General features: G+C 44.3%; 1 protein-coding gene across 7 annotated transcripts; it reads left to right on the top strand.

The window, feature by feature from the left end:
• The first annotated feature begins 42,367 nt into the window (after positions 1 to 42,367).
• On the top strand, positions 42,368 to 105,859 carry LOC147446735 (iron-sulfur protein required for NADH dehydrogenase, mitochondrial-like). 7 transcript variants are annotated; one of them, XR_015189904.1, is made up of 7 exons: positions 42,372 to 42,814; positions 69,540 to 69,662; positions 69,758 to 69,855; positions 103,874 to 103,971; positions 104,176 to 104,261; positions 105,009 to 105,134; positions 105,293 to 105,313. XR_015189904.1 is itself a non-coding variant. In XM_086525907.1 (7 exons), exons 1-7 carry the CDS (start codon positions 42,661 to 42,663, stop codon positions 105,400 to 105,402), a joined length of 852 nt encoding a protein of 283 aa, XP_086382033.1. In that variant the 5' UTR covers positions 42,373 to 42,660; the 3' UTR covers positions 105,403 to 105,859. The 7 variants fall into 7 exon arrangements, 5 of the variants coding, with proteins under 5 accessions (XP_086382036.1, XP_086382035.1, XP_086382033.1 ...); XR_015189903.1 differs by lacking the exon at positions 105,293 to 105,313 and adding an exon at positions 105,226 to 105,255; XM_086525907.1 differs by having other exon boundaries at positions 42,373 to 42,814; positions 103,845 to 103,971; positions 104,176 to 104,229; positions 105,016 to 105,134; positions 105,226 to 105,859.
• Positions 105,860 to 107,959: the final 2,100 nt, after the last annotated feature.

Below are 107,959 nucleotides of genomic sequence, written 5' to 3'. Positions count from 1 at the left end.
GTGTTCAAGTATAATTTTTGCAAGGGATCTCACATTTTCGTTTTGAGCCCAAAGGACATCTAAACTCCTACTCTCCACCTAGCCTCTGCCTTTTATAGGCACCCCCAAGTTGCATTCAGACCGGCTCCTGGCCTCTACCCCTTGGCTTGACATTACTTCCCCCTTCTTGGAGAAGCGTTTTCGTCCTGAAAACAAAAGTGAGAAATTTCTTCTTAAGAACACTAACGTTTTCTCGAGTGGTACCTTCCTTACGTATGTCTTTCCACTTTACTAATGCTTGGTGACGTACATGATGACACATATGTAGATCACAATAGTCAAGAATATGCTCAGGTTTATGTAGATGGGTTGGAGGTTCAATGAAATCAATCAAAATCTGTTGGTCAATAACATTAACATCCTGATGTAAGCGTTTACGTAAATGATTTACATGAAATAATGGATGAATGTGAGAGTGCATAGGTAATGAGAGTTTGTAGGCTATATCACCAACTTGTTTGAGTATATTAAAAGGCCCACGATACCTCAGAGATAATTTAGGTGTTGACACAGTCTTCAGACTTTTTAAATGCTCTGGCACACACAAAAAAACCTCTTCTCCTTTCGTGAAGGTAACTTCCTGATGTTTCGCATCAACATACGTTTTATAACAATCTTGGGCTTGACGAACATTTTGGCGTGCTAGTCTTAGCATTTCCATGTGGTCTTGAAGGAAGTCCTTGACCTATGTTGAAAGCCATACATAAGCATGAAAGGACTAAAACCAGACATCTTACACTTAGCACTATTGTAAGCAAACTCAAGAATAGGGAGATAATCTTCCCAATCAGACTCCTTCTTGCTAGCATATGTTCGTAGAATTTCCTCTAGCACTTGGTTAGCACATTTAGTCTGACCATCCATTTTAGGATGATCTGCAATATTGATGTTGAGTTGTGTATCCAATTGTTTAAACACAATCCTTTAGAAATGGCCATATAAACTTGGAATCATGATCACTCACAATATTACTTAGCAACCCCCTGTACAGGTGATTAACATATAGCTTAGCTAACTATAGAGTCTTTATTGTGGATTTGTTTGGAATAAACTTGCAAAGTTTAATCAACTGATCTACGACCACCCATATCAAGTCATGACCTCGGATAGTGGTTGGTAAACCCACAATGATATATAGATACTTTTCCATTTACCATTAGGAATCTCCAATAGATGCAAAAGACCTCTTGCTTTCAGGCGCTCTGCTTTATTTATTTGACATTTTTGGCAATGCAAGAAATAGTCTTGAAGATAGCCGTGTAAACCTGCAAGTAAAACTCTCATGGTACAAGTGCATAAGTTTTCTTATGCATGGGTATCATGCACTTGGACTGTCATGACATTCATAAAGAATATGGCGCCAAGTGTTTACATCCATCGATACACAAACTCTCCCCTTGTGGAGTAGATACCCACCATCTATGGGGAAAAAATTCCAACTCCGCATATCATCACTCGAAAGAGTAGAACTGGGTGTGGAGGTGAATGACACACTACCACCATTGAAGTGAGAAGGATCCTTCATTTTCACATGGCTCCACACTTTGGAGTATGCATCATCATGCTCATATTGGCTTTGAGATATTCCAAAAACTCACTTCGAAGTTTAGTGAAAATAAGAGAGTTGATCTTAGGCATATGACTAAGAGCATCAACTACCACATTGTATCGTCCTTTACAATATCGGAGTTTGCACCATACTCATGATTCCTGAAGAATCTCAGCTCACCTAACCTTTCGACCCTTCAAATTTGTTTGTTGTGTAAACCATTCTATATTTTCATGGTCAAACACAATCTTAAACTGAGCTCCATACAAATAATGTTTCTATGTCCTCAAAGCGGACAATGTGCATAGAGTTCTCTTCGTAAGCTGAATAATTTTGTTGTGCCGAATTAAGCTTCTTGCTTTCAAATGCAATTGGTCTTCCCTCCTACAGAAGGACTGCTCCAATAGCAAGGTTACTAGCATCCAATTCGAAAACGATCGGTTTCAAAGGATCCACAATTGCTAAAATAGGAGTTGTAGCTAATGCGTCCTTGAGAGCATTGAAACTTTGATGTTACGCTTCTCCCCACTCAAAGGTTTTTCCCTTGGCTTTCAGTTGGTCCGTCATCGGAACATCAATATGATTATAGTCAATAAAAACTTACAAATCCCAAGAAAATTTATAACTCTTTCAGATTTTTGAGAGAAGGACACCTTCTAATGACATCTACTTTATATTTATCCATATATAGCCCGTTAGCTATTGAGAGGAGGACTCAAGAGGTAGCAGTTGCACCATGTGCATCGCTTTCTCCTTACCTTGGGTAGCAGACTTCCCCTTGGGACAATTCTTTTTGCTATGTCCACTCCCTAAACATGTAAAACATAACTTTTCCTTCTTAGCCTTCTCAAACTCTTCACTAGACAGAGGGTCCCTAGACCCCTTAGGCTTCTTGGACGTCTCAAATGCAGTAACTATAATTTCCTTTTATTGTGCCTATGTTGTGTGCATGTATTTGCATGTGCAGTGTCAGACATGTGAGTGTTATGTAAGGCTTTAAAATCAGGATATTTGTGTCTATGCGCTTGCACTATAGCCTTCTCAAGCATCTTAGGGTCCTGGATTTTGACATGCTTCTTGAGCTCTGGTGTCAACCCACGGATAAACCCATGCACTTGTTGAAAGGTATTTAAACCCTCTAGCTTGAGAATCACATCAGGACAATGTGAGATATACTCCAACAGTTGTCTTATGCTGACACATTGAGCACTTATCCAATGCGGACCCGATTCATTTGTGGGCAAAATTTCTTTTCTAAACACAATTTTGAAGGCTACCCAAGTCTGTGGTATGATGCCCTTCTCCTTGAGCGACATCCACCATTTGTAGGCCTTGCCTTCTAGTGTCATACCTATTTGGGAAGAGGAATTTCAGAAATTTTTGCAAGCACTATTCGAGTTAAACAAGGATGTCCGTTGTGACCAACTCTCTTTGGTCTGTGCATCAATCAATTGGAACAAAAAGTACTTGAGTTTATGTAAGAAGAAGGCATTGAAGATGTCACTATTTGCAATGTGGTAATCATGTTTTTGTTGTATGGAGATGATGAAGTGATTCTAGCACACACTTTAAAGGATGCACAAAAGCTTATGGTTGTCCTTGAGAACTTTCTTGCATAGTGGACTGATTGTGAATGAATCCAAAACAAAGGTTATGCTTGTGAAAACCAACCATAAGGAGAAGTCATGCATTGTGTACAACAATTAGACACTTAAATTTGTTGAGAGCTTTAAGTACCTTAACCTTGAGGTCGTGACCAATCACAAGTGGCATGAATGTGCTATGTGTTGTTTTGAAGTCGAAAAAGGAGCGTACTATGCATTTGACAACATGTGTAATGCGAGAAACATCAAGTCTTGGGCTCTCAAGAAGTACCTTTTTTACACATCGGTGACACTGGTTCTTCTTTATAGAGTTGAAGTGTGGGCCATAAGCATTTTAAAGTCTACTTGGAAAGAGTTTGAGAATGTCCAAAAGCGTTTTCTTACAAACTTTCTCCAATTAAGACACAAACACCATACATGCTCCTACTTCTTGAGTCGAGATCTCTTCCAATTGAGGTTATGGGCATGGAAAGAATTGTGGAGTAGATGATAAAGATGCATTAAACCCCTCACATCGACTTACTACAATTGCATGGGAAGCAAGTAAAAAAGTTCAAAAGATGCATAAAAGCAAGATCTTGAGTACGGGATGGATGCAAGATATACAGAAGTGGTTTGGGAGATGGGATGCATTACACTTGTTACATGATGCCTCTATAAACTCCCAAGTGACTGAGAATTTTCTACAATGCCAATGTGTTACGGCTTAGGAGGGAACCCGATGGGTCACGCTTCATACATTACACCACCCATATTTCCCCCAACTACAAAACCATGTTCTTCGTTAAAAGAGGTAACCATACTTACCCTTACATGCTTGAGCCTATCCCCTTGTTAGCGATATGCACTATCGCAACTATTCACTTAGCTCCCACTCTCTTCAATGCAAGACAAGGCATTGGGGCAATGGAGAAGAGTCAAATCAATTGTGCACATTATGCTCAATACAAGTTCGAGAGTCTGAGTACCACACACTACTAGAGTGCTCATCTTTTGGTCACATCCAAACTTGCTTCCCTCATGTTTTTATCCATGACTTAGACCTACACACTTTCCTCTCCCATCCATAGTGTGGCCTCTCCATTGCGACTCTCATCACCACAATTTTGGAGCATCAAGAATCACTCATCAGCCACACACACTCACCATCACATGTAACTTTGGTCCCATAGGTCATAATTGACCTCCGAGGGTGATAATAAAATCTCTCTCTCTCTCTCTCTCTCTCTCTCTCTCTCTCTCTCTCTCTCTCTCTCACACACACACACACACACACACACACACACACACACAACCTCTCAACCTAGACACATACCCCTGCACATGCAGGTAGAGGATGCCGAGCAGGTAGAGGGCCAAGCCAAAAGGTGCATCACCGTATTATGTATATATTTCAAAAAAAATCATAAGTACCTACACTGTATCGGTGTACCGTGTTTGACTAAAAATAACTCCAAACATTCATAATAACTTTATAGACAAATCCAAACCTCAAATAGATATGTCACTTATCTTGTTTTTAGTCAAATCCAGACATTCATGCTCACTTTATTCACCATTTGACACCTCAATTTGATATATCCTGTGTCCTATATGAGAAGCATATCAATGATCATATGTGATCTAGCTAGATTGTTTAAAATATAAGAGGTAAATAAGCATTATATTCTTACCAGTATGATTAAATCAAGGCACTTTTTCACATAGTTATGCATTATGTATGTTTGTCCAAAAGGAGTGTTATGTGAGTGTCTATCTTGTGTTACCGTCAACAGGCTGTAAAGAAATGATAGTTATATATGTAGAGAAGCCAAAGACACCTTTGCTACCATAACCTTGTATTCTGTATATATGAGTCAGGATGCGAATTAAAGCCTTTTAAAATTGTCATAGAGAAACATTATAGTTATCTTACGCATGTTCAACAGCAGTGTTCCATTGAATATAAGAGGCTTAAAGCATACCCATTATCATTGGGTAATTACATCTATCTGGGTTGGCCATGCAAAAACTTTTCAACCTTTGTATGAAGGAGTCAGCGAGTGTTGCCAGCTATATCAATGATTTTGATTCTCTTTTTGCCCAGATTCGTGCAGAGCATGACCATTGATGATGAGATGAAAGCAATCTTTTTGCTTTGTTCGTTGCCACCCTCTTGGTATATCTTTTGCACAGTTGTTAGTACCTCTGCTTCTAATGGTACGCTAAAATACGATGATGTTACTAGTGCACTTTTGTCAGAGGAGATGCGTCGGAAGACCATGACTAGCTTGCATTATGGCGAAGCTCATTATGCAAAGGGATGATAAGAAACATAAGGGCCGTTCTTCGCAACGTGAGTCCAAGAAAGAGGGCAATAGAGATGCAACAAAGGGTACATCAAAGTCTCGTGGTTGCCGCAATGCTCAATGCCATTATTGTGATAAGTTTGGTCACATAAAGAAGGATCGTTATGCTTGGAAGCGTGACAAAGAGAAGGGCAAAGCTAAAGGAAAAGATCATGATGATAAAGAGGAGAAACCAAAGAGTTTGGTTAAGATTGAAGAACTGAACATAGTTCAGAATGACAGTGATGCGCAAGACATGAATATGGTGAATGAAAATAATGATGCCTTTTATGATGCACATGAAACTCTATCTTTGCAGTGTTTTATGCCAGTTGAACTCCTTGTTAGTGGTGAAGTATCCCATACATGGATTCTTGATTCGGGTGCTTTGTTGCATGTCACATCTCATAGGCATTGGTTTACTACATATCAGGAAACCATTGGCTTTGTTACACTTGGTGACAGTTACTCTTGTGACATTGTTGGCGTAGGTGATATTGCCATGGTTATGGTAAATGGGGTGAAGTTTATCATCCATAATGTGCATAATGTTCTAGCCTTGACACGCAATCTGATTTTGGTTGAACGTCTTGATGACTTAGGTTACAAAATCACTTTTCATCAACAGTCTTGGCGTGTTACAAAGGGTCATCTTATTATAGCTCATTGTTCTAAAGTTGGTTCACTTTATCCTCTTTATATATCTGATAAAAACAATGTTCTTTCTGTAACCGAGCTACCAACCGTTGCTTTGTGGTATAGCCGGTTAGGACATATGTCAAAGAAGGGAATGGAGACACTCTCTCGTTTGGGCTACTTACCATCTTGGTCATTTTCTGATTTTCCCTTTTGTGAGCACTGTCAATATAGAAAGCAAACACGGACACATCGTACACATTATTTTGACAAAGAAAGAAAACCCTTAGAGCTTGTGCACAGTGATTTATGTGGGCCTATGCCTTCTAAATCCCATGGTGGTGCATCCTGTTATGTTACATTCATTGACGATGCAGAATGACATGTTTGGGGTTATTCCATGAAGTCTAGAGACCTTTTCTTGCTCCAAGAAGTTATTATCTAGTGTTGAAACTCAGTTTGAACATAAGTTGAAAGCTTTTCGCTCAGACAATGGTGGAGAATATGTCTCCAAAGAGTTTACAGACTTCTGTTCAAGTAGGGGAATTAAGCGTGACTTTGTAACTCCTTATACCCCTGCACAAAATGGTGTTGCAAAACAAATGAATAGGACCATCCAAGAGCGATTATGTCTATGCTATCACATGCTAATTTACCGCAAGCATTTTGGGCTGAAGCATTATACACAATTGTGTACTTGATCAATAGATCACCACATGCTTCTTACAGTTTCATGTACCTTTGGCGTTATGGTCATGACATAAATTGTCTTATGAAAAACTCTGCACATTTGTCTATGAAGCTTATGCACATGTACCCAAGGACTTGCGTGCTAAGCTAGATCCTAAGTCTAAGAAATGCATCTTCATTGGCTATGCTGTAGACAATCAATTTGGCTATCGTTTATGGGATCCGAAAAGTCAATCAGTGATACGTAGCAGTAATGTTGTCTTTAATGAGACTAAGATGCATAGACAGCCAGTGAAAAGAGGTTGAATTCCGGAAAGTGATGTTTTTTGATGTATCACCTCTTGTCCAGACATCTCCCGAGCCACTTACTACACAGGCTAGTACGAGTTTTGATCAACCGCAGAGATCTCAAAGAGTCTCACATCCGCCAAAATGTTTTGTTCCAGGCGTGGATTTTGTTTTGCCTTCTTGTTACAAAGAGGCTATGCTAGCCAATGATAAGGTTCAGTGGGAACATGCTATGAAGAGGGAGCTGTCCAGTATTGCAAAGAACAAAACATGGGAACTTGTCCCTTGCCAAAAGGTAGGAAAGCATTGCCTTGTATTTATGGGTTTACAAGAAGAAGATTGACAATTACAAAGTTCGTTTAGTGGCCAAAGGTTTTAAGCAAGAATATGGTGTCGATTTCCAAGAAATCTTTTCTCTAGTGGTCAAAATGACCACATTGAGAATGTTGCTTGCTTTGGTTGCCACTCGAGATATGGAGCTTGATCAAATAGATGTCATTACAGCTTTCTTACATGGTGATCTCGAGGAAGAGATTTATATGCAGCAACCTGATGGGTTTGTGCTAAAGGGCAAGGAACATTTTTTCTGTAAGCTTCTGAAATGTCTCTATGGCTTGAAGCAATCATCCAGACAATGGTATCAAAAGTTTGATGCATTTATGCGTTCCCTAAGCTATAAGCGCAGTAATGAGGATCCATGTCTTTATGTGAAAAGACAACCCAATGGACAACTTATTATGCTTATCCTTTATGTATATGACATGCTTATTGCTGGTCATTCCAAGAAGGACATTGCTGACGTGAAAACCAAGCTGAAAAGTCAATTTGACATGAAATATTTGGGTGAAGCTAATCACATTTTGGGTATACGCATTACTCATGACCGTAAGAAGAGGTTGTTGTACCTTTCTCAAAAAGAGTATGTGCACAAGGTTCTTGATCGTTTCAACATGTCGAAGGGGAAGGCTTTGAGTAATCCATTGCCTGCATATTTGAAACTTAGCAAGAATGACTTTCCCAAATCTGCTGAGGAAAAAGCTACGATGGCTAAGGTTCCTTATGCTTCAGCTTGTGGTAATGTATGCCATGGTGGCTACAAGACCTGACATTGCACATGCAGTGGGAGTTGTCATCAGATTTATGTCTAACCCTGGTAAAAAGCATTGGGATGTTGTCAGGTAGATTCTTAGATACTTGAGTGGCACAGCAGATAGACAATTATGCTATGGTCGTGGAGAGTCATCCATTCTGGGATTTTTAGATAGTGATTATTCCGGCTATGTTGACAGTCGTAAATCAACAACATGTTGGATTTACACATTTACTGGTTCTGCTATTTCTTGGAGATCCGTTCTTCAAGACTATACATCCATTTCTACCACAGAGGCAGAGTATGTTGCATTGAGTGAGGCATGCAAAGAAGCCACTTGGCTTGCTCCCCTAGTGAAAGATCTTGGATTGGAGCAGTGTACATTAGTTCTTCATTTTGACAGTCAAAGTGCTATAGCCTTGGCTAACAATCCAGTGTTTCATTCCAGAATGAAACACATTGATGTGCGTTATCACTTCAGTCGCGAATGCCTGGCAAACAAGAGCCTTGATTTAGTGAAGATTCCTACGTCAAAGAACACAACGGATGCATTCACTAAAAGTCTCTCCAGCCATCAGTTTCAGCACTGTCGTGAGTTGATGGGCATTGTGTGAAGCATGGTTTCAGGACAAGGATCCTAAGCCTAGGGGGTCAGGGACCTGAGCCAGGGGCTCGGACTGGACCAGTGTGGACTGGGGATCCATATGATGGCTAGGCCTAGGATCCTGTCTATACATAGGGTGGTAGGGCGGTGGATCCGGTATCACAGTCCTCTAGGTCTTACATTGGTATCAGAGCTTAGGGAAGAAAGGAGCTATGGGAGAGGGGAGAAGAAGGTCTCTCGCATGGCGATACAGGAAGGCTGCATGTTCTTTCTCTCTCTCTCTCTCTCTCTCTCTCTCTCTCTCTCTCTCTCTCTCTCTCTCTCTCTCTCTCTCTCTCTCTCTCTCTCTCTCTCTCTCTCTCTCTCTCGTCCTCTCTCTTTTCGGAGCATGGAAAGGGTCAAGTCGACCATGGAAGATAGAGCTTCGAAGATACGACGGCTTCAGCCATGCGGGTACCACCTCTTGCAAGCATGAGGCACCAACAAAGATCATCATCAAACAGCATGGGGCTCTGCTTAGTTGGGATCGCCATGCGCTCAGGATCAGAAAATGTTTCTTCATCATGAACTAAAACGTTTTGTAGCGACCAGTATGAAGGGTTTTTTTTTCATTTTCCTACAATGTTTCCTTGCTACGCCATAGCCAGTGAATAGATTCACATGTTGAAGCTAACATGGGTGCCCTATTTTGGGGCACCCACCTTTGATAAGAACCAGCACCCACGGCCTCATGCATGGCATGCAACCATGCATCCCCGGATTGCATGGCCATGACAAAAAATTCTGATTTTTTCGCTCTGGTAAGCATCTCTTACCGACGCAATTGGTGATGACAAATCAGCATTGTCTAGTACGCGACGGAACCTACCTGGTAAGACCACGGTTTAGGCCGTGACCAAATTTTCCAAGGTCTTCGACAAGGGAAGCTTGGCGGACAATGTTATGCGCCATGCTCGTGTTTCTAGCCGCGGCATCAATGATGATCTCAGCTCTTGCATCCAAGATGAGACGACGAGACTGATGTAGCTTTCGGATGGCGTGACTACACTTCATCTTTGACCTTCAAAAGTAAGTGCATCCATAAGCAAAGCTTGTACCATGCACAATGTGCTTCTCTGATTAGCATCAGCATAACAAGCAAGACTGTCCTCCATCCTAAGTACGATCCGGCATGCACGGCATGTCTTGGAAATTATCATTCTTGACATCACACAGTGGATAGGCCGGATGTTTTCAGTCAATCAGGATTTGCACATAGCTTTTACATGCTTCAACAAACAATTTAAGGTACGCTTTGTCGATGCATTACAATGCTTTTACTCCCTTGTTATCTGCATAACTTGATCTACAATTACTTGTTGTATCTCTGCATAAAGTAATGTATGAGAATCGCAAGATAATCTTTACATGCAACAGATATGAGTGCAATTTAGGCACTCCAAGCACAAGCACGGCTTGTGACAGTTGTTTTAAGCATTAAAATTTTGTTGGCATCGAACTAATGCTTAACCTGCCAACTTGGATTCAAGCATGCCTTGAGTACCTACCACCCTGATCTGAAGCATGGCTTGTCAGTGCTTCGATTTGCTGCAGACGCATACCAGATTTTCCTCTCAACGAGATTGGCACATCCTATTGCTAGACTTGATGCAAGGGACATGTTGCTCGGCATGGCCGACTCTTTGTCATTGTTTCTAGAAGCTCACAGAGGATGCTTTCCCCACAGTATTGGCTAATTTCTGTTGAAATTGCTCGACAAGGTCGATTCTTTTTGTCATGATATCGGTATATCAACAGCCGCCTCAGTTGGCTATCAGCAAGGCTTCAATTTAAGGGAAGCAAGACTTCCACTTTGGCCTCTTGTATTGAGATTTTCTTGTCTAGCTTATGCTATGAGCATAACAACTTGGAGGAATTTGTCAATTTGTCTGCGTGTTATTTCATTACATGCAAAGATGGTATATATGATATACACGACACCTCTCTTTCGTGCAACAGCTATGGCGATGAGACATCTTCCAGCGAGTTTGTCCTTCAAAATTTCAAGACAACTAGTTACAGCAAGATGAACAGGCTAGAGAATTTTACATTTTGCTTGTTTTTCCATGTTTTCACATTTCTTTTGAAAACTATTGTATGTTGTGCAAAGAAAAGTGCTTTGACAGTTTCGCATGAAGCAAGGCTTCTAACGTGTACACTGATACACCCCATTGACTTCAAATCAAGGACATTGGTATACACGTTCACGGAACTGGTAAAATACGGATATCTGCTCCCATTTTATGTGTGCAACATCAAGTTAGGATGTCTCCCTAGCAGTACAGGCTACTGTGCAAGGCACTTTGGTTTGGCAACTCTATCAAGGACACGATAAGTGATGGATTGTTTAGCATGATTTTTGGTTGCTGTTAACACACAACAACACTAAAAGAAACCTAAAAATAGGACTTATTTTACACGCAAAGTGCCCTATTTAAGTCATCCTCGTATCGTCACGACCCCTACAAGATCGATGGGTCAAGATGTGACTAGTGTTTTCTGTTACCTCTCTCGATGAGAGCGTTATACAGCTAGATTGTTGCATGCTTATAGGATAAGTTGCACGCTACGCATAAGATGCACACGAGCATGAGCACAGTATATACAAGGTAGTAACTTAAGGAAAGTTCCTCAGCCTAGCATTCTCTCTCTCTCTTTCTTATTTCTTTTGAAGAATAATGAAAACTTTTTAACAATCTTTTGATACCTGTTTTGTTTGGGAGTCAGCCTGAGCCGAGGTACTCTAACTCTCAACTAGAAATTGGGCAAGACGCCCTCTACATTAGTCTTCATCGTTTCGTGCGACGTTCGAGTTGAGTTTTTGATAACCATAAACTCACATCAGTTGATCCCTACCATGGAGTCTAGATGCAACAAACCATTGCAACAACATGGTTGTCCATAAGAGCTAGGCATTTCACTTCTGTGGATCTCCTGCTCTCTCTATAGAACTACGAGTGTCTATGGACGCATATGTTTGGGGTAAGACCCAACGGGTGCTTATTAAATCAAACCATAAGCATCGAGGTTCACAGTTTGATCTATTTCCGTTATACTTTCAAGGAAAGAATTCCGCAATCTACCACGCGATAGCGGACGAATTCAACCTTTCATGTTGATTCCCATCATTCTGTACACGGTTAACTATGCTGGTTACCGTTACCTGCTAGTTGAGCAGTTTCTACACAAGGTCTTCCCACGGGTTTGACTACGTAGATTCTACGGATTTGGATTGCGAAGGCAACACCCAGGGTTTCCAGTGCAATGTTGCTTGGTCTTTTCTCAGGTGGGCGACGTGCTCCTCTGCATTTGAATACGGGTAAGTGACCATTAAGTTCAAATCTATGGTACGCGTCTATTGATTTGGTGTTACTCCATTTTTTAGTATGCTTTGCTTGGTTTCTTCAAGTCGTATAAATTTTCTTGAATATTTCTGAGCCATGCAAAGGGCATGTCGGAACAAAGTATTTTGGGCCATAGTGTCTAATATACATTATGTTGTTATGAACCCACTTGTCGGGTTCGATTTGGCACATGTTGTCACATGGGATACAACATGGTCAAGCAACTCAAGGAGTTCAATTTAGCCAATGTGGAGCAATGATAATGATGGTCCCTCTTACTCTTGTCGTGGAGTGTTTTACAGTTACCTCCACACACAAGTCCAGCTTGTACTTGGTGGATGTCGCTTTTTCGACCATCCTTATTTTGAGACATATTCCATACGTGGAGAATATGAGTCTCTGGGACTGATACTGGCGCCAAATTCCTAATGATGTGTCATGATGAGGTCTCTACGTGCTGGTCACATCCGTTTATTAGAACATTTTGAGCACACTGTATCAGGAACAATTTCAGTGGCAATAAATTGTCGGGTACTAAGTGCAGACTTGTTCTGATTACAAGAGCTGTGAAACCACCTTAACGGAGGGTCGTTTCTACATATAGCCAAGTATGCTATATTCATGAGAATGTCTCATGGTTGGTACCTAGGTGTGACTAGGTTGTCACATTCTGTTATGGTCCAAATTTTGTTGCCAGGCTTTTCCGTGTGTACCATGGAAAGTCTCGTCATGGAATTGCGGTTTGGATATGTTTGTGTTAAATGCATGCACACTAAGTGTTATGGGCCCTAGTGTTTAACACAAATTTATTTGGAGCAGCATGCGAATTTATGGATTTTATTCTTCTGCACCCTTTTGCACTGCCCGTGCAATCTCTCTTGCAGATTTAGTATGAGTTTACACCTTGCCATACAAGGTATTGGCTCAGGATGGGTATCTGTGGTTGGATGGTCTAAACTCTATGAGCTTACTCCAGTTCAGCCCGCTTTCAACCTAGTTGGTTGTCTCCACTCCATATCAAATATATGGCTAGATACTCAATGGTTGAGTCATAGTTTATCGTCAATCGTGGAAGACTGTCTGTAAGTGGTTGGGGGAAAGCACCTCACTCTTACTGTTGCTATTCATCCCGTGTTGGATGGGCAGCTTACAAGTATTTTTTGCTAAAGGATTTGCTAAGAGCATATGTTAGCATAACGCATTCTGAATGGGCGATTCTCTCCTTATTCTAGAATTTGCTTAAGGTTTTCAACTTTGAACACTTGTTGTGGTGGCGTTGGATACCGTTTCAATAGTTTCATAAGTCAAGGACTTAATAGGTGTGCTGACAAAGTATGTTGGCAGGTAACCTTCATTAGGGGTGAACATGTAGTTCTGTGTGTTCCAAAATGTTCAGAAGTTTGACATAAGGACACACCCTATTATACTTCTTAGTAGCTATGAGCTTTTTAAGATACTCAAGCGAGTTGGAAATCTCGCTCACAACTTCATGGAAAGTTGCGCCAAGTTTTTCTTGCATTATTCAAGTACCTTCAGAAGATCTGAGGACTGGTTATGCCTTTGGACAACTCTTAGTTGTGATTACTCCTTTACAGTACTCAAGTGAGTTATAATTGGAGTTACCATTTAGACCCAAGTGCTTGCAAAAGGACAACAATGTTGAAAATCAAGATGTTGCTCTTGGTTTCATTGAACATCCTCATTGCATCAAGTATCACTTGGCTCGCCTATGGGATGCCAAAACAAAAAAACATCAGTGTTCTTACGAAGATACTACCGCTTGTGTTTTCGAGGACGAAAACGCTTCTCCAAGGGGGGAGTAATGTCAGGACAAGGATCCTAAGCCTAGGGGGTCAGGGACCTGAGCCAGGGCCAGTGTGGACTGGGGATCCATATGATGGCTAGGGCTATAGGAGCCGCTCTATACATAGGGTGGTAGGGCGGTGGATCCGGTATCACAGTCTCCTATGTCTTACACGTGGTTCTCTTCCATTCTTATGGTCTCCACATTGGCCATCAAGTGGGAGAATGTTAGGTTTAATGGCCACGTGGCCGACCGCCCATCACTAACTGCTACTAGCCCCAAGTGTACAACTGTACACTTGTGTGAACCACTAACACTAAGTAGAGTGTGTATTGTGCCTAAGTGCATAAGATAGAAAAGAAAGAAAGGGGGCACACAGTGTGTGTCGGCTCTCCCCCTCCAACCTGTGTATGTGTCTATGGTGGTGTGTGTGTGTGTGAGTGTGTGTGCGTATGCTTCTTCCTCTTTCGTTGTGCTCCCGGCTCCTCTCCTTCACCTCACAAGCTCGGTGATTGGCTCCACAGTAGCTCGCTAAGCAACAAGAACCATTAATGTAGCCACAAAGCCACTTATTCCATTAAAGAGGGTCACACGGCTTGCAACACAGACAATGGATTAATCCACTCCCAAACAATAAGGTGAAGGATATGGCTACCAAGTCAAAGATATCACTTCCAAAGATGCCCACAAGAACACGAACATGCTTTGCTACAGTCGTAGTGGCTCCAAGCAACGCTGGCCGCATTGAAAAACTCGAGACAACAGCCCTAGACCAAGTCATAGAAGAAAATCTTGATCTCAAGGCTCTCCTTAGCAAACTTGAGGCATGATTTGACTCTATGGTAGATGTCATGACTGACCAGTTGAAACAAAGATTACTCAAGCTCACTCAGCCACACACGACATCACCAAAGAGGATTAACACTAAGATAGAAGCGGTCTTACTAGAGTTTCGGCTACAAGATTGGGGGACTTACCCTGCCCCATGAGGACACCCTTGAAGAAGCCATCACCAAGCTCAACAATATTCTTCAACCAGTTCACATAAAGTCCAAAACCATCTCTTGAATCAACAAAAAGGTGCCATTGTATCCTCACCTTCAAGGACAAAGAAGAACGATTGCAGTTGCTATGCCAATCTCGCCTTCTCAAGGGACAAAATCTCTGATCATTGAAGAATATACTACGAATCAACTGAAGACTAAAACAAGCAAGCTCAAAAAGATGCACAAAGCCTGCAAACAAGGAAAAGGGGTTGTCTATCAAGGTGGTAAAGCTGTCTTTCAGGAGTTTCAAACTCCCAAACTGGATTTCCCCTCATGACCCCTCTTATTTTTGTCCTTTTCTTTCCTCATGGCCAACGGACCCTCAATCCTTCACTGATATGTACTTAACATTTTCATTTAGAAGCACCATTGTTATGTTTTGTTTTTAGTCCAATAGGTCATATTTGAACTCTATGAATTATAATTCAATCTCTCTCTCTCTCTCTCTCTCTCTCTCTCTCTCTCTCTCTCTCTCTCTCTCATGCATTCTCTCCTAGCTCTATGCTTTCACACTGTCAAATTTGACATGTTGCCCCTTGCCTATGTTCGTCGTTATGGTAGCAACTCATGGAGTGTATTGGCCATTTTGCCTTCATCTCCTAGTGTATCCCTTTATGAATACTTTGATTCATCCCTATGTGAATACTTCTATTCAACCCTTGCATTATATTGTTGTACTACCTATTTGCACGATCTGACACCTCATGGAGTACCAAAAAAAGTGTCAAACCCTTCTTCCATTAACACGCTTGTTTCTTTGAGAACGCTATCTCGATTGTCAAGCTTGTCTTGTTGAATATCGTAATAGAACCAACAATTGCCAAATCTAAAAGTAATAGTACAGAGGCAGCATTGGTAGAGAGGGAGGGAGAGGGGGGGGAGAAGGCAGGTGTTGACAGTTTTGACTATCATTCTGTATGCAATTTGTAGGTAATCTGAATTGTAATTTAAATCTAGCTCATGTGTCTTGATTAAGAGATAAATAATCTCATCAAAATACCTATCGGTTAGAGTGCATATAAAGTTGGAAAAGCCTTCTATATAGATGGGACCATTAGATAAACTACCTTTAGAATGCTAATGGTTTGATCGACAAATTTCTTTTCCGAGTATCTAATAATGCTCCAATACATGAAACATATTCCCTCTCTTCTTTATTTCAAAAGATACATTGATGATGCCTTTGGCATTTGGCAGGGCTCCTTTCTTGATCTTGAAAAAATCCTCAAGCTTTATGGGTCACCACTCCAAAACCATATCAAAATTTCCCCTGTCATTTCGTCTGTAGAAGCTTCCATCCTTGACATTCATTTCTTCAAAGGATCCTCCTTTTCTCTTTCAGGGATTCTTGATTCTCATTGCTATCAAAAAAGTCTTAACTTTTACAAGTATATTCCCTGGCAATCTTGGCACCCCACCCACCAGAAAGTCGCGTTTTTCATTTCAGCGCTAAAAAGATATATCATTAGAGAGAGCTCCTTGGATGGCTTCCTCGCCATTCGGACCCTATTTTTTCAAAGACTCAGAGCAAGGAGGTATCCCCAAGCTCTTCTCCAAAATTGTTTCTCCCATATCTCTTACAATGATAGAGACTCTCTCCTAATGAAAAAAAAATCCTTATCAAAGGACCCCCCCTTTGTGGTCAAAATTCCCTTTTCACCCTTTACACGCAACCTTAATCTCTCCGTTTCCTTGATAAATCCTCTCATCCTTCTACTTGGCACCATGCCCGAATTCTTGCACCTCCCCAAGCCCCTTATCTGTTGGCTCAATACACCCCCAATGTCGAAAATATGCTTACCTCCAACTCTCGTACCCCCCCTTAACCTCCAATTCTTGCACCCCTCCGTGCCCCCCCCACAAGTTGATGTCATTATATATTTTTGTATCTTGTCATCCCCCCCCCCTCCTTTTTTGTGCCTTTTAATTAGATTGATTCTTGTTAACCACCGGCGTCCACTTCTAGTAGTCATCGGTCGGGCTTGTCGGTCCAATAGGAAAAGGGTAAGAGTGATCGCCAATGAGAGGTGCACTCTAACTGGAACATTCAAGGGTTGGTTGGCTAAGCATGGGTGCCCAAGTGTGAATGGACGAGCTCATATAAAAGTCACCTAAACCTAAAAATCGCTCATTCTCTCATTTGTGCAATCGAAGAGTGCTCTTGCTCCATCTCCATCTTCTTCTTCATTTCCTTGTGTTTGTGTGTATGCGAGAGAGAGAGAGAGAGAGAGAGAGAGAGAGAGAGAGAGAGAGAGAGAGAGAGAGAGAGAGAGAGAGAGTGATTGAGCATTGCGACAACACGGTGATGGAGAGGCGGTTGAGCGCGGCACGGTGGTAGCTCCCTTCTCTTCGTGGCGAGGAATCCTCCACAAAGGCGAGCGTAGGGCGATGAGTGACACACCCTTCCTCTCTTGAGATTGCTAGATTAATCTGATTGTGTGTTTGCAGCCATTTGTGGCTCGCACATAGCGTATGACAAGTTCCTTGCTTTGACACGTGCAATAGATGCGCACATTTTTGGCGCTGCTGTTGAGGAAATGCCTTGCACTAAGCTCGAATAGGACTCTATGCTGCTTTGTGGTGCAATATGAGATGTAGGAAAGGTAGAGAAAGAAGGTGTGTGGCTGTTGAGAAGGATTTGTGAACTTTGTTTTTGCTGCGGTGTACTATTTTCTGTTAATAAGGTATATATTTTTTTGCTATAATGTATTGTTTTCTGTTGATAAGGTGTTAGATCTACAATGTTAGATTTGGAAGGTGCAATAAGTAGATCTGTTAGTTAATTAATTGTTGTAGTACTGTGTTAAATAGTGTGTAACAGTAGATATGTTAGTTGCAAGTAGGTAGGTTAAGTGTGTGTGTGCGCGCACGTGCAGCGCGACCACAACGACCTATATATATATATATATATAAAGAAGGGCTGGGATCGAGAACATTCCCCAAGCCCAAACGTTGTGTTGTAAAGCACACCACGACCCTCTAAGCGATACGCTCATTTTGAGCTATCACACGCTCTAATCCAAAAACTGATCATAAAAAGACATTAAAAAACATCAAAAAACGAGTGAAAACAGGGTGCAAAACGCCCAAAAAATCAAGCGGTTAACCTTCGAGGGTATTCGATGACGCTAGTAGGGTGCCAAAGGCACATGCATCTACACTCTGGTTGTGTGCTAGAGGCCGAGCAAGTAGCAAGCACTTTGACTTACACGGGTTCTCAATACCCACCTACCTTAGGTTCCGAGCCCTCGGCGGGGACCCAAGGTAATACAACCCAAGACCCAAACATTGCGCCTAGTGACTCTTCATCTGACTACGATATTATGGAAGGGCATCTTACACCAAACTTCAAGCAAGTAAACAAAAACGTACCTGTTTGGGGCCCAGATCTTGGATCTAGTGTGTTTGGTCGCTTTATAGAAACCTTTAGTAGAGCTACTCGCTTTGAACCTGCGGCTAGTGAAGTTAACGAAGGTGAGGGAGAGGTAGATTCGCCTTTGGTATCTCAGGGGGAGCCTATACTCCCCAAGAGTGTCTACATCGATATCCTACCCCATGCTTTCATGGAAGACCCTGCAAAGGAATCACCCCCCGAAATTCTACTACCCGATGGTAGGAGTCTTGCGGAGGTGCAAGAAGTTGAGCGCTATATGCAAGTGGCTAGGGAGAGGGAAATGGAGAGTTTCCTAGAACAACGCCGAGCCATGAAGGGAAAGACCCCTGGGACAACAAGCATAGCAATCGAGCAATTGAGTGCTCCTGAGTTAGTAGGCAATGTGGGTCAAACTGTGGGGAACAATGCTTCCACCTCAAGGGAAACCTCTGGTACGCCGGGCCTAGAAGGGTTACCAGAGGGGCCTAGAAGGGAAACCTCTGGTACGCCGGACCTACAAACTAAAACCTTGACTGACCTGTACACGGGTTACACATACCATATAGGTTGATTAGAATTTGTACAATCTACTTCTAGCACCACAAGTCTAGAGGAGCAGCAACAGATGGTCTGCAATGTCATCCATAGCATCATCCAATTGGAGAGGCAAAACTGAGAGATTATCATTCCTTCAACGGGCCTTATGAGATTCTTGGATACGGGCAAGGCCAGACAACCGACACTATCACAGATGGAAACTCCTTCAGTGAGTGCAATGGACCCTTCATATATTGTGTCGCCTAGAGTTTCGGTACAGTCTGAACCCACAAGTAGTAGTTTTAATTTTTCAAATCTAGCTCATTTGTCTCTTGGAGACACTACGGCTACGATACCTACTCCGGTGATCAGTACAAAAAGTACACCTTGGACCTCGTTTGTTAGCACTGCACCACTACCTAGTAGCACAGTGCCCCCAATAATACCTACAGGTGTGCATCAAGCCTATGTACCTGTCGCACATCATGGCCACGTAGCTCCCACACCCCCAATTATGTCAAGGGCTCACACTCCACAATGGCATTATCCGAGCTCTTATTCAAATGGGGCCATACCATTTAGCAATAACATGTCATATTCGGCACCGGCTATGCCTAGGGCTACACCTATGAACTTTGGACCACCACGTGGTACACCACCATACGAGGTATGGGACCCGAGGGCCATGCATATGCCAAGGCCAAGGCCAACTTCCATCCCACATGTAATTCCAGGAGCACCTGTTCCTGCGGCCACTATACTTGCTTATTTAGGAGACTTGATAGCATTTGCTCAACCCATCGGTCAATCTATTGCTACTGAGAATATGCATAACAGGCCTGATAGAGAGTCTAGAAGTAAGGCAGTACAATAGCCAAGCTCACACAAAAATTTAGTGGAGACGAGGATGTGAGAAAGCATCTTGAAGTGTTTGAACAAATATGTGATTCTCTAGGAGAACACAATGACCTGCATAAGAGTAATTCTATAAGCCTAACTGTTGGAGCCCCATTTGTCCAACTGTTGTAATGAGCCCATCTTGTAAAGCATATCAAATTCCCATTTTATGTCAAAGACGTCTTATCATTTTGATCCATTCGTCTGGGTTATGTAAAGATTAATCAGTTAGTCAGGACTCAGATTTGTTCCCACTTTGTAATAAGGAGTAAGAGAACCCCATGTACATTTTTGAGCTAAGGTGACTAAAGTATAAAAGTCACCTTAGAACCATTTTTGAATAACATTTGAATATTAATTCGGTGTCGTACGAGTCTGAGAGAGAGAGAGAGAGTGTGTGTGTCTTATCCTCTTCGCTACGCGCTTCTCCCTCACCGGATTCATGACGTGACCACACCATCACGGTAGTCTCTCCGAGAGCTACGCGCCCACGCCACACATTCACCTTTTCGAGCTGATCGCGATCAATCCTTCCTCGAGCTTGTTTTGCTTGTAAGTAGCACAAACAGTGTCTGTTTTCAATAATCAAGTGCTTTATGGAATGAGAAAGAGATTAGCTATACATAGATACTCATAAACTTAAGTTTCGCCCACCTTTGGATTATAACCTGTTAGTCTATCGCGACTGTATTCGAGATAACTAGGGTTCAAATCTGGTGAGATTAGACTTATAGGTAAGTATATCCTAGTGAGAGGATGGTGCCTAGTAAGTTTGATGCAATTTCGAGTTCATTGGAAGTGTAAACGGTGTTGTGAGCGTTTAGGGATAGAGTGGGTCGCATTCTACCAGGGTTAGTGATTAATGCATCATAAAAGTGCGTATGTGTAGATTGGTCTCAGCCTGACAAGCTAACGAGATTGCCTACGTGCACCTACGGATTAGTCGTGTCATCGGATGATAAGTATGTTGTCTGTGTCGTGCTCGTGAGTATGAACAGGGGAGTAGTTTTACCCTAGAACATTGGCGCCGCTGCAAAGGACACAAGACCTTAAGTAGGGAGATCTACGTCACTTGTGTGATGGTTCGCTTACTTTAGTTTTGACTAGAGAGAGCTTAAACTTTTAGAACAAGATCCAGGATAGAGTATCCTGAGGTCTAGTGGATACCCAGGAAGCATGTGTCTTGCCGAGGGTCTGTGATTAGTAAGATTTAGTTAAGTAGGATAATGTGGAGTTATGGTTTTTGGTTTTGAATGCTTGTTATACTTGTGAAGAAATAGAGTAGAAAAACGCTGTAAAAACGCAAAAAACAAACAAAAAGAAGAAAGAATAAGGCTGTTTGCTTGCCTTGAAAGCAAAACCCACCCCATATACCCTTGCAGGGGGTGAAAAGAGTCGACATTGAAATTTATGATCCAACACTCGAGAAAACATAAAACTGCGACCAAAACCAACAAAAAAGAAACAGGTGATTGCCATAAGGAAACACTAAGTGAACCTAAAGAGGCCAAGAACACGCTTCATGTTTTGCACTTTTGTACATAATAGACTCTACATTCTTTAGCCACTTGGGCCACATTGGCCTTCAAGTGGGAGATTGTAAGGGTTTTAGGCCAAGTAGCCTCCTAAAGGCAATGGCCAGCCGCCCATACTCTTATTCATTGCTTATAATAATAATAAGGAGAGTGAGACCTTTAGTCTCACAAGCTCCATCAAAACACCTTTGTGTTCTCCTCATCTCCTTCCTCCTTCTCTCCTTCCCTCTCTTGCACTCACCGCACAACGACTCCTACATAAACTATGTCCATCACACAAGAAAAGCAAAAGGCTTCTATTGATAAGCATAAAAGAACCTTGACCTTCAAAGAGAATGATTAGGTATTCCTTAAGTTTCCCAATGCACACCTAAGCCGTACTATGGGTAAGGGGACACAAGGATGCCCAATGGGTCATAACAAATATTATGCTAAGCTAGCAAAAAGATACTAGGGCCCATTTTGAATCCTTAAACCCATTAATGAATCGGCTTACAAGTTAAGGTAACCAAGCACTTGGCTCATTCATAATGTCTTTCATGTGATCCTTTGAAACCTTATAAAAACAAGCCAACCAAAGAACCAGTAATTGAAGAACCGCCTGAGTTTGAAGATCAAGAAGAGATCCTGCAGTCGAAGAGCATTCTGTGACATGAAGACAAGGTTTTAAGAGGTGGTAAGACTACCCCACAATATCTTGTTAAATTTAAGAACTACCCTTTTGAAGATGCAAGGTGGATGCAAGACACCCAGCTAAAGGATAATGCAAACATTGTAAATGCTTACAATGACTCTTGTCAAAGGTATGAACTAGGTATGAACAAGCATGTTTTATAAATAAGTTTGTCTTGTTTTGACTCTAAGTGGATTTTTAATGTTCATACGGTTTAAGTGTACGCATACCATGAATCCTGCTTGCGGTAGTTTGGTCTCTCAAGCACCTAGTAGACCTTGCCAATCTACCATGGAAGATGATAAGATCTAATTAAATGCATGCTTGTTGCAACTAAGTCTTCTAAGCACCAAGTGAAATTGGTCATCAATGTGGAAGAATGCCGATGGGTAAAAAGAGATTCTCTACTTAAAGTAACATGACTAGCTATGACTTTATTTTTCCTACTCCATAGTTAAGGACGACTATGATTTCAAGGGAGAGGCAATGTTATAAAAATTAGCTTCTACTTTTGTAAAAGTATTTTCCAATATAATTTGGCTATTTAAGTATGGAAAAAAAAAAGAGCAAGTGAAGTCGATTAAAGTGCTTATAAACTAGCTCAATCAAAAGCTTGGGACCAAATGAGAGAAGTTTATAAAAGAGTAATGATAATTTCTGTTTAGTTATCTCAATCAAAGGTACAGGTCAAGGAAGGATGAATCTATCCTGAGAAGATTTGATCAAAAGTACTACCTTAGCACACAATAGGGCATAATACTTCATGGACTTCTACATTCAAATTTAGGAGAAGTATTGTCTAATACTAGGAACTAATTTCTAGCCTATACCTTGTGAGAATGTAGTTTCACATTATTAAGGATCTTTAGTTTTTGTTATCATATACATGTGGTAGTGATGTGTGTGAACACACTAGGACCGCCGGGGCATTTTTTCCCTCTTTAGGAGGTTTTTTCCCCCATGCATTGTATATACGCCCATCACTCTAGGGCTATATATCTTTCCATTGCACATCAAGTAACAACTCTCTATCCCTTGAGCTTCCTTCATCTTCTCCAATGTGTGTGTTTCCTTGCAACCCTAATTGTTTCGTTGCAACACTAATTCCAACAATTGGTATCAGAGCAGGTTGCATCCTCCCGGGCTCAGTCGTCAGCAGCTCCATCACACGCCTACTCTCTTTCTCCAATTTTTGTGAGTTCGCAGGTCGACCAAAATTTCGGGTGAGCTCGTAGAGCTCAGTCTACTCAGATTTTTGATTCGGGCTTATTTTGGCCTCCGTTTCCACTCAGGCAGTAATGCACATGCTAATTCGTCATTTTGTGTAGAATTTTTGTCAATTGTCGTTTTCTGCATAACATGTGCCTTACAGTCTTCTACGGTTTGTGCTATATAGCACATGTTGTTCTCGCTTTGTTTCTCCTGTTTTTGGGCAGTTTTCACATCAGGTGCAACATTTACCATGGCTGACAACAACACAGATGTGTTCAAGATGTTTGCTGTTGAGGCCAGATTGGGTGGGGACAATTACCCTATGTGGGCTTACATGATGCACATGTTCTTGTGTCAAAGAGCGTCTGGAATATTGTGCAGGGCATTGATGTACGTCCTGGTTCTGAAGATGCAAGCGATGTTGAGGATGTTGCAGGTCTTGCTGCAAGAATTGCTGCTATTAGAGTTGTTTTGCCTATGGTAGAATAATCTCGTTGGGATGTAAAGGATGCGCAGGCTCATGCATTGATTGTGTTGTCTGTGATGCACACCATTTTTCCTCACATTTGTTCAGCAAAATCTGCAAACCAGGCTTGGGATATTTTGGATGGTCTTTATGCAAGTCGCAATGAGGCTAAAATTGCTTTGCTGCGTAAAGAGCTCGAGTCAAAGATTATGCACGAGGGTAGATGATATGGACACTTTCCTTGCTCGTGTCAAGGAGATCAATGAGAAACTTATTTTTGCAAGTGAAGTCATTTCATAAAGTTCCCTTGTGCAGACTGTACCAGATTCTTACCAGCCTTTTGCTAGTACTTGGAGACTTATGACCCAAGGAAATCCTGAAGTTGTCAAGTTTGATACATTATGCACATTGCTATTGCAAGAGTCACTTTCCAAGAAAAACAGGACTATGCAGTGTGCAGTTGAACAGGCTTATATTGCTTCTCAAAGAAAAGGTGGTAACAGCAATGCAGCCACTTCTTATGGTTCTACTGCGAGTGGCAAAAATTCTGTTCCTAATGCTTCTGCTGGCAGCAATTCATCTAGAAATTCTGATGATAAGGGCAAAAAGAAGATGCGTTGCCATTATAGTAAAGCTAATGATCAATTGATCAAGCAGTGTCCTAAGTTGAAGGCCAAAGAGGCTAAGAAGAAAGAGGGTGGTTCCACTACAAATACTGGCTCCACAAATGCAGCCATTGATGATTCTTCGGTGAAAGGAGACTGTGATGCCGATGTTGATGCAGAATGGGCTTTTAGTGCAGAGTGCACTTACAATCCTGTTGTCCATGATGTATCATGCCAGTTGCTGCAGATTCACATGTGTGGTATTTCGACAATGGTGCTACAAAGCACATTACCTCACATCATGAATTGTTCACCTCTCTCGAGTCTGTCCCTCATGGAAATTCAATCACTTGTGCCAACAATGCCTCTTATCCAGTTCAGGGGGTTGGAAAGATTGTACTTACTGCTGCAAATGGCAGTTCTTTCACACTTGTTGATACACTTTATGTACCTGGGATCAAGAAGAATCTTTTGTTTGTATCTGCACTTGCTAGACTTGGACTTGTAGTTAAATTTGTGGATGACAGATGTACAATTCATGATCTCAGTTTTGGTGATGAAATTGTTGCATCTACGCTTTTGTGCCGTGGGTTGTATAAGCTTACTTTGTATGACAAGTGTGGACAAAATTTTGCAAATGCAGTTGCTGATTCAAGGGCTATTTCAGATGCAAAACTTTGGCATGCACATTCTGGTCATTTGAATTTTGCCAGTTTCCTGCGTCTGCAGAAATCTGATATGGTTGCTTCTTTGCCGCCTCTTGAAGCACTTGTCAAACATGTTTGTGAAGGTTGTATTTTGGGTAAGATGCAGCGTTCAAAATTTCCAAAGGATGGTTCAATTAAGGCCACATGCAGGTTGCAGCTTGTGCATAGTGATGTTTGTGGGCCCATGCAAACTCCATCCTTGGGCAATTACCTTTACTTCGTGACTTTCATTGATGATTACTCCAGGCATGCATGGGTATTTCCGCTTAAAGCAAAGTCCAAAGTTTTTATGTGCTTCAAACAATTTCTGGCTATGGCTGAAAATGTCTTGAAATGTACTATGGGCACCCTCCGTTCCGATCGAGGGGGGAGTATATGTCTGATGAATTTAATACATTTGTGGCTAGTCGTGGGATAAAACACCAATGTACAGTGCCTTATACACCTCAGCAAAATGGTGTTGCTGAGATGAAAAATAGGTCACTTACGGAAATGGCACGATGTATGGTCAAAAGTCAAGCTTTGCCGCATTCTTTTTGGCTTGAGGCCATCATGTGTGCCATTTATGTATTTAACAGGTGTCCTACAAAAGCTTTGCAGTCTATTACTCCATATGAAGCATGGCATGATAGAAAGCCTTCTATTGAGCACATGCATGTTTTTGGTTGTTTGGCATATGCTTTGGTGCCACAAACACAACGCGGAAAATTGGATGATAAGGTTGTCAAATGTATTGCTGTTGGTTATAGTGCTGAAAGCAAAGGTTACAGGTTGTATCATCCATAAACAAAGGGTATTCTGGTTTCACGGGATTTAGTGTTTGTGGAAGATTCTGTTCAGCCCTTGCTGTCATGTACTAGAGACAATAATGTAAGCTCACATGACATTTATGACACTTTGTTGCCTCTTTTTAGTGATGGAACTTCAAATCCAATGAGGCAAATGTACAACCTATGGGGGTTTTCTAAAATGTTACAGATCAGCCTATTACTGATGCAGATGTACATGACGTACTTGATGAGGAAAGGGCTGAAAATGACTAGGCTAGAGGTATGCCAAAATGGTTGGTGCACACTTTACGTGACAGTAAATTGGATGCACCTTTGTCTAGTTGTACTCATTCAGGCTCTCGCCATGCATCTTATGCATCAGATTGTTATGCTTTGGCTGTGTCTAGCTTACATGATGTTGAGGAACCTCTGTCTTCTCATAAAGCACAAAATTCAAAAAATTGGATGGCTACCATGCAATCAGAATATGATGCACTTATAGAAAATGACACATGGACTTTATGTGATTTGCCTCCTGGCAAAAAGGCCATTGGTACGAAGTGGGTTTACAAGTTGAAATGCAAGCCGGATGGTGAGATTGATCGCCATAAGGCTCGACTTGTTGCAAAGGGTTATGCACAGCAAAAAGGATGAGGGAGTGGAGACTCAAGCCCATCCCCTACTCTCATGGCTTTCTTCCCCCTTTGTAGGCCTTGCTTTGACTTATTGAAACACCTTGATCCCCTCTAGCACCTTAGTCATGGAGTACCTTAGCACCTTAGTTATCAAGCACCTCAAGCACCTTAGTCAACAAGCACCTCAAGCTTGGGCCGAGTTCCCACCTCAAGCACAATCCTAGATTGCCTAAGGTCTAAGTACTTTTAACACTCACCTTTGGAGGTCTTTAATGAAGCTAGCCCTAAGGTCTTTAAGCTCCATTAGCTAGCATTGCTCTTTGACAAACCATCTCTCATTTGGACCCTTTGACTTTGGCTCCGTGTTGAGATAGATCCATAGGCACATGTCTATAATCTACCCCTTGTTCCCGTTTATTCTCCCACATTAAATGATCAATTTAATATGAGAAAATCATTTGGGTTGATTAGGTATTAGATTTTATGACATTACCTCTCTCTCTTAAAATCAAAGTTGTCCTTGACTATGAGGTAAAAGAGATAAAGCCTTAGTCATTAGTCGATGTTTCTTAGCGGGTAGAGGATCCCTTTTTACCCTACAACACCATTCCAAGATGGATGAGTAATCCATTTGATGCTTGGGAGACATAGCTGTCGTAAGCATGTCTGCTCTTTAGTCCATTTCATTCTCCCAAAGTGAGTGACAAATTCTACTTGGTGTTTGAGGGACTCGTCAACACAAACATGATTCTAAGTATGCATACTACTTAAATTTGTGCACAAGAAAAGAGAATTAGTCTTACGAGACAAAAACATTGATCATTTAAAAGAAACATTTACATTTGATTACTCTAATGTAGCATTGTAAGCATTGATAAGGTTCATACTATCCTTAAGTTGTATTCCTTGCATCCATCTAACATCTTCAAAGGGATAATTTTTGAACTTAATAAGATATCATTGGATTACCATGCCATAGCACCTTGTCTTCATGTCAAAGGATAGCTTTGGGTTGTAGCACATCTTCTTCGATCTCTGGTGGGTCTTCAATAATTGGTTCTCTTGGTGGCTCTTCTTCGTAGGGCTTAAGTAGCCTCACATGAAAAGAATTGTGTATGAGCCAATGGTTGGGCAACTTGAGTTGATAAGCCATGTCATTGATTGGCTTCAAGATTTGAAAAGGTCCATAGTATCTTTTTGCTAGTTTAGCATAATACTTTTGATGGGTGGTAGGATTTTTTCCCATCGTTTGCCTTAATCGAGCCTTGTGTAACTTGAGTAAGAGCCAATCATTTTCTTTGAATTTTAAGGCCCTTCTTTGCTTATCAGCATCAGTTTTTTTTCTTTGTTGAGAGATGAATATAGCCTCCTTAATCTTTTGGAAAGATTCTTGCAGGTGACGACTATACTCATCAGAAGCAGCGAAGATTTTTCCATGTACTTTAAGTAGCAAGGGACTTTTAGGTCTTCCTTCTATGATCTCAAAAGGTGCCTTTCCCATAGTAGTATGGACAGTATTATTGTTTGCATACTTTACAAGGGGTAAGTACTTCTCCCATTGTGAGCATTGATTTACTTCTATAACATAAGTCTTTAGTAGATTGAGAATCGTAAGATTGGCTATCTCACTTTGGCCATGTGTTTGTGGGTGATAGGCCGAAGAGGAATTCAATCTTGTACCTAGATTTTCAAAGAGACCTTTCCAAAAATGATTGGTCATTCTAGTATCTCTATTTGACATGATGGATGTTATCAATCCATGGCGTTTGAAAATCTGGGATATGAAGAGAGTTGCCATTTGGTGTGCCTTAATAGTCTTTTTGACCTAAATAAAGTGTGCTTGCTTGCTAAACCTGTTGACTATTGTCCATATTCCCGTATTCCCACGAATAGACTTAGGTAATCCAAAGATAAAATCCATGGATATACTCTACCAAGGTGAATTAGGGATTGGCAAGGGCTGGAGTAACCCAGGTTACTCCCCTCTATCATACTCATTAGGAAGAGGATGGGGTGTAGGAGGGCCTCTTTTTTTGCCATGAGTTTATGGAGGTGATTAACAATTTGACAAATAGGTGCACACCATGTGTGCAAGAATGGTGGGTGTGTAAGAGATGTGTATGTTAACCCTCACGCACATTCATATCATCTACAATGGACGTCGTATTATTTATTTGGTAGAGTCAAGTACCGTGCTTGTCGGTCCAATAGGAAAAGGGTAAGAGTGATCGCCGATGAGAGGCGCACTCTGACTGGAACATTCAAGGGATTAGTTGGCTAAGCATGGGCGTCCAAGTGTGAATGGGGCGAGCTCATATAAAAGTCAACTAAACCTAATAATCACTCATTCTCTCATTTGTGCAATTGAAGAGTGTTCTTGCTCCATCTCGTTCTTCTTCTTCATCATCTCCTTGTGTGTGTATGTATACGTGAGAGAGAGAGAGAGAGAGTGTGCGATCGAGCATTACAACGGCACGACGATGGCGAGGCGGTTGAGCGCGGCGTAGCGGCGTCTCCCACTTCTTTGCGGCGAGGAATCCTCCATGACAGGAAGCGTAGAGCGGTGAGTGACACACCAACGCCATCTTTGAGCTTATTAGTTTAGGCTTGTTGTGTGCTTGGAGCCATTTGTGGCTCGCACACAGTGTATCGACAAGTTCCTTGCATTGACACATGCAACATACGCGCACATTTTTGGCGCCGCTGTCGGGGAATGGCATACACTAAGCTTGAATGGCACTCTGTGCTTCTTTTGTGGTGCAATTTCAATTGTAGGAAAGGTAAGGAAGGAGGGTGTGTGTGTTGAGAAGAAGGATTTTGTGTGGCTACTGTGTATTTCTTTGTTAATGGAGTTTTCAAAGGAACTGTGTTTTTTCTGTCATAAGGAATTAGTATTAAGGTTGCTAGTTCTGTGTAATGCAAAGTACAGTAACTAGGAAGTAGATCTGTGAGAGCTAATGAAGTGTGTTAGTGTACAACAGTAGGTGTATTAGTTGTAAGTAGGTAGGTAGAGTGTGTGTGTGTGCTCTCGCGCAGGCCGCGACAACCTTATCCTTAAAAAATAATAAAAATTAAAGGTAGGACCGGGATCGGGAATATCTCCTTGACCCAAGCCCAGACCCAAGCCCAAGATCATGCTCAGGCTCAGGCCTCAGTCGCCCTTTGAAATTACGTATTTTAGCTTCACACGTAGCTTAAAATATATTTTTTTGAGGACCAACAGAGCTTCAGGTGACTGAGCATTGTGCTATAAAGCACACCATGACCCTCTGAGTGATACGCTCGTTTTGAACTATCACACACTTTAATCAAAAAACCGATCATTCAAAAATATTAAAAAACGAAAAAAAAACGAGTGAAAACGAACGCCTAAAAAAGTAAGCGGTTAACCTTCGAGGTTATTCGTCGACGCTTGTAGGGTGCCAAAGGCACATGCATCTGCGCTCTGGTCGTGTGCTAGAGATGAAGCAACTAGAGAGAATTTCGACTTACACGAGTTCTCAATATCCACCTACCTTCGGTTCCAGGCCCTCGGCAGGGACCCAAGGTAGTACAAACCAAGACTCGAACATAGCGGCTAGTGACTCTTCCTCTAACTACGACGTCATGGAGGTTTCCCAATGCCTAATCCCGATAGCTCAAGCCAAGACATGCATGCCATGGGCCCGCAGTCCGGGCCGAGTGTGCTTAGCCGCTTGAAGGAAACCTTTAGTAGAGCCACTCGCTCCGAACATGGAGCTAATGATGTAAATGAGGAAGGTGGGGAAGTAAATTCTCCATACATGACCATCGTAGACCCTATGCCCTTAGAGAATGTGCATGTGAATACTTCATTCATTGCACCTTCTGACTTTTCAGAGTTATTTCCCTCCGAGGTCATATTACTCGATGGTAGAAGCCTTGCCGAAGTGCAAGAAGTTGAGCGATATATCATTGTGGCTAAGGAAAAGGAAGTCGAGAGCTTACGCAAGGCGGAGCAACGAAGAGAGGTAAAAGCAAAAGCCCCTATGTCAATATCCTTGCTAAGAGAGCAATCAAGTGCTCTGACTTAGCAACCGCTAAGGGCCAATCCCTAGAAACCAACATTGCATCTAGCTTAAAGGACACCCCTAGCACCTCAATCCTAGATGGAGTGTTCTTAAATGAGAACTGGTAGTACGAATTACAAACAGAGACTCTGACCGACCTATACACAGGTCAGACCTATCACGTGGGTGCTACTAGTGTGGAGGATCAACAACAAAGAGTTTGTGAGGTCATCCATAGGGTCATTGAGTTAGAGAGACATAACAAGGGGATAAACATGCCTTCAACGGGTTTCATGAGATTCTTAGATATAGGAAAGGCTAAACAACCGACCTTATCGCAAATGGAGACTCCCTTGGTAAGTCCGATGGATCTCCCATATGTTGTTTCTCCAGGGGTCTCAGTGCAATCTGAGCCCACAAGTGATAGCTTTACCTTTCCAAGTCTAGCTCATCTTTCCCTTGATGACACCACGGCTAACATGTCTACCCCAATGATGGGCATGCCAAGAAACACGCCATGGACCTCATTTGTTAGTAAAGCACAACTACATGGTAGCTCAATGCCTGCAACAGTACCTACAAGTGTGTACCAATCATATGCACCTATGGGTCATCGCACTCATGTAGTCCCTACCCCTCCCGTTGTTTCAACTACCTATGCTCCACAACTACAACACCCAAGTTCTTATTTCCATGGGACTATACCGGCTAGCATTAGCATGTCACATCCGACGTCTGCTATGCCTAGGGCCACATATATGAACTTTGGGGCGCCACATCGCACAACACCGTATCAAATGTGGAACCCAAGGGCTTCTTATGCGCCAAGCCCAATGCCAGTACCTACTCCACATGTAGTCTCTAGAGCGCCTTCACCCACGGTGCCTGCTCACTAGGTGACTTGGCAACATTTTCTCAAGCTATTGGTCGATCTATTGCTGAGAATATACGTAACGCCTGATAGAGAGCCTAAAAGTAAGGCAGTACAAATAGCCAAGCTCACACAAAAAATTAGTGGAGACGGGGATGTGAGAAAGCATATCGAAGTGTTTGAACAAATATGCGATTCTCTAGGAGAACACAATGACCTGTATAAGAGTAATGCTTTAAGTCTAACCTTAAGTGGAAAGGCAAGGGATTGGTATAGAACCCTAAGGGTGGAAGAAAAAATGGTTTACCCTACTCTTAGGAGACTGTTCTTCAAAGAATACATACCCGAGGGAGTGCTTTGGGGTGTAGCCTCTCAACTCTAGAAAGCCCAACGAGAGGAAGGAGAGTCAGTGAGAGACTTTATTAGTTGCTTGAAGCATTTGAATTCTCCTTGTAATCCAAATGAGCGCTTCAATAATAATCAATTGCTTGATAGATTCATTAGGGGATTACGACATGAGGATATCTACAATGGCCTAGTCATTAGAGGTATCACCACTTGGGAAGCAGTCACCACCAATGCGATCCAATTGGAGGATAATTTAATGATTCAAGGAGAAAGAGTGTTTATTGAGCCTAAATCTATTAGCTCGCAAGCATCAGGGCATCATCCAATGACCCGAAAGCCTATTGCTAAGGAGCCAAAGATATCTGAGATGACTTTAGCATAACTCACCAAGGCTATTCAAGAGAGTCTTAGAGACAATCGTGCTCCGCAAAACAATCATATGTATCCAAGAAGGGAGCAACAATGGTGCTCAATATGCTATGGACCGCATAGTACCAGTGAATGCCCTACTTTTAGAGTAAAATTCAATGGGAATTGCAATGCTTGTGGAAGGTATGGTCATCAAGCTAAGGATTGCATAGTATTTAAGCGCGTGATGGCTAATAGACCAACCTTATCATGGACAGACACACCTCCTCGAGTGCCTGCATTGATGCCGGCCCCACCTCTTGAACAAACAGCACAACACATGGTCCCTAGGGCCCAAAATGTTGTTCAAACAACACCCTTACCACCTCCAGTGCTAGGACCGCAACCACCACATCCGAGAATCACTTTTGTGAATCAAGTAGGTTGTGAGTCATCTATTGCTTGTTTGGAGGCTATGAGGAAGATATAGATCCTAATATTGCCTATGGGATGGATGTTCTTAAAGAAAGTCCACAATACTACATGAAGGACTATTGGGGACAAGTCAAACCTGTATATCAAGTAGTTGCTCTTGCGGCAAGAGGCCAAAATATCAATTACACTGCTAAGAGACCGCCTCTTCAATGCTATGAGTGTGGAGGTCCACATCGTGTAGCCGAGTGTCCTATTAGGCTACAAAAGAACGCCACACTAATGCAAACCAATCAAGCAAGCACGTCTACAATGCCAATGCTCATGTGTAATCGATGTGGCATTGATCATTTGATTGCCCAATGTCCAAATAATCCAAATGCACCGAAGATCACGCCATTAAACTTGATTGAAGTTATCGAGGAGCCATCACAGTATATCAAGTAGTTGCTCTTGCGGCAAGAGGCCAAAATATCAATTACACTTCTAAGAGACCGCCTCTTCAATGCTATGAGTGTGGAGGTCCACATCGTGTAGCCGAGTGTCCTATTAGGCTACAAAAGAACGCCACACTAATGCAAACCAATCAAGCAAGCACGTCTACAATGCCAATACTCATGTGTAATCGATGTGGCATTGATCATTTGATTGCCCAATGTCCAAATAATCCAAATGCACCGAAGATCACGCCATTAAACTTGATTGAAGTTATCGAGGAGCCATCACAAAGTACACCTGTGTTACCAGTTAACGTACTCACACGATCGATACTCCAAAAACAAAATTATATTCTTGAGGAAAGAGACACGGCATCAATTGCCCAATCTCAAAAAAAGAAGAAAACACGAAGGAAGAGATCGCAAAAAGCAATGAAGTCAGACCCCAGTTTAAAGACCAACATAGGGACTGATGACGACCCCGTACATATGAATGACGTTGAAGAGGATTCTGATTCAGGTGAAACCATGGAGACCAAAACGACCACTAAGATAGAAACCAACAAGGAAGATCTTCATGAGCCACAATGGCCAGGATCCAAAAAGAAGATAGGAACTTATCTAAACCCTACAGAGGAGATTGAGCGAGTCAAGCAATTAAGGAGTTTGGTAGAAGATACCCAAAGGGATCTAGAACCAGCACCTAGGCAGATTACAGACACCGTGTTCCCTACGCAACAACAACCTCACCAAGTCCATAGACCCTTAGCCATACCTAGTGTCATCCAAGAAGAAAGTGACTTAACGTCATGGAAAAGTGGGTGTACTCACTTCTTGATGGAAAGAATGTTTACAGAGGAACTACTTGATCCTATCAAAGAAATGGAGATCCCATCTTCCCTACGTCAAGGGACTCAAGGCCAAAAGGTGCCGTTAAACATTGCCAAATTGATGGATTTCATGTCTTCAGAAGTTAGAACCACCATCATGTCCAAACTATATAAAGCCCCTGAGCTAGTCTCAGCTCTTCGAGCCTTCCTCAATGGAGAACTAAAGTTTGGGCTACCACAATTTGCACAGATGGATGGAGCTGGGGAGATGCCAATAGAGGAGGAACACTTAGATCCACAACCCAACCTAGATGAGAACCTTGTTATAGAAATACCTGTTAACAAGTTGGGACAGTACTTTGAGGATGATGAATCCAATGCGACCATACCAATCACTACTAAGGGATTAACTGTGAAGGGAATCCTTGATGGTGGCGTTGGGGTTAGCATTGTGACTAAAAATTGATGGGAAACTATGGTAAGACCTCACCTTGCGACCACAACCATAGTAGTGAAGATGGCCAATGGGTCTATTGTTAAACCTATTGGGATGCTAGAAGATCTCAAGATCAAGGTCTTTGGACATAAAATAAGAGTTACCTTCATTGTTATGGATTTCTCCAAACACACTATGGCATCAGAGATGATCTTAGGACGTCCTTTCATGAGGGAAGCAAAAATGGTGCATGACTGGTCTAAAAACCATGTCTACTTGCAGTTCCAAGATTCTGTCATTCGAGTGGATCTTGTGAGGGGTCGAGCACATCCTCTAGGAAACAGGTTTATAATTGATCATAGATCTGACACCACAGTTCACTCGGCCCATTGCAGTATTGTTACATGTGTAAAGCGGACACTCACGTGGGGGAAGATTCTCCTTATATGGATGTACTACCTGGAATGACTGAGTCGGACAATGTGGATTGGGTCTACCTAGCAGTAACCATAGACACTTGGGGAAATAGGGGGATGACATGGGTAACACGTGAGGGGGATGAAATGCCCGTACCTTTAAATATGCTACAAGCAATGCATATAGCTTCTGACAAGACTCATCCTAATATAACGAAGAAAACATACAAGTGGGTTCCTAAAGCTGCTTTAGCGACCATGGTTGATGCTAAAAAACAGAAGCCTTGTAAGAAACGTCCCACTCGCTCCAAAAAATGTAAGGAAACGTGGCGGTGGATACCTAAACGACTATTGGAAGCCCAAGGCTACTATCAAGGAAATGATCAAATCTAGGTGCCAAAACGTAGATTGTGTTCTTACCTGTCATCTGACCCATGTGCGCCCAATCCTATAGCTCCGAAACGAATTGATGATCGCGGAAAGAAAAAAATCACAGAATGTTACACACCCGCTCCCGAGCTAGTTTGGGTACCGAAGAAAGAACGATTTGTTCCAACTAGCTCAAGAACAAGGAAGTCAAATGAAACTTCTTGCTCTTTATGTAGTTCTTATATGGAAATAGAGGCTTTGACACAACCTCCACCCGCCATTGTGTATATCCATACAAACAAGGAAGAGTTTGCACCTCCTGTTGTAAGTTCACCACCTACAACAACGTTGCAAATAAAATCATGGGAGAGTACCTTACCACCCTTGCAACTCGACAGGCACCTAAGGTAATAGAAAACTAATGGCAAAAATCCTCACCTATTACCAACTGGAACAATTGGTTTCAAGGGGTGACGAGCACATTTCAAATGGTATGATCTACCCAAGGAAGGGGGGGAGTGTTTGCTGACATCCATCATTCACTTGCTTCCATCTCAACCTTCCTCCCTGACCTCTGAATCTCCCAATCTTTGGGAATGTTTATATAAAGCCTTATACTCACAAAAAACAAAAATAATAAAGAGCAAGAGCAATTAGCAAACGAGTATGCACAATAAAAAAGATTGACCTAGACCTACACATTCACATCCGGTACACTGAAACAGAAACCTATGTCATAAAACGCCTTTGATCCTCATCACTTGAGTGATGGAGGGTAGGTAGGATTGGTACGATAGGAGTGTTTCTGTTTTAGAGTTTAGTGATTAGCAAAGTTTTTTCTTCCCACTGATGTGCCTCCTAGAGGTATTCTTTGTGTTTCCTCGTGTGTACCAGAACGTGTTGTTGTTGTTAGGATTTGGACCTTCATAGAATCTTTATCTTGACTCACTCTTCAAATCAAGTGCAATTATCAACGCAAATAGGTGTTTCTTGTCCATTAGCATTGCCCCTTATCTTTTTTGCATCCATGTTTGTCTGCTTTGATTGTGATTGGTAGCATAATATTCAACGCATTTGCTTAGTACCAATCATTAAATTCAATGTAATTTTTTGTCATAATCACTTGTTTAGGTTTAAAAATCAAGCAGTCCGACTAAGCTAGTTTGACCAAGCTAGGTGTTCGAGATCTTCTCTTAATACCGTGGGGAATGCCTTCCTAATAATCTATGGTTACTTAGGTTCTAATCCGATTTAGGTAGCATTGTGTGAATGTACTAGGGCTTTCTAGTGGGCTTAGTCCCTATTGACCTTTAGCTTAAGTATTATAAAGGGAGTTTACTAGTGTGAGGAGCCTGGGGAGGTGTAACAATGTTATATGACCCCCCAAAGTTACAAAATTAAAATGTTGAAAACGAACAAACAAAAAATCAAAGTGCCACAATGTAAAATCTTAAGCTGGAAGAGAAATCTTAGCTTGATTTAGTACTTCACTCACATGTATCGCCTATGGTAGTAGAGCCCTAGAGGTTCCCAGTGTGGGCGCTTTTCCTTGAAAAGCAAAAAACCCAAGGCATACAAAATAAGCACACACATCAAAATTGAATCACTGTGAAAAGACTTTGGGGGGTCAAAGAAAAGGTAATAAGTCAAGTGTTGATTTCATGAGAAATTCCTTTTATCGTAGCTTAACTACAAGGTCTTCTAGGTATAGCCTCTAGTTAGCCGTTGAACATGAAATTCTTGGCTCTCGCGATTAAACAACTTAATTGACCAGAGAAAATTGAGAAGCTTACCCATGGTATTAATAGTCAATCTTTAGTGCCTTTCGATCGTTAAATTAGCGATCCCAGACTTGTTCAAAATTTTACCTTTCCAACTGTTTATGCGTTTGATTATATTGCAATTTAATGTTTATTGCTGACAAATGGTTTAGAATTTTGCTACCAATTAATTTGTCTGCCTACAACTGCATATGCTTTTTAATTGTATATGAGAATGCAATTATTGTTGCCAATGTTGTTTGATTTTGCAGTGACTGAAGAAGGCTAAGGACATTCATCTCAAATGCTTTTCCACCTCAACGAACGAGCTTCAACTCAATAGCTTCCAAGGACGGAATCTACATCAGGAAGGGAGGCATGTTAACCCTCACGCACATTCCTATCATCTACAACGGACGTCGTATTATTTATTTGGTAGAGTCAGGTACCGGGTTTGTCAGTCCAATAGGAAAAGGGTAAGAGTGATCGCCGATGAGAGGCGCACTCTAACTGGAACATTCAAGGGATTAGCTGGCTAAGCATAGGCGCCCAAAGTGTGAATGGGGCGAGCTCATATAAAAGTCAACTAAACCTAAAAATCACTCATTCTCTCATTTGTGCAATTGAAGAGTGTTCTTGCTCCATCTCCATCTTCTTCTTCTTCATCTCCTTGTGTGTGTGTGCGTGAGAGAGAGAGAGAGAGAGAGAGAGAGAGAGAGAGAGAGAGAGAGAGAGAGAGAGAGAGAGAGAGTGCAATCAAGCATTGCAACGGCACGACGACGGCGAGGCGGTTGAGCGCGGCGTAACGGCGTCTCCCTCTTCTTCGCGACGAGGAATCCTCCACGACAGGAAGCGTAGAGTGCAACGCCATCTTTGAGCTTACTAGTTTAGGCTTCTTGTGTGCTTGGAGCCATTTGTAGCTCACACACAGTGTATCGGCAAGTTCCTTGCATTGACACGTACAACATAAGCGCACAGTGTAAGAGTGGTCAAAAGATGCACTTTTCCACCCAAAAAGGAGGTAGACAATTTTATGATTTTCGGTCTTCCATAACTTCCACATATGATCTCCGATTTGAGCGGAGATCATAGACCTTCAATCTATGCGTCGAGCTCTTTCCATAGATAAGCTACATGATATGGTTTTACCCACTAGATTTTAAATTCCATTTTGGGGGGAAACTTTGAATTCAAATAAACTAGCCATTTTGCCTATTTGAATTCAAAAGTTGTCCTTTGATTACTTTCTTAATACTAAAGGTTTGACTTTCTTAAACTGCCCAATAAAAAGGCCCTCCTAGATCCCATTCTCTTCCTAATGTTGGTCTTTTGGCATACCACACATTTTGAAACATACTCTTGTATGTCTACTTTCATGGTAGGCTAATAGAAGTACGTCTCTACTCCTCGAAGAGTAAGTTGAATGCCTCTATGCCTCACATATGGAGGAGTATGTGATTCATACATGAATTTCTCATGAAGGGAGTGGGTAACACATAGCCTATTGCCATGGAGAAGATAACCATCCTGCAAGGTGAATGGTTCTTCTTTCTTCCCCAAGGCAAGGGCTGATATTATGTCTTTAAAGTCAGGGTCAATAGCATACTCTTCTATCATAGAAGATAAGTCATTATGAGTTTCTATAAACATCGCATTGACTCTTGGTCGTCACGAAAGTGCACCGGCCATGTTATTATGCTTACTAGCAATGTGAGCATTATGAAAATAAAATTGCAAAAGAAAAATTTCCCACCTCATTTGTTTGTCGGAAAGCTTGGTTTGAGTCATGAAGTACTTGAGAATTTTTCGTTCGCAAAATAAATGGAGTCCCCAATAGATAGTGCTTCCATGTGTCTCGGGTATGTAGAACAACTAAAAGCTCTTTTTCATATATGCCCAAGACCCGTTCATCGGCATTGAGCCTTCGGCTCTCATATGCTATGGCATGTCCTTCTTGAAGTGAGATTGCTCCAAGGTAATCACCACAAGCATCATATTGGATCTCAAATGGCTTTTAGATATCCGGAAGCATAAGCACTGGTTGGGAGGGAAGCTTCTCTTTGAGCTTGTCAAAACCTTTTTTCTCTTTAGCGGTCCATGAGTACTTAACATTCTTCTTTGCTAAGTCATGTAATGGTCCTGCTATTTGAGAGAATGTTGCTATGAAGCGTCTATGATATGCACACATACCAATAAAGCTTCGTAGCTTATGTAGATTCCTTGGATTAGGCCATGTCTTTATTACCTCTAACTTAGATGGATCCATACAGATATCATCTTGAGAGATAATATGACCTAAGTATTGAATCTCCTTAAGGAAAAATTCACTCTTCTTTTGATTGATAGAAAGCTTGTTCTCCCTCAAAGCTTGAAAAATCACATGGAGATGTTGCTTGTGCTCCTCCAAGGAATTGGACTAGATGATCATATCATCAAAGAATACTCTAGTGAATTTGCGGTAGGGTCTAAATATTTTCTCCATTAAACGATTGAACGTGGCTGGAGCACTCGTCAAACCAAAAGGTAATCTTTTCATAAAGACGGTCTTTACAATATCTTCATTCACTATCCTTATTTGATGATAGCCACTTTTAAGGTCAATCCTACTGAAGTAGATCAAACCTTGTAGCTTATCAAACAGACCTTCGACCCGCAGTACGGGAAATGTGTTTTTGATAGTGATATGGTTTAGTGCTCAATAGTCCACACACATGCGGTATGTACCATCTTTCTTTTGCACTAAAAGGACTGGAGAACAAAAGGGAGAGGAGCTAGGCCTCACCATCCCTTTGTCTACCAATTCTTGTACTTGCCTCATGATCTCCTCTTGTTGAGCTTGGGAAACTCGATAAGGAGGCTTGCTAGGCGGTGAGCTTCCTGGTAGGAGCTCATTTCGATGGTCATCATCCCCTCGTTTTGGAGGTAAGTCCATGGGGATATCATTGATAAAAACATTTTGGAATCCATTTAGAAAATTAGATAAGTCTAATTCTTCTTGATTCCTACCACTTTGTTTTGTTAAAGCAATAGTATCATTTAAAGACTCGGGGTTGGCCACTTAATTGGGCATTCAAGTTTTCGAGATGGGAGATACTGTAAGTGCTGATGGAGCTTTCAAGGGACAACAAGCCTTCGTTACTCCCTTGATTGGGAAGTTGAGGCTTCATGTCCAAATTCGACAAAGAAGAATTTCTCATCTCTCCTCTCCAACATGAGGATGTTATCCTAGGGGCACCATGGTTCAACCGCATGGTTGCCAACATGAAGTTCTCTGAAAGGAGAATCTACTTCACCTACTACAAGGAAAAGAGCATGTATATAGATGCTAATGAGTCCGGTTGTACTATACCACTTGTAAATTGAACTGCTTTTGATAAGTCAATGAAAAGCTCAGCTTCCTCGTACATGATTTTTAAAGACGATGAGTAGCAAGGGATCTCATGAGATTCCCATGGATTAAAATAAGAGTGGTATTAGTATGTTTGTATGACATAATGAAAAACCGAGTTAGTCAAAATCTCATAGAGATTTTCTCTACCTAAGGTAAAGGGTAAAGCAACAAAACTTCTAGAAGTCTCGAGAGTCGAGTCTCTACAAGCCGGCGGCGTTCTCTCGCTCTCTCCTCCATGTACAAATTCACAACCGACTTCTAAGTTCTCTCTCTCTTGCTCACGCAGACAACCGACTTCTCCATTCAGTCTAGCGATGACTGGAGAGATGACAGGTTCATAATCGGCTATTCTCTCTCTTGCTCATGTGCTAGATCGACTTCACTCTCTCTCTGTCTGTCTCTCTCTCTCTCTCTCTCTCTCTCTCAGACACACACACACACACACACACACACCACCACTGCTCTCGCGCCCACTCATTGCTAGCGGTGCCTTTGCCCCCAAATTGAGCGTTACCATTGTGACTGCTTCTGCTAGACTCATCACATTTCTCCTAGGGGCGATAGATTGCAGCAACACATTAGTTGTAGGTCCTCTAGGACCCTGCCGCAACAGTTGCTTGCAATGTCGATCTAGTTGTTTCTTGCTACTGTTGCACCCGTGTTACTTGCTAGAATGTCAGAGTGGCTTCAGTGACTCTAATGCAAGTCCTAACAAGGCCGAGTAGGTGAACTGCCTGAAGCAGTTGTTTGGGGGGGGGCAACATGAGAGCATGGGATTAGGCTACAAAAATATCTAAAGGGACGCCGAATGAGTTGGGAACCTTCACGCAGCTAATCTACAATCTTGAGCTGGTCTGTCGTTGTCTCTTCTGATGCCTCATGTGAGGGGCTTCTCTCTCTCTCTCTCTCTCTCTCTCTCTCTCTCTCTCTCTCTCTCTCTCTCTTTGCGCAACTAGTTGCAGGCGTACGCGCTCGGGGGGTGCACTATGTAATTGTGTTAATGTATAACGTGAGTTTGAAATGCAAAATTTTTAGGCAATTTAAAAGAGATATATTAAAATAAGAGGTTTTTAAATTCAAATTTGGAAAAATTTCCTAAAATGAAGGGTCATTTTATTCATCTAGAATGTTAAAAGAGGGGTTTTTTTAATACCTCATGAACGCACATTATACAGGGGGTATTGAACGGTGAACCTCCCGAGCGTACGCGAGGGCTAAGAGAGGGAGGCAAGGAGGAGGGGGAGGTAAACGCGGGGAAGGGGTTGTTGGGGGTGGTGGTGGGAGTAAGGGCGGCTAGAGCTTGGTGCTGACATGCAAAGGGAGGGGGAAAAAGAGAATCTTCTAGGGAAATCCGACCTAGAAATCTAAGGCTGGGTTCAGACGAGGGTGGTGGCAATCGTTCTCTCTCTGTGTGCCTCCGCTACCATAGTTCACAAGGGATGATAGCATACAATTGAAACAAAGCAGGACGTAGATGATTGGCTGTTAGCATCACAGGCCATGCCCCAAAAGCAGGCTGGAACTTAGGCTGGGTTCACAAAGGCCGGTGGAAGAGGGGAAAAGAAGTGGGGACCAAAGAGGGGCACCCATGTGGAGGGCAGTGTTCACAAGCGCGGTGGAAAGAGGGTAGGGAAGCCTCGTGACTATTTGACACCCCCCTTGTCAGGTGAGATCAACGGTCCACAATCTTCGAACGATGTGGACCGTCTGCTTATTCTCAAGAATAAAAGGATTCCTACCGGCTGAGCCCCCACGACTCGAACCCACCACCTACTCCACCGGTGTCCATGACTCTCCCATTAAGCTATCGCACGCCACTTGAAATGGAGGTGTGAACATAGATTTATATAGCAAAAATGACGGCGTGGGGATCACATGGTGTTCACTTGGAGATCACTTTGGGATGGTCGAGGTCACACTATAATCACTTTGTAATGGGTGGGTTCACAAGGTGATCACATCTTGATTGGGATTCACACGGGGATCACTTGATGTTCACATCAAGTTTACTTGGGGTTCACTTTAATTGTGATCACTTGGGGATTAATCCGCCATCGGACGATGCAAAACAGCTCCCAATTAATAGGGACCATTGATCTTACCTGAGAGAGGGGGTGTCAAATAATCACGTGGGTAGGTGAGAGAGGGGGTGTCAAATAATCACGTGGGTAGGGCAGCGCCACGTCATGAAACAAAAGGATGTTTTCTCCCCCCCCCCCCCCCCTTCCGATGCCACTCCCTCAGGAACTAACTACGTTGCGTATTTAGTGTACCATACTTTTTCCGGAACACTGAAATTCGTATAGTAACGAGCTGGAATTGGCAACGATTGCCGCTCTCCGTGTCGCACGGCATGGGTGCTTTTGATCAGCAGATATAGAGAGGTGCTTCTTCAGCATGTGAAAATTGCAATGTGCTGTCGGGGGCACTGCAGGCAGGGATTTCCGTGGTGGAAGTAAAAGGTTGCAGCATATACAAAAGCTCTCAATCAACACGTGTAATTCAGTTTTCCCTTTTCTGGTTGATGGGTAGGCTTACGTCTTCTCTTCGAGTCATTGTGCCTCAGAATGCTCGCAGATTGCTTTCTGGTACGACTGCCCGACCAGCACAGCCTTGCTTTGGAGATGTTGTGGCTGTAGCTTCTGGGAAAGGTGGTGTTGGCAAGTCCACCACTGCAGGTACTCCTGATTTACAATGTACATCCATTTCAAGACATTCCACATGGCATGCCAGTGAGAATATAAAAGAAAAAGCACAATTTTTTAATTAGAGTTTCTCCTCCATTCAGCGGTGGCTCCAATAATTCCAAGGAGAAGATTAGGGAATGAGGGATATTTTGTGGCTACACTCGACCGTGAGTGAGGCATATCAGTTATGTGGCCTCTACAGTAACTAACACAGGCCTAGGGGGTGGGATCAAGGGTGATCATCACACCCCCCAGGATCTAGGATGTAGATCTGACGGCGAAGCAATCTTGGGTGTGAGGATTAGTGGTGCTAATCCTAGAATTAAGACCAAAATTTCATGCTTGAGATTAACTTGAAGCTCAAGAGACAAGAACACTTCTTGAATTGGTTTGATTGATTGAACTACATACACGGCCTCCTTTATATAGGAGATGAAAAGACACATATGAAGAGGCATGTCTATTGACGAGAACACTTGTTGAATTGATTTGATTGATTGAACTGCATACATGGCCTCCACTCTATAGGAGATAAAGAGACACATATGAAGAGGCGTGTCTATTGACGAAGAGACATTACTCTAGCCTAATAGTTACATCTTTTGACCAATAGTTGTGATTGGTCACTGTAGAGACATGCTTATTTGGCGTAAGGGTACAACCATTCAATGAAGAGGTGTAGCCGTTGGGCGAAGAGATGCATCCTTTTGACGACGGTGGTCTCCATTCTGGTCCATCTTTGTATGTGCAACATGATAAGCGAAAGAAGGTAACATATGGATGGAGTACATGTCACAATTGTGACATTTCCTCCCATCAAATTGAAAGCCTCGTCTAAAGAAATGAATTCTGATGTTAATAGAACTCAGGAAAAGAATCGAGTCTTTGAAAATTGGAAGTTTTTGTGTGGAACTTTGTTTCGAACTTTTGCTTCTTACGAAACCTTTTTGCTTTGATTGCTAAAGTCAATGTCATTGCATCATTCAAAGACTTTTTAAAGGAATTTAGATTACAACAAGAGACTGATCTTCAAAAGCCATAGGACTTCATGCTGAGTATTTAGCGAAGAGAAAATTTGCTTAAGGCATTCTTCTAAGAGAGTTACTTGAGCTCAAACTCTACTAATCATCGGGGAGGAGTTTTAATGGAGATTGCAATCATCTTCCAATAAGGAATTCTTCCTAATCATCTTTGGATATTGTCACTTTAGGACTTGCAATTAGCACTCCATCGTCCATCGAAGAATCTTTGACTCAAAGTTTATAATCACATCTTTGTTTGGCAACAAAGTATTACTTTCTGCTTGAAATCATTTTTATCTTCATCAATTGATTGAGCAAAAGTTAATGAATTCAAAAATTTGTCAATAATAATAAGTTCTGCATTTGCATTAGGAATCATATCTGTTTTATAATCCACTGTATCATGCTGTTTGACTTTTACACATGAGGCTTGAATCACTCGTTCCATATGATAAAGCCCATGTGCATCAATTCACGTCTATCTTTGAACAAATCGATGGTATGTCCTCAAAAGCTAATTATTGGATCATATTGGAACAACCAACGCTCACCAAGAATCATATCGTCATAATATAAAGGCATGACCTCAAAATCTAGTTGATCTGCATAATTTCAAATATCGAACTGCATCCGTCGAACTGTCTCATCACAAGTTAAAAATGATCCATCTGCTAACTTCACCTCATATAACTGTGATGTCTTCCGAGTTGGCAAGCTAAGTTGTCAAACTATCTGAATGTTGACAAAATAATTGGAGCAACCGTTGTCCACCACAACATTGATGGAGCGACCATTGAGAGTTTCAAGGAGGCTCAAAATTGTCAAAGGTGCGGCGGAAAAGATGAATTCGGTGGTGATCTCGGCTGCAACTAGATCTCCTTGTAGACGAACTTCTATCGCGTACCACCCACCGAATGGGCACGAATAGCAATCTGCAAGTGTATGTATGTGTAACCGGCCTATTCAATCCAAAAAGGGCGGTAGACTTTACTTCAAACTTTGATTTAGCTTTCACCCATTATTAGTCGTCTATTTTACCTGTACTTTCAAGACACAACAAAGGGGAGAGGGATACAGGCTGCTAGATTGCACCTGTATGAGTAGACGGACACCAGACTGGCCCCTAACTTAGGCGCCCCTTTCGGTATTTCTTTATTGTTCAAAAGAGGGAATAAACGTTGTGAATCCCTACAAGCTGCCCCGCACAAGCTCGGCTGAAATTCCACTGTTCCAGCCCGATTTCGGCAGCATAACTGTACTAGGACACTTCACAGTCAGTATTCCCACGCATTGACTGACTTTCCCGACGCATACGGGCACTTTGCAAAACTTGGCGAGAATCTGCAGCACGCTGAATTCTCTGTTTTCAGCCCTGAAAATGCGCCAGATCACCTGTACAGCGGTCCCCTTGCGTCCCCGAACCTCCTGGGGGTATTAGGGTCCGTTTAGGGCCAAAACCCTAAACCTGCAAAACTACACAGCAGGCTGTAATTCACTGTTTCGGGCTCCGTTTCGCATGCCGGTCGCATCCGTAGCAAGTCCTCGAGCTCCCGCACCTGTAGGGCTACTTGCCCTTTGAATCGGACGAGATTTCTGGCGTGAAACCTCTCCGAATTCACCTGTACCTGCGGGGGGATTAGCCGTTAGCTAATCCAGTACCTGTGCAAGAGGCTCTTGCCTCGGCAATCGCGCATGAACCCACACAACTGTACATTGGTCAAATGAAGAGCCCACTAGTGGGGCATAACATACTGCCAAAGGGGAGAGAGAGGGCAGTGCGTAGCGTGCAGGGCATCACTCCTGGCACCGCACTGTACATAGGAGGGAAAGCAAGCACTCCATAGCTCTTAACCTGTGACAAAAACTGAAAATGAGCCTCTCCCAGCTTAAAAATCAGCGCCCAATTTTCTGTACGAGGAAAGTGCACAGAATTGTGCCACTTGGCACATTTATAAGCATTTTCCCGTTTTGGGGTTGCCGCCTAAAAATCTCCCAACCGGCTGCCCAGTTGACTTCACGGCAGAGTAAGAAAATGTTCCCTTTGTCATTTCGGAGGTAATGACGTCAACACATTTTCAGGTCCCAAAATAGTAGTTCCCTAAATTTTAGGAGATGCTGCCATTGTATCTTTCTAGGTCATCCGACCCTCTTTGTACACTGCGGCCACATCTAGAACTGAAATGTAGCCTCTGTAGCAAAGGATTCCACTTTGGCTAGTCAATGACCCCACTTTGCTAACCATAGTCCTTGTCCAACCTTAGTGCTCTCTTGCCCTCAGGCCTGGACTCCCTCTGGACAGTTCCACACTAGCTATGCAATGCAGGGCAGTTAGATTTCCCGAGGGGTGTTTCCAAAAAGTGAAAGTAAATAGATAATAAGAAAGAAATCAACAAAAAGGATAGATAGTAGTCACTCGCTGGTGACATACCCCCCTCTTGAAATCTCAAACGTCCTTGTTTGCATCTATGTCGTACATGCTTACTGTCAACACTGATGTATTCAACACCTGTCGACACATATACGACACATACATGCTCATTGTCAACCCTGGTGTATTCAACACCTCGTCGACTCATGTATTGGCTGCGTGTGAACCTTGTCCCAATGACATCGTGGTAGCTTCGCACTCTGCCATTGCTTTGAGTCACTAACTTTCCAATGACAAAATGGTAGCTGCACATTTTGCCACTGTCTTATAGTACACGTTGGATCCCGTAACACTTTCAAGCATACCCAAACCGACAGTTTAAGAATGCAGTTACACATGTACTCTTTAATAGAAGCAATTACTGTATCCTTGACAAATTGACAAGAAATACTCACTTCTATAGCACTAACCAAACTTTTGGACATTCCATAAGAGCAATTGCCAAACTGACAATCTGTACAGCTCTAACATTCATGTAACAGGTATTTCATTTGAGCTCACTTTAAATACTATGTACATCATTTGTTTCAAAAGCCATTGTCACACTGACAATCCATGTAGCTCTGAAACTCATGGGGTCAAGGTAGGTTGCAAACCGAAGGCTTCAAGGTAAAGTGATAACACAGTTGGTGACTCTGCAAGTTCACCTTCTTCCATCCACTTAGCATCCATTGGTGGATAGTTTCTGAACTTTACCAAGTAACGCCTAGCAACCTTGCCTTTCACTTTCCTTTCTTTGTGTGCCAAAATCTGTTCAGGGACCAAGATCTCGTCAAGTTCCTCGACTTCCGGCTGATCTTCAGCTGGCATATCTTCTGCCACATCACCCACATAGGGTCTGAGAAGACTCACATGAAACACATTGTGAATCTTCCAACTGTCAGGCAATTTCAGTCTATATGCAACATCACTGATTATGTCGCATACTTGAAAAGGCCCATAGTAATGCATGCTGAGCTTTGGAAACAATCTTTCCTTGCCCTTCATGTTCTTTAACCTTGCCTTTTCAAAGCGTAAAAGCACCCAATCACCAAGTGAATATACCACTTCACGACGGTGACGATCAGCTGCTTTCTTTTGCTTTGCCTGAGTCCTTTCCAAGGCCACTTTGACCTTCTTGTACCTTTCATCCATGTCCTGAACATACTTATCTGCTTCAAATATCTTGTCTTTTGTATGCAGTATGGGAGGAACTTTCTTGCCACCTTCAACTATCTCAAAGGGTGCCTTGCCAGTTGATGAATGCACTGTATTATTGTATGCTACTCCACCAATGGCAAATACTGCTCCCACTTTCCTTTATGCTCTGACACATAACACTTTAGCAGATCTAGGACAGTAGAATTTTCCTCTTCTGAATGGCCATCTGTTTGAGGATGAAATGACGAAGAGAATTTGAGCGTGGTGCCCATATTCTCAAACAAGCCTCTCCAGAACAAACTTGTCATGCGTGGATCACGGTCGCTAACAATCGACTGTGGCATGCCATGATACTTGAAAATATTGCTCATAAACAAGCGTGCCATCTGATCTGGCTTTATCTTCTTCCTGACAGGAATAAAATGAGCCTGTTTGTTGAATCTGCAAATAATGGTTCAAATACCATCGTTTCCTGTCTGCGTTCTCGGAAGATCAAAGATAAAATCCATAGCAATACTTTCCCATGGTTTATCTGGAATAGGTAGTGGTTGCAATAACCCTGGTGCCTTTTGCCTGTCAAACTTGACCTTTTGGCATATTAGGCATTCTCGCACAAAGGCATCCACATCCCTTCTCAATGTAGGCCAATAGAAGAATGTCTCAACCGCTTTAACTGTAGCATCGATACCACGATGCCCTGCATACGGTGGGACATGACTCTCTTCCATCACTTTGCGTCGCAATGGCTTTGTGACACACAATCTGCCATGCATCATCATGAACCCATCTTTGAGAAGATAGTGTTCATGACGTTGTCCATCCATTAGTTGCTCGAAGACCCTTGCAAAATCTTCATCATTTGCATACTGTTCTCTCATATCATCAAGTTCATGATGATAAGGAATTGACAGAGCTGAAATTTGTGGCTTCCTTGACAAGGCATCAGCCACAACGTTCTTCTTGCCTTCCACATGCACAATCTGAAAATGGAACATTGACAAGATATTTGCCCATCGCATATGCTTCTCAGATAACTTTGTCTGTGTCAAGAAGTACCGCAAGGTCTGATGGTCCGTTTGGACAACGAAATTTGCACCTAGCAGGTAGTGTTTCCGACTTAAGAGCGCATGAATCACAGCCAGTAACTCTTTCTCATAGACCTGCATGGTCATCTCTGGCCCTTGCAAAATTCTGCTCTCATAGGCTACTACCCTGCCATCTTGCATTAGCACAGCACCAATGCTACTACCACAGGCGTCGCACTGGACCACAAATGACTTCCTAAGATCTGGCAACACAATGACTGGATCTGAAGTCATCTTTTCCTTTAAGAGATTAAAAGCTGAAATCTCTTTTTGTGTCCATCTAAAGGTGACAACCTTCTTTTGAAGAGCATGTAAAGGTGAAGCAATCTCAGCGAAATTTCGGATAAACCTTCTGTAATAGGAGTATAGTCCCAATAAGCTTCGGACATCGTGCACCGTCTTCAAATTTGGCCATGACTTGATCGCTTCAACTTTTGCAGGATCCATTTTGACACCATCCTTTGAGACAATGTGTCTCAGAAAGTGAATCTCTTCCAGAAAAAATTCACTTTTCTTTGCATTGATGAGCAACCTATGACTGCGTAGCTCTTTGAACACAATGGCCAAGTGATGCCTATGCTCCTCTTCATTCTTTGAGTAGACTATTGTTACCATATACATGTGATGTGTGTGAACACACTAGGACCGCCGGGGCATTTTTTCCCTCTTTAGGAGGTTTTTTCCCCCGTGCATTGTATATACGCCCATCACTCTAGGGCTATCTATCTTTCCATTGCACACTAAGTAACACACTCTCTATTGTGTGCCTTGAGCTTCCTTCGTCTTCTCCAAGTTGTGTGTGTTTCTCTGCAACCCTAATTCCAACAATTGGTATCAGAGCAGGTCACGTCCTCCCGGGCTTAGTCGCCAGCTCCTCCAGCACACGCCTGCTCACTTTCTCCGATTTCAGTGAGCTTTAGCGAGCGTTCGCAGGTCGACAAATATTTTGGGGAAGCTCAAAGAGCTTGGTCTGCTCAGAATTTTGATTTGGGCTCATTTCGGCCTCCGTTTCCACTACGGGCAGTACTGCACAGGCTATTTCGTCATTTTGTGCAGATTTTCTGTCAGTGCCGTTTTCTGCATAACAGGTGCCTTATAGTCTTCTACGGTTTGTGCTATATAGCACAAGTTGTTCCCGCTCTATTTCTCCTATTTTCGAGCAGTTTTCACATCAGGTGCGGCATTTACCATGGCTGACAACAACAACACAGATGTGTTCAAGATGTTTGCTGCTGAGGACAGGTTGGATGGGGACAACTACCCTATGTGGGCTTATATGATGCAACATGTTCTTGTGTCAAAAGGTGTTTGGAACATTGTGCAGGGCATTGCTGTACGTCCTGGTTCTCAAGATGTAGGCGATGTTGAGGATGTTGTAGGTCTTGCTGCAAGGATTGCAGCTGTTAGAGTTGTTTTGCCTACGGCAGAACAAGCTCGTTGGGATGTTAAGGATGCGCAGGCTCATGCATTGATTGCGTTTTCTGTGAAGCGCACCATTATTCCTCACATCCGTTCAGCAAAATCTGCAAAACAGGCTTGGGATATTCTAGCAGGTCTTTATGCAAGCCGCAATGAGGCTAAAATTGCTTTGCTGCGTAAAGAGCTAGAGTCGAAGATTATGCATGAGGAAGATGATATGGACACTTTCCTTGCTAGTGTCAAGGATATCAATGAGCAACTCATTTCTGCAGGTGAAGTCATTTCGGACAGTTCCCTTGTGCAGACTGTTCTTGATGCCTTACCAGATTCCTACCAGACTTTTGCTAGTACTTGGAGACTCATGACCCAAGGAAATCCTGAAGTTGTCAAGTTTGATGCATTATGCACATTGCTGTTGCAAGAGTCACTTTCTAGAAAAAACAGGACTAGGCAGCGTGCAGTTGAACAGGCTCTTATTGCTTCTCAAAGAAAGGGTGGTAACAGTAATGCAGCCACTTCTTATGGTTCTGCTGCGAGTGGCAAAAATTCTGTTCCGAATGCTTTTGGTGGCAGTACTTCGTCTGGCAATTCTGGTGATAAGGGCAAAAAGAAGATGCGTTGCCATTATTGTAAAGCCAATGATCACTTGATCAAGTCGTGTCCTAAGTTGAAGGCCAAAGAGGCTAAGAAGAAAGAGGGTGGTTCCACTGCAAATGCTGGTTCCACTACAAATGCAGCCATTGTTGAGTCTTCTGTGAAAGGAGATTGTGATGCTGATGTTGATGCAGAATGGGCTTTTAGCGCAGAGTGCACTTACAATCCTGCTGTCCATGATGCATGCTTGTCAGTTGCTGCAGATTCACATGTGTGGTATTTCGACAGTGGTGCTACAAAGCACATTACCTCACATCGTGAATTGTTTACCTCTCTCGAGTCTGTCCCTCATGGGAATTCAGTCACTTGTGCCAACAACGCCTCTTATCCAGTTCAGGGAGTTGGAAAGATTGTGCTCACTGCTGCTAATGGCAGTTCCTTCACACTTGTTGATGCACTTTATGTACCTGGGATCAAGAAGAATCTCTTGTCTGTATCCGCACTTGCTAGACTTGGACTTGTAGTCAAATTTGTGGATGACAGATGTACAGTTCATGATCTCAGTTTTGGTGATGAAATTGTTGCATCTGGGCTTTTGTGCCGTGGGCTGTATAAGCTCACTTTGTATGACAAGTGTGGACAAAATTTTGCAAATGCTGTTGTAGATTCAAGGGCTATTTCAGATGCAAAACTTTGGCATGCACGTTTTGGTCATCTGAATTTTGCCAGTTATCTGCGTTTGCAGAAATCTGATATGGTTGCTTCTTTGCCGCCTCTTGAAGCACCTGTCAAACATGTTTGTGAAGGCTGTATTCTGGGTAAAATGCAGCGTTCTAAGTTTCCAAAGGATGGTTCAGTTAGGGCCACATGCAGGTTGCAGCTTGTGCATAGTGATGTTTGTGGGCCCATGCAAACTCCGTCTTTGGGCAATTACCTGTACTTCGTGACTTTCATTGATGATTACTCCAGGCATGCATGGGTATTTCCGCTTAAAGCGAAGTCCGAAGTTTTTATGTGCTTCAAACAATTTTTGGCTATGGCTGAAAATGTTTCAAAATGTACTATGGGCACCCTCCGTTCCGATCGAGGGGGGGAGTATATGTCTCATGAATTTAATGCATTTCTGGCTAGTCGTGGGATAAAACACCAATGTACAGTGCCTTATACACCTCAGCAAAATGGTGTTGCTGAGAGGAAAAACAGGTCACTAACGGAAATGGCACGATGTATGGTCAAAAGTCAAGCTTTGCCGCATTCTTTTTGGCTTGAGGCCATCATGTGTGCCACTTATGTACTTAACAGGTGTCCTACGAAAGCTTTGCAGTCTATTACTCCATATGAAGCATGGCATGATAGAAAACCTTCTATTGAGCACATGCGCGTTTTTGGCTGTTTGGCATATGCTTTGGTGCCACAAGTGCAGCACAGAAAATTGGATGATAAGGCTGTCAAATGTATTTTTGTTGGTTATAGTGCTGAAAGCAAAGGTTACAGGTTGTATCATTCGCAAACAAAACGTATTCTGGTTTCACGGGATGTAGTGTTTGTGGAAGACTCTGTTCAGCCCTTGCTGTCATGTACTAGAGACAGTAATGTAAGCTCACAGGACATTTATGACACTTTGTTGCCTCTTTTCAGTGGTGGAAATACGAATGTAAGTTCCAATGAGGCAAATGTACAGCCTATGGGGGTTTCTGAAAATGTTTTAGAACAGCCTATTACTGATGCAGATGTACATGATGTACTTGATGAGGAAAGGGCTGAAAATGAGCAGGCTAGAGGTATGCCAAAATGGCTGGTGCACACTTTGCGTGACAGTAAATTGGATGCACCTTTATCTAGTCGTACTCGTTCAGGCTCTCGCCATGCATCTTATGCATCAGATTGTTATGCTTTGGCTGTGTCTAGTTTACATGATGTTGTGGAGCCTCTGTCTTTTGATGAAGCACAGAATTCAGAAAATTGGATTGCTGCCATGAAATCAGAATATGATGCACTTATAGAGAATGACACATGGACTTTATGTGATTTGCCTCCTGGCAAAAAGGCCATTGGTACGAAGTAGGTTTACAAGTTGAAACGCAAGCCGGATGGTGAGATCGATCGCCATAAGGCTCGACTTGTTGCAAAGGGTTATGCACAACAAAAAGGCATAGATTATGAAGAGACTTTTGCTCCCACTTGTCGTATGACTACTGTGCGTTTTCTATGTGCATTGGCAGCTCATTTTGGTTGGGATGTACATCAATCAGACATTGTTACTGCTTTCTTGAATGGTGACATATTTGAGGAAGTTTATGTAACGCAGCCTCGCGGTTTTGTCATAAAAGGACAAGAGGACAAAGTGTGCAAATGTAAGAAGGCTTTGTATGGGTTGAAGCAATCTCCTCGTGCTTGGTATGAGAAAGCTGACACTCATTTGGTTAAACGAGGCTTTCGTAACAGTCCAACAGAAAGCACATTGTATGTAAAGCGTGAGGATGATGTATTTCTCATTGTGGTTCTTTATGTTGATGATTTGCTGATCACTGGACCAAATGAGAGACATATTACTGAATTTAAGGCTGATTTGAATGCTACTTTCAAGATGAAAGATTTGGGGCTGTTGCATCATTACTTGGGTATACAGTTTAAGCAGTGTGATGGTGGTATTGCCTTGTGTCAGAAAAGTTACATAGAGACATTGCTATGTAAGTTTGGACTTGAGGATTGCAAACCTATTGCCACTCCCATGGAAACAGGTTTGAAGTTGAGTCTACATGATGTTGGTGATCCTGCTGATGTCACTCTTTACCAAACTGCTGTTGGCTGCCTCATTTATGTATGCAACACAAGGCCAGATATTCAGTTTGCAGTCTCGCAGGTTAGCAGATTTATGCATAGCCCAGGGTCTAAGCATTGGCAGGCTGTCAAGAGGATTTTCCGCTACCTTAGTGGCACTTTACATCTTGGCTTGTTTTATCCCAAGGGGGGATCATTGCCGCCAGACTTACATGCTTTTTCGGACTCAGATTGGGCTGGTTGTTTTGACACGCAAGTGTCCACAAGTGGTTTTTGTTTCATGCTTGGCAGTTCATGTATATCATGGTTGAGCAAGAAGCAACCTACTGTGGCCACTTCGAGTTGTGAGGCTGAGTACAGGGCAGTCTTCACAGCTACGGTTGAGTGTGTATGGCTCAGACGCCTTATGGCTGACTTGGGTGTTGGACAGGACACTGCCAACACTATCTACACTGACAGTCAGAGCGCATTGGCAGTTGCGAGGAACCCAGTTTTTCATGCTCGCACAAAGCACATTGAGGTGCATTACCACTATGTTAGGGAGAGGCTCTCAGCAGGAGAGATCAGCTTGGCTTATGTGCCAACACAGGACAACCTTGCAGATCTTTTCACAAAGGCATTGTCTCGTGAGAAGCTTGAAGCTTTCCGCAAAGCTTTGGGCTTACTCCCCTTTGTGGACTGATCCTGTCCTCAGGGCATGGCACTTCCCTTTACTCATGTGCCAGCTCTCGTTCACCGCATCACTCAGGGGGGATTTGTTACCATATACATGTGGTAGTGATGTGTGTGAACACACTAGGACCGCCGGGGCATTTTTTCCCTCTTTAGGAGGTTTTTTCCCCCGTGCATTGTATATACGCCCATCACTCTAGGGCTATCTATCTTTCCATTGCACACTAAGTAACACACTCTATTGTGTGTCTTGAGCTTCCTTCGTCTTCTCCAAGCTGTGTGTGTTTCTCTGCAACCCTAATTCCAACAACTATCATGTCATCAAAGAATGTATCAACAAACTGCTGGTGTGGACGGAAATTTGATCCATCATCCTATTGAACGTAGCAGGAGCATTTGTGAGACCAAAGGGCATCACTAAAAATTCGTAAAGGCAAAACGTCGTTCTAAAATCAGTCTTGTGCACATCCTCTGATCTAATGCGGATCTGATGATACCCACTCTTTAGATCTATCCTGCTAAACATAGTTGCTCCTTCTAATTTGTCCATAATATCATCAATTCTAGGTATAGGGAACCTATTCTTGATGGTATTCTTGTTCAGTGCACGGTAGTCGATGCACATACGCCATGAGCCATCCTTTTTCTGCACCAATAACACTGGAGAACAGAATGGAGATGAATTGGGCTGAATCAGACCCTTTTCTAACAACTCCTGTACTTGGCCCATTATCTCTTTCTGTTGAGCCGCACTAACCCTGTACGGAGGCTTATTTGGTGGGCTACTGCTTGGCACCAAATCTATCGCATGGTCCTCGGGTCTCTCTGGCGGTAATTGAAATGGTAATGAATAAGAAAAACAGTCACTATACTGTTGTAAAAACATTTACCTTTTTTTATCTAGCACAGATAAATTTGATTCATCACAATCTGACACTTCACGTGCAAAAACCAAGTACGCAGAAAGATGCTTTTTCATTACAGAAGTAATAGCAGAAGCTGATACAGTGAGAATAGACTCCCCTCTAAGCTTTACATCCAGAATGTGAGTCTTTCCCCTGCTCTGTACAGTGATCTTTTTGTTGTAGGCATCCATGATTCCCTGTACACGAAACAACCAAGGAATACCTAACAACACATCACATCCGTCCAGTGGCATGATGTAAAATTCTTCAGCATCTACATAGGACTGGATATGTAGGCGCACCTTTCCGATGATGGGTGTCACAGCCTCTGTATGGCCAGGACATGCCAAACCTGCCTCTGCTGTATACCCCATCTCTTCAGGTTTGATTCCCAACTTTGAAGCCAATTCTGGGGAAATGAAGTTGGCTTTGGCACCTGGATCAAAGAAGATAAGCACTGTTTGATCCCTGACCTTTCCCCATGCTCTGCAAAGCTCACTTGCATCTGAATTTGGCTTGTCGCCCACCATATATGGCACTAGACCAGCCATGGGCTTCTTTCCTTTCTTGTCTTCCTTGTCATCAGAATCAGCTGGCCTTTTCTTTGTAGGACAATTGTAAGCAATGTGGCCGGGCTGCTCACATATAAAGCATTTGTTCTCCGTCCTCGGGACCTTCTTTTGCTCTTCTGACTTGCGAGGAAAACATCTTTTCCATTTCTTTATTGGTCCTTTTTCTGATTCAGCCGTAGCTTTATCTTTCCCTGCGTTGGCTGACTCCTGAGTCCCTCTAGGAGCCTCATTGGGAACGTGCTTCTTTGCTTGAATTTTTCTTGCCTGATCGTGCCTTGACGCCAGTGTTAAATTCACAATCTTCTCCCTTGAGCAAACCATTGCCAGTGTTTGCTACCTCGATGAGCTGCGTCAAAGTAGTGACTTTTGTCTTCGTACAGTACTTTCTCAATCCTTTAGGTAGGCCACAACAGTATTTTTCAATCTGTTCTGTCAATGGCACAAACCTATAGGAAGTTACTGGAAGTAGAGCTGTCCAAAACCTCCGATTGTAATCATTCAGATTTCTGCAAGTGGCAGCATTAAACTGGTGCCATTCTGTCATGACATCTGCTTCAAAGTCATCAGATAACCATGCTGCTGCAAAAATCTGCTTGAAATAAATCCATGTGGACGGAGCTTGCCCTTGAAGCAATAAAGTTGTCCACCATTGTCCCGCATTCCCTGTCAAGAAAGTGGCCGTCTTGCGGACCTTTGAAGCGTCTCTAAAGTTTCCCCCTGCATAGGCCTTGTCAAACTGCTGGAGGAATGAGAGAGCCTTCTTCCTGTCATCAAACCCTGTAAAGGTCGTGAAAGACACACCTTTGCCACCTTCTTTGTACGGAGTTGGCCTCTCCAGCGGCGTCAAATTGTCATATGGAAGTGACTGAAACATGGGAAGACTGTTAGGGTTCATTTGTGTTCCCTGGCCGCAATCAAGTTGACCTGGAAATGCCATATTTGGCCGCTGATTTGTAATTCCAGCCATACCAAAATTTGCCTGTGGCATCGCAAATTGGCCCTGAGTGCTCTGAAACCCTGGTAGCATGCCCGTGACACCATACATGGGGTTAGGCATCATCGTTTGAGCACCCCCGAACACTGTTCCTGGCGTGTAAAACTGATTTCCAGGTGCATGACTAGCCATGCTCTGGAATACCGATCCACCTCCAAAATAGCCAGGGTGTACTGAAGGTGGTGGGAAGACCTGTTGCATAGCCTGTAGGTTGCTTCCCTGCCCATTAGAACCAGCTATAGGTTGCTGAAAGGTGGCGGGCTGAACTGGTACAGCTTGAAAGACTGGCATCTCAGCCACCTGTTCTTGCACCTTAGGCACAGGTTGTGGAGACTGCATGTTCTCCGTCAAGTGTACAGGTGTTTCCATTGACTGTGCGGTATGAATCACCTGTGCTCGAGCCTTAACAAGCTTTTGAATATGATCCAGTGACCCAACTTGCTGAGACGGAAGAGGAGAAAAGCTAAAAACCTCGGGTTCTGCATTACTTGTGTGAACATAGCCACAGCAGTAGCCAACTGGGTCCTGAATATATCGTCATCTGTCTGTGGTGGTCTTGAGGACTCACCCACTTCATGTGTCTGTTGACCTTGTGAAGAGGAAACCTCTTCAGTCACATCATCTGGTCTGTCAGCCATAATTGCAATTTCCTGTGTCTGGTCTATGATCCCCTGTGTCTTCAAGCCCAAAACTGACCAAGGCTCACTTCTATGGGAAAAAGTGATTTAATCCCGTTGATGGAACCATGTAACCGGCCTGTTCAATCCAAAAAGGGCGGTAGACTTTACTTCAAACCTTGATTTAGCTTTCACCCATTATTATTCGTCTATTTTACCTGTACTTTCAAGACACAACAAAGGGGAGAGGGATACAGGTTGCTAGATTGCACCTGTATGAGTAGACGGACACCAGACTGGCCCCTAACTTAGGCGCCCCTTTCGGTATTTCTTTATTGTTCAAAAGAGGAAATAAACGTTGTGAATCCCTACAAGCTGCCCCGCACAAGCTCGGCTGAATTTCCACTGTTCCAGCCCGATTTCGGCAGCATAACTGTACTAGGACACTTCACAATCAGTATTCCCACGCATTGACTGACTTTCCCGACGCATACGGGCACTTTGCAAAACCTGGCGAGAATCTGCAGCACGCTGAATTCTCTGTTGTCAGCCCTGAAAATGCGCCAGATCACCTGTACAGCGGTCCCCTTGCGTCCCCGAACCTCCTGGGGGTATTAAGGTCCGTTTAGGGCCAAAACCCTAAACCTGCAAAAATACACAGCAGGCTGTAATTCACTGTTTCGGGCTCTGTTTCGCGTGCCGGTCGCATCCGTAGCAAGTCCTCGAGCTCCCGCACTTGTAGGGCTACTTGCCCTTTGAATCGGACGAGATTTCTGGCGTGAAACCTCTCCGAATTCACCTGTACCTGCGGGGGCACTAGCCATTAGCTAATCCAGTACCTGTGCAAGAGGCTCTTGCCTCGGCAATCGCGCATGAACCCACACAACTGTACATTGGTCAAATGAAGAGCCCACTAGTGGGGCATAACATACTGCCAAAGGGGAGAGAGAGGGCAGTGCGTAGCGTGCAGGGCATCACTCCTGGCACCGCATTGTACATAGGAGGGAAAGCAAGCACTCCATAGCTCTTAACCTGTGACAAAAACTGAAAATGAGCCTCTCCCAGCTTAAAAATCAGCGCCCAATTTTCTGCACGAGGAAAGTGCACAGAATTGTGCCACTTGGCACATTTATAAGCATTTTTCCGTTTCGGGGTTGCCGCCTAAAAATCTCCCAACCGGCTGCCCAGTTGACTTCACGGCAGAGTAAGAAAATGTTCCCTTTGTCATTCCGGAGGTAATGACATCAACACATTTTCAAGTCCCAAAATAGCAGTTCCCTAAATTTTAGGAGATGCTCCATTGTATCTTTCTAGGTCATCCGACCCTCTTTGTACACTGCGGCCACATCCAGAACTGAAATGTAGCCTCTGTAGCAAAGGATTCCACTTTGGCTAGTCAATGACCCCACTTTGCTAACCATAGTCCTTGTCCAACCTTAGTGCTCTCTTGCCCTCAGGCCTGGACTCCCTCTGGACAGTTCCACACTAGCTATGCAATGCAAGGCAGTTAGATTTCTCGAGGGGTGTTTCCAAAAAGTGAAAGTAAATAGATAATAAGAAAGAAATAAACAAAAAGGATAGATAGTAGTCACACGCTGGTGACAGTATGCACGTAGGGGGTCAAAGCGGATAAGTGGAGCGCTAGAGAGAGGGAGAGATCGCACGAGAAAAATGTTGGAGAAAGAGAGAGAGATTGACGGTGCAGAGAAAAACGCTAGAGAGAGAGAGGCCTCACACACAAACGCTAGAGAGAGTGTGCCCAAAACGTTGGAAGCCTTGCTCACTAATACAACATGCCAAAAGTACAAGGGGGGGTTTGCATATGTAGGGCAACAACAAAATTGCCCTACCCAAAACCCCCATGATCCTAATAAATGGCCAATGTAATGAAAGGATACCACGCGCCAAACGAAAAGAACAAACTGAACAGACTTTAGATCCTCAAAACAACAATACTGACAGAGATGCACGGCACACGAGACACGGAGTGGCGGATTTCCACCCCAAGAGCATTGGTCTCAAAACTTGGCGTCCCTTTTGGTATTTCTTTATATTGCTTGAACGTATTACAATGCTAGTGAGTCAAGTGAAGTGGAGTTGAAATGGTGAAGTGTCACGTGACACATCCAACTCTATATGTCCGTGGACAAGCTACAGCATGACGAGGGTTCAGTTCGGTTCAATCAATTTAGAATAGAAAGTGATCTGGCACTTTTGTGAGTCTGTTCGCAGACCGTGCATGTCCAGACACTTAGATTAGATGCATGTCCTCTGGTTGCACACAGGATGACCATCAGATTCTAGTCAGATCCCATCTCAGTAGCATTTTTACAGTGCATAGGCATATTTTCCCTATTTTTGACATTTTTCACTTATTATTTTTAAGTGACTTTTGTTGGAAAGTGGGTAGGGCAATTTTGCTAAGTTAATATATAAGCAAACCAGAGTTAGCACTTTCTGGCAGAAGAGGCAGCAGGAGCACTCGCTCAACAGGCAACTTCTCTTAGAACCCAAGAGGCCTAGCGTTTTTGCTCCACAGCATAAACCTAGCGTTTTTGGACCAGATCAGCCAGCGTTTTTGGATCAAGACAAGCAGCCTGGCGTTTTTGCACAGCAGATCAGCCCCGGCAGCGGCAAGACAACAGAACCCCTAGCGTTTTTGCAACAGAAGACAATTCAGCCCCTAGCATTTTTGGATCAGGCAGCAACCTCAGTGTTTTGCAGATTCATCCCGACAAGACCCAAGAAGCATCAGCGTTTTCAGTTTTCAGCCCTTAGACACCGCAGATCAAGTCCCGAACATTGCAGATCTCACCTTTCCGCAGCAGTTCCTCGCTGCACGGTCAGTTTCCGCAAGGTTTACAGTTTCAGCCCGGAAAATGCAGATTTCAGCATCTGCGTTTTCAGCGCGTCGCATCGTCGCATCGTCGCATCGTCGCCATCGTCTCCGATATAAAGTCAGAATTCAGCAGATAAAGATTTGCAGATTTCAGCCCTTAGCGTTTTCAGTTTTCAGCCCGTCTCGTCGTCGTCCTCATCGTCGTCGATATCGTTGGCAAGTCCAAGCATCGTAGAGATTTGTGCAATCATAAGTAGACCGCTCTCGCCATAGAGAGTGGGGCCTCCCGAGGAGGGTTTTACAACGTCTCTGGTGTCGTATTCTCTTCTCTATCTCTCAGTCTCATGCACTTCCATTCACAGTGTCCATTCACTTTGTTTGTGTCCATTGCACTCTCTCACTAAAGGAACGGAAGGCTCTTCCTTCCATAAGTAAAAGGAACTTTAAGCACAGTTCGGAGCACTCATCTTGAGCAAAGTTCAACATTCACTTCCGCTGCACCTTACATTGGTATTAGAGCTTTGGCAGTGCTCTGTATCACTCAAGGAAAGAACCACAAGAACCACATAAATTTTTTTGCTTGTTGCGGTCGCATGTAACCCAAGTTCTCTTGGTCGTGTCAATTCCTAATCGTGTTTTTGAAGAGTAATAGGAAACCCAAGAAAGAAGGGCTTGTCCAGCCTCCCCATGTGCCTCTTTTCACTCATTGAGAGTGGATCGTGCACTTAGCGGCCGGCCAATCGATGTGAGGTGGGAAAAAGAAACCTTGGTGTGAGCGCAAGGCTGCCAAGGGGTGCGCCCGCGGAAAAGAGCAGAACTCGGGTGAAGAGCAGATCCTTCCCTAACACAAATTGCAAGCTAAAGAAGAACCTCAAGAACCTTAAGACCCTCAAGAACCTCAAGAACTCAAGACCCACAAGAACCCAAGTTCCTCGTGAACTTAAGAACCTAAGAACCCAAGTTCCTCGTGAACTTCAGAACCCAAGACCACAAGAACCCACAAGAACCCACGACTTCAGTAGATGGTCATCACTCGAAGCGGAATGGATACTTCGCTTGGAGATGATGAGCATGAGAGAGGCGAAGAAGATTTTTCCCTACCAGGAGGTTTTTCCGACCCTTCCCCTTCCCCATCTATGCCAAGGATTGCACTAACTCCTATGGAGGAGTTGGAGCAATTGTTTATGGAAAGACAGTTAGAACGCGAAGAAAGAAAAGCAGAAAGAAAGGCCTACGAAGAACGAAGGGCAGCCATAGATCGTGACTGCAAAGAAGGAATGGCAACCATAGTGCGTGAGAGCGAGCAAGCACGCTTGGAAGCCACAGAAAGACAAGCCAAATTTGATCGCGAGAACAATGAAAGACAAGCAGAATATGATGGCGAGAACAAAGCAAGACAAGAGAAGGGAGACCAACACATGAAAGAGTTGTGGCGACTTTTTTCTCAAGTGCAGGTGTACTTTGCACAGAATCAGGAAAAGGAGCCTCTTTCACTCCCTTCTTCTCCCAAGCATGACACACATGATTTGAATGATAATGATAAGCATGATGATTTGCATGATGATCAAGATGTGATTTCTCACAAGCATGATGATAGGCATGAAGATGATGTGATTGTTCACAAGGATGATGTGTTAGTTGACACTTTCTCTAGTGAAGCTAACCTCATTGCAGATTCGATCAATCACGACGAACCGATCTTGGCTCTCGAGTAGAGGTCCAAAGAACCCCCACAGGAAGATTCGATCAATCAGGAAGAACCGATCTTGGCTCTCGAGCCTATGTCTAAATAACCCTTATAGGAAGTACTATGTGTTCAAATAATTCGTCAGCACGCATTGTACGATTGTTTCATTCGTGATCGTTTCCTGTATTTTAGTCAGCGTGTTTATGTGGTTCCTTTTCCTAGGCATGACATATTGTATGTTGAGCACGTCTCACTCATGAATGAGCGCGAATATATGCGGATTATTCATGAAAAGCTGAAAAGTATGCATTCAAGGAAGTCACATTCCATGTCTCTTCCTTGGTATATGACACATTTGTAGAAAGAGCACATGAAAGAATGAGCACCAAGCATGGGCATTTCCGTTGTGAATTGCCATAGTTGATTGATCTAGCTCCGAAGAGAAAGATTCGATCTCATTGTTTGCGTGTATGTGGTGAACGGTTTGGCACTCCGTCTATTTGTTCATCTACATTGCATGCACAGTCTTTGAGGAAGACAAGATTTTTTCCACTCACTTTACATGGAATGGGTATGTTGATGTTTTTGTGTTGGAAATGGTTTAAGGAATTTTCAACCATGGAGATTCTTGAAGAAGAAAGAAGCATGACTCTCGACGAAGTTGAAGCATTGAAGGAGCCACAGAAGACTTTGTGTTGGTTTCGGCGCGGCCCAAAGAAGCAAGCGTTGCAGACCTTTATGAAGTTCAAGTACCGCATGACCCACACGTCAGAGTGGGCCGGCGAAGAGTCCCTTCCAGGATTCCGGATGCTATTGGCGATCTCTGAAACCGACCCGTAGGGCGGTAGGCGTTGGCTTTCACCCGAAATTCTTTACTTTAGACACCCACACAGAGCACTTTGCAAAGGGAGCCTGCGACGGAAATTAACACTGCATCACACACACGGCTTGGAAGCTAGAATGCTCCGAGCAGACGTCGACAACCTGTAGGCCCCAAAATTGGCGCCCCTTTCGGTATTTCTTTATTCTTTGAGAGGGTAAATTACAAAGTAGAGTCCTGGGAATCCTTTACCTATATCCCGCGAGATACTACCTGATTTGGCCAATTTTCGGCAGCATAACAGCCCCAAAACTTGCGCGAAATCAATTCGCCTCTGGATCTCACTTGCACTGGCGTAAACCCTCTGATTCCTGTCCAAAAACAGTAAATTCAGGTCGTTGTATTTTCTTGTTTTTGCCTTGTTTCCAGCCCTAAACAGTCCCCGAACTGTTCTCTGCCAGTGGGGCACGATTCCCAAAGGTTCTGGCGTCCGTATGGCTGAAAAACAGTCAATTTTCTGCACGTACACAATGCTGAATTTGCACCTATACGGTGAGGTTATGACCCTCACCGGTGCCTGCTTTGGAGTAGCAGCTAGCTATCCCTGTTCCTGTTCAAGGAGGCTCTTGCTTCAGCACAAAAGCATGAACCCACATAACTGTACATCAATCAAATGAAGAGCCCTCTTGTGGGGCATCACATAACTGCACGTAGGGGAGAGAGAGAGCAGTGTATAGCGTGCAGGGCATCACTCCTAGCACCACACTGTACATGAGAGGGAAAGAAAGCACTCCATAGCTCTTAACCTGTGACAAGTTCTCAATGAAGCATCCCCCCAGCATAAATCGAGCGCCCCCTCTTCTGCCCTTGACTTGTAATGCATTTGTGAACAAATAGATGCAAAAGGGAAAAATTTCCATAGCTGCCAAAACCTGCGTATCGCTGAAAACGCAGCAAAACAGCTCTGTAAACACGCATCTGATGCCTTCCAATGCTGAAAATGAGCTCCTTGGACCTAAGCAAAGTCATGGGAAGCTCAAAAATGGAAGGAAATGGCTAAAAATTAGAGTTAACAGCCTCCAAAACTGCTCCAAAAAGTCAGCTACGAGTTCTGTTCTCCCAAACTTGGTAAATTGACCAAAAAGTGCCACTTGGCACTCATGCATGCAATTTCTCCGCATTGGGCTTTTTGCTTAAAAATCTCTCAACTGGTGCATCAGTTGACTTTACAGCAGAGTAATAAAATGTTCCCCTGGTCATACCGAAGGTAATGACGCGAACACATTTGACGGCCCAAAATAGCAGTTTCCTAATTTTTAGGAGATGCTTTCGATGAGCTCCCAGTGGTCATCGGACCATCTATCCTCATTGGGACCGCATCAAATAGTTCAATGTGGCCCAACTGTCAGATACTTTCTGTTGGTGATCCCACCTTGACTTTATGCCTTTATTGAGTTCACTTCCTAGTATCCACCAACTTGCTAAGTGCGACGGGGGGACCTACGTGATCTTGCTTTGAGCCTAGACATCCTCTTACTATTCAAATTCCAATGCCGACCAACTTCCCGTCTGCGGGTGAAACTACCGTTCACATTGACCATACAATGTCCGACCATTTGCAACTTCAAAAAGAGGGTCTCAAAAATTAAACAAAAATCATTGGAAAGAAACCAACAAGTAAGGCTAGCAGTTGCCACGTCCTCGTGACATACCCCCCTCTTGAAATCGCAAACGTCCTCGATTGCATACCATAAATACATGCCATAGATGATCTTGTGTTGTTAGCACTCTTTTATCATCACATGTATCCGCAAGAAAGACTGTCAAAACATATGTACAAATGACTTAAGGAGACCTTTATACTTTTGTCAAACTGTACACTGCTGTTGCACTGAATCCATGAGTACATTTCATGTGCTAGCTCTATCATTACCCCTCCTTTGCAGACATTGGGTTAGGGCATACGTAGGCTGTAACCCAAAGACCTCAAGGTAAAGCTGCAATACATTTGGTGACTCTGACAGTTCATGTCTTCCATCCACTTTGCATCCATAGGTGGATAGTTCTTGAACTTTACCACATAGCATCTTGCAACTTGTCCCTTAACTTTTTACTTGTGCAATAGGCTCTTGCCTTTGCAAACGAGCATAATTTCACAACATTGACGTACCACCCACGACCAAGCAAGCTCAAATTTCAAGATGATTTACCAATGCGTCATAGAATCTAAGCAATTGCCTCAGAGAATCTGCAAGTAGCATGTCACGTGGCAGACCCACATCACTCCCGCAGGAGATCTAGTGGCCAATCTACCACTGTGAGACCTCTCCCTATCTCATCTTGGTTCATACTTGCAAACCCTAAAAACGCAGCAGAAAATCAGCCCTAATTTGACCACTTTTTAGCAGGGCATACATGCGGCATTTCCTGTCTGTCCTGTGAAGAGGAACCCTCTTTCATAATGCCCTTCCCTTTGTCGGCCATAGTGTAATCCCGCGTTCCTGTACTCTGTGTCTTTACCCAAAACAACCGAGGCTCACTCTTTGAGGAAAAAGTGATTGATATCCCGGCAATGGAACCTTGAAACCGGCCCGTAGGGCGGTAGGCGTTGGCTTTCACCCGAAATTCTTTACTTTAGACACCCACACAGAGCACTTTGCAAAGGGAACCTGCGACGGGAATTAACACTTCATCACACACACGGCTCAGAAGCTAGAATGCTCCGAGCAGACGCCGACAAGCTGTAGGCCCCAAAATTGACGCCCCTTTCGGTATTTCTTTATTCTTTGAGAGGGTAAATTACAAAGTAGAGTCCTGGGAATCCTTTACCTGTATCCCGTGAGATACTACCATATTTGGCCAATTTTCGGCAGCATAACAGTCCCAAAACTTGCGCGAAATCAATTTCCCTGTTGGATCTCACTTGCACTGGCGTAAACCCTCTGATTCCTGCCCAAAAAACAATAAATTCAGGTCGCTGTATTTACTGGTTTTTGCCCTGTTTCCAACCCTAAACAGTCCCCGAACTGTTCTCTGCCAGTGGGACACGATTCCCAAAGGTTCTGGTGTCCGTATGGCTGAAAAACAATCAATTTTCTATGCATACACAATGTTGAATTTGCACCTATACAGTGAGGTTATGACCCTCACCGATGCCTGCTTTGGAGTAGTAGCTAGCTACCCTTGTTCTTGCTCTAGGAGGCTCTTGCCTCAGCACAAAAGCATGAACCCACACAGCTGTACATCAGTCAAATGAAGAGCCCTCTTGTGGGGCGTCACATAATTGCACGTAGGGGAGAGAGAGAGCAGTGTGTAGCGTGCAGGGCATCACTCCTAGCACCTTACTGTACATGAGAGGGAAAGAAAGCACTCCATAGCTCTTAACCTGTGACAGGTTCTCAATGAAGCATCCCCCCAGCATAAATCGAGCGCCCCTCTTCTCCCCTTGACCTGTAATGCATCTGTGAACAAATAGATGCAAAAGGGGAAAATTTCCATGGCTGCCAAAACCGGCGTATCGCTGAAAACATAGCAAAACAGCTCTGTAAACATGCATCTGATGCCTTTCAATGCTGAAAATGAGCTCCTTGGACTTAGGCAAAGTCATGGGAAGCTCAAAAATGGAGGGAAATGGCTAAAAATTAGAATTAACAGCCTCCAAAACTGCTCCAAAAAGTCAATTACGAGTTCTGTTCTCCCAAACTTGGTAAATTGACCAAAAAGTGCCACTTGGCACTCATGCATGCAATTTCTCCGCATTGGGCTTCTAGCTTAAAAATCTCTCAACTGGTGCATCAATTGACTTTGCAACAGAGCAATAAAATGTTCCCCTGGTCAACAGGCAACTTCTCTCAGAACCCAAGAGGCCTAGCGTTTTTGCTCCACAGCATAAACCTAGCGTTTTTGGACCAGATCAGCCAGTGTTTTTGGATCAAGACAAGCAGCCTGGAGTTTTTGCACAGCAGATCAGCCCCGGCAGCAGCAAGACAGCAGAACCCTTAGCGTTTTTGCAACAGAAGACAATTCAGCCCCTAGCGTTTTTGAATTAGGCAGCAATCTCAGTGTTTTGCAGATTCATCGCGACAAGACCCAAGAAGCATCAGCGTTTTCAGTTTTCAGCCCTTAGACACCGCAGATCAAGTCCCGAACCTCGCAGATCTCACCTTCCCGCAGCAGTTCCTCGCCGCACGGCCAATTTCTGCAAGGTTTATAGTTTCAGCGCGGAAAACGTAGATTTCAGCATCTGCGTTTTCAGCGCGTCATCATCTCATCGTCGCCATCGACATCGTCTCCGACATAAAGTCAGAATTCAGCAGATAAAGATTTGCAGATTTCAGCCCTTAGCGTTTTCAGTTTTCAGCCCGTCTCGTCGTCGTCCTCATCATCGTCGACATCGTCGGCAAGTCCAAGCATTGTAGAGATTTGTGCAATCATAAGTAGACCGCTCTCGCCATAGAGAGTGGGGCCTTCGGAGGAGGGTTTTACAACGTCTCTGGTGTCGTATTCTCTTCTCTATCTCTCAGTCTCATGCACTTCCATTCATAGTGTCCATTCACTTTGTTTGTGTCCATTGCACTCTCTCATGAAAGGAACGGAAGGCTCTTCCTTCTGTAAGTAAAAGGAACCTTGAGCACAGTTCAGAGCACTCATCTTGAGCAAAGTTCAACATTCATTCCGCTGCACCTTACATGAAGATCTGGATGAAATTCTCGGTAGCTCCTGGGTCAAAGAAGATTAGGCCTTTCAAGCTGTTGATTTTTCCACTCGCTCCACTCTCGGTAGCTCTCTTAGCCGGAGGAGGTCTTGTGGGTCTATTTGCTCTTGGAGTTGAAGGTTTCTCTGAGGATGGCTCGGCTCTTTGAGGGCATGAAATGTAATTATGCCTTGTTTGGAAACATTCAAAGCATTGGCCTTCTTGTAATAGGGTTTCTCGTTGACGCTATGTCAGACGAGGCCTTTAAGGTTGACTTTCACGGGGTTCTTGGGGGTTTGTTCGTTGTGGTCGAGAGTTCCAAGTGTTGGCCGGAGTTTCTTATGTACAAAACTCTAGCTTCCCTTTCATAAGCTTGTAGCAGACCGCAGCATGGTCCATAAGCTCTTGCATTGTCGATACTTGTTTAGAAAGACAATATTCTTGTAAGGGTGATGGTAGTCCAATGGTATATCGCTCGCATTGATCTGTCAAAGGAATCAGCTTGAAGAAAGACACCAGAAGGTAGACATCGAGGACCCTTTGATTGTAGTTTGCCATGGTTTCCGTGGCAAGCATTTTCAAGCTTCCCCATTCGGACAAAATCTGGACTGTGAACATGGAGGCCATATAGCTTCGTGCAAAAATAGTCTTGAAAGCTTGCCAAGTTGTTGGAGCATGTGATTGGGTCGCGATTGAACTCCACCACTGCATAGCAGTATCTCTCCCGCCGCTTGAGAAATCTTTGATGCTTCCGTGGAGTTCCACAGAGCATAGATGTTGTCGAATTGTTGGAGGAACTTTCTTCCGATCTTTCACTCCAAAAAAAGTGAAAAATCTTACTATTGTACCGCCATCCTTGAAATCCTTCAGTTGGTTAGGCGCAAGCCTCGGATGTGGATAGTAGGGATATCCATACGAGCTCCAATTATTGTACCCAGGTGGCGGTGGTGGTGGGGGAGGTGGTGGTGGTGGTATAGGCAATTGCATTGGATCAGGGTCAGATGGTTGCACCATGCTTTTAAAGACCCCCTCAATTGGAAGAGAAGGCTGAGGGGGTTGTCGATTAGAGGCTCTTGCAATTTCTGGTGGCGGAGAAGGGGGTACCACTTGGGGTATCAGAGGGGGCAACATGTAGTTCAAGGACTGTTGAAAGCTTTGCAGCATTGGAGATTCTGTTGAGGATGCCACGAAAGTATGTCATGAAGCTCGTCGAGAAGAAATTGCAGGTACTCTGTAGAATCCAAAAACGCCATTGTGCTTGATCTATTCTTGATAGGACCGGTATGCTCTTCGAAAAGCACACAAATGGAGCTCTGATACCACTGTAACGGAAGGGCACCACGTGCCAACGGAAAAGAATAGACTGAACAGACTTTAGACGCTTCAAAACAACACCTGTCTGTGAAACTATCCTCAAAGGCACCAATGTCCAACCTCATAGATCCATTACAATTCCAAGTATCCATCACATTGCTTATGTCCTTGAGGCCGGTTACCCTCACATGTAGAGCCCGCCTCCTCCTCCTTTGTTTGTCTTCGAGGGTCATGTTAATAAGAGTGGGTGTACAAGGGGCTTCCTTACCTTTCCCTTTCTTGGCAACCTTAATCCATTTTTCGGCCTCCTCTACTTTCTTTTGTGTTGCGGAGATGACCGCGGCCCATCAATTCTTCTCCTCACCTTCCTTGATAACCCGTATTTCTTCTCTCATGGTATTCAATTCTTCTATCATGGATGGCTGAATTTCACTTTCTTCGAGCCACCCACTTTTTGCTTGTAGATTCGGATGATGGAATCTTGGATGACCACTTTCTCCTTGAGCGAAGCGATCCTCCTACGCGAAGAACAATACTTCTCTCCTTCCTCCACTCTTCCACTTCGTTTCTCCATTCTCTCATTTCCTTCTCTATTGCCGACATCCTCTTCCCTGTCCGCATGAAAGAGGCTTTGTGAGCGACCGGCGAGGGATGCGTCTACTTACACGTGGGGGAAGCCGTTGGCACTTCACCGATGCTTTCTGAGAGAGAGAGAGAGAGAGAGAGAGAGAGAGAGAGAGAGACTCTAAAACAACAAAAAAATACTAAAAACCAGCAAGAAACGCTTGTGAAACCTTAAAAAACAGTAAAATACAGATTTGAAACGCTTAAAAACAGTGGCAGAACTCCAATAAACAGCAAGAAACGTGACAAAATCCTTAAAAACAGTGACAAAACCCCAAAGAGAGAGAGAGAGAGAGAGAGAGAGAGAGAGAGAGAGAGAGAGAGAGGGAGAGAAATGAAATGAAATGAAATGTCATATTAACGTCTTCAAAAGACCAGAAAGTTACAATGTGGTGAATCTGATACAAAGTATAGAGAGAGAGAGAGAGAGAGAGAGAGAGAGAGAGAGAGAGAGAGAGAGAGAGAGAGAGAGAGAGAGAGAGAGAGAGAGACATTTGATTGGTGTTTCAGTGAATCTAGCTGTTGCTTTGGCTTTCAAGTGTGGAATCAGAGTAGGACTTTTGGATGCTGATGTTTATGGCCCTTCGATTCCTACAATGATGAAGCTTCAAGGTCGCCCTAAGCTGGATTCAGGTCCAACCAGCTGTACTCTTATAATATCTATTCAAGTTTTTGAGTGCTGCTTTAGGATGGATGCTGGATATCTGATGTTTGTCCATTTGCTGCAGATTCAAAAATGATCCCTCTTGAAAACTATGGGGTACGCTGCATGTCGATGGGATTTCTAATGGAAGAAGATGCACCGGCTGTTTGGAGAGGTCCCATGGTAGGTTTATCCACAATTGGGGCACTTTAAAATTCGCACATTAGTAATGCTTAGTAAAATTTTGTACTCGGACGATACCTTTAATCAGTTAACACAACAAGTCTTGTTTTTTTTAAGTTGAATATCTGATGATAGTACCATGCTGTGGCATTGGTAACACAAGCCAATCAAGAAATTATTTACATTCACATAAACATGTACGATAAAAAGTCAGTCGATTGTACTAAATTTATTGATGTTTGGTCCACAATTTGCCAAGCATTAAGTTGGGATTGAGTAAAGTTCTCTCAAGTATCTATGCTACTCTGAAGTGGTTAATCTGCTAGCAAATTTTCGGTTCCATGCCCTCCCTTTGATTCGGGAAGGCCACATAATTGCATAAACGTGTTAAGAAATTTGTTTTAGAAGTATCCAAATAATCTAGAAGAAGGCATAAGAAGAAAAACCTTAACGAAACATGTTAGTGAGAATGATGATGCATATGTGTCTCTCACTTGAACCTAGATGTTTGTTAAACATTCTTTGGTGTTATTTCAAAGCATGAATAGGTTTGGCTTTCTCTATGGCATGCGTTCCCGTGTACTAGGAGCCTAGAATTTTAAGGTTAAGGAGGGTTAACTAGTGAACCATTTACGGCTAATACATAATCAAGAATAGCTTACTAAGATGCACAATCTTAATAGAGAGAGAGAGAGAAATGAAATGAAATGAAATGTTATATTAAATGTCTTCAAAAGGCCAAAATGACCTATGAGACCGAACTGATACAATCTTGGTGGATCTAATACAATGTCTGGGTACAAAAATAAAATGAAGTAAAGCGAAAAACAAAAATCTTAACTGCTAGATGTGAACTGAGCAGCGAGCTGGAACTGTGTAGGATATGAGTAGCAGGGGTGAAAGTAGTGATTGGGGGACTAATACAACACAATGTGGGTGTGTGTGTGGGAATATAATGGGTGAGAGCTGATACAAAGGTTGATACAAGATGAGCAGGATGTACAATCCTCAAAAGAGCTAAATCATTGGAGATCCATCATCGGTCGTTGGCGGATCTCATCAATCTCCTCCATGGTCAATAGTTTGACCGAGCGTCATGCATGTTGGGCCAAAGCGATCCGAATCCTCTGATGCAGCCTCCGTTGATGCTGTGTAGTCCTCCATAGTCATGGGCATCTAGATCTCCCTAGCTCGTCGCTCGATCGATCATCGTGCCTCTGGTGTGAGGAGAATGTGAGCTCTGCTGTGGTAGCTGCACCTCTGGCTGCCCAATGTCCACTGTAAAGAAGTCTGTGATCCGTCTCTGAGACTGGCTAGCCTCTCCTCTCATCAGGCTCTCTCTGTGTCTGTCTCTGGTCCTCATACCCCATGGCTCTAGAGAGTGGTCCAAAGCCCTCTCTGAACAGGCAGTGAAAGCGGCCTCATATCTCATAGTAAATTGGGCATTGGCATGTGTAGTGCAACTCTGTCTTAGGCTCCATGTGACATAGGGGACATGTCCTGGCCTTTGGTGGTATTCCGCTGTATCTACCAGTGCCACTCCCCTGATGGTCCAATGAAGGTCCCCATATCTGAACCATAGAGCAATGCGGAAGCCACCAAAGTGTCAAAAAGCCAGAGCTTTGTCCGAGGCTCCTGAAACCGAATCTGTGAACACATCCTCTCCAATCCACCCAATGCTGCATGTGCTCTAGTAAGTCTAGTGTCTGCTGCTCTCCTCAATGAAAATGCTGGTCCAATAAAGACCACCCCAAGGTAGGTGTAAGCATATGTATACTCCACTGTCTCAAGGCCGTATGTGAATATGGGTGCTGATCTCCTGGTCCATTGTGGGGTTGTGTTAAACACCATAACCTTGGTTTTACCAAGGTTGACAGACAGATCACTGTCGTGAGCAAACCTATGCAAAGCATCCAAGTGACGTTGCACCCCCTCCGGAGAGTTGGCAATATCATCAGCATATAACAATAGTGGAATCCATGTCCTTGCCAACTGTGCACCTCTATCACCCTCTCTCAATATGGTCAGAAACCTCATCTACATACATACCAAATAGAGTAGGAAAGCGTGGGCAGCCCTGCTTCACCCCGATAGTGGAGTGAACTAATGTAGATAACCCCTCCAGAGTGCGTACATGCCCCACTACTGACCTGTATAATGCCATAATTCCCCAAATCAGCTCTGTGCTCCCATCTCCTGTAGTCTGCGCATCAATCTAGCTCTGGGCATTGTGTCAAATGCATTGCGGAAGTCCACAAAGCTACAATAGAGCCGTTTGCCATGTGATCTGCCCTTCTCAATAATGGCTCTGAGTGTCAGAATGTGGTCAAGAGTAGAAAAACCTCTCCGCCCGGCTGCGCGTATACCCTCCCTCTTTGCCCATCTACTCAGCTGCTGCTCAAGAATGGATGCGTACAACCGTGCCAGTGTGTGTCCAATCATGGTAGTGCGATAATTCCCAAGGTCCATAGGGTCTCCTGACTTGAAGATAGGTACAATAGTAGATAAACTCCAAGTATCAGGCAAACCCTCACACATGGCATGATTGAACATCACTGCTAGGAGCTTTGCGAGCAGATCCCTGGCATGTATAAAATGCTCAGCCACTAAGCCATCATGATCATATGCTCTCCCAGTCCTCATCCTATCAATGGCCTTCTTCACCATCTCAGCAGTGAAAAAAGCACATGTGTGTGGGCATGGCTGGGGGGGGGGGGGGGGGGGGGGGGGGGGGGGGGGTCGGGAAGAGGCGGTTGTCCAAGAACTGTGTACAAAGATGACACATACTAGCCCTAGGCCTCGGTAGAAGTAATGGCAGGAGGGGAGGAGTTCATGAAAGAGTCGCCATGCCTTACTTGACTCCTGAATCAAGAATAGTTGATATAGATCCTCCTCTATTCGAGCCAAAAATGCCCTCTTCTTCTGTTGCACAGGCGTCGGAAGGCAATCCGTGACTGTCTGTGAGTGATGTCCCCCAAAAATACCTCCCTCTGAAGCTTGGCTCTTGTCTCGCGGCACTCCTGATCATACGAGCTGTTTTGGGGCATGCTCCCAGAACGCCATCTTAGCCTGAAGAACGTTGTCTCTGCCCAGGCTGAGTGTGTGGGTATGCCTCTGCTGCTGCATCATGCAATGTCTGTGTCAGTATAGTAGTAAGCTCTTCTAGAGGTCGCCGTGGCTCCTCGGTGCACAAGCGTCTGTAGATCCCATCTATGTAGATAGAGTCCGTCTCCCGTGTAAAGGTGTAGTGAGTAGGGTTTTCTATCTGTGGTATGTGTGCCACACTAAACTGGAAAGAGATGGTCATCCACACAAGGGCATGATCTACTGCCACACCAACAGATTTGGGTCCAACTGTGAGGTCCTGGATACTAGAGATAAAGCTCGGCTGTGCCATGACATAATCCACTGTGCTGGCTCCATGTATGTGTGGAAAGCATGGAAAACCCCCGCATTGGGAAATCTCTGTAGGCCATACAAAATGGCCAATCCTTGTGCAGTCCCGATGTCTATCAAGTGCCGTCCATAGTCAATATGCTCCACATCCTGTGATAATCTAGAAAGGCCCATCTCTACAACATCCTGCTCTCTCGGCATTTCTTATGGAGTATCATAAAATATTGTATGGTGATGGGTAGTCCTAGCATTGAAGTTCCCCAATATGATAATGTCACCATCCCTAGAGAACTTCCACATGCCATCATCTTGTGTAAGGTATCCGTGTTGAGCTTGATTTTTGCAAGCTTTGTTTTCCTCGTGCTCTTAATCTGACTTTCAGGTGGGTGACAATGTGTGTGTGTGTGTGTGTGTGCGAGGGTGGGTGCGTGAGTGTGGGTGAAGTCTGTTTTTAGAGAATGTTTTTCGTTTGATTTCATTGGTTTCTTTTAACTTTTTTTGTTTTCCTTTATTGTGTTCCTTGTCTTCCTTGTTCCTTGTGTTCTGTGCATTGGGTTGTTTGGGTTTGCTTGCTTGCTGCTTCTATGTGCTCTCTCTACTAGGATTCTATAGCAGGCTCTCCACATGTCCTCCTCAGAGACTTCTTCACTGTCTACTTGGAGTTCTATCCCCAGCTCTGGTTTTCGGGAGCCACCTTCGGCAAGTGGATTGATCTCTACACTGGTAACAGCTCCTTGCCTGCTCCAGTGCAGCGCTCTACTACTACCTCCTACAGTCTCTTGGTGATGTCACTTGTTTCTTCTTCCTCATCTTCGTCATCGACTGCTCTCTCCCTTGTGTTTATCCATCACCTTTTGCTATCAAATGATCCGAGTTGGTGGGCCTATGCTTGACGTGGAGCTCTCTGAGATGTTCCTTGTCCTTTTCACTGCTGGTGGATTTTGGTGGTTCATGTTTTTGATCTACAGTTGCAGACTAGGATTTTGGCAGAGGGGCCCTCACAATCAACACCACTTGAGTAATAGAAATTAGCCTCTTTAGAGAGAGAGAGAGAGAGAGAGAGAGAGAGAGAGAGAGAGAGAGAGAGAGAGAGAGAGATTTTATTATCGTCTTCGAAGGTCAAATATGACCTATGGGACCAAAGCTACATGTGATGTAGTATGTGTGTGGCTGATGAGTAACTCTCAATGCTCCAAAATTGTGGCGATGAGAGTCGCAATGGAGAGCCCACATTGTGGTTAGGAGAGGAAAGTGTGTAGGTCTAAGTCATGGCTAAAAATGTGAAGGAAGCACGTTCGGATTTGACCAAAAGCTGAGCATTCTAGTAGTGTGTGGTACTCAGACTCTCAAACTTGAAGTGAGCATAATGTGCACGATCGATTTGACTCTTCTCCATTGCCCCAACGCCCTGTCTCACATCGAAGGGAGTGGGAGCTAAGCCAAATGGCTGCAATAGTGCGTATCGCTGACAAGGGGATATGCTCAAGCATGTAAGTGTGAGTTCACTTTCCTCTTTCAACAAACAACATGGTTTTGTAGTTGGGGGCACTATGGGTGGTGTAATGAATGAAGCGTGACCCACCGGATTCCTCCCAAGCTGTAATACATTGGCGTTATAGAAGGCTTCATTCACTTGCGGGTCAATTGAGGCATCATGTAGCAAGTGTAATGCATCCCATCTCCCAAACCACTTCTTTATGTCTTGCATCCATCCGGTGCTCAAGATCTTGCTTTTATGTGTCTTTTGAATTTTTTTGCTTGCTTCCCATGCAATTGTAGGAAGTCTATGTGAGGGGTTTTGACGCATCTTTATCATGTACTCCACAACCCTTTCCATGCCCATAACCTCAATTGGAAGAGATCCCGACTCAAGAAGTAGGAGCATATATAGTGTTTGTGTCTTAACTTGGAGAAAGCTTGTAAGAAAACGCTTTTAGACATTCTTAAACTCTTTCCAAGTAGACTTTGAGATGCTCCCACCCCACACTTCAACTCCATAAAGAAGAACCGGTGTCACCAATGTGTCAAAAAGATACTTCTTGAGAACCCCACACTTTATGTTTTCTGCATTACATATGTTCTCAAATGCATAGTATGCTCTCTTTCCCGCTTCCAAACGACGCATAGCACATTCATGCCACTTGTGAATGGAACAATGCATTGCTTCTCCTTACGGTTGGTTTTCACAAGCATAACCACTCCAAGGTAAGTGTAAGCATTTGTATACTCCACCTTTGCCTGGCCGTATGTGAATGCTGGCGCTGACCTCCTGATCCACTGTGGGGTGGTATTAAATACCATGACCTTGGTTTTACCAAGGTTGACGGACAAACCACTTTCCTGGGCAAACCTATGCAAACAATCCAAGTGACGTTGCATCCCCTCCGGAGAGTCGGAGATCAACACAATATCATCAGCATATACCAATAGTGGAATCCATGTCCCTGCCAGCTGTGCACCTCTATCACCATCTCTCTCAATGTAGTCAGAAACCTCATCCACATACATACCAAATAGAGTAGGAGAGAGCGGGCAGGCCTGGTTCACCCCAACAGTAAAGTAAACCGGTGTGGATAGACCCTTTGGGGTGCGTACATGCCCTACTACTGACCTGTATAATGCCATGACCCCCCAAATGAGCTCTGTGGGTACTCCCATCTGCTATGTTTTGCGCATCAATCTAGCTCTGGGCACTGTGTCAAATGCTTTGCGGAAATCCACAAAGCTACAATAGATCCGTCTCCCATGCGATCTGCCCTCCTCAATGATGGCTCTGAGTGTCAAGATATGGTCAAGAGTAGAAAAACCCCTCTTGAAACTTGCCTGCCCGGCTGCGCGTATCCGCTCCCTTTCTGCCCATCTACTTAGCTGACTCAAGAATAGATGCGTACAACCGTGCCAATGTGTGTCCAATCATGATAGTGCGATATTTCCCAGGCTCCATAGGGTCTCCCGACTTGAAGATAGGTACAATAGTAGATAGGCTCCAAGTATCAGGCAAGCCCTCACACATGGCACGGTTTAACATAACTGCTAGAAGCTCTGCTAGTAAATCTTTGGCATGTGGGAAATGCTCAGACACTAAGCCATCATGATCATATGCTCTCCCAGTCCTCATCTAGTCAATGGCCTTCCTCACCATCTCAGCGGTGAAAAAAGCAAGTGTGTGGGCATGGATCGAGGGGGGGGGGGGTCGGGAAGGGGGGGCTGCTCAGGAACTGTGTACAGAGATGATGCATACTGGCCCCAGGCCTATGTAGAAGTGATGGCAGGGGGGGGGGGGGGGGGAGGGGTGCTCATGAAAGAGCTGCCATGCCTCACGTGAGTCGTGACTCAAGAATAGCTGGTATAGATCCTGCTCTAAGGCGAGCCAAAAATGCCCTCTTCTTCCGCTGCACTAGGCGTCGGAAGTCAATCTGTGACTATGTGTGAGTGATGTCCCCCAAAAGCACCTCCCTCTGAAGTCTAGCTCTAGTGTCCCGGTATTCCTCATTATACCAACTGTTCTGGGGCATGCTCTCCGAACGGCGTGTCTGCTCAAGTTGGGTATGTGGGTATGCCTCTGCTGCTGCATCATGTAGTGTCTATGTCAGTATAGTAGTAAGCTCCTCCAGAGATCGCCCTGGCTCCTCTGTGCACAGGCGTCTGTAGATCCCATCTATGTATATAGAGTCCGTCTCCCGCGTGAAGGTGTAGCGAGTAGGGGCTGCTGCCCGTAGCCGGTGTGCTACACTAAACTGAAAAGAGATGGTCAACGACACAATAGCATGGTCCACTGCCACACCAAGAGGTCTGGGTCCAACCGTGAGATCCTGGATACTAGAGATGAGGCTCGGCTGTGCCATGACATAATCCACTGTGTTGGCTCCATGTCTGTGTGGAAAGCATGTAAAACCCTCCGGAGCGGGAAATCTCTGTAGGCCATTCAAGATGGCCAATCCATGTGCAGTCCCCATGTCTATCAAGTGTCGTCCATACTCAGTGTGTTCTCCATCTTGTGATAGTCTGGATAGGCCTGTCTTTGCAGCATCCAGCTCTCTCAGCATCTCCTCTGAAGTATCATAAAATACTGTTTGATGATGGGCAGTCCTAGCATTGAAATCCCCTCAAATGATGATGTCACCATCTCTAGAGAACTCCCATATGTCATCATCCAAAATAGAGAAGGGGGACTGTCCTCTGGGTGGTGCATAAACTGACGTACTCGGGGGGAAGTAGGAAATAGCAATGTAAAGATACCTGCCTGTCTTTGCTCTCAATCTCACCCACATGTACCTAGCTTGCTCATCCCTGCGGGCTATATGTATCAATGGCTGCAACTCCTCCCTGAATAACACTGCCACTCCTCCTGAGCCCCGCCCTCCTGGTACCGTGTCTGAGTACAAAAAAAGAAATACTAAAATGAATCTAGAAGAGCTAGTAACTAAAATGAATCTAGAAGTGCTACTAGCTTGAACTGTGTGGGGTATGTGTGATCCCTAATACAATGGGTGCACAGAGAGAGAGAGAGAGAGAGAGAGAGAGAGAGAGAGAGAGAGAGAGAGAGAGAGAGAGAGAGAGAGAGAGAGAGAGAGATGAAATGAAATGAAATGATATATTAACGTCTTCAAAAGGCCAAAATGACCTATGAGACCATCAGATACAAAGTGGTGAATCTAATACAATGTCTGAAGTACAAGTACAAAAAGTAATGAATGTAGAAACTGAAAATTGAAAATGAAGTGTGAAATGTGAAATGTGAAAATGTAGAGTAGGCCCTCAATGACATTCTGGGTGTCGTGCTAGAATGCTCTGATCCTCTGCTGGAGTCTCCGTCGATGGAGTGTGCTCCTTTGTCTTGGTCGTGGTCGTCTCGATCTCCCGAGCTCAGTCGCCCTGTCAATGAGGGTGCCTCTGGTATGAACGTGGGTACCACCTTGTGCTGGTGGTTGGTCTCCTGGTTCCCTCGATCCAAAGAAGTCTGTGATCTGTCTCTGTGACTGTCGCACTCCATGTCTCCTCAACAGACTATCTCTATGTCGGTGTAGCTCAAGTAGATATAAGCCAAGGCATCTTTGATCTTGATACGTCGTGACTCTATCTAGGGGTCCGAAACCCTCCCTGAATAAGCAATGGAAGCGCCCTCGTATCTCATAATACACAGTGCAGTGGTATATGTAGTGTAGCTTTGTCTCTGGCTCTCTATCGCATAGTTGGCATATCCTAGACTCTGGTGGTATCCCTCTGAATCTACCGTCTCAATCTCCAGCTGGTGTGAAGATGTGCGAATCTGACCAATAGCACATCGCAGACCATGAGACAAATGAGTGTCCATGTAGCTCGGACGAATCACAAACCCATCTCCCGAAAGTTGGAGAAGATATTCTTTGTAGAAAGCCATCTTCGTGCCCAACTCGTGCATCGGCTCTACCCATGTCCTCTTGGTGTCCAACTGTATAAGATCCTGACGAATGAGTCTAGTGATCTCCGTCCGTGTGACTGGCATGGAGGGTGCATCCAGGGAATACTGAAAAGGAGGCAATCTATCCATGTTGAAACCATGCCTTTGAAATCATGAGGTCATCTGCACATACCAACATGATGCGTCTCCCTGCATCGCTAACTGTCTAGAGGACTCGAGCCAATCTAGTATATCTGCCTCTATGTGTATCCCATAGATTGTGCATAAAGGACACTGATCTGGTAAGAGCCTCAATCTTTATAGGAGGGGCGGCTATCTCCGTTCGAATAATCTCATGTGGTACGGAGGCCTTGGCTCTAATCATCCGGGATATCATAAGTACCAAGGGTCTCTCCATGCTCCTCCAACTGTCATGATTCACAGATGGTCCCCAAACCTGGACCCCATAAAGCATAGCTGAAGCAACCAAAGTATCAAAGAGCCATAGCTTTGTTCGTGGTTCTTGAAACTGAACCTGCGAACACATCCTCTCTAGCCCTCCCAATGCCGCATAGGCTTTGGACAGTCTAGTCTCTGCTGCTCTCCTCAGAGTAAACCTCGGTCCTGTGAATACCACCCCCAGGTATTTATATTCATCTGTGTACTCCATAGTATCCTGACCATATACGAGTGTAGGTGCCGATCTCTTGACCCACTGTGGTGTGGTGTTAAACACCATAACCTTGGGTTTTACCAAGGTTCACAGACAATCCACTATCCTCTGCAAAGCTGTGCAATGCATCCAACTGTCTCTGCATGCCCTCTGGTGACTTTGATATCAACACAATATCATCAGCATATAGTAATAAAGGGATCCATGTCCCTGCTAGCTGAGCGCCTCTGTCGCCCTCTCTGTCAATGTAGTCAGAGACTTCATCTACATACATACCAAAAAGTGTAGGGGACAAAGGACACCCCTGTTTCACTCCAATAGTGGAATGAACAATGTCAGAAATCCCCTCAAGAGTGCGTACCTGGCCAGTCACTGAGCTGTATAAAGCCATGATCCCCCATATGATCTCTGTGGGTACTCCCAACTTCAGTAGCCTACGCATCAATCTGGCCCTCGGCACTGTGTCAAATGCTTTGCGGAAGTCCACAAAGCAACAATACATCCGTCTTCCATGTGCCCGACCCTCCTCAATAATGGTTCTGAGTGTAAGAATATGGTCCAAAGTGGAGAAACCCCTCCTGAATCCAGCCTGTCCTGCTGCTCGTATGCCCTCATTTTTTGCCCATTTACTCAGTTGTTGTTCAAGAATGGATGCATACAACCGTGCCAATGTGTGCCCTATCATAATAGTACGGTAGTTCCCTGGCACCGTGGGGTCCCATGTCTTGAAGAGAGGTACAATAGTAGATAATCTCCAAGACTTGGGTAGTCCCTCACATATGACACGGTTAAACAACCGCGCAAGAACCTCTGACTGTAAATCTCTAGCATGTATCAAGTGCTCTGCCACCAAACCTTCATGATCATATGCTCTCCTAGTCCTCATCCTGTCAATGGCGTTCTTCACCATCTTAGTGGTAAAGAAGGTACTAGTGGCTGGACATGTCTCTAGAGGGTCTGGTAATGGTGGTTGCCCAGGTACTGTATATAATGATGCTGCATACTGACCCCAAATCTTGGGAGAAGTAATCACTGGAGGAGGTGAGTGTTCATGGAAGAGACGCCAGGCCTCACCTGAATCTTGACTCAAAAAGAGCTGATACAAATCACGTTCCATCTGGGCTAAAAAGGCCCGCTTCTTCCGTCGCACTAAACGCCGAAGGGCAATCCGAGACTGTTTATATGTAATGACTCCAAGTATAAGCTCGCTCTAAATCTAAACTCTCATCTCTCTGCACTCCTCATCATACCAACTATTCTGAGGCATGTTCATAGAACGTCTTCTCTGATCTGGTTGAGTGTGTGGGTATGCATCTGCTGCTGCCCCATGCAAGATCTCCGTCAATAGAGTGGTGATCTCTTCCACGGTATATACAGGCTCGGCTGCCCACATCCGCCTGTAAATCTCCTCCACATAGACTGAGTCCGTCTCTGGTGTAAAAGTATACCGTGTGTGTGCAATCCTCCGTGGTGTCTGAGAGGCGTTATACTCGAAAGAGACTGAAAAAGTGAGGAGAGCATGGTCCACTGCTACTCCAACAGGTCTAGGTCCCACACTGAGATCCTGAATACTAGAGATGAAACTCGGTGAAGTCATGACATAGTCCACTGTACTGGCCCCATGTCTGTGCGGAAAGCATGTGAATCCCCCAGACGAAGGAAAAATCTCTAGACCATTAAGTATGGCCAAACTATGCGTAGTCGTCATCTCCATGAGATATCTCCCATACTCTGTGTGCTTTCTGTCTTGTGAGTGTCTGTCAAGCCCCATCTCCGATATATCCATCTCTCTAAGCATCTCCTCCGAGGTATCATAAAATACCGTTCGGGAGTTGGCCGTCCTGGCATTAAAATCTCCCAAGAGAATGATATCTCCATCTCTAGAAAACTCCCATATGTCATCATCAAGTATAGAGAAAAGGGATTGCCCTCTAGGTGAGGTATAGACTGATGTGCTAAGGGGAAAGTAGCATACAGCAATGTATAAGAATCTGTCGGTCTCAGCTCTCAGTCTCACCCACATGTATCTCGCCTGGTCATCTCTCCGGACAATCTGTAATAACGGTTGCAACTCCTCCCTGTATAAGATTGCTACCCCTCCTGAACCTCGACTCCCATGCTGGGATCTAGTGTCTGGCCGACAAGTTGTCTCCCTTGAATAACGAGTCACACTTGGCATCAACTGTCCAGATTTCTGATGTGTCTATGAGTAAAAGACAATGTCTCTATCTTTGAAGCTATCCTCAAAGGCACCCACATCCAGCCTATATGATCCATTACAATTCCATGCCGCCATTCGGAGTGTGGTCCCATATGTCTCGCACCGTCATGTTGTGCGTCTTTCCAAAACCACTACTTTCCCTCCTCTATAAAAGGCAATTTTTCCCTTCTCCCTTGCTGCTTTGATCTCTGGCATCAACTCTTGCATATGTGCTGTTTGTGCTAAAGTAAGGTCATCCCCCACAAATATCCCAGTTTTTTTAAGTGCTGGTCTCTTCTTCAGGAATTCCTTCCTCGTTTCCAAAGTCGGGAAACGCAAAATAAGTGCTCTCTCTTTGACGTTTCCCTTCCACTCCCTTCTTTCCTACTCTCCAAGCACCTGTGTGCATAGGTTCCGGGATTCCCATTCGCTGCAAGAGTTCCTTCACTTCTTCTTCTACATTTTCGGTGTCTTTGATACCAGTAATACACACATGGAGGGCTCTATTCCTCCTCTTCTGTTCCTCCTCAATGGTCATATTGATGATGGTAGATGTCTGTGTAGCTTCTGGCATCCGGGCCTTCCCTTTCTTTGCACCTTCAATCCATTTTTCTGCTTCGTCAACCTTCTCCTGTGTTTCTTCGCGCAGAGTTTTCACCTTCTCCTTAATTTCTTCCAGCTCCTTTAGCATCGAGGGTTGATTTCCCTTTTCCATTTTGGGCATAATTTTGCAAGCTGCAAGTTCCCCTTTAAGCTCTTCAATCACTGCATCTTTTTCCTTCATGCACTTTTCCACATTGGTTTTCCAAGATTCAAAGCTTGCAATTGCCTCATCCAACTTTTTCTGCATAATACATTCCATTACATTCACTTCTGCCCGCATTAGAGCCTGCATCTCCCCTTTCACAGATAGATACATCTCATCATGCTTACCAAGCATCGCTTTATCCAATTCTTTCCTCATATCTGCATACATAGAATTCTTATAACTCTCTGTGTTTGCGTACATCTCTTTCCTGATGTCATCTCTCATAAAGCTGAGCTCCGATTTAATCATCACTTGAACCCTCTCCATCATTAAATCATCTTGGACTCTAACGGTTTTCCCTGCCCGCAGAGAGCTGGGCGAGAGTATACTATCTCTGTTCCTCCGCTTGAATGTCGCTTTCATTTTTTGTGGGGTAGTGAAGCCACTTGCATCACCATCCTCGGCTGGTTGGTCCATCCGAGAGAGAAGAACAAAGCGAGCACCGAGTCAATCCCCTCACCAGCAGAGGTCTTGCCCTCGCCCTGGTTGGCCTCGCCCTCGCCCTGGCTGACTCGTCCTGGCTAGCTCGTCCTTGCCCTTGGCTCTTCTCTATGAAATGAAGAGAGAGAGAGAGAGAGAGAGAGAGAGAGAGAGAGAGAGAGAGAGAGAGAGAGAGAGAGAGAGAGAGAGAGAGAGAGAGAGAGAGAGAGAGAGAGAGAGAGAGAGAGAGAGAGAGAGAAGAATGAAATGAAACGAAATGTTATTATAACGTCTTCAAAAGGCCAAAGTGACCTATGAGACCAGAAAGATACAATGTGGTGGATCTAATACAAAGCCAGAGTAACAAGATGACAAAATGACAGAATGATAACATAATTATTTTGGAATCCTAAACTGCTAGGTGTGAGCTAAGCAGCTAGGTGGGATAGCTACATCACAAGAGATCCAACATCGGTCGCTGGCAAGTCTCATCAATCTCCTCTATGGTCAGTAGTCTGACTGGGCGTCGTGCATGTCGGGCCAAAGTGATCCGAATCCTCTGATGCAGCCTCCGTCGATGCTGTGTAGTCCTCCGTAGTCGTGGGCGGCTGGATCTCCCCAGCTCAGTCGCTCGGTCGATCAGTGTGCCTCTGGTGTGAGGCGACGAGCTCTGCTGTGGTAATAACTCCTCCGGGTGTCCAGTGGCAGCTCTAAAGAAGTCTATGATCTGTCTCTGAGACTGGCTAGCCTCTCCTCTCATCAGGCTCTCTTTGTGTCCGCGCAGCTGGAGCAAAAACAAACCCAGGCATCTCTGATCCTCGTACCGCATGACTCTGGAGAGTGGTCCAAAGCCCTCTCTGAACAAGCAATGGAAGTGGCCTCGTATCTCGTAGTAGACGGGGCAGTGGCATGTGTGGTGCAACTCTGTCTCAGGCTTGATGTCACATAGGGGGCATGTCCTGGCCTCTGCTGGTACTCCGCTGTATCTCCCAGTCTTGATCCGCAGCTGGTGTGAAGATGTGCGTATCTGGCCAATAGCACATCGTATCGCGTGAGACAAGTGGGTGTCCATGTATCTGGGCCACGTCACAAAACCATCCTCCGTAAGCTGGAGAAGATGCTCTCTGTAGAAAGCCATCTTCGTGCCCAGCTCATGTGCTGGTTGTATCCATGTCCTCATGGTGTCTAGCAGAGTCAAGTCGTGGTGGATGAGCTTGGTGATCTCGGACTGTGTAAGAGTCAGAGAGGGTGCATCCAGTGAGTACTGGAAGGGAGGCAATCTGTCTATGCTGAACCCATGCGCTTGAAACCATGATGTCATCTCCCCATACCAGCATGCTGTTGGGTCCAAGCCCTTTTCGGTCAGCCGTGGGAAAGCCTCTTATAGGCATGCAGGCTAGCTTCACTTAGAACTCAAGTCTTGCATGGAAAGTTTTGGCTATTTTATACTGTAAGGTTTTTACACTTTATGCAATTTCATTCATAGCGTGAGTTTTTTCAAGCTGTGTGGAGATCTCTCTCTCTCTCTCGCCTTCTGCTACACCTCCATCTGCACCGCCATGGTTACATAGCTCCAGTTTTACCAACAACTGGTATCAGAGCTGCGGATTCTCATGGCAGGAAATACTGCGGATCCTCATGGCGGGAATTGCTGGTTGCAGAAGAACTTTGGCCATCGTCGACCTGCTTGGATTTCGAGCATGACCGCCAGGAGCAGGTTCGACTAGACCTGTTGGTGACATCTCAACACTACAACCCCTGCCAAATCAGCCTCTACAGGCTTTGCACAAGTAACCCGCCATCGCGCGCGCTGTTCAGCTGCAACAGAGATCATTTTTTTTTTTTCATTGTGTGTTCACACTATTTAATAATAGTGGCCAACCTCCTAAGCAAGTGGGCAGTCACAACCCGCGGTTTGGTGCTCGGTACTCAATTTGCAGCATATCAAACCCAGACTACTAACAAGTTTTTCAAAACACCGTCTTCAGTAAAGTAGTTGGTGAAGGTGTGGCAAACAGTCGGCCCGTTCAAAAGCATCTTGTGAGGCTTTCATGGCTTGGTAATGGTTACCGTATCTGACAAAAGGTATTCACTTGGTGTGCTAGAGAATTGTTACTTGGATTTTGTACTGCAAATTGATAAGTTTAGCAAGATTCTCCAAAGGTATAATAGCCAACAACGATACCTGTTATTACACTTAGTGAAGTTTCAAATATGGCATCAAAAGTCGACAAATTTAATGGATCTGGTTTCCATAACTGGCAAATTAAAGTCAAAGGTTATCTGATGTGGAAAAATCTTTGGAATGTGGTCAAGCCTCTCGCAGCCGACGAATCCGGCACATTTGCTGCAGTTACAAGGGCACTATCTGCAGAGCTACAGAGGAAAGACGAACAAGCTTTTGGTATTATCCTAACCTCCTTAGAAGATGATTTTATTCATTATTTGGACAATGTCGATTCTTCAAGTGCTGCTTGGATAGAGTTAGAGAAGCTTTTCGGTGCCAAAGCTAAGTATTCAAAAATGAGTTTAAAAATGGAATTATATTCCATCCGCATGCGTGAAGATGAAAATATTGCAGCTTTAGCCAATAGACTGAAGAGTATTAGAACGCAACTTGTTTATGTCGAAGCTTCAGTACCAGAAGAAGATCTCATAGCCATTTTGTTAAAAAGTTTGACTGACAAATTTCATCAGATTGTTACTGTTTTAAAAGAGAAAGATCCGCTGCCCTCCTTGGATGGTATCATCAATTCACTGTAGGAAGAAGAACGCAGGGTACCTAGTATCAATTCTACTATTATTTCCAGGGCATATACAGTCTCGAATGCCGTGTCACCCACCAGTTCTTCTGATACTTCCAGTGCATATGCAGTCACTAAATGTGCTGCTACAGCAGCTTCATCTCGACCATTCAATGGAACCAGAACTTGTGCCATTTGTGGGCACAACAATCATCAGACGAAAGACTGTTTCAAGAAGAATCCTTGTGTTCACTGTTGTAAAACCAATCATCCGTCAAATAAGTGCTTTCAAAAGGGTAAAACTCAAATTTATGTGGTTGAGGGAGACACTGAATCTCCAATATATTCTGTTGATGAGGAAATTTATTAGATCAACTCTTTTTCTGTTGTTTAGTCAAAATAAGTTGTACGGGCTATAGACACTGCCACCCATGAGTGATAAGACCTCCCAATTTATCAGTTTTTGTTCTCAAGTACCATTTTGTCCGCTCCTCATGAGGTTACTGGGTACACCTTAAACCCAAGGTTTGGCAGTGAACCAAAAACTCCACTTTTGGTAGCTAATGTTTTGACCTACACCCTATCTGTTCAAGGGGGGGTTACTGATCTAGCACCAGGTTATGGATAAACCAAAAATCCTTGGTTGTGAGAAAACCTAAAACTCACGGTTGACGAGTATACCAAAAACTGGAGGTATCATGAGTTGCTTGTCCAGTTCGGGCTTGAGGGGGGGATTGTTGGGTCCAAGCACTTTTCGGTCAGCCATGGGAAAGCCTCTTATAGGCATGCAGGCTAGCTTCACCTAGAACTCAAGTCTTGCACGGAAAGTTTTGGCTATTTTATACTGTAAGGTTTTTACACTTTATGCAATTTCATTCATAGCGTGAGTTTTTTCAAGCTGTGTCAAGATCTCTCTCTCTCTCTCACCTTCTGCTACACCTCCATCTGCACCGCCATGGTTACATAGCTCCAGTTTTACCAACACATGCTGTATCTCCCTGCATGGCTAACTGTCGAGAGGACTCAAGTGCAAGGCAGGCATATCTGTCTCTGGGAAGTTCCCACATGTGGTGTATGAAGGAGACAGATTTGGTGAGCGCCTCAACCACTAGTGGGGGGGCAGCTAGCTCTGCTCGGACAATAGCACGTGGTACTGAAGCCTTGGCTCTAATGAGCCGTGAGATCATAGAGACCAGAGGCTTCTCCATGTCCCCCCATCCATCACTGCGGCCTGTCCTCCCGTGATGATCCAATGAAGGTCCCCAAATCTCAGCTCCATAAAGCAATGCAGAAGCCACCAAAGTGTCAAAGAGCCAAAGCTTCGTTCGAGGCTCCTGAAATTGAACGTGTGAACACATCCTTTCCAATCTACCCAATGCTGCATGGGCTCTTGTCAATCTAGTCTCTGCTGCCCTCCTCAATGAAAATGCTGACCCACTAAAAACCACTCCAAGGTAAGTGTAAGCATCTGTATACTCCACTGTCTCCTGGCCGTATGTGAATGCGGGCGCTGACCTCCTGATCCACTGTGGGGTGGTATTAAAAACCATGACCTTGGTTTTACCAAGGTTGACGGACAAACCACTTTCTTGGGCAAACCTATGCAAAGCATCCAAGTGACGTTGCATCCCCTCCCGAGAGTCGGAGATCAACACAATATCATCAGCAAATAACAATAGTGGAATCCATGTCCCTGCCAGCTGTGCACCTCTATCACCATCTCTCTCAGTGTAGTCAGGAACCTCATCCACATACATACCAAATAGAGTAGGAGAGAGCGGGCAGCCCTGCTTCACCCCAATAGTGGAGTGAACCGGTGTGGATAGACCCTCTGAGGTGCGTACATGCCCCACTACTGACCTGTATAATGCCATGACCCCCCAAATGAGCTCTGTGAGAGAGAGAGAGAGAAATGAAATGAAATGAAATGTTATATTAACGTCTTCAAAAGGCCAAAATGACCTATGAGACCAATCAGTTACAAAATAGTGAATCTAATACCATGTCTGGGTACAAAAGAACTAGAAAAGAACTAGAAGTGGAACAAAATACTACTACTACTACTACAATCTAAAACTACGTGGGTGTAGCAGCTGATACAATAGGTACCCGGTAAACTGGATGTAACAGTGTGTGAAACAAAGATGGAAGAAATGGTGAGGATCCATCCTCATCTGCACTCTGGATGTCGAGAGAGTATGGCTCGAATCTTCTGTTGTAGTCTCTGTCGATGCTGTGTAGCTCCTCTCCTCAGTCGCGGTCGTCTGTATCTCTGTAGCTCCAATGCTCGGTCGATGAGAGTGCCAGTAGTGGTCGAATGAGTGTGGGACGAGCTCTGCAATGGTGGCTGCTCCTCTGGCTGTCCCATATCTAGTGAAAAGAAATCTGTAATGTGTCTCTGGGACTGCCTCTCTCTAGCTCTCCCCAGTAAAGTGTCTCTATACCTGTGTAACTCAAGTAGATATAGTCCAAGACATCTCTGATCCTCATAACTCATGACCCTAGATAGAGGACCAAAACCCTCTCTGAATAAGCAGTGGAAACGCCCCCGTATCTCATAGAACACTGTGCAATGACATATGTAGTGCAACTCTGTCTCTGGCTCTCTCTGGCATAATCGGCATATCCTGCTGTCTGCTGGTATCCCTCTGAATCTACCAGTCTCAATCTCGAGCTGATGTGAGGATGTGCGTATCTGACCAATGGCACAACGCAAACCATGAGACATATGTGTGTCCATGTAGCTGGGTCGAATCACAAACCCATCTCATGTGAGGTGGAGAAGATGCTCTCTATAGAAAGCCATCTTCGTGCTCAACTCCTGAGGCGGCTCTATCCATGTCCTCCTGGTGTCGAGCTGGATCAGGTCCTGACGAATGAGTCTAGTGATCTCCACCCGTGTAAGAGACAGCGAGGGTGCCTGAAGAGAATACTGGAAAGGGGGCAACCTGTCCATGGTGAAGCCATGCGTCTGAAACCATGAAGTCATCTGTGCATACCAGCATGAAGTGTCCCCCTGTAGAGCTAACTGTCTGGAAGACTCAAGGGCCAGTCTAGCATATCTGTCTCTAGTAGTATCCCATAGGCTTTGCACAAAGGACACTGATCTGGTAAGCGCCTCAATCTCCATGGGGGGGGCAGCTAGCTCTGCTCGAATGATCGTGTGAGGTACAGAGGCCTTGGCTCTAATCAATCGGGAGATCATAGATACCAAGGGCCTCTCCATACGTCTCCAACCATCCTGGCCTACAGAAGGTCCCCATACCTGTACCCCATACATCATAGCTGAGGCTACTAAAGTATCAAAGAGCCATAACTTTGTCCGAGGTTCCTGGAACTGAACCTGCGAACACATCCTCTCCAAGCCTCCCAAGGCCGCATAAGCTCTGGTCAGTCTAGTCTCTGCTGCTCTCCCCAAAGAAAACCTCGGCCCAGTGAAGACTATCCCAAGGTAAGTGTATGCATCTGTATACTCCACAATCTCTTGACCATACGTGAAGGTCGGTGCCGATCTCCTGATCCACTGCGGTGTGGTGTTAAACACCATGACCTTGGTTTTACCAAGGTTTACAGACAATCCACTATCCTCTGCAAAACTGTGTAATGCATCCAACTGTCGCTGCATACCCTCTGGTGAGTCAGAGATCAAGACAATATCATCAGCATATAACAACAATGGGATCCACGTCCCTGCCAGCTGGGGACCTCTATCACCCTCTCTGTCAATGTAATCAGACACCTCATCAACATACATACCAAATAGAGTAGGAGACAATGGGCAACCCTGTTTCACCCCGATAGTGGAGTGAACTAAGTCAGATATCCCCTCTGGGGTGCGTACATGTCCCATCACTGATCTGTATAAAGCCATAATCCCCAAATCAACACTGTGGGCACCCCCATCTCCTGCAGTCTGCGCATCAGTCGAGCTCTCGGTACCATGTCAAATGCTTTGCGGAAATCCACAAAGCTACAATAAATCCGTCTCCCATGTGACCTGCCCTCCTCAATGATACCTGAGTGTCAGAATATGGTCAAGAGTGGAGAAACCCCCTCCTGAAACCTGCCTGTCCCTTTGCCCGTACACCCTCACCCTCTGCCCAGTTACTCAATTGCTGCTCAATAATGGATGCATACAATCGTGCCAGTGTGTGTCCAACCATAATAGTGCGGTAATTTCCAGGCTCTGTAGGATCACGTGCCTTGAATATAGGCACAATAGTAGACAACCTCCAAGTCTCAGGTAATCCCTCACACATGGCACGATTGAACAACACTGCAAGAACCTCCATCAGCATATCCCTAGCATGTATAAAGTGCTCCGCTACTAGACCGTCATGATCGTAAGCCCTCCTGGTCCTCATCCTGTCAATGGCTCTCTTTACCATCTCAGTGGTAAAGAAGGTGCTCGTAGGTGGACATGGCTCTGTAGGATCTGGAAGGGGATCCTGCCAGGAACCGTATATAACGATGTCGCATACTGGCCCCACTCATCAGGAGAAGTAATCACTGGGGGAGGGGAGTGCTCATGGAAGAGTCGCCATGCCTCGCCTGAGTCTCTACTCAAGAACAACTGATACAAGTCTCGCTCCATCTGGGCCAGGTAAGCTCGTTTCTTCTTTCGCACAACGCGCCGGAAAGCAATCCGCGACTGTCTGTAGGTGATGACTCCTAAATGAAGATCCCTCTGAAGGCTGGGCTCTCATCTCTCTGCACTCCTCATCATACCAACTATTCTGGGGCATGCTCCCAGAATGTCGCCTCCGATCCGGTTGAGTGTGTGGGTATGCCTCTGATGCTGCATCATGTAGTGTCTCAGTCAGTAAAGTAGTGCACTCCTCTACTGAGAGGCCTGGAGCAAACTGTGCATAGACGATCCCAGATCGCTCTGTATAAACTGAGTCAGTCTCTGGTGTAAATGTATAACGGGTGTGTGACCTGCCTCTGATTTCTGGGCTGTACTAAACTGAAAAGATACGGACAGTGTCAAGAGAGCATGATCCACTGCTACGCCCACTGGTCTGGCTCCCACTGTGAAATCCTGAATACAAGGAATAAAGCTCGGCTGTGTCATAACATAGTCCACTGTACTGGCCCATGTCTGTGTGGAAAGCATGTGAAGCTGCTGCTCCAGGAAACCGCTGTAAGCCATTAAGTATGGCTAGCCCATGTGTAGTCGTCATCTCCGTGAGGTATCTCCATACTCAGTCTGCTCTCTGTCATGTGAGCATCTGTCAAACCCAGCTCACCCACATCCAACTCTCTAAGCATCTCATCTGAAGTGTCGTAGAAGACTGTCTGACAGTTGCCCGTTCGAGCATTGAAGTCTCCTAGGAGGATGATATCACCATCCCTAGAAAACTCCCATATATCATCATCTAGAATTGAGAAAGCGACGCCTCTGGATACAGCATATACTGACGTACTAGGGGGGAAGTAACATATAGCAATATATAGAAATCGACCTGTGTCAGCTCTCAGCCTCACCCACATGTATCTAGCCTGATCATCTCTCCGTACAATATGTAGTAGTGGCTGTAGCTCCTCCCTAAACAACACCGCTACTCCTCCTGAACCTCTACTCCCATGCTCAGATCTCGTGACTGTTCTGTGGGCTGTCTCCCATTTGTATCCCACCACATGTGGCAACAGTTGGCCAGGGGCTTGGAGAGAGAGAGAGAGAGAGAGAGAGAGAGAGAGAGAGAGAGAGAGAGAGAGAGAGAGAGAGAGAGAGATGAAATGAAATGAAATGTTATATTAACCTCTTCAAAAGGCCAAAGTGACCTATGAGACCAGAAAGTTACAATGTGGTGGATCTGATACAAAGTCAGAGTCAGAGTAACAACATGACAAAAATGAAAATCAAATGACAAATGTCACAATAAAATACTTTGGAATCCTAAACTACTAGGTATGAACTAAGCAGCTAGTTGGGATAGCTAGATCACAAGAGATCCAGCATCGGTCGCTGGCGGATCTCATCAATCTCCTCCATGGTCAGTAGTCTGACCGGGCGTCGTGCATGTCGAGCCTAAGTGATCTGAATCCTCTGATGCAGCCTCCACCGATGCTGTGTAGTCCTCCGCAATCGTGGGCGTCTGGATCTCCCCAGCTCAGTCGCTCGGTCGATCACTGTGCCTCTCGTGTGAGGCGATGAGCTCTGCTGTGGTAGTAACTCCTACGGGTGTCTAGTGGCAGCTCTAAAGAAATCTGTGATCAGTCTCTGAGAGTGGGTAGCCTCTCCTCTCATCAGGCTCTCTCTGTGTCTGCGTAGCTCGAGCAAAAACAAACCCAAGCATCTCTGATCCTCGTACTGCATGACTCTGGAGAATGGTCCAAAGCCCTCTCTGAACAAGCAATGGAAGCGGCCTCGTATCTCGTAGTAGATGGGGCAATGGCATGTGTAGTGCAACTCTGTCTTAGGCTCGATGTCACACAGGGGGCATGTCCTGGCCTCTACTGGTACTCCGTTGTATCTCCCAGTCTCGATCCGCAGGTGGTGTGAAGGTGTGCGTATCTGGCCGATAGCACATCGTATCCCATGAGACAAGTGGGTGTCCATGTATTTGGGCCTCGTCACAAAACCATCAACTGTAAGCTGGAGGAGATGCTCTCTGTAGAAAGCCATCTTCGTGCCCAGCTCCTGTGCTGGCTGTATCCATGTCCTCCTGGTGTCTAGCTGAGTCAAGTCCTCGCGGATGAGCCTGGTGATCTCGGACTGTGAAGAGTCAAAGAGGGAGCATCCAGTGAGTACTGGAAGGGAGGCAATCTGTCTATGCTGAACCCATGCGCCTGAAACCATGATGTCATCTCCCCATACCAGCATCTATATCTCCCTGCATGGCTAACCTGGGAAGTTCCCACATGCGGTGTATGAAGGAGACAGATCTGGTGAGCGCCTCAACCACTAGTGGGGGGGCAGCTAGCTCTGCTCGAACAATAGCACGTGGTACTGAGGCCTTGGCTCTAATGATCCGCGAGATCATAGAGACCAGAGGCTTCTCCATGTCCCCCCATCCATCACTGCGGCCTGTCCTCCCGTGATGATCCAATGAAGGTCCCCAAATCTCAGCTCCATAAAGCAATGCAGAAGCCACCAGAGTGTCAAAGAGCCAGAGCTTCGTCCGAGGCTCCTGAAACTGAACCTGTGAACACATCCTTTCCAATCTACCCAATGCTGCATGGGCTCTGGTCAGTCTAGTCTCTACTGCCCTCCTCAATGAAAATGCTGGCCCACTAAAAACCACTCCGAGGTAAGTGTACGCATCTGTATACTCCACAGTCTCCTGGCCGTATGTGAATGCTGGCGCTGACCTCCTGATCCACTGACCTTGGTTTTACCAAGGTTGACGGACAAACCACTTTCCTGAGCAAACCTATTCAAAGCATCCAAGTGACGTTGCATCCCCACCGGAGAGTCGGAGATCAACACAATATCATCAGCATATAACAATAATGGAATCCATGTCCTTGCCAGCTGTGCACCTCTATCACCATCTCTCTCAATGTAGTCAGAAACCTCATCCACATACATACCAAATAGAGTAGGAGAGAGCGGGCAGCCCTGCTTCACCCCAATAGTGGAGTGAATCGGTGTGGATAGACCCTCTGAGGTGCGTACCTGCCCCACTACTGACCTGTATAATGCCATGACCCCCAAATGAGCTCTGTGGGTACTCCCATTTGCTGTAATCTGCGCATCAATCTAGCTCTAGGCACTGTGTCAAATGCTTTGTGGAAATCCACAAAGCTACAATAGATCCGTCTCCCACGCGATCTACCCTCCTCAATGATGGCTCTGAGTGTCAAGATATGGTCAAGAGTAGAAAAACCCCTCCTGAACCCTGCCTGCCCGGCTGCGCGTATCCCCTCCCTCTCTGCCCATCTACTCAGCTGCTCCTCAAGAATAGATCCGTACAACCGTGCCAATGTGTGTCCAATCATGATAGTGCGATAATTCCCAGGCTCCATAGGGTCTCCCGACTTGAAGATAGGTACAATAGTAGATAGGCTCCAAGTATCAGGCAAGCCCTCACACATGGCACGGTTAAACATCATTGCTAGAAGCTCTGCTAGTAGATCTCTGGCATGCGTGAAACGCTCAGCCACTAAACCATCATGATCGTATGCTCTTCCAGTCCTCATCCTGTCAATGGCCTTCCTCACCATCTCCATGGTGAAAAAAGCACATGTGTGTGGGCATGGATCGGGAGGGTCGAGAAGGGGGGGCTGCTCAGGAACTGTGTACAGAGATGATGCGTACTGGCCCCAGTCCTCTGTAGAAGTGATGGCGGGGCGGGGGGGGGGGGGGGGGGGGGGGGGGGGGGAGTGCTCCTGAAAGAGCCACCATGCCTCACGTGAGTCCTGACTCAAGAATAGCTGATATAGATCCTGCTCTAGCCGAGCCAAAAATGCCCTCTTCTTCCGCCGCACTAGGCGTTGGAAGTCAATCTGTGACTGTCTGTGAGTGATGTCCCCCAAAAGCACCTCCCTCTGAAGTCTAGCTCTAGTGTCCCGGCATTCATCATACCAACTGTTCTGGGGCATGCTCCCCGAACGGCGTCTCTACTAAGGCTTGGTATGTGGGTATGCCTTTGCTGCTGCATCATGTAGTGTCTGTGTCAATATAGTAGTAAGCTCCTCCAGAGGTCGCCCTGGCTCCTCTGTGCATAGGCGTTTGTAGATCCCATCTATGTATACAGAGTCTGTCTCCCGCGTGAAGGTGTAGCAAGTAGGGGCTACTGTCCGTAGCCTGTGTGCTACACTAAACTGAAAAGAGATGGTCATTGACACAAGAGGATGATCCACTGCCACACCAACAGGTCTGGGTCCAACCGTGAGATCCTGGATACTAGAGATGAAGCTCGGCTGTGCCATGACATAATCCACTGTGCTGGCTCCATGTCTGTGTGGAAAGCATGTAAAACCCCCTGAAGCGGGAAATCTCTGTAGGCCATTCAAGATGGCCAATCCATGTGCAGTCCCCATGTCTATCAAGTGTCGTCCATACTCAGTGTGTTCTCCATCTTGTGATAGTCTGGATAGGCCTGTCTTTGCAGCATCCAGCTCTCTCAGCATCTCCTCTGAAGTATCATAAAATACTGTCTGATGATGGGCAATCCTAGCATTGAAATCCCCTAGAATGATGATGTCACCATCTCTAGAGAACTCCCATATGTCATCATCCAAAATAGAGAAAGGGGACTGTCCTCTGGGTGGTGCATACACTCACGTGCTCGGGGGAAAGTAGCAAATAGCAATGTAAAGATATCTGTCTGTCTCTGCTCTCAGTCTCACCCACATGTACCTAGCTTGCTCATCTTTGCGGGCTATATGTATCAATGGCTGCAACTCCTCCCTGAATAACACTGCCACTCCTCCTGATCCTCGCCCTCTGTGCTCTGATCGTGTCTCCTGTCTATAGGCAGTCTCCCATCTATATCCACTAATGTGAGGCATAGACTGCCCAGGGCCTGATGTGTCTCATATGCGCAAGCTGTGTGTGAGTGAGGTCATCTCCAAGGAATATGCCCTTTTTCTTTAGTGTAGGACGCTTCTTCAAGAAGTCCTTCTTTGCCTCCATGGATGGGAAACGGATGATTAAAGCTCTCCATTTTGAAGTCTCCCCATTGCCTTGTGTCTTCTTCCCCACCCTCCATGCCTTTGTATGAGTAGCCTCACTACCCATCATGCAGAGAAGTTCTTCAACTTTCCCTTCCACATCATCTCGGTCTTTTAGGCCGGTTACTCTTATATGCAAAGCTCTAGTTTTCCTTCGCTGTTCTTCTTCTAGAGTCATGTTGATGGTTGTAGGAGTGGGGACAGAAGTGGTTTCTTTCCCTTTGCCTTTCTTAGCGACTTCTATCCACTTCTCGGCCTCATCCGCCTTCTTTTGCGTCTTCGTGATCACATCCATCCACGAAGACGTCTTTACCATCTTTTGTTTCTCCTCCTCTTTGATCATCCGTACCTGCTCTTTGATGACCTTGATTTCCTCTACTACCGAAGGCTGAAATTCCCCCTCCTCTAGTCCACTACTCGCTCTATCAGCAAGTTCTCGCTTGAGACTTGAGACCTCTTCTTTAAGTGCTTTGGAGTCCGCCTTAAGTGCTTGTAGCTCTGCGTGCAGGTCCTCTTTCTCTTTCTTCCACTGCGCGCCTTAGTTGAGAAACATTTGAAGAAGGTTGGCCTTCTCTTGCCACCATCCCTCCATATCTGCTTTCTAGTCTCTCATCTCCCTCTCCATTTGTGTAATCCGTTTGTTTGTAAGCACAAAGGTTGCCTTTGGATGGGGCTTACACACCGGCGAAGCAGTCATGACCTCCATCAAAAATACAATCTGCACTTCTGCCAAGTCAACCCACTATGTCCACATCACACATACATCCCTGTCCCGCATAATGTATACATAGGGTTTCCCCAAATCAATCATACATTCTTGATGTTTGCTTTTCTGATTTTCTGCAGAGTTTTTGTCAGAGTTGTTTTGCCTCTTTTCAAAAATCTCCAACTGAAAATTGGGGGATTTTCCTGTTTTTTATTTCCCTGTAACTCTGAGAGAGAGAGAGAGAGAGGAGAGAGAGAGAGAGAGAGAGAGAGAGAGAGAGAGAGGAGAGAGAGAGAGAGAGAGAGAGAGAGAGAGAGAGAGAGAGAGAGAGAGAGAGAGAGAAGCAAGCAGCCCCCCTCCTTGCTTAAGCAACCTCTGTGTTTAAGTAGCCCCCATGCTTGATGAAAGGGTTATCTACGGCTGATTTTCTGTCCTAAGGTTTTTTGGGGTTTTTAATCGATAACTGCTGACGCGTAACTTTGTACCTGCGCAAAAGATTGACGTTGAATGCTGGGCTCAGGAGGAGAGTTGGGCGATGGGCTGAGGGGGGACAAGGGGAGCACTGGGCTGAGGGAGAGAGAGAGAGAGAGAGAGAGAGAGAGAGAGAGAGAGAGAGAGCACGTTATTGGTGTGGAGCAGCAGCAGCAGCAGGTGAGCACGCTACAGAGCAGCAGCAATGGTGCACTGGGCTGAGAGAGAGAGAGAGAGAGAGAGAGAGAGAGAGAGGGAGAGAGAGGGGAAATGAAATGAAATGTTATATTAACGTCTTCAAAAGGCCAAAGTGACCTATGAGACCAGAAAGTTACAATGTGGTGGATCTGATACAAAGTCAGAGTAACAAGATGACAAAATGACAGAATGACAAAATAAAATACTATGGAATCCAAACTGCTAGGTGTGAACTAAGCAGCTAAGTAGCTAGCTGGGGGGGGGGGGGGGGGGGGGGGAGAGGAGAGAGAGGGGGAGAGAGAGAGAGAGAGAGAGAGAGAGAGAGAGAGAGAGAGAGAGAGAGAGAGAGAGAGAGAAAAAGAGGGAATGTGGATCTGAACAAAGTCAGGAGTAAAAGATGACAAAATGACAGAATGAAAAATAATAAGATGGAAAAAGGGGGTGAGAATAAGAAGAAAGTAGCTAGGGGGGGGGGGGGGGGGGGGGGGGGAGAGAGAGAGAGAGAGAGAGAGAAGAGAGAGAGAGAGAGGGAAGAGAAAGAAGAGAAGAAGAAGAGAATTTTAATGTCGTAGGAAACTATCCCAAGAGAAATCCGACGAGGCCAGTTGAACTCAAGGCTTGTTATTCAAGAGGGAAATGGCATAACCAATCTACCAGACTTGGTGATAGAAAGGTTATACCATTTTCCTCTTTTTATTAGAGCGCGCACACACACACCCACACACCCAAGAAGAAGAGAATTTTAACATCATAGGAAACTATCCCAAAAGATCTTAAAGATCTATCCATAAAATCTATCCGACGAGGAGAGTTGAACTCAAGACTAGTTATTCAAGAGGGAAATGGCATAACCAATCTACCACACTTGAGAGAGAGAGAGAGAGAGAGAGAGAGAGAGAGAGAGAGAGAGAGAGAGAGAGAGAGAGAGATGAAATGTATATTAACGTATGCAAAAGGCCAAAATGACCTATGAGACCAAAAGGTTACATGTGGTGAATCCAATACCAGGTCTGGGTACAAAAAGTACAAAGAATTGAAAAGAAAATAGTGGGTAGGGGGTGGGTGAAAGCTGATACAAAGGGGGATACAAGGTGGGGGGGGGGGGGGTGTGGGCTGATACAATGTAGCTCTCTGACAAGAGGGAGAAATGAAATGTTATATTAACATCTTCAAAAGGCCAAAGTGACCTATGAGACCAGAAAGTTAAAGTGTGGTGGATCTGATACAAGGTCAGAGTAACAAAAATGACAAAATAAAATACTATGGAATCCTAAACTGCTAGGTGTGAGCTAAGCAGCTAGGTGGGATAGCTAAATCACAAAAGATTCAGCATTGGTCGTTGGTGGATCTCATCAATCTCCTCCATGGTCGTGTGGTTCAGCTTTGCTGTACGTGCTGCTCACTGCTAGTCCAGCTTCACGTTTTGTTGCCTTGCTTGCTGCTTCACCTTGCGTTGGAGTTTGAGTACATGCCCGCACACAAGCGGCAAAAAGAGAGAGAGAGAGAGAGAGAGAGAGAGAGAGAGAGAGAGAGAGAGAGATGAAATGAAATGATATATTAATGTCTTCAAAAGGCCAAAATGACCTATGAGACCAAGCCGTTACAACATAGTGAATTTGATACCATGTTCGGAATCAAAAAGAACTGAAACAAAATACAAAGTGTAGTACAATGAAAGAAGGGGGGAAGATATGGTGGAGATCCATCCTCATCTGCACTCTGGACGGCGAGAGAGTATGGCTCGAATCCTCTGCTGTAGTCTCCATCGATGTTGTGTAGATCCTCCCCTCAATCGTGGGCGTCTAGATCTCCCTAGCTCCAATGCTCGGTCTATGAGAATGCAAGTAGCGGTAGTATGAGTGCGGGCAGAGCTCTGCAATGGTGTCTGCTCCTCTTGCTGCTCCTCTGGGGGTCCAATATCTAGTGTAAAGAAATCTATAATCTGTCTCTGGGACCGTCTCTCTCCAGCTCTCGTCTGTAAAGTGTCTCTGTGCCTGTGTAACTCAAGTAGATACAGTCCAAGACATCTCTGATCCTCATAGCTCATGACCCTAGATAGAGGCCCAAAACCCTCTCTGAATAGACAATGAAAACGGCCTCTATCTCATAGTACATTGTGCAATGACATATGTATGTAACTCTGTCTCTGGCTCTAGATGACATAAGCGGCATATCTTGCTATCTGCTGGTATCCCTCTGAATCTGCCAGTCTCAATCTCGAGCTGATGTGAGGATGTGCGTATCTGGCCAATGGCACAACGCAAGCCATGAGAAAGATGTGTGTCCATATAGCTAGGTCGAATCACAAACCCATCCCCTGTGAGGTGGAGAAGATGCTCTCTAAAGAAAGCCATCTTCGTGCCCAACTCCTGTACCGGCTCTATCCATGTCCTCCTCGTGTCCAGCTGGATCAGATCCCGACGAATGACTCTAGTAATCTCCACCAGTGTCAGAGACATCAAGGGTGCCTGTAGAGAGTATTGAAAAGGAGGCAGCCTGTCCATGTCCTCCTCGTGTCCAGCTGGATCAGATCCCGACGAATGACTCTAGTAATCTCCACCCGTGTCAGAGACATCAAGGGTGCCTGTAGAGAGTACTGAAAAGGAGGCAGCCTGTCCATGGTGAAGCCATGTGTCTGCAACCATGAGAGAGAGAGAGAGAGAGAGAGAGAGAGAGAGAGAGAGAGAGAGAGAGAGAGAGAGAGAGAGAGAGAGAGAGAGAGAGAGAGAGAGAGAGAGAGAGAGAGAGAGAGAGAGATGAAATGAAATGAAATGTTATATTAACGTCTTCAAAAGGCCAAAGTGACCTATGAGACCAGGAAGTTACAATGCGGTGTATCTGATACCAAGTCAGAGAGAGAGAGAGAGAGAGAGAGAGAGAGATCTGAAATGAAATGTTATATTAACGTCTTCAAAAGGCCAGAATGACCTATGAGACCAAACTAATACAAAAGTGGTGAATCTGTTACAATGTCTGGGTACCTTAGTACTAAAGTACTAAGTGTGAAAATAAATGTGAATGTGAAAAACTAAATACAAAGTATTAAATAAACTTCTTAGGAGCATTCTGGGTGTCTGGCTAGAATGCTTCTAATCCTTTGTTGTAGTCTCCTCCGGTGAAGTGTGCTTCTGCATCTTGGTGGTGGTCGTCTCGATTTCCTAAGCTCAATCGCTCTGTCAATTAGGGTGCCTTTGGTATGAATGTGGGTACTCCTTTGTGCTGGCTGCTGGCCTCTTGCTTCTCCTTCCACTCCTGCTTCTCTCGATCCGAAGAAATCTGTGATCTGCCTCTGAGGCTGTATTGCTCTTTGTCTTCTCATTAGATTATCCCTGTGCCGATGTAGTTCCAGTAGGTACAAGCCTAAGCATCTTTGATCTTGGTACTGCATGATTCTATCTAGAGGTCCAAAGCCTTCTTTAAATAGGCAATGGAAACGCCCACGTATCTCATAGTATACTGTGCAGTGGCATATGTAGTGTAATTCTGTCTCCGGCTCCATTCCGCATAACTTGCAAATTCTGCTCTCAGGTGGGAATCCCCTAAATCTGCCAAATTCAATTTCCAACTGGTGTGAGGATGTACGAATCTGACCAATAGCACATCTCAAACCATGAGACAGGTGGGTATCCATGTAGCTCGGGCGAATCACAAATCCATCTTCAGATAGCTATAGGAAGTGTTCTTTGTAGTCGGCCATCTTCGTGCCCAATTCTTGTGTAGGGTCTACCCATGTCCTCTTAGTATCCAACTGTATAAGATCTCGTCGGATGATTTTATTAATCTCCGTTCGTGTAATTGCCAGTAATGGAGCCTCAAGAGAGTATTGGAATGGGGGTAATCTTTCCATACTGAACCCGTGTCTCTGAAACCACGAGGACAGTTGCGCATACCAGCATGATGTATCCCCTTTCATTGCTAATTGTCGAGAGGATTCGAGGGCCAATCTAGTATATCGGCAATTATTTGTATCCCACAAACCATGTAAAGGACACTGATCTGGTAAGAGCTTCAATTTCTATCGGAGGGGCAGCTAGTTCCGCTCGGGTAATCGCGTGTGGTACGGAGGCCTTGGATCTAATCATTCGGGAAATCATAGATACCAAAGGTCTCTCCATTGACTTCCAATTATCCTGATCCACAGATGGTCCCCAAATCTGGACCCCATAAAGCATAGCCGAAGCCACCACAGTATCAAAGAGCCAAAGTTTTGTTCGTCGTTCCTGAAACTACACTTGTGAACACATCCTCTCCAACCCTCCCAAGGCCGCAGAGGCTCTGGATAATCTAGCATCCGCTGCTTTCTTAAGAGTAAACTTCGGTCCTGCAAATACCACACCAAGGTATGTGTATGCATCTGTGTACTCTACTGTATCCTGGCCATATACCAATGTAGGTTCCGATCTCCTAACCCACTGCGGTGTGGTGTTAAACACCATAACTTTGGTTTTACCCAAGTTTACCGACAGTCCACTGTCCTCCGCGAATTTATGTAATGCATCTAGCTGCCTCTGCATTCCATCTGGTGATTGTGCTATCAATACAATATCATTTGCATACAACAACAAAGGGATCCATGACCCTGCAAGTTGAGCACCTCTGTCACCCTCTCTATCAATGTAATCTGATACCTCATCTATGTACATACCAAATAAAGTAGGGGACAGTGGGCATCCCTGCTTTACTCCAACGGTGGAATGAACAATGTCGGAATCCCCTTTTGGAGTACGTACATAACCAGTTACTGACCCGTATAAGGCCATGATCCCCCAAATAATCTCTTTGGGGACCCCTAACTCTTGCATCTTGCGCATCAATCTGGCCCTTGGTACTGTATCAAAATCTTTCCGAAAATCCACAAAGCAACAATACATCCTTCTCCCGTTTGCTCTTCCTTCCTCAATAATGGCTCTGAGCGTAAGAATATGATCTAAAGTGGAATAACCCCTTCTGAATCCAGCTTGTCCTGTTGCCCTTATGCCCTCATTCTCTGCCCATCTACTCAATTTTTGTTAAAGAATGGATGCGTACAGTCGGGTCAATGTGTGACCTACCATAATGGTACGGTAGTTCACGGGTATCATAGGATCCCCCGACTTGAAAATAGGTACGATAGTAGATAATTTCCAAGATTTAGGTAATCCTTCACACATGACCCGATTAAACAGACGAGCAAGGACTTCTGAAAGTAGATCCCTGGCATGGATCAGATGTTCTGCTACTAAACCATCATGATCATATGCTCTTCTTGTCTTCATCTTATCAATGGCTTTTTTCACCATTGCTGTAGTAAAGAAAGTACTAGTAGCAGGGCATGGCTCTAGTGGATCTGGTAATGGAGGCTGGCCAGATACCATATATAATGATGTTACATATTGACCCCAAATCTCAGGAGAAGCAATCGTCGGAGGCGGTGAGTGCTCGTGAAATAAGCGCTAGGCCTCATGTGAGTCCTGACTCAAGAAGAGTTGATATAAATCCTTCTCCAGTTTGGCTAAAAATGCCCTTTTCTTGCGACGTACTATACGCCGAAGAGCAATCCGAGACTGCTTATATGTGATGATCCCAAGTGTAAGCTCTTTCTGGACTTGGGTTCTCCTCTCTCTGCATTCCTCGTCATACCAACTGTTTTGAGGCATGTTCCCAGATCCTCTTTTCTGATCAGGTTGAGTATGTGGGTATGCCTCTTGTGCTGCTCCATGTAGTATCTCTGTTAACTGAGAAGTAATCTCCTCTACAGTATATACTGGCTCGGCTGCCCACATCCTATTATAGATCTTTTCCACATAGATTGAATCAGTCTCTGGCGTGAAAGTATATCTTGTGTGTGTCTTCTTCCTTTGTACTTGAGAGGCATTGTATTGGAAGGAGATTGATAAGGTCAAGAGAGCATGATCCACTGCAATCCCAACCGGTCTAGGTCCCACCTTAAAGTCCTCGATACTAGAAATAAAGCTTGGTGAAGTCATGACATAATCCACTGTACTGGCCCCATGCCTGTGCGGGAAGCATGTGAATCCCCCGGATAACGGGAAATTCTCTAGACCATTAAGTATGGCCAAACCATGTATAGTTGCCATCTCCATGAGATGTCTCCCATATTCAGTGTGTTCTTTATCCTGTGAGTTTCTAGTAAGCCCCCTCTGTGATAAATCAACTTCTCTAAGCATTTCCTCAGAAGTATCATAGAATACTGCTTGAGAGTTGGCCGTTCTGGCATTAAAGTCTCCTAAGAGAACGATGTCTCCATCGCTAGAGAACTCCCACATGTCATTATTCAATATGGAAAAAGGGGACTGTCCTTTAGGTGAGGAGTAGACTGAGGTACTTGGAGGGAAGTAGCATATAGCGATATATAGAAATCTACCTGTCTCGGCTCTCATTCTCACCCACATATACCTTGCTTGCTCATCTTTCCTGATAATCTGTAGTAGTGGTTTCAGCTCCTCTATAAATAAGACTGCTACTCCTCCTGAACCCCGGCTACCCCGTAGAAATCTCTTGTCTGGTCGACCGGTTGTTTCCCATAAGTAACCCTTCACATGTGGCATACACTGTCCCGGTATCTGGTGTGTCTCTGAGTAGAAAACTGTCTTTGTCCCTAAAGCTGTCTTCAAAGGCACCTACATCTAGCCTATATGATCCATTACAATTCCACGCCGCTATCCGGAGCGTCGCCCCATAGGTCTCGCACCGTCATGATGAGCGCTTTTCCAAAACCACTACTTTCCCTCCTCTATAAAAGGCGATTTTCCCCTTTTCTCTTGCTGCCCTGATCTCTGGCATCAACTCTTGCATGTGTGCCACTTGTGCCAATGTAAGGTCATCTCCCAGGAAAATACCGGTTTTCTTAAGCGTTCTCTTCTTTAGAAATTCTTTCCTTATTTCTATATTCGGGAAGCGGAGAATACGTGCCCTATCCTTTACGTTTCCCTTCCCTTCTCAACGATTCCTTTCTTACCCACTCTCCATGCACTTGTGTGAGTAGGCTCTGTGATGCCCATGTGTTGTAGTAGTTCCTTCACTTCTTCATCTACATTCTCTTTGTCTTTGACTCCTGTGACCCGCACATGCAGAGCCCGATTCTTCCTTTTCTGCTCTGCCTCAATGGTCATATTAATAATGGTAGAAGTAGGTGTGGTCTCGAGCATCTGGGCCTTCCCTTTCTTCGCATCCTCAATCCATTTCTCTGCTTCATCAACCTTTTCTTGTGTCTTAAAAAGATGTTCCGCCCATGAAGATGCCGTTTTCGATTTATGTTCATCTCCTTCCCATAGAGCTTTCATCTGATCCTTCATGTCCTCGAGCTCTTGAGAGAGAGAGAGAGAGAGAGAGAGAGAGAGAGAGAGAGAGAGAGAGCGCTCTACCTGATCAGGTTATGAGTGCTCTTGAAAAATTAATTAGAGGAGTTCGATGGGGAGAGCTCGATGTGCTGGTGGTAGACATGCCTCCGGGTACTGGGGACGCGCAAATTTCAATATCTCAAAGGTTGCAGCTATCAGGTAATGGTTATTGAAGATTCTTGCTAAACATATGTCGACTACTCAATTCAAGTAGCAAGAGAGACAAGAGGTTTGAAACTTCAAATGCTGCTAAATGGTTGTGCAAGCAATGGCAAGCTAACTGTTTTGAGACTTTTTTTGGGTGTTCAACCATATTAAACAGTTGCGTCATGAATTAAATTTCAATGGGGCTTATGTTTGCAGGGGCTGTGATAGTGTCGACACCACAGGACATTGCTTTGATAGACGCACGGCGAGGTGCGAATATGTTCAAGAAAGTTCGTGTTCCTGTGAGTATTAGAAGATGTTGGACTGTTCTGAACTCAGTGTAAGGTTATGAAAGGGTTTGTTGCAAGTAACTCAAAACGTTAGTAGCTTAAAATTTCGTTACTGGTACATTTCGTTAATTTTTATCTTTAATTGAAGACCAAGTTAGTTTCTAGCACATCACAGTTCTAATAGTTCAGCATTACTTTGAAAGAGAGTGTACTGGTCGAAGTTAATTGGTAACTACCATGTGAAAAGGTTGCACCTTTGTCCATCGCAAATTTGCGACTTTCAAACACTTTTGGATAACATCATGTCTTACTTTCAACTCAACCATTTCATGTGCTCACGTCTTTACTAATATAAGTTAATTGTATATTAGGCTCATGATCCTGAATATTCTATGGTATGATCACAGTTTTGACGACATGCTTGGGTCCGCCCTCTTAAGCTATCAAACTTTACACCTTGCACACATTTTATCATTTAAAAGCATCCACTCCATGCACAGTTATAAGATACAACCTTGGGTTTTCACGTTTTGTAAGGCCTCTTGAGCATGTTCAGTGTGAAGTCCAGAACCACTGGTTGTTAAAGCCACCCTGAATGATGCCCTCCTAATACACATCACACAGTACAGAAGCCTTAGCTTGCACTCGATGTTGCAAGCTTTTAGATGAGTTTGGTCATGGTGATGGAAAGGTCTCTTGCATGACCTCACGGTTTTTAAGTTCATTTCAAGCTAACATCACTGTTGTTTTTCTTGAAAGATATTAGGGCTGATTGAGAACATGAGCTACTTTAAATGTCCTCATTGCGGGGAAAAGTCCCATATTTTTGGATGTGGAGGTGTAGCTTCAACTGCGAAGGACATGAACTTCGAGCTACTAGGGGAGGTATTTACAGACATCTTTTGTTTGTAAATTGTTTCTTGCTCATCATATTGCAAAACCAATGGACTAGTGAAAATGACAATTTTCTCTGAAGGTGCCCTTGAACATTGAAGTAAGGGAGATGTCTGACCTTGGCAAGCCTATTGTGGTTTCTTCTCCAGACAGTGAAGCAGCCAGAAGATATGAGAGTATAGCCAGCAGAGTTTTAGAGAAGCTGAAAGAACAACGGTCAAATTCAAGCCAGTCTCCCTCCTTTACTTTTTCACATTAGGTACCCAAGTAATTAAGTTTTACAGAAGTTTTTTGGGATATGTGAACTATGATTGCAGTTAGCATATAGTAGCATTGTGTACATCAAAGTCTCGATCTTGCATAGGAAAGATCATGTTGAAGCATCTGCAGCAAGCAAAAGGATGTGTCCAGATTTGGAGTAATGCATTCAGCTAAAAAATCAGCCCAAGAATGAACTGTGATGATTGGTTGTCTGCATGTATAGTTGGTAGATGATGCTTGAGGTGAAATTTTGTTTTTGAGGTAAGGAGCATGGAGCACTTTCGTAATTCGTCTGGATAGCAACAGTTTTATGTATACATTAATCGCATCCATAGTGATGCGATTAATGTATTTCTGCTAAAGTTCCACAAAAGCTTCGTTTGAATCATTGACACTATTTTTGTGTCAGAAAACTCACACATTGATTAAGCAAAAAGAGAGACATGAGAATGAAATTCCCGAGTATGACGAGAGTTCGACTGTTCTGAAAGGGATGCATTCTAGAAGGGGTGTGGAGGTTTTTACCTATAGAAAAGGGATGCATTTTAGAAGGTGTGGAGGTTTTTACCTACAGCTTCTAGATGGAGGGTGAGGCCACCTAACTAGGAAAAGCACAGTACTTAATATGTACATTGCCATATCATCGTTTTAAGTTTCTTGAGGCATGCATGCATGGAAGAAAGCTTAGTGTTGCCTGCCACTTCTTGTAAAACCATGTCTCCAGATGAATCCAATGATGTGAGTAAGTGATGACTATATTGCTTTCTTGATTTTGACTCAATTCCTGTGCAAAAGGGCCGTGGTATCTCTCCCTCATCTCATAACATGCAGGAATCAGCAAAAGAAGTGCATTACCTGGTCTCATGCTCCTCATAGAATGCAACCTAAATAGCACCATGCTCTGTAGTCTAGTAGAATTTCATCTACGCTTGTTTCCTTTTAGTCACCGCCTCCAAGTTGTGCTACTCCATCTGAAACTCTGCGCTTGTGTTATTTTGAAGAAGAGATGGAGTGTCTATTATGTGAAGATCATTTTGTTGAAGAGTATCTTTCAATTAGTTGTGGCAAATGGCAGGTGTATTTATTAATTGTCTGCCATCATTTTGGGGGTTGCTAAACTCGAGCGACTGAGACAGGAAAACTTCTGGTCTCCATTGTGATAGATCTGCATTCACTACTGGTACCCATTCTGAGGGTGTTGGTCCAATGGTACGCTTTGCATGCTTCGCTTTGAAGGGTGTGAGATTGATGCATCATTGGCAATGGTAGGGGAGGCTGATCTGACATTGTATAGAGACTACCAGAAGTAAGGGGTGTAGGTGCTCCTTGCTCTTGAATGAGTCTGCATGCCTATTTGGAATCTCGACTCAAGAATTGCTGATACCACTCCTAACCAAGCTGGGACTCTTCTTTAGGTCGGACAAGGGAGTTTTTTTATCTGCTTCGGCCTGAAGGGTCTCTTTATAAGTTAAAGCGCTAGCTACTTATGTATTAGCAGATCATGTCTTTCACAGTGTGACAAATGTCATGGATCTATGATCTTGTATGCCAGTCAATAAGGATTGTGCAAGCCATAGATGTGAGGATATAGAGCAAATACTAAAATTGCTGATTACTTTTCTAGCAACATGACCTTGTCTGCAGTCCATCTGACAGCAGCGTCTCTTAAATCTCTCTTAAATATCTTCAATGCTTTAAGAGAAATCACAGCTTTGTTTTCAGAGAAGTTGAAATGGAAGACGAAATTTTTTGGATAGCTCAAACACTTTTAAGTACTCTTTTAAGGGAGGAATCCTTTCCCAAGTCTCCCTTGCATCATCCACGGGGATGAGGAATGAACTTATCATCGTAAACAACAAGCTACGAGACATTAAAACCAAGTGTTTGTACATACACATGAAAGTTTGCACATATGCACTACCGACACGAAATGAAAGAATTGTTTAAATATAAGTATACCATCTAATTTTTATCTTCTTCGAGTATTGCAACGTTCCATAGGTCAAGGGAACTCTCCATCGTGGAGGATGATGATTGCATTATTAATTTAATTATTTTCCTTCTTTTGTTGCACATTGTTCCGTTGTTTGGTTCTCCTTGAGGGAGAGGTGGTAAAAATGCACAGCTCTCTCTGACGTTATGACACGATAATAAAATTTTGTCATGCCACAGCATGAAAACAACTCTAAACATTTTGCACCCAAACTCTTTTCACGTTTGTTGCACTACATAAAGAATTTTTTTGTAAATAAAACAATTGTAGAGCCACGATGCAAAAAGTATTGTTGATTTATGCCACAATGACTTTATGTTGCACCACAATGTTAGAAGAAAGGGTGCTTACAACCCCCTCCTTGATTTCACATTATGGGGTGACAATGGCAAACAGACAAGGAATAAACGCAACATCATTATATACTTGCAAAATATACTACCTTTTGCATGTTGTATTGGAAAAGAGCATCATCCTCCAAGGCCTCATGTACCTGTCGTGGTGTGACATTACCTCAAATGCTAAGAATTGTCACGAGGTCACGTCCACACCACACCTCAAG

The sequence above is a fragment of the Adiantum capillus-veneris genome, chromosome 12, assembly GCF_014529385.1.
Source record: "Adiantum capillus-veneris isolate H3 chromosome 12, ASM1452938v2, whole genome shotgun sequence".
NCBI lineage: Eukaryota > Viridiplantae > Streptophyta > Polypodiopsida > Polypodiales > Pteridaceae > Adiantum > Adiantum capillus-veneris.
This window is presented reverse-complemented; position numbering and strand designations above follow the sequence as displayed.

Bases quoted from the DNA above. Each gene is read 5' to 3' on its own strand.
- LOC147446735 (XM_086525906.1), top strand. From the start codon at position 42,661: ATGGGTAGGCTTACGTCTTCTCTTCGAGTCATTGTGCCTCAGAATGCT. The intron at 69,856-103,844 runs GTAGGTTTATCC...CTACCTGATCAG, and splicing joins CTGTTTGGAGAGGTCCCATG to GTTATGAGTGCTCTTGAAAA. The intron at 105,135-105,225 runs GTATTTACAGAC...TTTTCTCTGAAG, and splicing joins ACTTCGAGCTACTAGGGGAG to GTGCCCTTGAACATTGAAGT.